This window comes from Rhinoderma darwinii, chromosome 8 (assembly GCF_050947455.1).
Source record: "Rhinoderma darwinii isolate aRhiDar2 chromosome 8, aRhiDar2.hap1, whole genome shotgun sequence".
In the NCBI taxonomy this organism is placed as follows: Eukaryota; Metazoa; Chordata; class Amphibia; order Anura; family Rhinodermatidae; genus Rhinoderma; species Rhinoderma darwinii.
The window spans coordinates 512,128-635,348 of NC_134694.1; the positions used below are offsets into that span (position 1 = coordinate 512,128).

At 46.4% G+C, this 123,221-nt stretch overlaps 2 long non-coding RNA genes across 2 annotated transcripts; one reads left to right on the forward strand and one right to left on the reverse strand.

Moving 5' to 3' along the window:
• Nucleotides 1-8,608: 8,608 nt before the first annotated feature.
• On the forward strand, nucleotides 8,609-121,080 carry LOC142658979 (uncharacterized). Its single transcript, XR_012850232.1, has 3 exons — nucleotides 8,609-8,899; nucleotides 17,049-17,110; nucleotides 120,326-121,080. It is a non-coding gene; the product is annotated as an uncharacterized LOC142658979 (long non-coding RNA).
• Nucleotides 79,122-100,895, reverse strand: LOC142658552 (uncharacterized). The gene is made up of 3 exons (XR_012850124.1): nucleotides 100,751-100,895; nucleotides 85,005-85,131; nucleotides 79,122-79,891 (listed from the first exon to the last, which is right to left on the reverse strand). It is a non-coding gene; the product is annotated as an uncharacterized LOC142658552 (long non-coding RNA).
• Nucleotides 121,081-123,221: the final 2,141 nt, after the last annotated feature.

Consider the following 123,221-nt stretch of genomic DNA (forward strand, 5'->3'; position numbering starts at 1 on the left):
ACCGCAGCCCACCCTCACCGCGCTACACCGTGACCCACCCTCACCGCGCTACACCGCAGCCCGCCCCCACCGCAGCCCGCCCTCACCCCACAGACCACCCTCCCCGCGCTACACCGCGACCCACCCTCACCGCGCTACACCGCAGCCCGCCCTCACCGCGCTACACCGCAGCCCGCCCTCACCGCGCTACACCGCAGCCCGCCCTCACCGCGCTACACCGCAGCCCGCCCTCACCGCGCTACACCGCAGCCCGCCCTCACCGCGCTACACAGCAGCCCGCCCTCACCGCGACCCACCCTCACCCCGCTGCACCGCAGCCCACCCTCACGTTACACCACAGCCCACCCTTACTGCGCTACACCACAGCCCACCCTCACCGCATTACACCGCACCCTCACCGCGCCCCGTCCTCACGTAACACCGCAGCCCACCCTCACCGCGCCACGTCCTCACGTTACACAGCAGCCCATCCTCACCGCAGACCGCCCTCATGCTACACCACAGCCCACCCTCACCGCAGCCCGCCCCCACCACCACGCTACACCGCAGCCCGCCCTCTCGTTACACCGCAGCCCACCCTCACCGCGCCACACCAGAGCCCGCCCTCATGTCACACCGCATCTCACCCTCACGTCACACCGCGTCTCACCCTCACCTCACACCGCGTCTCACCCTCACACCGCGTCTCACCCTCACCTCGCGTCTCACCCTCACCTCACACCGCGTCTCACCCTCACCTCACACCGCGTCTCACCCTCACCTCACACCGCGTCTCACCCTCACCTCACACCGCGTCTCATCCTCACCTCACACCGCGTCTCATCCTCACCTCACACCGCGTCTCACCCTCACCTCACACCGCGTCTCACCCTCACCTCACACCGCGTCTCACCCTCACCTCACACCGCGTCTCACCCTCACCTCGCGTCTCACCCTCACCTCACACCGAGTCTCCCCCTCACCTCACACCGCGTCTCACCCTCACCTCACACCGCGTCTCACCCTCACCTCGCGTCTCACCCTCACCTCGCGTCTCACCCTCACCTCACACCGCGTCTCACCCTCACCTCACACCGCGTCTCATCCTCACCTCACACCGCGTCTCATCCTCACCTCACACCGCGTCTCACCCTCACCTCACACCGCGTCTCACCCTCACCTCACACCTCGTCTCACCCTCACCTCACACCGCGTCTCACCCTCACACCGCGTCTCACCCTCACCTCACACCGAGTCTCACCCTCACCTCACACCGAGTCTCACCCTCACCTCACCCCGCGTCTCACCCTCACCTCACGTCTCCCCCTCACCTCACACCGCGTCTCCCCCTCACCTCACACCGCGTCTCACCCTCACCTCACACCGCGTCTCACCCTCACCTCACACCGCGTCTCCCCCTCACCTCACACCGCGTCTCACCCTCACTTCACACCGCGTCTCCCCCTCACCTCACACCGCGTCTCACCCTCACACCACGTCTCCCCTCACCGCGTCTCACCCTCACCTCACACCGCATCTCACCCTCACCTCACACCGCGTCTCACCCGCGTCTCCCCCTCACCTCACCCTCACACCGCGTCTCACCCTCACCTCACACCGCGTCTCACCCTCACCTCACCCTCACCTCACACCGCGGCTCACCCTCACCCTCACACCGCGTCTCACCCTCACCTCACACCGCGTCTGACCCTCACACCGCGTCTCCCCCTCACCTCACACCGCGTCTCCCCCTCACCTCACACCGCGTCTCACCCTCACCTCACACCGCGTCTCACCCTCACCTCGCGTCTCACCCTCACCTCACACCGCGTCTCACCCTCACCTCACACCGCGTCTAACCCTCACCTCACACTGCGTCTCACCCTCACCTCGTCTCTCCCTCACCTCACACCGCGTCTCACCCTCACCTCACACCGCGTCTCACCCTCACCTCACACCGCGTCTCACCCTCACCTCACCTCGTCTCCCCTCACCGCGTCTCACCCTCACCTCACCCTCACACCGCGTCTCCCACTCACCTCACCCTCACACCGCGTCTCCCCCTCACCTCGCACCGCGTCTCCCCCTCACCTCGCACCGCGTCTCCCCCTCACCTCGCACCGCGTCTCCCCCCTCACCTCGCACCGGGTCTCCCCCTCACCTCGCACCGCGTCTCACCCTCACCTCGCACCGCGTCTCACCCTCACCTCGCACCGCGTCTCACCCTCACCTCGCACCGCGTCTCACCCTCACCTCGCGTCTCACCCTCACCTCGCGTCTCACCCTCACCTCACACCGCGTCTCACCCTCACCTCGCGTCTCATCCTCACCTCACACCGCGTCTCATCCTCACCTCACACCGCGTCTCACCCTCACCTCACACCGCGTCTCACCCTCACCTCACACCTCGTCTCACCCTCACCTCACACCGCGTCTCACCCTCACACCGCGTCTCACCCTCACCTCACACCGAGTCTCACCCTCACCTCACCCCGCGTCTCACCCTCACCTCACGTCTCCCCCTCACCTCACACCGCGTCTCCCCCTCACCTCACACCGCGTCTCACCCTCACCTCACACCGCGTCTCACCCTCACCTCACACCGCGTCTCCCCCTCACCTCACACCGCGTCTCACCCTCACTTCACACCGCGTCTCACCCTCACCTCACACCGCGTCTCACCCTCACACCACACCTCGTCTCCCCTCACCGCGTCTCACCCTCACCTCACACCGCATCTCACCCTCACCTCACACCGCGTCTCACCCTCACCTCGCGTCTCACCCGCGTCTCCCCCTCACCTCACCCTCACACCGCGTCTCACCCTCACCTCACACCGCGGCTCACCCTCACCTCACACCGCGGCTCACCCTCACCCTCACACCGCGTCTCACCCTCACCTCACACCGCGTCTCACCCTCACACCGCGTCTCCCCCTCACCTCACACCGCGTCTCACCCTCACCTCACACCGCGTCTCACCCTCACCTCACACCGCGTCTCACCCTCACCTCACACCGCGTCTCACCCTCACCTCACACCGCGTCTAACCCTCACCTCACACTGCGTCTCACCCTCACCTCGTCTCTCCCTCACCTCACACCGCGTCTCACCCTCACCTCACACCGCGTCTCACCCTCACCTCACACCGCGTCTCACCCTCACCTCACCTCGTCTCCCCTCACCGCGTCTCACCCTCACCTCACACCGCGTCTCACCCTCACCTCACCCTCACACCGCGTCTCCCACTCACCTCACCCTCACACCGCGTCTCCCCCTCACCTCGCACCGCGTCTCCCCCTCACCTCGCACCGCGTCTCCCCCTCACCTCGCACCGGGTCTCCCCCTCACCTCGCACCGCGTCTCACCCTCACCTCGCACCGCGTCTCACCCTCACCTCGCACCGCGTCTCACCCTCAACTCGCACCGCGTCTCACCCTCACCTCGCACCGCGTCTCACCCTCACCTCGCGTCTCACCCTCACCTCGCACCGCGTCTCCCTCACCTCGCACCGCGTCTCCCCCTCACCTCGCACCGCGTCTCCCCCTCACCTCGCGTCTCACCCTCACCTCGCACCGCGTCTCACCCTCACCTCGCACCGCGTCTCACCCTCACCTCGCACCGCGTCTCACCCTCACCTCGCACCGCGTCTCCCCCTCACCTCACACCGCGTCTCCCCCTCACCTCACACCGCGTCTCCCCCTCACCGCCTCACCCTCACCTCACACCGCGTCTCCCCCTCACACCGCTTCTCCCCCTCACCTCACACCGCGTCTCCCCCTCACCTCACAACGCGTCTCCCCCTCACCGCGTCTCCCCCTCACCGCGTCTCCCCCTCACATCGCGTCTCACCCTCACCTCGCGTCTCACCCTCACCTCACATCTCACCCTCACCTCACACCGCGTCTCACCCTCACCTCACACCGCGTCTCACCCTCACCTCACACCGCGTCTCACCCTCACCTCACACCGCGTCTCACCCTCACCTCACACCGCGTCTCACCCTCACCGTGTCTCCCCCTCACCTCACACCGCGTCTCCCCCTCACCTCACACCGCGTCTCCCCCTCACCTCACACCGCGTCTCACCCTCACCTCACACCGCGTCTCACCCTCACCTCACACCGCGTCTCACCCTCACCTCACCCTCACACCGCGTCTCCCACTCACCTCACCCTCACACCGCGTCTCCCCCTCACCTCGCACCGCGTCTCCCCCTCACCTCGCACCGCGTCTCCCCCTCACCTCGCACCGGGTCTCCCCCTCACCTCGCACCGCGTCTCACCCTCACCTCGCACCGCGTCTCACCCTCACCTCGCACCGCGTCTCACCCTCAACTCGCACCGCGTCTCACCCTCACCTCGCACCGCGTCTCACCCTCACCTCGCGTCTCACCCTCACCTCGCACCGCGTCTCCCTCACCTCGCACCGCGTCTCCCCCTCACCTCGCACCGCGTCTCCCCCTCACCTCGCGTCTCACCCTCACCTCGCACCGCGTCTCACCCTCACCTCGCACCGCGTCTCACCCTCACCTCGCACCGCGTCTCACCCTCACCTCGCACCGCGTCTCACCCTCACCTCGCACCGCGTCTCACCCTCACCTCACACCGCGTCTCCCCCTCACCTCACACCGCGTCTCCCCCTCACCTCACACCGCGTCTCCCCCTCACCGCCTCACCCTCACCTCACACCGCGTCTCCCCCTCACACCGCTTCTCCCCCTCACCTCACACCGCGTCTCCCCCTCACCTCACAACGCGTCTCCCCCTCACCGCGTCTCCCCCTCACCGCGTCTCCCCCTCACATCGCGTCTCACCCTCACCTCGCGTCTCACCCTCACCTCACATCTCACCCTCACCTCACACCGCGTCTCACCCTCACCTCACACCGCGTCTCACCCTCACCTCACACCGCGTCTCACCCTCACCTCACACCGCGTCTCACCCTCACCTCACACCGCGTCTCACCCTCACCGTGTCTCCCCCTCACCTCACACCGCGTCTCCCCCTCACCTCACACCGCGTCTCCCCCTCACCTCACACCGCGTCTCCCCCTCACCTCACACCGCGTCTCACCCTCACCTCACACCGCGTCTCACCCTCACCTCACACCGCGTCTCACCCTCACCTCACACCGCGTCTCACCCTCACCTCACACCGCGTCTCACCCTCACCTCACACCGCGTCTCCCCCTCACCTCACACCGCGTCTCACCCTCACCTCACACCGCGTCTCACCCTCACCTCACACCGCGTCTCACCCTCACCTCACACCGCGTCTCACCCTCACCTCGCGTCTCACCCTCACCTCACACCGCGTCTCACCCACACCTCACACCGCGTCTCCCTCACCTCACACCGCGTCTCCCTCACCTCACACCGCGTCTCCCCCTCACCTCACACCGCGTCTCCCCCTCACCTCACACCGCGTCTCCCCCTCACACCGCGTCACCCCCTCACCTCACACCGCGTCTCCCCCTCACCTCACACCGCGTCTCCCCCTCACCTCACACCGCGCCTCACCCTCACCTCACACCGCGCCTCACCCACACCTCACACCGCGTCTCACCCTCACCTCACACCGCGTCTCACCCTCACCTCACACCGCGTCTCACCCTCACCTCACACCGCGTCTCACCCACACCTCACACCGCGTCTCACCCACACCTCACACCGCGCCTCCCCCTCACCTCACACCACGTCTCACCCTCACACCGCGCCTCCCCCTCACACCGCGTCTCACCCTCACCGCACCTCACACCGCGTCTCCCCCTCACACCGCGTCTCCCCCTCACCTCACACCGCGTCTCACCCTCACCTCACACCGCGTCTCCCCCTCACCTCACACCGCGTCTCCCCCTCACCTCACACCGCGTCTCCCCCTCACCGCGTCTCACCCTCACCTCACACCGCGTCTCACCCTCACCTCACACCGCGTCTTCCCCTCACCTCGTCTCCCCCTCACCTCACACCGCGTCTCACCCTCACCTCACACCGCGTATCACCCTCACCTCACACCGCGTCTCACCCTCACCTCACACCGCGTCTCACCCTCACCTCACACCGCGTCTCCCCCTCACCTCACACCGCGTCTCACCCTCACCTCACACCGCGTCTCCCCCTCACCTCACACCGCGTCTCCCCCTCACCTCACACCGCGTCTCCCCCTCACCGCGTCTCCCCCTCACCTCACACCGCGTCTCCCCTCACCTCACACCGCGTCTAGCCCTCACCTCACACCGCGTCTCACCCTCACCTCACACCGCGTCTCACCCTCACCTCACACCGCGTCTCACCCTCACCTCACACCGCGTCTCACCCTCACCTCACACCGCGTCTCACCCTCACCTCACACCGCGCCTCCCCTCACCTCACACCGCGTCTCACCCTCACCTCACACCGCGTCTCACCCTCACCTCACACCGCGTCTCACCCTCACCTCACACCGCGTCTCACCCTCACCTCACACCGCGTCTCACCCTCACCTCACACCGCGTCTCACCCTCACCTCACACCGCGTCTCCCTCACCGCCTCACCCTCACCTCACACCGCGCCTCACCCTCACCTCACACCGCGTCTAGCCCTCACCTCACACCGCGTCTCCCCCTCGCCTCACACCGCGTCTCACCCTCACCTCACACCGCGTCTCACCCTCACCTCACACCGAGTCTCACCCTCACACCACACCTCGTCTCATCCTCACCTCACACCGCGTCTCACCCTCACCTCGCGTCTCACCCTCACCTCACACCGCGTCTCCCCCTCGCCTCACACCGCGTCTCCCCCTCACCTCACACCGCGTCTCCCCCTCACCTCACACCGCGCCTCACCCTCACCTCACACCGCGTCTCACCCTCACCTCACACCGCGTCTCACCCTCACCTCACACCGCGTCTCACCCTCACCTCACACCGCGTCTCACCCTCACCTCACACCGCGTCTCCCTCACCGCCTCACCCTCACCTCACACCGCGCCTCACCCTCACCTCACACCGCGTCTAGCCCTCACCTCACACCGCGTCTCCCCCTCACCTCGCACCGCGTCTCACCCTCACCTCACACCGCGTCTCACCCTCACCTCACACCGAGTCTCACCCTCACACCACACCTCGTCTCATCCTCACCTCACACCGCGTCTCACCCTCACCTCGCGTCTCACCCTCACCTCACACCGCGTCTCCCCCTCGCCTCACACCGCGTCTCACCCTCGCCTCACACCGCGTCTCACCCTCGCCTCACACCGCGTCTCACCCTCGCCTCACACCGCGTCTCACCCTCGCCTCACACCGCGTCTCACCCTCACCTCACACCGCGTCTCACCCTCACCTCACACCGCGTCTCACCCGCACCTCACACCGCGCCTCCCCCTCACCTCACACCGCGCCTCACCTCACACCGCGTCTCACCCTCACCTCACACCGCGTCTCACCCTCACCTCACACCGCGTCTCACCCTCACCTCACACCGCGTCTCACCCTCACCTCACACCGCGTCTCACCCTCACCTCACACCGCGTCTCACCCTCACCTCACACCGCGTCTCACCCTCACCTCACACCGCGTCTCCCTCACCGCCTCACCCTCACCTCACACCGCGCCTCACCCTCACCTCACACCGCGTCTAGCCCTCACCTCACACCGCGTCTCCCCCTCGCCTCACACCGCGTCTCACCCTCACCTCACACCGCGTCTCACCCTCACCTCACACCGAGTCTCACCCTCACACCACACCTCGTCTCATCCTCACCTCACACCGCGTCTCACCCTCACCTCGCGTCTCACCCTCACCTCACACCGCGTCTCCCCCTCGCCTCACACCGCGTCTCCCCCTCACCTCACACCGCGTCTCCCCCTCACCTCACACCGCGCCTCACCCTCACCTCACACCGCGTCTCACCCTCACCTCACACCGCGTCTCACCCTCACCTCACACCGCGTCTCACCCTCACCTCACACCGCGTCTCACCCTCACCTCACACCGCGTCTCCCTCACCGCCTCACCCTCACCTCACACCGCGCCTCACCCTCACCTCACACCGCGTCTAGCCCTCACCTCACACCGCGTCTCCCCCTCACCTCGCACCGCGTCTCACCCTCACCTCACACCGCGTCTCACCCTCACCTCACACCGAGTCTCACCCTCACACCACACCTCGTCTCATCCTCACCTCACACCGCGTCTCACCCTCACCTCGCGTCTCACCCTCACCTCACACCGCGTCTCCCCCTCGCCTCACACCGCGTCTCACCCTCGCCTCACACCGCGTCTCACCCTCGCCTCACACCGCGTCTCACCCTCGCCTCACACCGCGTCTCACCCTCGCCTCACACCGCGTCTCACCCTCGCCTCACACCGCGTCTCACCCTCGCCTCACACCGCGTCTCACCCGCACCTCACACCGCGTCTCCCCCTCACCTCACACCGCGCCTCCCCCTCACCTCGTCTCACCCTTACTGCGCTACACAAATATTTAGTAAAAAAAATTCCATTTCGTTCCACACAAAAAGTGTCAAAAACTAATAACAGTCCCGTCCGGTGAGGAGATAATTATTACATGGACGCGGGAGAGCCACAAGTCCCAGCATGCCCCGCACACAGGCGGCACGGGGGCTCCGGACACCCCGGCAGGGGGCAGCTGAGGTCACGTGTGTGGAGACTTTACCTCAGTGTGAGGCGCCGTTATCTCCTCCGCTCATTCCTGAGGTGACGAGTCCCGCCCGGCCGCCTCCTCCTCCGGGTGTTCGGGCGTCCGCCCTGTCCTGAGCTGAACCGGGTCTCTGAGTGGACGCAGCTCTATCACCCGCCCGCAGTACCGGCACCCGCCCGGGGAGGAAGACACTCCGCCCGAGAGCAATCACTGCAGCCCCCGCCCCAACTGACACCCGCCGCCCGGGAACCACAGGGAGACACGACGGACACTGCGGGTGTGTGACCGGGAGACGGCGGCCTGACCACTAAGCAAACACCCCAAAATATCATCACCCGTTATATCTCTACATCACCCGTTATATCTCTACATCACCCGTTATATCTCTCCATCACCCGTTATATCTCTACATCACCCGTTATATCTCTACATCACCCGTTATATCTCTACATCACCCGTTATATCTCTACATCACCCGTTATATATCTACATCACCCGTTATATCTACATCACCCGTTATATCTCTACATCACCCGTTATATCTCTACATCACCCGTTATATCTACATCACCCGTTATATCTCTACATCACCCGTTATATCTCTACATCACCCGTTATATCTACATCACCCGTTATATCTCTACATCACCCGTTATATCTACATCACCCGTTATATCTCTACATCACCCGTTATATCTCTACATCACCCGTTATATCTCTACATCACCCGTTATATCTACATCACCCGTTATATCTCTACATCACCCGTTATATCTCTACATCACCCGTTATATCTCTACATCACCCGTTATATCTACATCACCCGTTATATCTACATCACCCGTTATATCTCTACATCACCCGTTATATCTCTACATCACCCGTTATATCTCTACATCACCCGTTATATCTCTACATCTCCCGTTATATCTCTACATCACCCGTTATATCTCTACATCTCCCGTTATATCTCTACATCACCCGTTATATCTCTACATCACCCGTTATATCTCTACATCACCCGTTATATCTCTACATCACCCGTTATATCTCTACATCACCCGTTATATCTCTACATCACCCGTTATATCTCTACATCACCCGTTATATCTACATCACCCGTTATATCTACATCACCCGTTATATCTCTACATCACCCGTTATATCTCTACATCTCCCGTTATATCTCTACATCACCCGTTATATCTCTACATCACCCGTTATATCTCTACATCACCCGTTATATCTCTACATCACCCGTTATATCTCTACATCTCCCGTTATATCTCTACATCACCCGTTATATCTACATCACCCGTTATATCTACATCACCCGTTATATCTCTACATCACCCGTTATATCTCTACATCACCCGTTATATCTCTACATCACCCGTTATATCTCTACATCACCCGTTATATCTCTACATCACCCGTTATATCTCTACATCACCCGTTATATCTCTACATCACCCGTTATATCTCTACATCACCCGTTATATCTCTACATCACCCGTTATATCTCTACATCTCCCGTTATATCTCTACATCACCCGTTATATCTCTACATCACCCGTTATATCTCTACATCTCCCGTTATATCTCTACATCACCCGTTATATCTCTACATCACCCGTTATATCTCTACATCACCCGTTATATCTCTACATCACCCGTTATATCTACATCACCCGTTATATCTACATCACCCGTTATATCTACATCACCCGTTATATCTCTACATCACCCGTTATATCTACATCACCCGTTATATCTACATCACCCGTTATATCTCTACATCACCCGTTATATCTCTACATCTCCCGTTATATCTCTACATCACCCGTTATATCTCTACATCACCCGTTATATCTCTACATCACCCGTTATATCTCTACATCACCCGTTATATCTCTACATCACCCGTTATATCTCTACATCACCCGTTATATCTCTACATCACCCGTTATATCTCTACATCTCCCGTTATATCTCTACATCACCCGTTATATCTCTACATCACCCGTTATATCTCTACATCTCCCGTTATATCTCTACATCACCCGTTATATCTCTACATCACCCGTTATATCTCTACATCACCCGTTATATCTCTACATCACCCGTTATATCTCTACATCTCCCGTTATATCTCTACATCACCCGTTATATCTACATCACCCGTTATATCTACATCACCCGTTATATCTCTACATCACCCGTTATATCTCTACATCACCCGTTATATCTCTACATCACCCGTTATATCTCTACATCACCCGTTATATCTCTACATCACCCGTTATATCTCTACATCACCCGTTATATCTCTACATCACCCGTTATATCTCTACATCACCCGTTATATCTCTACATCACCCGTTATATCTCTACATCTCCCGTTATATCTCTACATCACCCGTTATATCTCTACATCACCCGTTATATCTCTACATCTCCCGTTATATCTCTACATCACCCGTTATATCTCTACATCACCCGTTATATCTCTACATCACCCGTTATATCTCTACATCACCCGTTATATCTCTACATCACCCGTTATATCTCTACATCTCCCGTTATATCTCTACATCACCCGTTATATCTCTACATCACCCGTTATATCTCTACATCACCCGTTATATCTCTACATCTCCCGTTATATCTCTACATCACCCGTTATATCTCTACATCACCCGTTATATCTCTACATCACCCGTTATATCTCTACATCACCCGTTATATCTCTACATCTCCCGTTATATATCTACATCACCCGTTATATCTCTACATCACCCGTTATATCTCTACATCACCCGTTATATCTCTACATCTCCCGTTATATCTCTACATCACCCGTTATATCTCTACATCACCCGTTATATCTCTACATCACCCGTTATATCTCTACATCACCCGTTATATCTCTACATCATCCGTTATATCTACATCACCCGTTATATCTCTACATCACCCGTTATATCTCTACATCACCCGATATATCTACATCACCCGTTATATCTCTACATCACCCGTTATATCTCTACATCACCCGTTATATCTCTACATCATCCGTTATATCTACATCACCCGTTATATCTCTACATCACCCGTTATATCTCTACATCACCCGATATATCTACATCACCCGTTATATCTCTACATCACCCGTTATATCTCTACATCACCCGTTATATCTCTACATCACCCGTTATATCTCTACATCACCCGTTATATCTCTACATCACCCGTTATATCTCTACATCACCCGTTATATCTACATCTCCCGTTATATCTCTACATCACCCGTTATATCTCTACATCACCCGTTATATCTCTACATCACCCGTTATATCTCTACATCACCCGTTATATCTCTACATCTCCCGTTATATCTCTACATCACCCGTTATATCTCTACATCACCCGATATATCTACATCACCCGTTATATCTCTACATCACCCGTTATATCTCTACATCACCCGTTATATCTCTACATCTCCCGTTATATCTCTACATCACCCGTTATATCTCTACATCACCCGTTATATCTCTACATCACCCGTTATATCTCTACATCTCCCGTTATATCTCTACATCACCCGTTATATCTCTACATCACCCGTTATATCTCTACATCACCCGTTATATCTCTACATCTCCCGTTATATCTCTACATCACCCGTTATATCTCTACATCACCCGTTATATCTCTACATCACCCGTTATATCTCTACATCATCCGTTATATCTACATCACCCGTTATATCTCTACATCACCCGTTATATCTCTACATCACCCGTTATATCTACATCACCCGTTATATCTACATCACCCGTTATATCTCTACATCACCCGTTATATCTCTACATCACCCGTTATATCTCTACATCACCCGTTATATCTCTACATCACCCGTTATATCTCTACATCTCCCGTTATATCTCTACATCACCCGTTATATCTCTACATCACCCGATATATCTACATCACCCGTTATATCTCTACATCACCCGTTATATCTCTACATCACCCGTTATATCTCTACATCACCCGTTATATCTCTACATCACCCGTTATATCTCTACATCACCCGTTATATCTCTACATCATCCGTTATATCTCTACATCACCCGTTATATCTACATCACCCGTTATATCTCTACATCACCCGTTATATCTCTACATCACCCGTTATATCTACATCACCCGTTATATCTCTACATCACCCGTTATATCTCTACATCACCCGTTATATCTCTACATCACCCGTTATATCTACATCACCCGTTATATCTCTACATCACCCGTTATATCTCTACATCACCCGTTATATCTCTACATCTCCCGTTATATCTCTACATCACCCGTTATATCTCTACATCACCCGTTATATCTACATCACCCGTTATATCTCTACATCACCCGTTATATCTCTACATCACCCGTTATATCTCTACATCACCCGTTATATCTCTACATCACCCGTTATATCTCTACATCACCCGTTATATCTCTACATCACCCGTTATGTCTCTACATCACCCGTTATATCTCTACATCACCCGTTATATCTCTACATCACCCGTTATATCTCTACCTCACCCGTTATATCTACATCACCCGTTATATCTCTACATCACCCGTTATATCTCTACATCACCCGTTATATCTCTACATCACCCGTTATATCTACATCACCCGTTATATCTCTACATCACCCGTTATATCTCTACATCTCCCGTTATATCTCTACATCACCCGTTATATCTCTACATCACCCGTTATATCTCTACATCACCCGTTATATCTCTACATCACCCGTTATATCTCTACATCTCCCGTTATATCTCTACATCACCCGTTATATCTCTACATCACCCGTTATATCTCTACATCACCCGTTATATCTCTACATCTCCCGTTATATCTCTACATCACCCGTTATATCTCTACATCACCCGATATATCTACATCACCCGTTATATCTCTACATCACCCGTTATATCTCTACATCACCCGTTATATCTCTACATCACCCGTTATATCTCTACATCACCCGTTATATCTCTACATCATCCGTTATATCTACATCACCCGTTATATCTCTACATCACCCGTTATATCTCTACATCACCCGTTATATCTACATCACCCGTTATATCTACATCACCCGTTATATCTCTACATCACCCGTTATATCTCTACATCACCCGTTATATCTCTACATCTCCCGTTATATCTCTACATCACCCGTTATATCTCTACATCACCCGTTATATCTACATCACCCGTTATATCTCTACATCACCCGTTATATCTCTACATCACCCGTTATATCTCTACATCACCCGTTATATCTCTACATCACCCGTTATATCTCTACATCACCCGTTATGTCTCTACATCACCCGTTATATCTCTACATCACCCGTTATATCTCTACATCACCCGTTATATCTCTACCTCACCCGTTATATCTACATCACCCGTTATATCTCTACATCACCCGTTATATCTCTACATCACCCGTTATATCTCTACATCACCCGTTATATCTACATCACCCGTTATATCTCTACATCACCCGTTATATCTCTACATCTCCCGTTATATCTCTACATCACCCGTTATATCTCTACATCACCCGTTATATCTACATCACCCGTTATATCTACATCACCCGTTATATCTCTACATCACCCGTTATATCTCTACATCACCCGTTATATCTACATCACCCGTTATATCTCTACATCACCCGTTATATCTCTACATCACCCGTTATATCTCTACATCACCCGTTATATCTCTACATCACCCGTTATATCTCTACATCACCCGTTATATCTCTACATCACCCGTTATATCTCTACATCACCCGTTATATCTCTACATCTCCCGTTATATCTCTACATCACCCGTTATATCTACATCACCCGTTATATCTACATCACCCGTTATATCTCTACATCACCCGTTATATCTCTACATCACCCGTTATATCTACATCACCCGTTATATCTCTACATCACCCGTTATATCTCTACATCACCCGTTATATCTCTACATCACCCGTTATATCTCTACATCACCCGTTATATCTCTACATCTCCCGTTATATCTCTACATCACCCGTTATATCTCTACATCACCCGTTATATCTCTACATCACCCGTTATATCTACATCACCCGTTATATCTCTACATCACCCGTTATGTCTCTACATCACCCGTTATATCTACATCACCCGTTATATCTCTACATCTCCCGTTATATCTCTACATCACCCGTTATATCTCTACATCACCCGTTATATCTACATCACCCGTTATATCTACATCACCCGTTATATCTACATCACCCGTTATATCTACATCACCCGTTATATCTCTACATCACCCGTTATGTCTCTACATCACCCGTTATATCTACATCACCCGTTATATCTACATCACCCGTTATATCTCTACATCACCCGTTATATCTCTACATCTCCCGTTATATCTCTACATCACCCGTTATATCTCTACATCACCCGTTATATCTCTACATCACCCGTTATATCTCTACATCTCCCGTTATATCTCTACATCACCCGTTATATCTACATCACCCGTTATATCTACATCACCCGTTATATCTCTACATCACCCGTTATATCTCTACATCACCCGTTATATCTCTACATCACCCGTTATATCTCTACATCACCCGTTATATCTCTACATCACCCGTTATATCTCTACATCACCCGTTATATCTCTACATCTCCCGTTATATCTCTACATCACCCGTTATATCTCTACATCACCCGTTATATCTCTACATCTCCCGTTATATCTCTACATCACCCGTTATATCTCTACATCACCCGTTATATCTCTACATCACCCGTTATATCTCTACATCACCCGTTATATCTCTACATCACCCGTTATAGCTCTACATCTCCCGTTATATCTCTACATCACCCGTTATATCTCTACATCACCCGTTATATCTCTACATCACCCGTTATATCTCTACATCTCCCGTTATATCTCTACATCACCCGTTATATCTCTACATCACCCGTTATATCTCTACATCACCCGTTATATCTCTACATCACCCGTTATATCTCTACATCACCCGTTATATCTCTACATCACCCGTTATATCTACATCACCCGTTATATCTCTACATCACCCGTTATATCTCTACATCACCCGATATATCTACATCACCCGTTATATCTCTACATCACCCGTTATATCTCTACATCACCCGTTATATCTCTACATCACCCGTTATATCTCTACATCACCCGTTATATCTCTACATCACCCGTTATGTCTACATCACCCGTTATATCTCTACATCTCCCGTTATATCTCTACATCACCCGTTATATCTCTACATCACCCGTTATATCTCTACATCACCCGTTATATCTCTACATCACCCGTTATATCTACATCACCCGTTATATCTACATCACCCGTTATATCTCTACATCACCCGTTATATCTCTACATCACCCGTTATATCTACATCACCCGTTATATCTACATCACCCGTTATATCTACATCACCCGTTATATCTCTACATCACCCGTTATGTCTCTACATCACCCGTTATATCTCTACATCACCCGTTATATCTACATCACCCGTTATATCTCTACATCACCCGTTATGTCTCTACATCACCCGTTATATCTCTACATCACCCGTTATATCTACATCACCCGTTATATCTCTACATCACCCGTTATATCTCTACATCACCCGTTATATCTACATCACCCGTTATATCTACATCACCCGTTATATCTACATCACCCGTTATATCTCTACATCACCCGTTATGTCTCTACATCACCCGTTATATCTCTACATCACCCGTTATATCTACATCACCCGTTATATCTCTACATCACCCGTTATATCTCTACATCACCCGTTATATCTCTACATCACCCGATATATCTACATCACCCGTTATATCTCTACATCACCCGTTATATCTACATCACCCGTTATATCTCTACATCACCCGTTATATCTACATCACCCGTTATATCTACATCACCCGTTATATCTACATCACCCGTTATATCTCTACATCACCCGTTATGTCTCTACATCACCCGTTATATCTCTACATCACCCGTTATATCTACATCACCCGTTATATCTCTACATCACCCGTTATATCTCTACATCACCCGTTATATCTACATCACCCGTTATATCTACATCACCCACATCTCAGCAGACTGTATCACACATGATGGGATTAGATACACGGCTCAGCAGACAGTATCACACGAGAGGATTAGATACACATGCAGCGTCGTCGGATGATGGGGATGTAGTACAATGCTGCATTTGCTGTGAGACCTGTCAGAACATTTGTTTTTTCTTGTCTAGAGTCCTGTGAACAGAGATGTGAAGATGAGGAGGAGGAGGAGGAGGGCCGGGAACAGTAACTGGTTAGTGACATATATCTATATATGTAATACACACATATTACAGGTAGAGGGAGTTGTGGGACATTGCAGGTACTGGGATGTGAACATGCTCAGAGCTGTCGTATATGAATGTTCTCACATACCAGTGATGTCATATACAGCTAAGTCAGTGATGTCATAACACAGAGATTATGGAATGTCAAAACACTCAACTTTATGTAACTGTCGTTTCACTCAGATGAGATGGTGATATAGTGATGTCATAGCATATAGCTGATATGTCATAACCCAGAACTTATATAATGATGACATAACAGGTGCTTGATGACGTAATGATGTCATAATAGTGAGCTGATGTGATAACACTGAGCTAATGTACTGATGTCATAACTGGGAGCTGATATAGTGATGTCATAACTGGGAGCTGATATAGTGATGTCATAACTGGGAGCTGATATAGTGAAGTCATAACTGGGAGCTGATATAGTGATGTCATATCTGGGAGCTGATATAGTGAAGTCATAACTGGGAGCTGATATAGTGATGTCATAACTGGGAGCTGATATAGTGAAGTCATAACTGGGAGCTGATATAGTGATGTCATAACTGGGAGCTGATATAGTGATGTCATAACTGGGAGCTGATATAGTGAAGTCATAACTGGGAGCTGATATAGTGATGTCATAACTGGGAGCTGATATAGTGAAGTCATAACTGGGAGCTGATATAGTGATGTCATATCTGGGAGCTGATATAGTGATGTCATATCTGGGAGCTGATATAGTGATGTCATAACTGGGAGCTGATATAGTGATGTCATAACTGGGAGCTGATATAGTGATGTCATAACTGGGAGCTGATATAGTGAAGTCATAACTGGGAGCTGATATAGTGATGTCATATCTGGGAGCTGATATAGTGAAGTCATAACTGGGAGCTGATATAGTGATGTCATAACTGGGAGCTGATATAGTGATGTCATAACTGGGAGCTGATATAGTGATGTCATAACTGGGAGCTGATATAGTGAAGTCATAACTGGGAGCTGATATAGTGATGTCATATCTGGGAGCTGATATAGTGAAGTCATAACTGGGAGCTGATATAGTGATGTCATAACTGGGAGCTGATATAGTGATGTCATATCTGGGAGCTGATATAGTGAAGTCATAACTGGGAGCTGATATAGTGATGTCATAACTGGGAGCTGATATAGTGATGTCATAACTGGGAGCTGATATAGTGAAGTCATAACTGGGAGCTGATATAGTGAAGTCATATCTGGGAGCTGATATAGTGATGTCATAACTGGGAGCTGATATAGTGAAGTCATAACTGGGAGCTGATATAGTGAAGTCATATCTGGGAGCTGATATAGTGATGTCATAACTGGTCGCAGTTGAGATGTGGGAGGATTTTGTGTTGTGTTTTCTTTGCAGGGCTGTCGCCTTTTCTCTCACGTGTTTTTTTGGGGGGTGACGTCAGCTTTACTTGTTTATTGGCTGTTTTTACGTCATGTGGACAGAGTGGTCTCCACATTCTAACATATAGCAGCACATTTACAAACTCTGGCGCCGAGAAACGTAACTCTGGCGCTGTGAAAAAGTCATCACTGAAGTACACCAGGCCACCAACTAACGTCACCAACTAACCATGATGTGGCAACACTCTAACCCACCCAGAATTATGTTCTCTACTGCCATCGTCTGGTCACTGTGGTACTGCACGTATTGTAGTGTCCAGCTGTCTGAGGGTCGTGATCAGCATCAGGTAATGTCACTTAATATCACCTGCCGTATACAGATCATACACCTGATGTCACATCCTATCACCTGCCGTATACAGATCATACACCTGATGTCACATCCCATCACCTGCCGTATACAGATCATACACCTGATGTCACACCCCATCACCTGCCGTATACAGATCATACACCTGATGTCACACCTCGTCACCTGCCGTATACAGATCATACACCTGATGTCACATCCTATCACCTGCCGTATACAGATCATACACCTGATGTCACACCCCATCACCTGCCGTATACAGATCATACACCTGATGTCACACCCCATCACCTGCCGTATACAGATCATACACCTGATGTCACACCCCATCACCTGCCGTATACAGATCATACACCTGATGTCACATCCTGTCACCTGCCGTATACAGATCATACACCTGATATCACACCCCATCACCTGCCGTATACAGATCATACACCTGATGTCACACCCCGTCACCTGCCGTATACAGATCATACACCTGATGTCACATCCTGTCACCTGCCGTATACAGATCATACACCTGATGTCACATCCTGTCACCTGCCGTATACAGATCATACACCTGATGTCACATCCTGTCACCTGCCGTATACAGATCATACACCTGATGTCACACCCCGTCACCTGCTGTATACAGATCATACACCTGATGTCACATCCTGTCACCTGCCGTATACAGATCATACACCTGATGTCACACCCCGTCACCTGCCGTATACAGATCATACACCTGATGTCACATCCTGTCACCTGCCGTATACAGATCATACACCTGATGTCACACCCCATCACCTGCCGTATACAGATCATACACCTGATGTCACACCCCATCACCTGCCGTATACAGATCATACACCTGATGTCACACCTCGTCACCTGCCGTATACAGATCATACACCTGATGTCACACCCCATCACCTGCCATATACAGATCATACACCTGATGTCACACCCCATCACCTGCCGTATACAGATCATACACCTGATGTCACACCCCGTCACCTGCCGTATACAGATCATACACCTGATGTCACATCCCATCACCTGCCGTATACAGATCATACACCTGATGTCACACCCCATCACCTGCCGTATACAGATCATACACCTGATGTCACACCCCGTCACCTGCCGTATACAGATCATACACCTGATGTCACACCCCATCACCTGCCGTATACAGATCATACACCTGATGTGACACCTCGTCACCTGCCGTATACAGATCATACACCTGATGTCACACCCCGTCACCTGCCGTATACAGATCATACACCTGATGTCACACCCCGTCACCTGCCGTATACAGATCATACACCTGATGTCACATCCCATCACCTGCCGTATACAGATCATACACCTGATGTCACATCCTATCACCTGCCGTATACAGATCATACACCTGATGTCACATCCTATCACCTGCCGTATACAGATCATACACCTGATGTCACACCCCATCACCTGCCGTATACAGATCATACACCTGATGTCACATCCCATCACCTGCCGTATACAGATCATACACCTGATGTCACACCCCATCACCTGCCGTATACAGATCATACACCTGATGTCACATCCCATCACCTGCCGTATACAGATCATACACCTGATGTCACACCCCATCACCTGCCGTATACAGATCATACACCTGATGTCACATCCCATCACCTGCCGTATACAGATCATACACCTGATGTCACACCCCATCACCTGCCGTATACAGATCATACACCTGATGTCACACCCCATCACCTGCCGTATACAGATCATACACCTGATGTCACACCCCATCACCTGCCGTATACAGATCATACACCTGATGTCACATCCTATCACCTGCCGTATACAGATCATACACCTGATGTCACACCATCACCTGCCGTATACAGATCATACACCTGATGTCACACCCCGTCACCTGCCGTATACAGATCATACACCTGATGTCACACCCCATCACCTGCCGTATACAGATCATACACCTGATGTCACATCCCATCACCTGCCGTATACAGATCATACACCTGATGTCACACCCCGTCACCTGCCGTATACAGATCATACACCTGATGTCACATCCTATCACCTGCCGTATACAGATCATACACCTGATGTCACACCCCGTCACCTGCCGTATACAGATCATACACCTGATGTCACACCCCATCACCTGCCGTATACAGATCATACACCTGATGTCACACCCCGTCACCTGCCGTATACAGATCATACACCTGATGTCACACCCCATCACCTGCCGTATACAGATCATACACCTGATGTCACATCCTGTCACCTGCCGTATACAGATCATACACCTGATGTCACACCCCGTCACCTGCCGTATACAGATCATACACCTGATGTCACACCCCGTCACCTGCCGTATACAGATCATACACCTGATGTCACATCCCATCACCTGCCGTATACAGATCATACACCTGATGTCACACCCCATCACCTGCCGTATACAGATCATACACCTGATGTCACACCCCGTCACCTGCCGTATACAGATCATACACCTGATGTCACACCCCATCACCTGCCGTATACAGATCATACACCTGATGTGACACCTCGTCACCTGCCGTATACAGATCATACACCTGATGTCACACCCCGTCACCTGCCGTATACAGATCATACACCTGATGTCACACCCCGTCACCTGCCGTATACAGATCATACACCTGATGTCACATCCCATCACCTGCCGTATACAGATCATACACCTGATGTCACATCCTATCACCTGCCGTATACAGATCATACACCTGATGTCACATCCTATCACCTGCCGTATACAGATCATACACCTGATGTCACACCCCATCACCTGCCGTATACAGATCATACACCTGATGTCACATCCCATCACCTGCCGTATACAGATCATACACCTGATGTCACACCCCATCACCTGCCGTATACAGATCATACACCTGATGTCACATCCCATCACCTGCCGTATACAGATCATACACCTGATGTCACACCCCATCACCTGCCGTATACAGATCATACACCTGATGTCACATCCCATCACCTGCCGTATACAGATCATACACCTGATGTCACACCCCATCACCTGCCGTATACAGATCATACACCTGATGTCACACCCCATCACCTGCCGTATACAGATCATACACCTGATGTCACATCCTATCACCTGCCGTATACAGATCATACACCTGATGTCACACCATCACCTGCCGTATACAGATCATACACCTGATGTCACACCCCGTCACCTGCCGTATACAGATCATACACCTGATGTCACACCCCGTCACCTGCCGTATACAGATCATACACCTGATGTCACACCCCATCACCTGCCGTATACAGATCATACACCTGATGTCACATCCCATCACCTGCCGTATACAGATCATACACCTGATGTCACACCCCGTCACCTGCCGTATACAGATCATACACCTGATGTCACATCCTATCACCTGCCGTATACAGATCATACACCTGATGTCACACCCCGTCACCTGCCGTATACAGATCATACACCTGATGTCACACCCCATCACCTGCCGTATACAGATCATACACCTGATGTCACACCCCGTCACCTGCCGTATACAGATCATACACCTGATGTCACATCCTATCACCTGCCGTATACAGATCATACACCTGATGTCACACCCCATCACCTGCCGTATACAGATCATACACCTGATGTCACACCCCATCACCTGCCGTATACAGATCATACACCTGATGTCACACCCCGTCACCTGCCGTATACAGATCATACACCTGATGTCACACCATCACCTGCCGTATACAGATCATACACCTGATGTCACATCCTGTCACCTGCCGTATACAGATCATACACCTGATGTCACACCCCGTCACCTGCCGTATACAGATCATACACCTGATGTCACACCCCGTCACCTGCCGTATACAGATCATACACCTGATGTCACATCCTATCACCTGCCGTATACAGATCATACACCTGATGTCACACCCCGTCACCTGCCGTATACAGATCATACACCTGATGTCACACCCCATCACCTGCCGTATACAGATCATACACCTGATGTCACACCCCATCACCTGCCGTATACAGATCATACACCTGATGTCACATCCTGTCACCTGCCGTATACAGATCATACACCTGATGTCACACCCCGTCACCTGCCGTATACAGATCATACACCTGATGTCACATCCCATCACCTGCCGTATACAGATCATACACCTGATGTCACACCCCGTCACCTGCCGTATACAGATCATACACCTGATGTCACACCCCATCACCTGCCGTATACAGATCATACACCTGATGTCACACCCCGTCACCTGCCGTATACAGATCATACACCTGATGTCACACCCCGTCACCTGCCGTATACAGATCATACACCTGATGTCACATCCCATCACCTGCCGTATACAGATCATACACCTGATGTCACACCTCGTCACCTGCCGTATACAGATCATACACCTGATGTCACACCCCATCACCTGCCGTATACAGATCATACACCTGATGTCACACCCCGTCACCTGCCGTATACAGATCATACACCTGATGTCACATCCTATCACCTGCCGTATACAGATCATACACCTGATGTCACACCCCGTCACCTGCCGTATACAGATCATATACCTAATGTCACATCCCATCACCTGCCGTATACAGATCATACACCTGATGTCACATCCCATCACCTGCCGTATACAGATCATACACCTGATGTCACATCATGTCACCTGCCGTATACAGATCATACACCTGATGTCACACCCCATCACCTGCCGTATACAGATCATACACCTGATGTCACATCCTGTCACCTGCCGTATACAGATCATACACCTGATATCACACCTCGTCACCTGCCGTATACAGATCATACACCTGATGTCACACCCCGTCACCTGCCGTATACAGATCATAAACCTGATGTCACACCCCATCACCTGCCGTATACAGATCATACACCTGATGTCACACCCCATCACCTGCCGTATACAGATCATACACCTGATGTCACACCCCGTCACCTGCCGTATACAGATCATACACCTGATGTCACACCCCGTCACCTGCCGTATACAGATCATACACGTGATGTCACACCCCGTCACCTGCCGTATACAGTTCATACACCTGATGTCACATTCTGTCACCTGCCGTATACAGATCATACACCTGATGTCACACCCCATCACCTGCCGTATACAGATCATACACCTGATATCACACCCCATCACCTGCCGTATACAGATCATACACCTGATATCACAGTAGAGTGTTACTTAGTGTTACATTGTGTCCGTTTCTCTTGGTCGCTCTTACCAGTGAAGTAGTCGCACAGAGTGTCAGCCTCCATGGTTCGGTAGAGCAGTGGAGACATGAGTAGTGTGGGGTTGCGGATTCTGCCGCCGCCTGTGATCCCCGTTCTTCTTTTGTATGTTGCTGGTAGATGACTGGATGCCGGAGCGCAGGCCCCTCTCCTCTCACTGCTCCCTCCATGCATCACGTTTAAAGTTACAGCGTGACCCCCACTCATTCCTGCTGGACTAGAAGCCGAGGACTACATGATAAAGACAGATTCTATTCACAGAGCAATGCTCTGCAGATCTGTAGAGAGGTCAGTGGTGTAATAATCTGCAGGATATATCACTATGTATCTGTCAGGAGGTAGAGGAGCGATGTTCTGCAGATCTGTAGAGAGGTCAGTGGTGTAATAATCTGCAGCATATATCACTATGTGTGTCAGGAGGTGGAGGAGCAATGTTCTGCAGATCTGTAGAGAGGTCAGTGGTGTAATAATCTGCAGGATATATCACTATGTATCTGTCAGGGGGTAGAGGAGCAATGTTCTGCAGATCTGTAGAGAGGTCAGTGGTGTAATAATCTGCAGGATATATCACTATGTATCTGTCAGGAGGTAGAGGAGCAATGTTCTGCAGATCTGTAGAGAGGTCAGTGGTGTAATAATCTGCAGGATATATCACTATGTATCTGTCAGGAGGTAGAGGAGCAATGTTCTGCAGATCTGTAGAGAGGTCAGTGGTGTAATAATCTGCAGCATATATCACTATGTATCTGTCAGGAGGTAGAGGAGCGATGTTCTGCAGATATGTAGAGAGGTCAGTGGTGTAATAATCTGCAGGATATATCACGATGTGTCTGTCAGGAGGTGGAGGAGCAATGTTCTGCAGATCTGTAGAGAGGTCAGTGGTGTAATAATCTGCAGGATATATCACTATGTATCTGTCAGGAGGTGGAGGAGCGATGTTCTGCAGATCTGTAGAGAGGTCAGTGGTGTAATAATCTGCAGGATATATCACTATGTATCTGTCAGGAGGTGGAGGAGCAATGTTCTGCAGATCTGTAGAGAGGTCAGTGGTGTAATAATCTGCAGGATATATCACTATGTATCTGTCAGGAGGTAGAGGAGCGATGTTCTGCAGATCTCTGGAGAGGTCAGTGGTGTAATAATCTGCAGGATATATCACTATGTATCTGTCAGGAGGTAGAGGAGCAATGTTCTGCAGATCTGTAGAGAGGTCAGTGGTGTAATAATCTGCAGGATATATCACTATGTATCTGTCAGGAGGTAGAGGAGCAATGTTCTGCAGATCTGTAGAGAGGTCAGTGGTGTAATAATCTGCAGGATATATCACTATGTATCTGTCAGGAGGTAGAGGTGCAATGTTCTGCAGATCTGTAGAGGGGTCAGTGGTGTAATAATCTGCAGGATATATCACTATGTATCTGTCAGGAGGTAGAGGTGCAATGTTCTGCAGATCTGTAGAGGGGTCAGTGGTGTAATAATCTGCAGGATATATCACTATGTATCTGTCAGGAGGTAGAGGAGCGATGTTCTGCAGATCTGTAGAGAGGTCAGTGGTGTAATAATCTGCAGGATATATCACTATGTATCTGTCAGGAGGTAGAGGAGCAATGTTCTGCAGATCTGTAGAGAGGGCAGTGGTGTAATAATCTGCAGGATATATCACTATGTATCTGTCAGGAGGTAGAGGAGCAATGTTCTGCAGATCTGTAGAGAGGTCAGTGGTGTAATAATCTGCAGGATATATCACTATGTGTCTGTCAGGAGGTAGAGGAGCAATGTTCTGCAGATCTGTAGAGAGGTCAGTGGTGTAATAATCTGCAGGATATATCACTATGTATCTGTCAGGAGGTAGAGGAGCAATGTTCTGCAGATCTGTAGAGAGGTCAGTGGTGTAATAATCTGCAGGATATATCACTATGTATCTGTCAGGAGGTAGAGGAGCAATGTTCTGCAGATCTGTAGAGAGGTCAGTGGTGTAATAATCTGCAGGATATATCACTATGTATCTGTCAGGAGGTGTAGGAGCAATGTTCTGCAGATCTGTAGAGAGGTCAGTGGTGTAATAATCTGCAGGATATATCACTATGTATCTGTCAGGAGGTAGAGGAGCAATGTTCTGCAGATCTGTAGAGAGGTCAGTGGTGTAATAATCTGCAGGATATATCGCTATGTATCTGTCAGGAGGTAGAGGAGCAATGTTCTGCAGATCTGTAGAGAGGTCAGTGGTGTAATAATCTGCAGGATATATCACTATGTATCTGTCAGGAGGTAGAGGAGCGATGTTCTGCAGATCTGTAGAGAGGTCAGTGGTGTAATAATCTGCAGGATATATCGCTATGTATCTGTCAGGAGGTAGAGGAGCAATGTTCTGCAGATCTGTAGAGAGGTCAGTGGTGTAATAATCTGCAGGATATATCACTATGTATCTGTCAGGAGGTAGAGGAGCAATGTTCTGCAGATCTCTAGAGAGGTCAGTGGTGTAATAATCTGCAGGATATATCACTATGTATCTGTCAGGAGGTAGAGGAGCAATGTTCTGCAGATCTGTAGAGAGGTCAGTGGTGTAATAATCTGCAGGATATATCACTATGTATCTGTCAGGAGGTGGAGGAGCAATGTTCTGCAGATCTGTAGAGAGGTCAGTGGTGTAATAATCTGCAGGATATATCACTATGTATCTGTCAGGAGGTAGAGGAGCAATGTTCTGCAGATCTCTAGAGAGGTCAGTGGTGTAATAATCTGCAGGATATATCACTATGTATCTGTCAGGAGGTAGAGGAGCAATGTTCTGCAGATCTGTAGAGAGGTCAGTGGTGTAATAATCTGCAGGATATATCACTATGTGTCTGTCAGGAGGTGGAGGAGCGATGTTCTGCAGATCTGTAGAGAGGTCAGTGGTGTAATAATCTGCAGGATATATCACTATGTATCTGTCAGGAGGTGGAGGAGCAATGTTCTGCAGATCTGTAGAGAGGTCAGTGGTGTAATAATCTGCAGGATATATCACGATGTGTCTGTCAGGAGGTGGAGGAGCAATGTTCTGCAGATCTGTAGAGAGGTCAGTGGTGTAATAATCTGCAGGATATATCACTATGTATCTGTCAGGAGGTGGAGGAGCGATGTTCTGCAGATCTGTAGAGAGGTCAGTGGTGTAATAATCTGCAGGATATATCACTATGTATCTGTCAGGAGGTAGAGGAGCGATGTTCTGCAGATCTGTAGAGAGATCAGTGGTGTAATAATCTGCAGGATATATCACTATGTATCTGTCAGGAGGTGGAGGAGCAATGTTCTGCAGATCTGTAGAGAGGTCAGTGGTGTAATAATCTGCAGGATATATCACTATGTATCTGTCAGGAGGTAGAGGAGCAATGTTCTGCAGATCTGTAGAGGGGTCAGTGGTGTAATAATCTGCAGGATATATCACTATGTATCTGTCAGGAGGTAGAGGAGCGATGTTCTGCAGATCTGTAGAGAGGTCAGTGGTGTAATAATCTGCAGGATATATCACTATGTATCTGTCAGGAGGTAGAGGAGCAATGTTCTGCAGATCTGTAGAGAGGTCAGTGGTGTAATAATCTGCAGCATATATCACTATGTATCTGTCAGGAGGTAGAGGAGCGATGTTCTGCAGATCTGTAGAGAGGTCAGTGGTGTAATAATCTGCAGGATATATCACTATGTATCTGTCAGGAGGTAGAGGAGCAATGTTCTGCAGATCTGTAGAGAGGTCAGTGGTGTAATAATCTGCAGGATATATCACTATGTATCTGTCAGGAGGTAGAGGAGCAATGTTCTGCAGATCTGTAGAGTGGTCAGTGGTGTAATAATCTGCAGGATATATCACTATGTACCTGTCAGGAGGTAGAGGAGCGATGTTCTGCAGATCTGTAGAGAGGTCAGTGGTGTAATAATCTGCAGGATATATTACTATGTACCTGTCAGGAGGTAGAGGAGCGATGTTCTGCAGATCTGTAGAGAGGTCAGTGGTGTAATAATCTGCAGGATATATTACTATGTACCTGTCAGGAGGTAGAGGAGCGATGTTCTGCAGATCTGTAGAGAGGTCAGAGGTGTAATAATCTGCAGGATATATCACTATGTATCTGTCAGGAGGTAGAGGAGCAATGTTCTGCAGATCTGTAGAGAGGTCAGTGGTGTAATAATCTGAAGGATATATCACTATGTATCTGTCAGGAGGTAGAGGAGCAATGTTCTGCAGATCTGTAGAGAGGTCAGTGGTGTAATAATCTGCAGGATATATCACTATGTATCTGTCAGGAGGTAGAGGAGCAATGTTCTGCAGATCTGTAGAGAGGTCAGAGGTGTAATAATCTGCAGGATATATCACTATGTATCTGTCAGGAGGTAGAGGAGCAATGTTCTGCAGATCTGTAGAGAGGTCAGTGGTGTAATAATCTGCAGGATATATCACTATGTATCTGTCAGGAGGTAGAGGAGCAATGTTCTGCAGATCTGTAGAGAGGTCAGTGGTGTAATAATCTGCAGCATATATCACTATGTATCTGTCAGGAGGTAGAGGAGCAATGTTCTGCAGATCTGTAGAGAGGTCAGTGGTGTAATAATCTGCAGGATATATCACTATGTATCTGTCAGGAGGTAGAGGAGCAATGTTCTGCAGATCTGTAGAGAGGTCAGTGGTGTAATAATCTGCAGGATATATCACTATGTATCTGTCAGGAGGTAGAGGAGCAATGTTCTGCTGATCTGTAGAGAGGTCAGTGGTGTAATAATCTGCAGGATATATCACTATGTATCTGTCAGGAGGTAGAGGAGCGATGTTCTGCAGATGTGTAGAGAGGTCAGTGGTGTAATAATCTGCAGGATATATCACTATGAATCTGTCAGGAGGTAGAGGAGCAATGTTCTGCAGATCTGTAGAGAGGTCAGTGGTGTAATAATCTGCAGGATATATCACTATGTATCTGTCAGGAGGTGGAGGAGCGATGTTCTGCAGATCTGTAGAGGGGGCAGTGGTGTAATAATCTGCAGGATATATCACTATGTATCTGTCAGGGGGTAGAGGAGCAATGTTCTGCAGATCTGTAGAGAGGTCAGTGGTGTAATAATCTGCAGGATATATCACTATGTACCTGTCAGGAGGAAGAGGAGCGATGTTCTGCAGATCTCTGGAGAGGTCAGTGGTGTAATAATCTGCAGGATATATCACTATGTATCTGTCAGGAGGTAGAGGAGCAATGTTCTGCAGATCTGTAGAGAGGTCAGTGGTGTAATAATCTGCAGGATATATCACTATGTATCTGTCAGGAGGTAGAGGAGCAATGTTCTGCAGATCTGTAGAGAGGTCAGTGGTGTAATAATCTGCAGGATATATCACTATGTATCTGTCAGGAGGTAGAGGAGCAATGTTCTGCAGATCTGTAGAGAGGTCAGTGGTGTAATAATCTGCAGGATATATCACTATGTATCTGTCAGGTAGAGGAGCAATGTTCTGCAGATCTGTAGAGAGGTCAGTGGTGTAATAATCTGCAGTATATATCACTATGTATCTGTCAGGAGGTAGAGGAGCAATGTTCTGCAGATCTGTAGAGAGGTCAGTGGTGTAATAATCTGCAGGATATATCACTATGTATCTGTCAGGAGGTGGAGGAGCAATGTTCTGCAGATCTGTAGAGAGGTCAGTGGTGTAATAATCTGCAGGATATATCACTATGTATCTGTCAGGAGGTAGAGGAGCAATGTTCTGCAGATCTGTAGAGAGGTCAGTGGTGTAATAATCTGCAGGATATATTACTATGTATCTGTCAGGAGGTAGAGGAGCAATGTTCTGCAGATCTGTAGAGAGGTCAGTGGTGTAATAATCTGCAGGATATATCACTATGTATCTGTCAGGAGGTGGAGGAGCAATGTTCTGCAGATCTGTAGAGGGGTCAGTGGTGTAATAATCTGCAGCATATATCACTATGTATCTGTCAGGAGGTAGAGGAGCGATGTTCTGCAGATCTGTAGAGAGGTGAGTGGTGTAATAATCTGCAGGATATATCACTATGTATCTGTCAGGAGGTGGAGGAGCAATGTTCTGCAGATCTGTAGAGAGGTCAGTGGTGTAATAATCTGCAGGATATATCACTATGTATCTGTCAGGAGGTGGAGGAGCGATGTTCTGCAGATCTGTAGAGAGGTCAGTGGTGTAATAATCTGCAGGATATATCACTATGTACCTGTCAGGAGGTGGAGGAGCAATGTTCTGCAGATCTGTAGAGGTCAGTGGTGTAATAATCTGCAGGATATATCACTATGTATCTGTCAGGAGGTGGAGGAGCGATGTTCTGCAGATCTGCAGAGAGGTCAGTGGTGTAATAATCTGCAGGATATATCACTATGTATCTGTCAGGAGGTGGAGGAGCGATGTTCTGCAGATCTGTAGAGAGGTCAGTGGTGTAATAATCTGCAGGATATATCACAATGTATCTGTCAGGAGGTAGAGGAGCAATGTTCTGCAGATCTGTAGAGAGGTCAGTGGTGTAATAATCTGCAGGATATATCACTGTGTATCTGTCAGGAGGTGGAGGAGCGATGTTCTGCAGATCTGTAGAGGTCAGTGGTGTAATAATCTGCAGGATATATCACTATGTATCTGTCAGGAGGTAGAGGAGCAATGTTCTGCAGATCTGTAGAGAGGTCAGTGGTGTAATAATCTGCAGCATATATCACTATGCATCTGTCAGGAGGTAGAGGAGCAATGTTCTGCAGATCTGTAGAGAGGTCAGTGGTGTAATAATCTGCAGGATATATCACTATGTATCTGTCAGGAGGTAGAGGAGCAATGTTCTGCAGATCTGTAGAGAGGTCAGTGGTGTAATAATCTGCAGGATATATCACTATGTATCTGTCAGGAGGTAGAGGAGCGATGTTCTGCAGATCTGTAGAGAGGTCAGTGGTGTAATAATCTGCAGGATATATCACTATGTATCTGTCAGGAGGTGGAGGAGCGATGTTCTGCAGATCTGTAGAGGTCAGTGGTGTAATAATCTGCAGGATATGTCACTATGTATCTGTCAGGAGGTAGAGGAGCAATGTTCTGCAGATCTGTAGAGAGGTCAGTGGTGTAATAATCTGCAGGATATATCACTATGTATCTGTCAGGAGGTGGAGGAGCAATGTTCTGCAGATCTGTAGAGAGGTCAGTGGTGTAATAATCTGCAGGATATATCACTATGTATCTGTAAGGAGGTAGAGGAGCAATGTTCTGCAGATCTGTAGAGAGGTCAGTGGTGTAATAATCTGCAGGATATATCACTATGTATCTGTCAGGAGGTGGAGGAGCAATGTTCTGCAGATCTGTAGAGAGGTCAGTGGTGTAATAATCTGCAGGATATATCACTATGTGTCTGTCAGGAGGTAGAGGAGCGATGTTCTGCAGATCTGTAGAGAGGTCAGTGGTGTAATAATCTGCAGGATATATCACTATGTATCTGTCAGGAGGTAGAGGAGCAATGTTCTGCAGAACTGTAGAGAGGTCAGTGGTGTAATAATCTGCAGGATATATCACTATGTATCTGTCAGGCGGTAGAGGAGCAATGTTCTGCAGATCTGTAGAGAGGTCAGTGGTGTAATAATCTGCAGGATATATCACTATGTATCTGTCAGGAGGTAGAGGAGCAATGTTCTGCAGATCTGTAGAGAGGTCAGGGGTGTAATACTCTGCAGGATATATCACTATGTATCTGTCAGGAGGTAGAGGAGCAATGTTCTGCAGATCTGTAGAGAGGTCAGTGGTGTAATAATCTGCAGGATATATCACTATGTATCTGTCAGGAGGTAGAGGAGCAATGTTCTGCAGATCTGTAGAGGGGTCAGTGGTGTAATAATCTGCAGGATATATCACTATGTATCTGTCAGGAGGTGGAGGAGCAATGTTCTGCAGATCTGTAGAGAGGTCAGTGGTGTAATAATCTGCAGGATATATCACTATGTATCTGTCAGGAGGTAGAGGAGCAATGTTCTGCAGATCTGTAGAGAGGACAGTGGTGTAATAATTTGCAGGATATATCACTATGTATCTGTCAGGAGGTAGAGGAGCAATGTTCTGCAGATCTGTAGAGAGGTCAGTGGTGTAATAATCTGCAGGATATATCACTATGTATCTGTCAGGAGGTGGAGGAGCAATGTTCTGCAGATCTGTAGAGAGGTCAGTGGTGTAATAATCTGCAGGATATATCACTATGTATCTGTCAGGAGGTAGAGGAGCAATGTTCTGCAGATCTGTAGAGAGGTCAGTGGTGTAATAATCTGCAGGATATATCACTATGTATCTGTCAGGAGGTAGAGGAGCAATGTTCTGCAGATCTGTAGAGAGGTCAGTGGTGTAATAATCTGCAGGATATATCACTATGTATCTGTCAGGAGGTAGAGGAGCGATGTTCTGCAGATCTGTAGAGAGGTCAGTGGTGTAATAATCTGCAGGATATATCACTATGTATCTGTCAGGAGGTAGAGGAGCAATGTTCTGCAGATCTGTAGAGAGGTCAGGGGTGTAATAATCTGCAGGATATATCACTATGTATCTGTCAGGAGGTGGAGGAGCAATGTTCTGCAGATCTGTAGAGGGGTCAGTGGTGTAATAATCTGCAGGATATATCACTATGTATCTGTCAGGAGGTGGAGGAGCAATGTTCTGCAGATCTGTAGAGGGGTCAGTGGTGTAATAATCTGCAGGATATATCACTATGTGTCTGTCAGGAGGTAGAGGAGCAATGTTCTGCAGATCTCTAGAGGAGGTCAGTGGTGTAATAATCTGCAGGATATATCACTATGTATCTGTCAGGAGGTAGAGGAGCAATGTTCTGCAGATCTCTAGAGGAGGTCAGTGGTGTAATGATCTGCAGGATATATCACTATGTATCTGTCAGGAGGTGGAGGAGCAATGTTCTGCAGATCTGTAGAGAGGTCAGTGGTGTAATGATCTGCAGGATATATCACTATGTACCTGTCAGGAGGTAGTGGAGCAATGTTCTGCAGATCTGTAGAGAGGTCAGGGGTGTAATACTCTGCAGGATATATCACTATGTATCTGTCAGGAGGTAGAGGAGCGATGTTCTGCAGATCTGTAGAGGGGTCAGTGGTGTAATACTCTGCAGGATATATCACTATGTATCTGTCAGGAGGTAGAGGAGCAATGTTCTGCAGATCTCTAGAGGAGGTCAGTGGTGTAATGATCTGCAGGATATATCACTATGTATCTGTCAGGAGGTGGAGGACCGATGTTCTGCAGATCTGTAGAGAGGTCAGGGGTGTAATAATCTGCAGGATATATCACTATGTATGTCAGGAGGTGGAGGAGCAATGTTCTGCAGATCTGTAGAGGGGTCAGTGGTGTAATAATCTGCAGGATATATCACTATGTACCTGTCAGGAGGTAGAGGAGCGATGTTCTGCAGATCTGTAGAGAGGTCAGTGGTGTAATAATCTGCAGGATATATCACTATGTATCTGTCAGGAGGTAGAGGAGCAATGTTCTGCAGATCTGTAGAGGTCAGTGGTGTAATAATCTGCAGGATATATCACTATGTATCTGTCAGGAGGTAGAGGAGCAATGTTCTGCAGATCTGTAGAGAGGTCAGTGGTGTAATAATCTGCAGGATATATCACTATGTATCTGTCAGGAGGTAGAGGAGCAATGTTCTGCAGATCTGTAGAGAGGTCAGTGGTGTAATAATCTGCAGGATATATCACTATGTATCTGTCAGGAGGTGGAGGAGCAATGTTCTGCAGATCTGTAGAGAGGTCAGTGGTGTAATAATCTGCAGGATATATCACTATGTATCTGTCAGGAGGTAGAGGAGCAATGTTCTGCAGATCTGTAGAGAGGTCAGTGGTGTAATAATCTGCAGGACATATCACTATGTATCTGTCAGGAGGTAGAGGAGCAATGTTCTGCAGATCTGTAGAGAGGTCAGTGGTGTAATAATCTGCAGGATATATCACTATGTACCTGTCAGGAGGTAGAGGAGCAATGTTCTGCAGATCTGTAGAGAGGTCAGTGGTGTAATAATCTGCAGGATATATCACTATGTATCTGTCAGGAGGTGGAGGAGCGATGTTCTGCAGATCTGTAGAGAGGGCAGTGGTGTAATAATCTGCAGGATATATCACTATGTATCTGTCAGGAGGTAGAGGAGCAATGTTCTGCAGATCTGTAGAGGGGTCAGTGGTGTAATAATCTGCAGGATATATCACTATGTATCTGTCAGGAGGTAGAGGAGCAATGTTCTGCAGATCTGTAGAGGGGTCAGTGGTGTAATAATCTGCAGGATATATCACTATGTATCTGTCAGGAGGTGGAGGAGCAATGTTCTGCAGATCTGTAGAGAGGTCAGTGGTGTAATAATCTGCAGGATATATCACTATGTATCTGTCAGGAGGTAGAGGAGCAATGTTCTGCAGATCTGTAGAGAGGACAGTGGTGTAATAATTTGCAGGATATATCACTATGTATCTGTCAGGAGGTAGAGGAGCAATGTTCTGCAGATCTGTAGAGAGGTCAGTGGTGTAATAATCTGCAGGATATATCACTATGTATCTGTCAGGAGGTGGAGGAGCAATGTTCTGCAGATCTGTAGAGAGGTCAGTGGTGTAATAATCTGCAGGATATATCACTATGTATCTGTCAGGAGGTAGAGGAGCAATGTTCTGCAGATCTGTAGAGAGGTCAGTGGTGTAATAATCTGCAGGATATATCACTATGTATCTGTCAGGAGGTAGAGGAGCAATGTTCTGCAGATCTGTAGAGAGGTCAGGGGTGTAATAATCTGCAGGATATATCACTATGTATCTGTCAGGAGGTGGAGGAGCAATGTTCTGCAGATCTGTAGAGGGGTCAGTGGTGTAATAATCTGCAGGATATATCACTATGTGTCTGTCAGGAGGTAGAGGAGCAATGTTCTGCAGATCTGTAGAGGGGGCAGTGGTGTAATAATCTGCAGGATATATCACTATGTGTCTGTCAGGAGGTAGAGGAGCAATGTTCTGCAGATCTGTAGAGAGGTCAGTGGTGTAATAATCTGCAGGATATATCACTATGTATCTGTCAGGAGGTAGAGGAGCAATGTTCTGCAGATCTGTAGAGGGGTCAGTGGTGTAATAATCTGCAGGATATATCACTATGTGTCTGTCAGGAGGTAGAGGAGCAATGTTCTGCAGATCTGTAGAGGGGGCAGTGGTGTAATAATCTGCAGGATATATCACTATGTATCTGTCAGGGGGTAGAGGAGCAATGTTCTGCAGATCTGTAGAGAGGTCAGTGGTGTAATAATCTGCAGGATATATCACTATGTGTCTGTCAGGAGGTAGAGGAGCAATGTTCTGCAGATCTGTAGAGGGGTCAGTGGTGTAATAATCTGCAGGATATATCACTATGTATCTGTCAGGAGGTAGAGGAGCAATGTTCTGCAGATCTGTAGAGAGGTCAGTGGTGTAATAATCTGCAGGATATATCACTATGTATCTGTCAGGAGGTAGAGGAGCAATGTTCTGCAGATCTGTAGAGGGGTCAGTGGTGTAATAATCTGCAGGATATATCACTATGTATCTGTCAGGAGGTGGAGGAGCAATGTTCTGCAGATCTGTAGAGAGGTCAGTGGTGTAATAATCTGCAGGATATATCACTATGTATCTGTCAGGAGGTGGAGGAGCAATGTTCTGCAGATCTGTAGAGAGGTCAGTGGTGTAATAATCTGCAGGATATATCGCTATGTATCTGTCAGGAGGTAGAGGAGCAATGTTCTGCAGATCTATAGAGGGGTCAGTGGTGTAATAATCTGCAGGATATATCACTATGTATCTGTCAGGAGGTAGAGGAGCAATGTTCTGCAGATCTGTAGAGAGGACAGTGGTGTAATAATTTGCAGGATATATCACTATGTATCTGTCAGGAGGTAGAGGAGCAATGTTCTGCAGATCTGTAGAGAGGTCAGTGGTGTAATAATCTGCAGGATATATCACTATGTATCTGTCAGGAGGTGGAGGAGCAATGTTCTGCAGATCTGTAGAGAGGTCAGTGGTGTAATAATCTGCAGGATATATCACTATGTATCTGTCAGGAGGTAGAGGAGCAATGTTCTGCAGATCTGTAGAGAGGTCAGTGGTGTAATAATCTGCAGGATATATCACTATGTATCTGTCAGGAGGTAGAGGAGCGATGTTCTGCAGATCTGTAGAGAGGTCAGTGGTGTAATAATCTGCAGGATATATCACTATGTATCTGTCAGGAGGTAGAGGAGCGATGTTCTGCAGAACTGTAGAGAGGTCAGTGGTGTAATAATCTGCAGGATATATCGCTATGTATCTGTCAGGAGGTAGAGGAGCAATGTTCTGCAGATCTGTAGAGGGGTCAGTGGTGTAATAATCTGCAGGATATATCACTATGTATCTGTCAGGAGGTAGAGGAGCAATGTTCTGCAGATCTGTAGAGAGGTCAGTGGTGTAATAATCTGCAGGATATATCGCTATGTATCTGTCAGGAGGTAGAGGAGCAATGTTCTGCAGATCTGTAGAGAGGTCAGTGGTGTAATAATCTGCAGGATATATCACTATGTATCTGTCAGGAGGTGGAGGAGCGATGTTCTGCAGATCTGTAGAGAGGGCAGTGGTGTAATAATCTGCAGGATATATCACTATGTATCTGTCAGGAGGTAGAGGAGCAATGTTCTGCAGATCTGTAGAGGGGTCAGTGGTGTAATAATCTGCAGGATATATCACTATGTATCTGTCAGGAGGTAGAGGAGCAATGTTCTGCAGATCTGTAGAGAGGTCAGTGGTGTAATAATCTGCAGGATATATCACTGTATCTGTCAGGAGGTAGAGGAGCGATGTTCTGCAGATCTGTAGAGAGGTCAGTGGTGTAATAATCTGCAGGATATATCACTATGTATCTGTCAGGAGGTAGAGGAGCAATGTTCTGCAGATCTATAGAGGGGTCAGTGGTGTAATAATCTGCTGGATATATCACTATGTATCTGTCAGGAGGTAGAGGAGCAATGTTCTGCAGATCTGTAGAGAGGTCAGTGGTGTAATAATCTGCAGGATATATCACTATGTATCTGTCAGGAGGTAGAGGAGCGATGTTCTGCAGATCTGTAGAGGGGTCAGTGGTGTAATAATCTGCAGGATATATCACTATGTATCTGTCAGGAGGTGGAGGAGCAATGTTCTGCAGATCTGTAGAGAGGTCAGTGGTGTAATAATCTGCAGGATATATCACTATGTATCTGTCAGGAGGTAGAGGAGCAATGTTCTGCAGATCTGTAGAGAGGTCAGTGGTGTAATAATCTGCAGGATATATCACTATGTATCTGTCAGGAGGTGGAGGAGCAATGTTCTGCAGATCTGTAGAGAGGTCAGTGGTGTAATAATCTGCAGGATATATCACTATGTATCTGTCAGGAGGTGGAGGAGCAATGTTCTGCAGATCTGTAGAGAGGTCAGTGGTGTAATAATCTGCAGGATATATCACTATGTGTCTGTCAGGAGGTAGAGGAGCGATGTTCTGCAGATCTGTAGAGAGGTCAGTGGTGTAATAATCTGCAGGATATATCACTATGTATCTGTCAGGAGGTAGAGGAGCAATGTTCTGCAGAACTGTAGAGAGGTCAGTGGTGTAATAATCTGCAGGATATATCACTATGTATCTGTCAGGCGGTAGAGGAGCAATGTTCTGCAGATCTGTAGAGAGGTCAGTGGTGTAATAATCTGCAGGATATATCACTATGTATCTGTCAGGAGGTAGAGGAGCAATGTTCTGCAGATCTGTAGAGAGGTCAGGGGTGTAATACTCTGCAGGATATATCACTATGTATCTGTCAGGAGGTAGAGGAGCAATGTTCTGCAGATCTGTAGAGAGGTCAGTGGTGTAATAATCTGCAGGATATATCACTATGTATCTGTCAGGAGGTAGAGGAGCAATGTTCTGCAGATCTGTAGAGGGGTCAGTGGTGTAATAATCTGCAGGATATATCACTATGTATCTGTCAGGAGGTGGAGGAGCAATGTTCTGCAGATCTGTAGAGAGGTCAGTGGTGTAATAATCTGCAGGATATATCACTATGTATCTGTCAGGAGGTAGAGGAGCAATGTTCTGCAGATCTGTAGAGAGGACAGTGGTGTAATAATTTGCAGGATATATCACTATGTATCTGTCAGGAGGTAGAGGAGCAATGTTCTGCAGATCTGTAGAGAGGTCAGTGGTGTAATAATCTGCAGGATATATCACTATGTATCTGTCAGGAGGTGGAGGAGCAATGTTCTGCAGATCTGTAGAGAGGTCAGTGGTGTAATAATCTGCAGGATATATCACTATGTATCTGTCAGGAGGTAGAGGAGCAATGTTCTGCAGATCTGTAGAGAGGTCAGTGGTGTAATAATCTGCAGGATATATCACTATGTATCTGTCAGGAGGTAGAGGAGCAATGTTCTGCAGATCTGTAGAGAGGTCAGGGGTGTAATAATCTGCAGGATATATCACTATGTATCTGTCAGGAGGTGGAGGAGCAATGTTCTGCAGATCTGTAGAGGGGTCAGTGGTGTAATAATCTGCAGGATATATCACTATGTATCTGTCAGGAGGTGGAGGAGCAATGTTCTGCAGATCTGTAGAGGGGTCAGTGGTGTAATAATCTGCAGGATATATCACTATGTACCTGTCAGGAGGTAGAGGAGCGATGTTCTGCAGATCTGTAGAGGGGTCAGTGGTGTAATAATCTGCAGGATATATCACTATGTATCTGTCAGGAGGTGGAGGAGCAATGTTCTGCAGATCTGTAGAGGGGTCAGTGGTGTAATAATCTGCAGGATATATCACTATGTGTCTGTCAGGAGGTAGAGGAGCAATGTTCTGCAGATCTGTAGAGGGGGCAGTGGTGTAATAATCTGCAGGATATATCACTATGTGTCTGTCAGGAGGTAGAGGAGCAATGTTCTGCAGATCTGTAGAGAGGTCAGTGGTGTAATAATCTGCAGGATATATCACTATGTATCTGTCAGGAGGTAGAGGAGCAATGTTCTGCAGATCTGTAGAGGGGTCAGTGGTGTAATAATCTGCAGGATATATCACTATGTGTCTGTCAGGAGGTAGAGGAGCAATGTTCTGCAGATCTGTAGAGGGGGCAGTGGTGTAATAATCTGCAGGATATATCACTATGTATCTGTCAGGGGGTAGAGGAGCAATGTTCTGCAGATCTGTAGAGAGGTCAGTGGTGTAATAATCTGCAGGATATATCACTATGTGTCTGTCAGGAGGTAGAGGAGCAATGTTCTGCAGATCTGTAGAGGGGTCAGTGGTGTAATAATCTGCAGGATATATCACTATGTATCTGTCAGGAGGTAGAGGAGCAATGTTCTGCAGATCTGTAGAGAGGTCAGTGGTGTAATAATCTGCAGGATATATCACTATGTATCTGTCAGGAGGTAGAGGAGCAATGTTCTGCAGATCTGTAGAGAGGTCAGTGGTGTAATAATCTGCAGGATATATCACTATGTATCTGTCAGGAGGTGGAGGAGCGATGTTCTGCAGATCTGTAGAGAGGTCAGTGGTGTAATACTCTGCAGGATATATCACTATGTATCTGTCAGGAGGTAGAGGAGCAATGTTCTGCAGATCTGTAGAGGGGTCAGTGGTGTAATAATCTGCAGGATATATCACTATGTATCTGTCAGGAGGTAGAGGAGCAATGTTCTGCAGATCTGTAGAGAGGTCAGTGGTGTAATAATCTGCAGGATATATCACTATGTATCTGTCAGGAGGTAGAGGAGCAATGTTCTGCAGATCTGTAGAGAGGTCAGTGGTGTAATAATCTGCAGGATATATCACTATGTATCTGTCAGGAGGTGGAGGAGCAATGTTCTGCAGATCTGTAGAGAGGTCAGTGGTGTAATAATCTGCAGGATATATCACTATGTATCTGTCAGGAGGTAGAGGAGCAATGTTCTGCAGATCTGTAGAGAGGTCAGTGGTGTAATAATCTGCAGGACATATCACTATGTATCTGTCAGGAGGTAGAGGAGCAATGTTCTGCAGATCTGTAGAGAGGTCAGTGGTGTAATAATCTGCAGGATATATCACTATGTACCTGTCAGGAGGTAGAGGAGCAATGTTCTGCAGATCTGTAGAGAGGTCAGTGGTGTAATAGTCTGCAGTATATATCACTATGTATCTGTCAGGAGGTAGAGGAGCAATGTTCTGCAGATCTCTGGAGAGGTCAGTGGTGTAATAATCTGCAGGATATATCACTATGTATCAGGAGGTAGAGGAGCAATGTTCTGCAGATCTGTAGAGGGGTCAGTGGTGTAATAATCTGCAGTATATATATCACTATGTATCTGTCAGGAGGTGGAGGAGCGATGTTCTGCAGATCTGTAGAGGGGTCAGTGGTGTAATAATCTGCAGGATATATCACTATGTATCTGTCAGGAGGTAGAGGAGCGATGTTCTGCAGATCTGTAGAGAGGTCAGTGGTGTAATAATCTGCAGAATATATCACTATGTATCTGTCAGGAGGTAGAGGAGCAATGTTCTGCAGATCTGTAGAGAGGTCAGTGGTGTAATAATCTGCAGGATATATCACTATGTAACTGTCAGGAGGTGGAGGAGCAATGTTCTGCAGATCTGTAGAGAGGTCAGTGGTGTAATAATCTGCAGGATATATCACTATGTATCTGTCAGGAGGTAGAGGAGCGATGTTCTGCAGATCTGTAGAGGGGTCAGTGGTGTAATAATCTGCAGGATATATCACTATGTATCTGTCAGGAGGTAGAGGAGCAATGTTCTGCAGATCTGTAGAGAGGTCAGTGGTGTAATAATCTGCAGGATATATCACTATGTATCTGTCAGGAGGTAGAGGAGCGATGTTCTGCAGATCTGTAGAGAGGTCAGTGGTGTAATAATCTGCAGGATATATCACTATGTATCTGTCAGGAGGTAGAGGAGCGATGTTCTGCAGATCTGTAGAGAGGTCAGTGGTGTAATAATCTGCAGGATATATCACTATGTATCTGTCAGGAGGTAGAGGAGCAATGTTCTGCAGATCTGTAGAGAGGTCAGTGGTGTAATAATCTGCAGGATATGTCACTATGTATCTGTCAGGAGGTGGAGGAGCGATGTTCTGCAGATCTGTAGAGAGGTCAGTGGTGTATTAATCTGCAGCATATATCACTATGTATCTGTCAGGAGGTAGAGGAGCGATGTTCTGCAGATCTGTAGAGAGGTCAGTGGTGTAATAATCTGCAGGATATATCACTATGTATCTGTCAGGAGGTAGAGGAGCGATGTTCTGCAGATCTGTAGAGGGGTCAGTGGTGTAATAATCTGCAGGATATATCACTATGTATCTGTCAGGAGGTAGAGGAGCAATGTTCTGCAGATCTGTAGAGAGGTCAGTGGTGTAATAATCTGCAGGATATATCACTATGTATCTGTCAGGAGGTAGAGGAGCAATGTTCTGCAGAACTGTAGAGAGGTCAGTGGTGTAATAATCTGCAGGATAAATCACTATGTATCTGTCAGGAGGTAGAGGAGCGATGTTCTGCAGATCTGTAGAGGGGTCAGTGGTGTAATAATCTGCAGGATATATCACTATGTATCTGTCAGGGGGTAGAGGAGCAATGTTCTGCAGATCTGTAGAGAGGTCAGTGGTGTAATAATCTGCAGGATATATCACTATGTATCTGTCAGGAGGTGGAGGAGCAATGTTCTGCAGATCTGTAGAGAGGTCAGTGGTGTAATAATCTGCAGGATATATCACTATGTATCTGTCAGGAGGTAGAGGAGCGATGTTCTGCAGATCTGTAGAGAGGTCAGTGGTGTAATAATCTGCAGGATATATCACTATGTATCTGTCAGGAGGTAGTGGAGCAATGTTCTGTAGAGAGGTCAGTGGTGTAATAATCTGCAGGATATATCACTATGTATCTGTCAGGAGGTAGAGGAGCGATGTTCTGCAGATCTGTAGAGGGGTCAGTGGTGTAATAATCTGCAGGATATATCACTATGTATCTGTCAGGGGGTAGAGGAGCAATGTTCTGCAGATCTGTAGAGAGGTCAGTGGCGTAATAATCTGCAGGATATATCACTATGTATCGGTCAGGAGGTGGAGGAGCAATGTTCTGCAGATCTGTAGAGAGGTCAGTGGTGTAATAATCTGCAGGATATATCACTATGTATCTGTCAGGAGGTGGAGGAGCAATGTTCTGCAGATCTGTAGAGAGGTCAGTGGTGTAATAATCTGCAGGATATATCACTATGTATCTGTCAGGAGGTAGAGGAGCGATGTTCTGCTGATCTGTAGAGAGGTCAGTGGTGTAATAATCTGCAGGATATATCACTATGTATCTGTCAGGAGGTGGAGGAGCGATGTTCTGCAGATCTGTAGAGAGGTCAGTGGTGTAATAATCTGCAGGATATATCACTATGTATCTGTCAGGAGGTAGAGGAGCAATGTTCTGCAGATCTGTAGAGAGGTCAGTGGTGTAATAATCTGCAGGATATATCACTATGTATCTGTCAGGAGGTGGAGGAGCAATGTTCTGCAGATCTGTAGAGAGGTCAGTGGTGTAATAATCTGCAGGATATATCACTATGTATCTGTCAGGAGGTAGAGGAGCAATGTTCTGCAGATCTGTAGAGAGGTCAGTGGTGTAATAATCTGCAGGACATATCACTATGTATCTGTCAGGAGGTAGAGGAGCAATGTTCTGCAGATCTGTAGAGAGGTCAGTGGTGTAATAATCTGCAGGATATATCACTATGTATCTGTCAGGAGGTAGAGGAGCGATGTTCTTCAGATCTGTAGAGAGGTCAGTGGTGTAATAATCTGCAGCATATATCACTATGTATCTGTCAGGAGGTAGAGGAGCAATGTTCTGCAGATCTGTAGAGAGGGCAGTGGTGTAATAATCTGCAGGATATATCACTATGTATCTGTCAGGAGGTAGAGGAGCGATGTTCTGCAGATCTGTAGAGGTCAGTGGTGTAATAATCTGCAGGATATATCACTATGTATCTGTCAGGAGGTAGAGGAGCAATGTTCTGCAGATCTGTAGAGAGGTCAGTGGTGTAATAATCTGCAGGATATATCACTATGTATCTGTCAGGAGGTAGAGGAGCGATGTTCTGCAGATCTGTAGAGAGGTCAGTGGTGTAATAATCTGCAGGATATATCACTATGTATCTGTCAGGAGGTAGAGGAGCGATGTTCTGCAGAACTGTAGAGAGGTCAGTGGTGTAATAATCTGCAGGATATATCGCTATGTATCTGTCAGGAGGTAGAGGAGCAATGTTCTGCAGATCTGTAGAGGGGTCAGTGGTGTAATAATCTGCAGGATATATCACTATGTATCTGTCAGGAGGTAGAGGAGCAATGTTCTGCAGATCTGTAGAGAGGTCAGTGGTGTAATAATCTGCAGGATATATCACTATGTATCTGTAAGGAGGTAGAGGAGCAATGTTCTGCAGATCTGTAGAGAGGTCAGTGGTGTAATAATCTGCAGGATATATCGCTATGTATCTGTCAGGAGGTAGAGGAGCAATGTTCTGCAGATCTGTAGAGAGGTCAGTGGTGTAATAATCTGCAGGATATATCACTATGTATCTGTCAGGAGGTGGAGGAGCGATGTTCTGCAGATCTGTAGAGAGGGCAGTGGTGTAATAATCTGCAGGATATATCACTATGTATCTGTCAGGAGGTAGAGGAGCAATGTTCTGCAGATCTGTAGAGGGGTCAGTGGTGTAATAATCTGCAGGATATATCACTATGTATCTGTCAGGAGGTAGAGGAGCAATGTTCTGCAGATCTGTAGAGAGGTCAGTGGTGTAATAATCTGCAGGATATATCACTGTATCTGTCAGGAGGTAGAGGAGCGATGTTCTGCAGATCTGTAGAGAGGTCAGTGGTGTAATAATCTGCAGGATATATCACTATGTATCTGTCAGGAGGTAGAGGAGCAATGTTCTGCAGATCTGTAGAGAGGTCAGTGGTGTAATAATCTGCAGGATATATCACTATGTATCTGTCAGGAGGTAGAGGAGCGATGTTCTGCAGATCTGTAGAGGGGTCAGTGGTGTAATAATCTGCAGGATATATCACTATGTATCTGTCAGGAGGTGGAGGAGCAATGTTCTGCAGCTCTGTAGAGAGGTCAGTGGTGTAATAATCTGCAGGATATATCACTATGTATCTGTCAGGAGGTAGAGGTGCAATGTTCTGCAGATCTGTAGAGGGGTCAGTGGTGTAATAATCTGCAGGATATATCACTATGTATCTGTCAGGAGGTAGAGGAGCAATGTTCTGCAGATCTGTAGAGAGGTCAGTGGTGTAATAATCTGCAGGATATATCACTATGTATCTGTCAGGAGGTGGAGGAGCAATGTTCTGCAGATCTGTAGAGAGGTCAGTGGTGTAATAATCTGCAGGATATATCACTATGTATCTGTCAGGAGGTAGAGGAGCGATGTTCTGCAGATCTGTAGAGAGGTCAGTGGTGTAATAATCTGCAGGATATATCACTATGTATCTGTCAGGAGGTGGAGGAGCAATGTTCTGCAGATCTGTAGAGAGGTCAGTGGTGTAATAATCTGCAGGATATATCACTATGTATCTGTCAGGAGGTAGAGGAGCGATGTTCTGCAGATCTGTAGAGAGGTCAGTGGTGTAATAATCTGCAGGATATATCACTATGTATCTGTCAGGAGGTAGAGGAGCAATGTTCTGCAGATCTGTAGAGGGGTCAGTGGTGTAATAATCTGCAGGATATATCACTATGTATCTGTCAGGAGGTAGAGGAGCGATGTTCTGCAGATCTGTAGAGGGGTCAGTGGTGTAATAATCTGCAGGATATATCACTATGTATCTGTCAGGAGGTAGAGGAGCAATGTTCTGCAGATCTGTAGAGAGGTCAGTGGTGTAATAATCTGCAGGATATATCACTATGTATCAGTCAGGAGGTGGAGGAGCAATGTTCTGCAGATCTGTAGAGAGGTCAGTGGTGTAATAATCTGCAGAATATATCACCATATATCTGTCAGGAGGTGGAGGAGCAATGTTCTGCAGATCTGTAGAGAGGTCAGTGGTGTAATAATCTGCAGGATATATCACTATGTATCAGTCAGGAGGTAGAGGAGCAATGTTCTGCAGATCTGTAGAGAGGTCAGTGGTGTAATAATCTGCAGGATATATCACTATGTATCTGTCAGGAGGTAGAGGTGCAATGTTCTGCAGATCTGTAGAGAGGTCAGTGGTGTAATAATCTGCAGGATATATCACTATGTATCTGTCAGGAGGTGGAGGAGCAATGTTCTGCAGATCTGTAGAGAGGTCAGTGGTGTAATAATCTGCAGGATATATCACTATGTATCTGTCAGGAGGTAGAGGAGCAATGTTCTGCAGATCTGTAGAGAGGTCAGTGGTGTAATAATCTGCAGGATATATCACTATGTATCTGTCAGGAGGTAGAGGCGCAATGTTCTGCAGATCTGTAGAGAGGTCAGTGGTGTAATAATCTGCAGGATATATCACTATGTATCTGTCAGGGGGTAGAGGAGCAATGTTCTGCAGATCTGTAGAGAGGTCAGTGGTGTAATAATCTGCAGGATATATCACTATGTATCTGTCAGGAGGTAGAGGAGCGATGTTCTGCAGATCTGTAGAGGGGTCAGTGGTGTAATAATCTTCAGGATATATTACTATGTATCTGTCAGGAGGTGGAGGAGCGATGTTCTGCAGATCTGTAGAGAGGTCAGTGGTGTAATAATCTGCAGGATATATCACTATGTATCTGTCAGGAGGTAGAGGAGCAATGTTCTGCAGATCTGTAGAGAGGTCAGTGGTGTAATAATCTGCAGGATATATCACTATGTATCTGTCAGGAGGTAGAGGAGCAATGTTCTGCAGATCTATAGAGGGGTCAGTGGTGTAATAATCTGCAGGATATATCACTATGTATCTGTCAGGAGGTGGAGGAGCGATGTTCTGCAGATCTGTAGAGAGGTCAGTGGTGTAATAATCTGCAGGATATATCACTATGTATCTGTCAGGAGGTAGAGGAGCAATGTTCTGCAGATCTGTAGAGGTCAGTGGTGTAATAATCTGCAGGATATATCACTATGTATCTGTCAGGAGGTAGAGGAGCAATGTTCTGCAGATCTGTAGAGAGGCCAGTGGTGTAATAATCTGCAGGATATATCACTATGTATCTGTCAGGAGGTAGAGGAGCAATGTTCTGCAGATCTGTAGAGAGGTCAGTGGTGTAATAATCTGCAGGACATATCACTATGTATCTGTCAGGAGGTAGAGGAGCAATGTTCTGCAGATCTGTAGAGAGATCAGTGGTGTAATAATCTGCAGGATATATCACTATGTATCTGTCAGGAGGTGGAGGAGCAATGTTCTGCAGATCTGTAGAGAGGTCAGTGGTGTAATAATCTGCAGGATATATCACTATGTATCTGTCAGGAGGTAGAGGAGCAATGTTCTGCAGATCTGTAGAGGTCAGTGGTGTAATAATCTGCAGGATATATCACTATGTATCTGTCAGGAGGTAGAGGAGCAATGTTCTGCAGATCTGTAGAGAGGTCAGTGGTGTAATAATCTGCAGGATATATCACTATGTATCTGTCAGGAGGTAGAGGAGCAATGTTCTGCAGATCTGTAGAGGTCAGTGGTGTAATAATCTGCAGGATATATCACTATGTATCTGTCAGGAGGTGGAGGAGCAATGTTCTGCAGATCTGTAGAGAGGTCAGTGGTGTAATAATCTGCAGGATATATCACTATGTATCTGTCAGGAGGTAGAGGAGCAATGTTCTGCAGATCTGTAGAGAGGTCAGTGGTGTAATAATCTGCAGGATATATCACTATGTATCTGTCAGGAGGTGGAGGAGCGATGTTCTGCAGATCTGTAGAGAGGTCAGTGGTGTAATAATCTGCAGGATATATCACTATGTATCTGTCAGGAGGTAGAGGAGCAATGTTCTGCAGATCTGTAGAGAGGTCAGTGGTGTAATAATCTGCAGGATATATCACTATGTATCTGTCAGGAGGTGGAGGAGCGATGTTCTGCAGATCTGTAGAGAGGTCAGTGGTGTAATAATCTGCAGGATATATCACTATGTATCTGTCAGGAGGTAGAGGAGCAATGTTCTGCAGATCTGTAGAGGTCAGTGGTGTAATAATCTGCAGGATATATCACTATGTATCTGTCAGGAGGTAGAGGAGCAATGTTCTGCAGATCTGTAGAGAGGCCAGTGGTGTAATAATCTGCAGGATATATCACTATGTATCTGTCAGGAGGTAGAGGAGCAATGTTCTGCAGATCTGTAGAGAGGTCAGTGGTGTAATAATCTGCAGGACATATCACTATGTATCTGTCAGGAGGTAGAGGAGCAATGTTCTGCAGATCTGTAGAGAGATCAGTGGTGTAATAATCTGCAGGATATATCACTATGTATCTGTCAGGAGGTGGAGGAGCAATGTTCTGCAGATCTGTAGAGAGGTCAGTGGTGTAATAATCTGCAGGATATATCACTATGTATCTGTCAGGAGGTAGAGGAGCAATGTTCTGCAGATCTGTAGAGGTCAGTGGTGTAATAATCTGCAGGATATATCACTATGTATCTGTCAGGAGGTAGAGGAGCAATGTTCTGCAGATCTGTAGAGAGGTCAGTGGTGTAATAATCTGCAGGATATATCACTATGTATCTGTCAGGAGGTAGAGGAGCAATGTTCTGCAGATCTGTAGAGGTCAGTGGTGTAATAATCTGCAGGATATATCACTATGTATCTGTCAGGAGGTGGAGGAGCAATGTTCTGCAGATCTGTAGAGAGGTCAGTGGTGTAATAATCTGCAGGATATATCACTATGTATCTGTCAGGAGGTAGAGGAGCAATGTTCTGCAGATCTGTAGAGAGGTCAGTGGTGTAATAATCTGCAGGATATATCACTATGTATCTGTCAGGAGGTGGAGGAGCGATGTTCTGCAGATCTGTAGAGAGGTCAGTGGTGTAATAATCTGCAGGATATATCACTATGTATCTGTCAGGAGGTAGAGGAGCAATGTTCTGCAGATCTGTAGAGAGGTCAGTGGTGTAATAATCTGCAGGATATATCACTATGTATCTGTCAGGAGGTGGAGGAGCAATGTTCTGCAGATCTGTAGAGAGGTCAGTGGTGTAATAATCTGCAGGATATATCACTATGTATCTGTCAGGAGGTAGAGGAGCGATGTTCTTCAGATCTGTAGAGAGGTCAGTGGTGTAATAATCTGCAGCATATATCACTATGTATCTGTCAGGAGGTAGAGGAGCAATGTTCTGCAGATCTGTAGAGAGGGCAGTGGTGTAATAATCTGCAGGATATATCACTATGTATCTGTCAGGAGGTAGAGGAGCGATGTTCTGCAGATCTGTAGAGGTCAGTGGTGTAATAATCTGCAGGATATATCACTATGTATCTGTCAGGAGGTAGAGGAGCAATGTTCTGCAGATCTGTAGAGAGGTCAGTGGTGTAATAATCTGCAGGATATATCACTATGTATCTGTCAGGAGGTAGAGGAGCGATGTTCTGCAGATCTGTAGAGAGGTCAGTGGTGTAATAATCTGCAGGATATATCACTATGTATCTGTCAGGAGGTAGAGGAGCGATGTTCTGCAGAACTGTAGAGAGGTCAGTGGTGTAATAATCTGCAGGATATATCGCTATGTATCTGTCAGGAGGTAGAGGAGCAATGTTCTGCAGATCTGTAGAGGGGTCAGTGGTGTAATAATCTGCAGGATATATCACTATGTATCTGTCAGGAGGTAGAGGAGCAATGTTCTGCAGATCTGTAGAGAGGTCAGTGGTGTAATAATCTGCAGGATATATCGCTATGTATCTGTCAGGAGGTAGAGGAGCAATGTTCTGCAGATCTGTAGAGAGGTCAGTGGTGTAATAATCTGCAGGATATATCACTATGTATCTGTCAGGAGGTGGAGGAGCGATGTTCTGCAGATCTGTAGAGAGGGCAGTGGTGTAATAATCTGCAGGATATATCACTATGTATCTGTCAGGAGGTAGAGGAGCAATGTTCTGCAGATCTGTAGAGGGGTCAGTGGTGTAATAATCTGCAGGATATATCACTATGTATCTGTCAGGAGGTGGAGGAGCAATGTTCTGCAGATCTGTAGAGAGGTCAGTGGTGTAATAATCTGCAGGATATATCACTATGTATCTGTCAGGAGGTAGAGGAGCAATGTTCTGCAGATCTGTAGAGAGGTCAGTGGTGTAATAATCTGCAGGATATATCACTATGTATCTGTCAGGAGGTAGAGGAGCAATGTTCTGCAGATCTGTAGAGAGGTCAGTGGTGTAATAATCTGCAGGATATATCACTGTATCTGTCAGGAGGTAGAGGAGCGATGTTCTGCAGATCTGTAGAGAGGTCAGTGGTGTAATAATCTGCAGGATATATCACTATGTATCTGTCAGGAGGTAGAGGAGCAATGTTCTGCAGATCTATAGAGGGGTCAGTGGTGTAATAATCTGCTGGATATATCACTATGTATCTGTCAGGAGGTAGAGGAGCAATGTTCTGCAGATCTGTAGAGAGGTCAGTGGTGTAATAATCTGCAGGATATATCACTATGTATCTGTCAGGAGGTAGAGGAGCGATGTTCTGCAGATCTGTAGAGGGGTCAGTGGTGTAATAATCTGCAGGATATATCACTATGTATCTGTCAGGAGGTGGAGGAGCAATGTTCTGCAGATCTGTAGAGAGGTCAGTGGTGTAATAATCTGCAGGATATATCACTATGTATCTGTCAGGAGGTAGAGGAGCAATGTTCTGCAGATCTGTAGAGAGGTCAGTGGTGTAATAATCTGCAGGATATATCACTATGTATCTGTCAGGAGGTAGAGGAGCGATGTTCTGCAGATCTGTAGAGGGGTCAGTGGTGTAATAATCTGCAGGATATATCACTATGTATCTGTCAGGAGGTGGAGGAGCAATGTTCTGCAGCTCTGTAGAGAGGTCAGTGGTGTAATAATCTGCAGGATATATCACTATGTATCTGTCAGGAGGTAGAGGTGCAATGTTCTGCAGATCTGTAGAGGGGTCAGTGGTGTAATAATCTGCAGGATATATCACTATGTATCTGTCAGGAGGTAGAGGAGCAATGTTCTGCAGATCTGTAGAGAGGTCAGTGGTGTAATAATCTGCAGGATATATCACTATGTATCTGTCAGGAGGTGGAGGAGCAATGTTCTGCAGATCTGTAGAGAGGTCAGTGGTGTAATAATCTGCAGGATATATCACTATGTGTCTGTCAGGAGGTAGAGGAGCGATGTTCTGCAGATCTGTAGAGAGGTCAGTGGTGTAATAATCTGCAGGATATATCACTATGTATCTGTCAGGAGGTAGAGGAGCAATGTTCTGCAGAACTGTAGAGAGGTCAGTGGTGTAATAATCTGCAGGATATATCACTATGTATCTGTCAGGCGGTAGAGGAGCAATGTTCTGCAGATCTGTAGAGAGGTCAGTGGTGTAATAATCTGCAGGATATATCACTATGTATCTGTCAGGAGGTAGAGGAGCAATGTTCTGCAGATCTGTAGAGAGGTCAGGGGTGTAATACTCTGCAGGATATATCACTATGTATCTGTCAGGAGGTAGAGGAGCAATGTTCTGCAGATCTGTAGAGAGGTCAGTGGTGTAATAATCTGCAGGATATATCACTATGTATCTGTCAGGAGGTAGAGGAGCAATGTTCTGCAGATCTGTAGAGGGGTCAGTGGTGTAATAATCTGCAGGATATATCACTATGTATCTGTCAGGAGGTGGAGGAGCAATGTTCTGCAGATCTGTAGAGAGGTCAGTGGTGTAATAATCTGCAGGATATATCACTATGTATCTGTCAGGAGGTAGAGGAGCAATGTTCTGCAGATCTGTAGAGAGGACAGTGGTGTAATAATTTGCAGGATATATCACTATGTATCTGTCAGGAGGTAGAGGAGCAATGTTCTGCAGATCTGTAGAGAGGTCAGTGGTGTAATAATCTGCAGGATATATCACTATGTATCTGTCAGGAGGTAGAGGAGCGATGTTCTGCAGATCTGTAGAGGGGTCAGTGGTGTAATAATCTGCAGGATATATCACTATGTATCTGTCAGGAGGTGGAGGAGCAATGTTCTGCAGATCTGTAGAGAGGTCAGTGGTGTAATAATCTGCAGGATATATCACTATGTATCTGTCAGGAGGTAGAGGAGCAATGTTCTGCAGATCTGTAGAGAGGTCAGTGGTGTAATAATCTGCAGGATATATCACTATGTATCTGTCAGGAGGTAGAGGAGCGATGTTCTGCAGATCTGTAGAGGGGTCAGTGGTGTAATAATCTGCAGGATATATCACTATGTATCTGTCAGGAGGTGGAGGAGCAATGTTCTGCAGCTCTGTAGAGAGGTCAGTGGTGTAATAATCTGCAGGATATATCACTATGTATCTGTCAGGAGGTAGAGGTGCAATGTTCTGCAGATCTGTAGAGGGGTCAGTGGTGTAATAATCTGCAGGATATATCACTATGTATCTGTCAGGAGGTAGAGGAGCAATGTTCTGCAGATCTGTAGAGAGGTCAGTGGTGTAATAATCTGCAGGATATATCACTATGTATCTGTCAGGAGGTGGAGGAGCAATGTTCTGCAGATCTGTAGAGAGGTCAGTGGTGTAATAATCTGCAGGATATATCACTATGTATCTGTCAGGAGGTAGAGGAGCGATGTTCTGCAGATCTGTAGAGAGGTCAGTGGTGTAATAATCTGCAGGATATATCACTATGTATCTGTCAGGAGGTGGAGGAGCAATGTTCTGCAGATCTGTAGAGAGGTCAGTGGTGTAATAATCTGCAGGATATATCACTATGTATCTGTAAGGAGGTAGAGGAGCAATGTTCTGCAGATCTGTAGAGAGGTCAGTGGTGTAATAATCTGCAGGATATATCACTATGTATCTGTCAGGAGGTAGAGGAGCAATGTTCTGCAGATCTGTAGAGAGGTCAGTGGTGTAATAATCTGCAGGATATATCACTATGTATCTGTCAGGAGGTGGAGGAGCAATGTTCTGCAGATCTGTAGAGAGGTCAGTGGTGTAATAATCTGCAGGATATATCACTATGTATCTGTCAGGAGGTAGAGGAGCAATGTTCTGCAGATCTGTAGAGAGGTCAGTGGTGTAATAATCTGCAGGATATATCACTATGTATCTGTCAGGAGGTGGAGGAGCAATGTTCTGCAGATCTGTAGAGAGGTCAGTGGTGTAATAATCTGCAGGATATATCACTATGTGTCTGTCAGGAGGTAGAGGAGCGATGTTCTGCAGATCTGTAGAGAGGTCAGTGGTGTAATAATCTGCAGGATATATCACTATGTATCTGTCAGGAGGTAGAGGAGCAATGTTCTGCAGAACTGTAGAGAGGTCAGTGGTGTAATAATCTGCAGGATATATCACTATGTATCTGTCAGGCGGTAGAGGAGCAATGTTCTGCAGATCTGTAGAGAGGTCAGTGGTGTAATAATCTGCAGGATATATCACTATGTATCTGTCAGGAGGTAGAGGAGCAATGTTCTGCAGATCTGTAGAGAGGTCAGGGGTGTAATACTCTGCAGGATATATCACTATGTATCTGTCAGGAGGTAGAGGAGCAATGTTCTGCAGATCTGTAGAGAGGTCAGTGGTGTAATAATCTGCAGGATATATCACTATGTATCTGTCAGGAGGTAGAGGAGCAATGTTCTGCAGATCTGTAGAGGGGTCAGTGGTGTAATAATCTGCAGGATATATCACTATGTATCTGTCAGGAGGTGGAGGAGCAATGTTCTGCAGATCTGTAGAGAGGTCAGTGGTGTAATAATCTGCAGGATATATCACTATGTATCTGTCAGGAGGTAGAGGAGCAATGTTCTGCAGATCTGTAGAGAGGACAGTGGTGTAATAATTTGCAGGATATATCACTATGTATCTGTCAGGAGGTAGAGGAGCAATGTTCTGCAGATCTGTAGAGAGGTCAGTGGTGTAATAATCTGCAGGATATATCACTATGTATCTGTCAGGAGGTGGAGGAGCAATGTTCTGCAGATCTGTAGAGAGGTCAGTGGTGTAATAATCTGCAGGATATATCACTATGTATCTGTCAGGAGGTAGAGGAGCAATGTTCTGCAGATCTGTAGAGAGGTCAGTGGTGTAATAATCTGCAGGATATATCACTATGTATCTGTCAGGAGGTAGAGGAGCAATGTTCTGCAGATCTGTAGAGAGGTCAGGGGTGTAATAATCTGCAGGATATATCACTATGTATCTGTCAGGAGGTGGAGGAGCAATGTTCTGCAGATCTGTAGAGGGGTCAGTGGTGTAATAATCTGCAGGATATATCACTATGTATCTGTCAGGAGGTGGAGGAGCAATGTTCTGCAGATCTGTAGAGGGGTCAGTGGTGTAATAATCTGCAGGATATATCACTATGTACCTGTCAGGAGGTAGAGGAGCGATGTTCTGCAGATCTGTAGAGGGGTCAGTGGTGTAATAATCTGCAGGATATATCACTATGTATCTGTCAGGAGGTGGAGGAGCAATGTTCTGCAGATCTGTAGAGGGGTCAGTGGTGTAATAATCTGCAGGATATATCACTATGTGTCTGTCAGGAGGTAGAGGAGCAATGTTCTGCAGATCTGTAGAGGGGGCAGTGGTGTAATAATCTGCAGGATATATCACTATGTGTCTGTCAGGAGGTAGAGGAGCAATGTTCTGCAGATCTGTAGAGAGGTCAGTGGTGTAATAATCTGCAGGATATATCACTATGTATCTGTCAGGAGGTAGAGGAGCAATGTTCTGCAGATCTGTAGAGGGGTCAGTGGTGTAATAATCTGCAGGATATATCACTATGTGTCTGTCAGGAGGTAGAGGAGCAATGTTCTGCAGATCTGTAGAGAGGTCAGTGGTGTAATAATCTGCAGGATATATCACTATGTATCTGTCAGGAGGTGGAGGAGCAATGTTCTGCAGATCTGTAGAGAGGTCAGTGGTGTAATAATCTGCAGGATATATCACTATGTATCTGTCAGGAGGTAGAGGAGCAATGTTCTGCAGATCTGTAGAGAGGTCAGTGGTGTAATAATCTGCAGGACATATCACTATGTATCTGTCAGGAGGTAGAGGAGCAATGTTCTGCAGATCTGTAGAGAGGTCAGTGGTGTAATAATCTGCAGGATATATCACTATGTACCTGTCAGGAGGTAGAGGAGCAATGTTCTGCAGATCTGTAGAGAGGTCAGTGGTGTAATAGTCTGCAGTATATATCACTATGTATCTGTCAGGAGGTAGAGGAGCAATGTTCTGCAGATCTCTGGAGAGGTCAGTGGTGTAATAATCTGCAGGATATATCACTATGTATCAGGAGGTAGAGGAGCAATGTTCTGCAGATCTGTAGAGGGGTCAGTGGTGTAATAATCTGCAGTATATATATCACTATGTATCTGTCAGGAGGTGGAGGAGCGATGTTCTGCAGATCTGTAGAGGGGTCAGTGGTGTAATAATCTGCAGGATATATCACTATGTATCTGTCAGGAGGTAGAGGAGCGATGTTCTGCAGATCTGTAGAGAGGTCAGTGGTGTAATAATCTGCAGAATATATCACTATGTATCTGTCAGGAGGTAGAGGAGCAATGTTCTGCAGATCTGTAGAGAGGTCAGTGGTGTAATAATCTGCAGGATATATCACTATGTAACTGTCAGGAGGTGGAGGAGCAATGTTCTGCAGATCTGTAGAGAGGTCAGTGGTGTAATAATCTGCAGGATATATCACTATGTATCTGTCAGGAGGTAGAGGAGCGATGTTCTGCAGATCTGTAGAGGGGTCAGTGGTGTAATAATCTGCAGGATATATCACTATGTATCTGTCAGGAGGTAGAGGAGCAATGTTCTGCAGATCTGTAGAGAGGTCAGTGGTGTAATAATCTGCAGGATATATCACTATGTATCTGTCAGGAGGTAGAGGAGCGATGTTCTGCAGATCTGTAGAGAGGTCAGTGGTGTAATAATCTGCAGGATATATCACTATGTATCTGTCAGGAGGTAGAGGAGCGATGTTCTGCAGATCTGTAGAGAGGTCAGTGGTGTAATAATCTGCAGGATATATCACTATGTATCTGTCAGGAGGTAGAGGAGCAATGTTCTGCAGATCTGTAGAGAGGTCAGTGGTGTAATAATCTGCAGGATATGTCACTATGTATCTGTCAGGAGGTGGAGGAGCGATGTTCTGCAGATCTGTAGAGAGGTCAGTGGTGTAATAATCTGCAGCATATATCACTATGTATCTGTCAGGAGGTAGAGGAGCGATGTTCTGCAGATCTGTAGAGAGGTCAGTGGTGTAATAATCTGCAGGATATATCACTATGTATCTGTCAGGAGGTAGAGGAGCGATGTTCTGCAGATCTGTAGAGGGGTCAGTGGTGTAATAATCTGCAGGATATATCACTATGTATCTGTCAGGAGGTAGAGGAGCAATGTTCTGCAGATCTGTAGAGAGGTCAGTGGTGTAATAATCTGCAGGATATATCACTATGTATCTGTCAGGAGGTAGAGGAGCAATGTTCTGCAGAACTGTAGAGAGGTCAGTGGTGTAATAATCTGCAGGATAAATCACTATGTATCTGTCAGGAGGTAGAGGAGCGATGTTCTGCAGATCTGTAGAGGGGTCAGTGGTGTAATAATCTGCAGGATATATCACTATGTATCTGTCAGGGGGTAGAGGAGCAATGTTCTGCAGATCTGTAGAGAGGTCAGTGGTGTAATAATCTGCAGGATATATCACTATGTATCTGTCAGGAGGTGGAGGAGCAATGTTCTGCAGATCTGTAGAGAGGTCAGTGGTGTAATAATCTGCAGGATATATCACTATGTATCTGTCAGGAGGTAGAGGAGCGATGTTCTGCAGATCTGTAGAGAGGTCAGTGGTGTAATAATCTGCAGGATATATCACTATGTATCTGTCAGGAGGTAGTGGAGCAATGTTCTGTAGAGAGGTCAGTGGTGTAATAATCTGCAGGATATATCACTATGTATCTGTCAGGAGGTAGAGGAGCGATGTTCTGCAGATCTGTAGAGGGGTCAGTGGTGTAATAATCTGCAGGATATATCACTATGTATCTGTCAGGGGGTAGAGGAGCAATGTTCTGCAGATCTGTAGAGAGGTCAGTGGCGTAATAATCTGCAGGATATATCACTATGTATCGGTCAGGAGGTGGAGGAGCAATGTTCTGCAGATCTGTAGAGAGGTCAGTGGTGTAATAATCTGCAGGATATATCACTATGTATCTGTCAGGAGGTGGAGGAGCAATGTTCTGCAGATCTGTAGAGAGGTCAGTGGTGTAATAATCTGCAGGATATATCACTATGTATCTGTCAGGAGGTAGAGGAGCGATGTTCTGCTGATCTGTAGAGAGGTCAGTGGTGTAATAATCTGCAGGATATATCACTATGTATCTGTCAGGAGGTGGAGGAGCGATGTTCTGCAGATCTGTAGAGAGGTCAGTGGTGTAATAATCTGCAGGATATATCACTATGTATCTGTCAGGAGGTAGAGGAGCAATGTTCTGCAGATCTGTAGAGAGGTCAGTGGTGTAATAATCTGCAGGATATATCACTATGTATCTGTCAGGAGGTGGAGGAGCAATGTTCTGCAGATCTGTAGAGAGGTCAGTGGTGTAATAATCTGCAGGATATATCACTATGTATCTGTCAGGAGGTAGAGGAGCAATGTTCTGCAGATCTGTAGAGAGGTCAGTGGTGTAATAATCTGCAGGACATATCACTATGTATCTGTCAGGAGGTAGAGGAGCAATGTTCTGCAGATCTGTAGAGAGGTCAGTGGTGTAATAATCTGCAGGATATATCACTATGTATCTGTCAGGAGGTAGAGGAGCGATGTTCTTCAGATCTGTAGAGAGGTCAGTGGTGTAATAATCTGCAGCATATATCACTATGTATCTGTCAGGAGGTAGAGGAGCAATGTTCTGCAGATCTGTAGAGAGGGCAGTGGTGTAATAATCTGCAGGATATATCACTATGTATCTGTCAGGAGGTAGAGGAGCGATGTTCTGCAGATCTGTAGAGGTCAGTGGTGTAATAATCTGCAGGATATATCACTATGTATCTGTCAGGAGGTAGAGGAGCAATGTTCTGCAGATCTGTAGAGAGGTCAGTGGTGTAATAATCTGCAGGATATATCACTATGTATCTGTCAGGAGGTAGAGGAGCGATGTTCTGCAGATCTGTAGAGAGGTCAGTGGTGTAATAATCTGCAGGATATATCACTATGTATCTGTCAGGAGGTAGAGGAGCGATGTTCTGCAGAACTGTAGAGAGGTCAGTGGTGTAATAATCTGCAGGATATATCGCTATGTATCTGTCAGGAGGTAGAGGAGCAATGTTCTGCAGATCTGTAGAGGGGTCAGTGGTGTAATAATCTGCAGGATATATCACTATGTATCTGTCAGGAGGTAGAGGAGCAATGTTCTGCAGATCTGTAGAGAGGTCAGTGGTGTAATAATCTGCAGGATATATCGCTATGTATCTGTCAGGAGGTAGAGGAGCAATGTTCTGCAGATCTGTAGAGAGGTCAGTGGTGTAATAATCTGCAGGATATATCACTATGTATCTGTCAGGAGGTGGAGGAGCGATGTTCTGCAGATCTGTAGAGAGGGCAGTGGTGTAATAATCTGCAGGATATATCACTATGTATCTGTCAGGAGGTAGAGGAGCAATGTTCTGCAGATCTGTAGAGGGGTCAGTGGTGTAATAATCTGCAGGATATATCACTATGTATCTGTCAGGAGGTAGAGGAGCAATGTTCTGCAGATCTGTAGAGAGGTCAGTGGTGTAATAATCTGCAGGATATATCACTGTATCTGTCAGGAGGTAGAGGAGCGATGTTCTGCAGATCTGTAGAGAGGTCAGTGGTGTAATAATCTGCAGGATATATCACTATGTATCTGTCAGGAGGTAGAGGAGCAATGTTCTGCAGATCTGTAGAGAGGTCAGTGGTGTAATAATCTGCAGGATATATCACTATGTATCTGTCAGGAGGTAGAGGAGCGATGTTCTGCAGATCTGTAGAGGGGTCAGTGGTGTAATAATCTGCAGGATATATCACTATGTATCTGTCAGGAGGTGGAGGAGCAATGTTCTGCAGCTCTGTAGAGAGGTCAGTGGTGTAATAATCTGCAGGATATATCACTATGTATCTGTCAGGAGGTAGAGGTGCAATGTTCTGCAGATCTGTAGAGGGGTCAGTGGTGTAATAATCTGCAGGATATATCACTATGTATCTGTCAGGAGGTAGAGGAGCAATGTTCTGCAGATCTGTAGAGAGGTCAGTGGTGTAATAATCTGCAGGATATATCACTATGTATCTGTCAGGAGGTGGAGGAGCAATGTTCTGCAGATCTGTAGAGAGGTCAGTGGTGTAATAATCTGCAGGATATATCACTATGTATCTGTCAGGAGGTAGAGGAGCGATGTTCTGCAGATCTGTAGAGAGGTCAGTGGTGTAATAATCTGCAGGATATATCACTATGTATCTGTCAGGAGGTGGAGGAGCAATGTTCTGCAGATCTGTAGAGAGGTCAGTGGTGTAATAATCTGCAGGATATATCACTATGTATCTGTCAGGAGGTAGAGGAGCGATGTTCTGCAGATCTGTAGAGAGGTCAGTGGTGTAATAATCTGCAGGATATATCACTATGTATCTGTCAGGAGGTAGAGGAGCAATGTTCTGCAGATCTGTAGAGGGGTCAGTGGTGTAATAATCTGCAGGATATATCACTATGTATCTGTCAGGAGGTAGAGGAGCGATGTTCTGCAGATCTGTAGAGGGGTCAGTGGTGTAATAATCTGCAGGATATATCACTATGTATCTGTCAGGAGGTAGAGGAGCAATGTTCTGCAGATCTGTAGAGAGGTCAGTGGTGTAATAATCTGCAGGATATATCACTATGTATCAGTCAGGAGGTGGAGGAGCAATGTTCTGCAGATCTGTAGAGAGGTCAGTGGTGTAATAATCTGCAGAATATATCACCATATATCTGTCAGGAGGTGGAGGAGCAATGTTCTGCAGATCTGTAGAGAGGTCAGTGGTGTAATAATCTGCAGGATATATCACTATGTATCAGTCAGGAGGTAGAGGAGCAATGTTCTGCAGATCTGTAGAGAGGTCAGTGGTGTAATAATCTGCAGGATATATCACTATGTATCTGTCAGGAGGTAGAGGTGCAATGTTCTGCAGATCTGTAGAGAGGTCAGTGGTGTAATAATCTGCAGGATATATCACTATGTATCTGTCAGGAGGTGGAGGAGCAATGTTCTGCAGATCTGTAGAGAGGTCAGTGGTGTAATAATCTGCAGGATATATCACTATGTATCTGTCAGGAGGTAGAGGAGCAATGTTCTGCAGATCTGTAGAGAGGTCAGTGGTGTAATAATCTGCAGGATATATCACTATGTATCTGTCAGGAGGTAGAGGCGCAATGTTCTGCAGATCTGTAGAGAGGTCAGTGGTGTAATAATCTTCAGGATATATTACTATGTATCTGTCAGGAGGTGGAGGAGCGATGTTCTGCAGATCTGTAGAGAGGTCAGTGGTGTAATAATCTGCAGGATATATCACTATGTATCTGTCAGGAGGTAGAGGAGCAATGTTCTGCAGATCTGTAGAGAGGTCAGTGGTGTAATAATCTGCAGGATATATCACTATGTATCTGTCAGGAGGTAGAGGAGCAATGTTCTGCAGATCTATAGAGGGGTCAGTGGTGTAATAATCTGCAGGATATATCACTATGTATCTGTCAGGAGGTGGAGGAGCGATGTTCTGCAGATCTGTAGAGAGGTCAGTGGTGTAATAATCTGCAGGATATATCACTATGTATCTGTCAGGAGGTAGAGGAGCAATGTTCTGCAGATCTGTAGAGGTCAGTGGTGTAATAATCTGCAGGATATATCACTATGTATCTGTCAGGAGGTAGAGGAGCAATGTTCTGCAGATCTGTAGAGAGGCCAGTGGTGTAATAATCTGCAGGATATATCACTATGTATCTGTCAGGAGGTAGAGGAGCAATGTTCTGCAGATCTGTAGAGAGGTCAGTGGTGTAATAATCTGCAGGACATATCACTATGTATCTGTCAGGAGGTAGAGGAGCAATGTTCTGCAGATCTGTAGAGAGATCAGTGGTGTAATAATCTGCAGGATATATCACTATGTATCTGTCAGGAGGTGGAGGAGCAATGTTCTGCAGATCTGTAGAGAGGTCAGTGGTGTAATAATCTGCAGGATATATCACTATGTATCTGTCAGGAGGTAGAGGAGCAATGTTCTGCAGATCTGTAGAGGTCAGTGGTGTAATAATCTGCAGGATATATCACTATGTATCTGTCAGGAGGTAGAGGAGCAATGTTCTGCAGATCTGTAGAGAGGTCAGTGGTGTAATAATCTGCAGGATATATCACTATGTATCTGTCAGGAGGTAGAGGAGCGATGTTCTGCAGATCTGTAGAGAGGGCAGTGGTGTAATAATCTGCAGGATATATCACTATGTATCTGTCAGGAGGTAGAGGAGCGATGTTCTGCAGATCTGTAGAGGGGTCAGTGGTGTAATAATCTGCAGGATATATCACTATGTATCTGTCAGGAGGTAGAGGAGCAATGTTCTGCAGATCTGTAGAGAGGTCAGTGGTGTAATAATCTGCAGGATATATCACTATGTATCAGTCAGGAGGTGGAGGAGCAATGTTCTGCAGATCTGTAGAGAGGTCAGTGGTGTAATAATCTGCAGAATATATCACCATATATCTGTCAGGAGGTGGAGGAGCAATGTTCTGCAGATCTGTAGAGAGGTCAGTGGTGTAATAATCTGCAGGATATATCACTATGTATCAGTCAGGAGGTAGAGGAGCAATGTTCTGCAGATCTGTAGAGAGGTCAGTGGTGTAATAATCTGCAGGATATATCACTATGTATCTGTCAGGAGGTAGAGGTGCAATGTTCTGCAGATCTGTAGAGAGGTCAGTGGTGTAATAATCTGCAGGATATATCACTATGTATCTGTCAGGAGGTGGAGGAGCAATGTTCTGCAGATCTGTAGAGAGGTCAGTGGTGTAATAATCTGCAGGATATATCACTATGTATCTGTCAGGAGGTAGAGGAGCAATGTTCTGCAGATCTGTAGAGAGGTCAGTGGTGTAATAATCTGCAGGATATATCACTATGTATCTGTCAGGAGGTAGAGGCGCAATGTTCTGCAGATCTGTAGAGAGGTCAGTGGTGTAATAATCTTCAGGATATATTACTATGTATCTGTCAGGAGGTGGAGGAGCGATGTTCTGCAGATCTGTAGAGAGGTCAGTGGTGTAATAATCTGCAGGATATATCACTATGTATCTGTCAGGAGGTAGAGGAGCAATGTTCTGCAGATCTGTAGAGAGGTCAGTGGTGTAATAATCTGCAGGATATATCACTATGTATCTGTCAGGAGGTAGAGGAGCAATGTTCTGCAGATCTATAGAGGGGTCAGTGGTGTAATAATCTGCAGGATATATCACTATGTATCTGTCAGGAGGTGGAGGAGCGATGTTCTGCAGATCTGTAGAGAGGTCAGTGGTGTAATAATCTGCAGGATATATCACTATGTATCTGTCAGGAGGTAGAGGAGCAATGTTCTGCAGATCTGTAGAGGTCAGTGGTGTAATAATCTGCAGGATATATCACTATGTATCTGTCAGGAGGTAGAGGAGCAATGTTCTGCAGATCTGTAGAGAGGCCAGTGGTGTAATAATCTGCAGGATATATCACTATGTATCTGTCAGGAGGTAGAGGAGCAATGTTCTGCAGATCTGTAGAGAGGTCAGTGGTGTAATAATCTGCAGGACATATCACTATGTATCTGTCAGGAGGTAGAGGAGCAATGTTCTGCAGATCTGTAGAGAGATCAGTGGTGTAATAATCTGCAGGATATATCACTATGTATCTGTCAGGAGGTGGAGGAGCAATGTTCTGCAGATCTGTAGAGAGGTCAGTGGTGTAATAATCTGCAGGATATATCACTATGTATCTGTCAGGAGGTAGAGGAGCAATGTTCTGCAGATCTGTAGAGGTCAGTGGTGTAATAATCTGCAGGATATATCACTATGTATCTGTCAGGAGGTAGAGGAGCAATGTTCTGCAGATCTGTAGAGAGGTCAGTGGTGTAATAATCTGCAGGATATATCACTATGTATCTGTCAGGAGGTAGAGGAGCGATGTTCTGCAGATCTGTAGAGAGGTCAGTGGTGTAATAATCTGCAGGATATATCACTATGTATCTGTCAGGAGGTGGAGGAGCGATGTTCTGCAGATCTGTAGAGAGGTCAGTGGTGTAATAATCTGCAGGATATATCACTATGTATCTGTCAGGAGGTAGAGGAGCAATGTTCTGCAGATCTGTAGAGAGGTCAGTGGTGTAATAATCTGCAGGATATATCACTATGTATCTGTCAGGAGGTGGAGGAGCGATGTTCTGCAGATCTGTAGAGAGGTCAGTGGTGTAATAATCTGCAGGATATATCACTATGTATCTGTCAGGAGGTAGAGGAGCGATGTTCTGCAGATCTGTAGAGAGGTCAGTGGTGTAATAATCTGCAGGATATGTCACTATGTATCTGTCAGGGGGTAGAGGAGTGATGTTCTGCAGATCTGTAGAGAGGTCAGTGGTGTAATAATCTGCAGGATATATCACTATGTATCTGTCAGGAGGTGGAGGAGCGATGTTCTGCAGATCTGTAGAGAGGTCAGTGGTGTAATAATCTGCAGGATATATCACTATGTATCTGTCAGGAGGTAGAGGAGCAATGTTCTGCAGATCTGTAGAGAGGTCAGAGGTATAATAATCTGCAGGATATATCACTATGTATCTGTCAGGAGGTAGAGGAGCAATGTTCTGCAGATCTGTAGACAGGTCAGTGGTGTAATAATCTGCAGGATATATCACTATGTATCTGTCAGGAGGTGGAGGAGCGATGTTCTGCAGATCTGTAGAGAGGGCAGTGGTGTAATAATCTGCAGGATATATCACTATGTATCTGTCAGGAGGTAGAGGAGCAATGTTCTGCAGATCTGTAGAGAGGTCAGTGGTGTAATAATCTGCAGGATATATCACTATGTATCTGTCAGGAGGTAGAGGAGCAATGTTCTGCAGATCTGTAGAGAGGTCAGTGGTGTAATAATCTGCAGGATATATCACTATGTATCAGTCAGGAGGTGGAGGAGCAATGTTCTGCAGATCTGTAGAGAGGTCAGTGGTGTAATAATCTGCAGAATATATCACCATATATCTGTCAGGAGGTGGAGGAGCAATGTTCTGCAGATCTGTAGAGAGGTCAGTGGTGTAATAATCTGCAGGATATATCACTATGTATCAGTCAGGAGGTAGAGGAGCAATGTTCTGCAGATCTGTAGAGAGGTCAGTGGTGTAATAATCTGCAGGATATATCACTATGTATCTGTCAGGAGGTAGAGGTGCAATGTTCTGCAGATCTGTAGAGAGGTCAGTGGTGTAATAATCTGCAGGATATATCACTATGTATCTGTCAGGAGGTGGAGGAGCAATGTTCTGCAGATCTGTAGAGAGGTCAGTGGTGTAATAATCTGCAGGATATATCACTATGTATCTGTCAGGAGGTAGAGGAGCAATGTTCTGCAGATCTGTAGAGAGGTCAGTGGTGTAATAATCTGCAGGATATATCACTATGTATCTGTCAGGAGGTAGAGGCGCAATGTTCTGCAGATCTGTAGAGAGGTCAGTGGTGTAATAATCTTCAGGATATATTACTATGTATCTGTCAGGAGGTGGAGGAGCGATGTTCTGCAGATCTGTAGAGAGGTCAGTGGTGTAATAATCTGCAGGATATATCACTATGTATCTGTCAGGAGGTAGAGGAGCAATGTTCTGCAGATCTGTAGAGAGGTCAGTGGTGTAATAATCTGCAGGATATATCACTATGTATCTGTCAGGAGGTAGAGGAGCAATGTTCTGCAGATCTATAGAGGGGTCAGTGGTGTAATAATCTGCAGGATATATCACTATGTATCTGTCAGGAGGTGGAGGAGCGATGTTCTGCAGATCTGTAGAGAGGTCAGTGGTGTAATAATCTGCAGGATATATCACTATGTATCTGTCAGGAGGTAGAGGAGCAATGTTCTGCAGATCTGTAGAGAGGTCAGTGGTGTAATAATCTGCAGGATATATCACTATGTATCTGTCAGGAGGTAGAGGAGCGATGTTCTGCAGATCTGTAGAGAGGCCAGTGGTGTAATAATCTGCAGGATATATCACTATGTATCTGTCAGGAGGTAGAGGAGCAATGTTCTGCAGATCTGTAGAGAGGTCAGTGGTGTAATAATCTGCAGGACATATCACTATGTATCTGTCAGGAGGTAGAGGAGCAATGTTCTGCAGATCTGTAGAGAGATCAGTGGTGTAATAATCTGCAGGATATATCACTATGTATCTGTCAGGAGGTGGAGGAGCAATGTTCTGCAGATCTGTAGAGAGGTCAGTGGTGTAATAATCTGCAGGATATATCACTATGTATCTGTCAGGAGGTAGAGGAGCAATGTTCTGCAGATCTGTAGAGGTCAGTGGTGTAATAATCTGCAGGATATATCACTATGTATCTGTCAGGAGGTAGAGGAGCAATGTTCTGCAGATCTGTAGAGAGGCCAGTGGTGTAATAATCTGCAGGATATATCACTATGTATCTGTCAGGAGGTAGAGGAGCAATGTTCTGCAGATCTGTAGAGAGGTCAGTGGTGTAATAATCTGCAGGACATATCACTATGTATCTGTCAGGAGGTAGAGGAGCAATGTTCTGCAGATCTGTAGAGAGATCAGTGGTGTAATAATCTGCAGGATATATCACTATGTATCTGTCAGGAGGTGGAGGAGCAATGTTCTGCAGATCTGTAGAGAGGTCAGTGGTGTAATAATCTGCAGGATATATCACTATGTATCTGTCAGGAGGTAGAGGAGCAATGTTCTGCAGATCTGTAGAGGTCAGTGGTGTAATAATCTGCAGGATATATCACTATGTATCTGTCAGGAGGTAGAGGAGCAATGTTCTGCAGATCTGTAGAGAGGTCAGTGGTGTAATAATCTGCAGGATATATCACTATGTATCTGTCAGGAGGTAGAGGAGCAATGTTCTGCAGATCTGTAGAGGTCAGTGGTGTAATAATCTGCAGGATATATCACTATGTATCTGTCAGGAGGTGGAGGAGCAATGTTCTGCAGATCTGTAGAGAGGTCAGTGGTGTAATAATCTGCAGGATATATCACTATGTATCTGTCAGGAGGTAGAGGAGCAATGTTCTGCAGATCTGTAGAGAGGTCAGTGGTGTAATAATCTGCAGGATATATCACTATGTATCTGTCAGGAGGTGGAGGAGCGATGTTCTGCAGATCTGTAGAGAGGTCAGTGGTGTAATAATCTGCAGGATATATCACTATGTATCTGTCAGGAGGTAGAGGAGCGATGTTCTGCAGATCTGTAGAGAGGTCAGTGGTGTAATAATCTGCAGGATATGTCACTATGTATCTGTCAGGGGGTAGAGGAGTGATGTTCTGCAGATCTGTAGAGAGGTCAGTGGTGTAATAATCTGCAGGATATATCACTATGTATCTGTCAGGAGGTGGAGGAGCAATGTTCTGCAGATCTGTAGAGAGGTCAGTGGTGTAATAATCTGCAGGATATATCACTATGTATCTGTCAGGAGGTGGAGGAGCGATGTTCTGCAGATCTGTAGAGAGGTCAGTGGTGTAATAATCTGCAGGATATATCACTATGTATCTGTCAGGAGGTAGAGGAGCGATGTTCTGCAGATCTGTAGAGAGGTCAGTGGTGTAATAATCTGCAGGATATGTCACTATGTATCTGTCAGGAGGTAGAGGAGCGATGTTCTGCAGATCTGTAGAGAGGTCAGTGGTGTAATAATCTGCAGGATATATCACTATGTATCTGTCAGGAGGTAGAGGAGCAATGTTCTGCAGATCTGTAGAGAGGTCAGAGGTATAATAATCTGCAGGATATATCACTATGTATCTGTCAGGAGGTAGAGGAGCAATGTTCTGCAGATCTGTAGACAGGTCAGTGGTGTAATAATCTGCAGGATATATCACTATGTATCTGTCAGGAGGTGGAGGAGCGATGTTCTGCAGATCTGTAGAGAGGTCAGTGGTGTAATAATCTGCAGGATATATCACTATGTATCTGTCAGGAGGTAGAGGAGCAATGTTCTGCAGATCTGTAGAGAGGTCAGTGGTGTAATAATCTGCAGGATATATCACTATGTATCTGTCAGGAGGTAGAGGAGCAATGTTCTGCAGATCTGTATAGAGGTCAGTGGTGTAATAATCTGCAGGATATATCACTATGTATCTGTCAGGAGGTGGAGGAGCAATGTTCTGCAGATCTGTAGAGAGGTCAGTGGTGTAATAATCTGCAGGATATATCACTATGTATCTGTCAGGAGGTAGAGGAGCGATGTTCTGCAGATCTCTGGAGAGGTCAGTGGTGTAATAATCTGCAGGATATATCACTATGTATCTGTCAGGAGGTAGAGGTGCAATGTTCTGCAGATCTGTAGAGGGGTCAGTGGTGTAATAATCTGCAGGATATATCACTATGTATCTGTCAGGAGGTAGAGGTGCAATGTTCTGCAGATCTGTAGAGGGGTCAGTGGTGTAATAATCTGCAGGATATATCACTATGTATCTGTCAGGAGGTAGAGGAGCGATGTTCTGCAGATCTGTAGAGAGGTCAGTGGTGTAATAATCTGCAGGATATATCACTATGTATCTGTCAGGAGGTAGAGGAGCAATGTTCTGCAGATCTGTAGAGAGGGCAGTGGTGTAATAATCTGCAGGATATATCACTATGTATCTGTCAGGAGGTAGAGGAGCAATGTTCTGCAGATCTGTAGAGAGGTCAGTGGTGTAATAATCTGCAGGATATATCACTATGTGTCTGTCAGGAGGTAGAGGAGCAATGTTCTGCAGATCTGTAGAGAGGTCAGTGGTGTAATAATCTGCAGGATATATCACTATGTATCTGTCAGGAGGTAGAGGAGCAATGTTCTGCAGATCTGTAGAGAGGTCAGTGGTGTAATAATCTGCAGGATATATCACTATGTATCTGTCAGGAGGTAGAGGAGCGATGTTCTGCAGATCTGTAGAGAGGTCAGTGGTGTAATAATCTGCAGGATATATCACTATGTATCTGTCAGGAGGTAGAGGAGCAATGTTCTGCAGATCTGTAGAGAGGTCAGTGGTGTAATAATCTGCAGGATATATCACTATGTATCTGTCAGGAGGTAGAGGAGCAATGTTCTGCAGATCTGTAGAGGTCAGTGGTGTAATAATCTGCAGGATATATCACTATGTATCTGTCAGGAGGTGGAGGAGCAATGTTCTGCAGATCTGTAGAGAGGGCAGTGGTGTAATAATCTGCAGGATATATCACTATGTATCTGTCAGGAGGTAGAGGAGCAATGTTCTGCAGATCTGTAGAGAGGTCAGTGGTGTAATAATCTGCAGGATATATCACTATGTATCTGTCAGGAGGTAGAGGTGCAATGTTCTGCAGATCTGTAGAGGGGTCAGTGGTGTAATAATCTGCAGGATATATCACTATGTATCTGTCAGGAGGTAGAGGAGCGATGTTCTGCAGATCTGTAGAGAGGTCAGTGGTGTAATAATCTGCAGGATATATCACTATGTATCTGTCAGGAGGTAGAGGAGCAATGTTCTGCAGATCTGTAGAGAGGGCAGTGGTGTAATAATCTGCAGGATATATCACTATGTATCTGTCAGGAGGTAGAGGAGCAATGTTCTGCAGATCTGTAGAGAGGTCAGTGGTGTAATAATCTGCAGGATATATCACTATGTGTCTGTCAGGAGGTAGAGGAGCAATGTTCTGCAGATCTGTAGAGAGGTCAGTGGTGTAATAATCTGCAGGATATATCACTATGTATCTGTCAGGAGGTAGAGGAGCAATGTTCTGCAGATCTGTAGAGAGGTCAGTGGTGTAATAATCTGCAGGATATATCACTATGTATCTGTCAGGAGGTAGAGGAGCAATGTTCTGCAGATCTGTAGAGAGGGCAGTGGTGTAATAATCTGCAGGATATATCACTATGTATCTGTCAGGAGGTAGAGGAGCAATGTTCTGCAGATCTGTAGAGAGGTCAGTGGTGTAATAATCTGCAGGATATATCACTATGTGTCTGTCAGGAGGTAGAGGAGCAATGTTCTGCAGATCTGTAGAGAGGTCAGTGGTGTAATAATCTGCAGGATATATCACTATGTATCTGTCAGGAGGTAGAGGAGCAATGTTCTGCAGATCTGTAGAGAGGTCAGTGGTGTAATAATCTGCAGGATATATCACTATGTATCTGTCAGGAGGTAGAGGAGCAATGTTCTGCAGATCTGTAGAGAGGTCAGTGGTGTAATAATCTGCAGGATATATCACTATGTATCTGTCAGGTGGTAGAGGAGCGATGTTCTGCAGATCTGTAGAGAGGTCAGGGGTGTAATAATCTGCAGGATATATCACTATGTATCTGTCAGGGGGTAGAGGAGCAATGTTCTGCAGATCTGTAGAGGTCAGTGGTGTAATAATCTGCAGGATATATCACTATGTATCTGTCAGGAGGTAGAGGAGCGATGTTCTGCAGATCTGTAGAGGGGTCAGTGGTGTAATAATCTGCAGGATATATCACTATGTATCTGTCAGGTAGAGGAGCAATGTTCTGCAGATCTGTAGAGAGGGCAGTGGTGTAATAATCTGCAGGATATATCACTATCTGTCAGGAGGTAGAGGAGCGATGTTCTGCAGATCTGTAGAGAGGTCAGTGGTGTAATAATCTGCAGGATATATCACTATGTATCTGTCAGGAGGTGGAGGAGCAATGTTCTTCAGATCTGTAGAGAGGTCAGTGGTGTAATAATCTGCAGGATATATCACTATGTATCTGTCAGGAGGTAGAGGAGCGATGTTCTGCAGATCTCTGGAGAGGTCAGTGGTGTAATAATCTGCAGGATATATCACTATGTATCTGTCAGGAGGTAGAGGAGCGATGTTCTGCAGATCTGTAGAGGGGTCAGTGGTGTAATAATCTGCAGGATATATCACTATGTATCTGTCAGGAGGTAGAGGAGCAATGTTCTGCAGATCTGTAGAGAGGTCAGTGGTGTAATAATCTGCAGCATATATCACTATGTATCTGTCAGGAGGTAGAGGAGCAATGTTCTGCAGATCTGTAGAGAGGTCAGTGGTGTAATAATCTGCAGGATATATCACTATGTATCTGTCAGGAGGTGGAGGAGCAATGTTCTGCAGATCTGTAGAGAGGTCAGTGGTGTAATAATCTGCAGGATATATCACTATGTATCTGTCAGGAGGTAGAGGAGCAATGTTCTGCAGATCTGTAGAGGGGTCAGTGGTGTAATAATCTGCAGCATATATCACTATGTATCTGTCAGGAGGTAGAGGAGCGATGTTCTGCAGATATGTAGAGAGGTCAGTGGTGTAATAATCTGCAGGATATATCACTATGTGTCTGTCAGGAGGTAGAGGAGCGATGTTCTGCAGATCTGTAGGGAGGTCAGTGGTGTAATAATCTGCAGGATATATCACTATGTATCTGTCAGGAGGTAGAGGAGCAATGTTCTGCAGATCTGTAGAGAGGTCAGTGGTGTAATAATCTGCAGGATATATCACTATGTATCTGTCAGGAGGTAGAGGAGCGATGTTCTGCAGATCTGTAGAGAGGTCAGTGGTGTAATAATCTGCAGGATATATCACTATGTATCTGTCAGGAGGTAGAGGAGCGATGTTCTGCAGATCTGTAGAGAGGTCAGTGGTGTAATAATCTGCAGGATATATCACTATGTACCTGTCAGGAGGTAGAGGAGCAATGTTCTGCAGATCTGTAGAGAGGTCAGTGGTGTAATAATCTGCAGGATATATCACTATGTATCTGTCAGGAGGTAGAGGAGCAATGTTCTGCAGACCTGTAGAGAGGTCAGTGGTGTAATAATCTGCAGGATATATCACTATGTATCTGTCAGGAGGTGGAGGAGCAATGTTCTGCAGATCTGTAGAGAGGTCAGTGGTGTAATAATCTGCAGGATATATCACTATGTATTTGTCAGGAGGTAGAGGAGCGATGTTCTGCAGATCTGTAGAGAGGTCAGTGGTGTAATAATCTGCAGGATATATCACTATGTATCTGTCAGGAGGTAGAGGAGCGATGTTCTGCAGATCTGTAGAGGGGTCAGTGGTGTAATAATCTGCAGGATATATCACTATGTATCTGTCAGGAGGTAGAGGAGCAATGTTCTGCAGATCTGTAGAGCGGTCAGTGGTGTAATAATCTGCAGGATATATCACTATGTATCTGTCAGGAGGTAGAGGAGCAATGTTCTGCAGATCTGTAGAGAGGTCAGTGGTGTAATAATCTGCAGGATATATCACTATGCATCTGTCAGGAGGTAGAGGAGCAATGTTCTGCAGATCTGTAGAGCGGTCAGTGGTGTAATAATCTGCAGGATATATCACTATGTATCTGTCAGGAGGTAGAGGAGCGATGTTCTGCAGATCTGTAGAGACGTCAGTGGTGTAATAATCTGCAGGATATATCACTATGTATCTATCAGGAGGTAGGGGAGCAATGTTCTGCAGATCTGTAGAGAGGTCAGTGGTGTAATAATCTGCAGGATATATCACTATCTGTCAGGAGGTGGAGGAGCAATGTTCTGCAGATCTGTAGAGAGGTCAGTGGTGTAATAATCTGCAGGATATATCACTATGTATCTGTCAGGAGGTAGAGGAGCAATGTTCTGCAGATCTGTAGAGAGGTCAGTGGTGTAATAATCTGCAGGATATATCACTATGTATCTGTCAGGAGGTAGAGGAGCAATGTTCTGCAGATCTGTAGAGAGGTCAGTGGTGTAATAATCTGCAGGATATATCACTGTGTATCTGTCAGGAGGTAGAGGAGCGATGTTCTGCAGATCTGTAGAGAGGTCAGTGGTGTAATAATCTGCAGAATATATCACTATGTATCTGTCAGGAGGTAGAGGAGCGATGTTCTGCAGATCTGTAGAGAGGTCAGTGGTGTAATAATCTGCAGGATATATCACTATGTATCTGTCAGGAGGTAGAGGAGCAATGTTCTGCAGATCTGTAGAGAGGTCAGTGGTGTAATAATCTGCAGGATATATCACTATGTATCTGTCAGGAGGTGGAGGAGCAATGTTCTGCAGATCTCTGGAGAGGTCAGTGGTGTAATAATCTGCAGGATATATCACTATGTATCTGTCAGGAGGTGGAGGAGCGATGTTCTGCAGATCTGTAGAGAGGTCAGTGGTGTAATAATCTGCAGGATATATCACTATGTATCTGTCAGGAGGTAGAGGAGCAATGTTCTGCAGATCTGTAGAGGTCAGTGGTGTAATAATCTGCAGGATATATCACTATGTATCTGTCAGGAGGTAGAGGAGCAATGTTCTGCAGATCTGTAGAGAGGTCAGTGGTGTAATAATCTGCAGGATATATCACTATGTATCTGTCAGGAGGTGGAGGAGCAATGTTCTGCAGATCTGTAGAGAGGTCAGTGGTGTAATAATCTGCAGCCGGTCAGTATGTCTCTGCGCCGCTCGTCTCCGGCGGTTCTTTAGCGCCTCCCTTCCTTGTGCTGGGACTCGGAGGTGATTATTTTCTAGTCCGCAGCTTGTCTCTTATCAGCGGCGCCCGTTTGTTGTGCGGCTGCTGATTGTTTATGATCCTGAGGCGTCGTCTTCTCATCGCCCTCATTCATCTCAGATATAAAGTCGCCTCCATGTTTAGTTTTGCGGACATGTGGCGCTATGGGGGACGCTGCTGTGGAGAATGATGTTGGTGCGCCATTCTCTTATAGCCGCCATTCAGGATCCTGGAGAGCTGGGTGACAACAGGGACATTTATGGAAAGCTCGTTCCCTTTTTGTGACAATGGCGCAAGTCTTATCGGATGTTACCGCCAAATCTAGAAAACATGTGAAACACCAGGTAGCGCTCTGCAGTGTTTTAAAATTCGCTCAAATTCGGCGCAGTCTCAGCCCGTGGCCACCGGAGGAGATTCTGACAATATTGGCGCCATTATCTATTCCAAAGCCCAGTATGCGCCAATCTTTAAAATGTCGCCGGACGGTCTGAATGGTAGAAAATGTCTATTGTGACCCCCCTGTGAGGAGGGTGTCCAGAGCTGCTGTGTCGTGACTATGGCTGAAGCTTTTGTTGGTGGCGGTTCTAGTGAGGAGGTCCCCATCGTGGAGGACTCCTCATTGTGCGGGGGACACGGCGTCCCCTCCTGGTCCCCACTGTCTGACTGATACAATGTGACGTATCCCACAGCTCTGATAACACAAACCTACGTGGCGTTTATAAGGTTAAATAATGTGATTGGCGAATGTCGCAGGACGCCGCGTCCAAAGTGCGAAGAAGAGCACGACTCTGCGCTTAGGCAGCCGGAAAGGGTTAATTGTCGCCGCTTCCCTGGATGCGGGGGAGCGGCGCTGCCGGAGGGCGGCACGTGGCCACTTGTGGGGTTGTGTCTTCTCCCGCCACGTCGCCGGCCTCCACCTCATTTGCTATCGTTACGGCGGCGGTTTTGATAAGTCCTGCTGGGCGCGGTGTGCGGCCGAAACGACATCCGCAGCAGAACGAGGGGAAATAATGTCCACCTGTAACCTGAGAAATAATGATGGCGTCCAGAAAATAGCCCCTCACCTGTCAGGGCGCTGGAGTAGACGGGCCGCCCCATGTTCACATAGAAAAGAAGAGAACCGCACAGCAGAGCCGACCAAGAACCCCGAACCCATCACTTGCAGGAGGACGTCATATTGTCTTATGTATAGGTGCTCATGTAACAGTAGAATAGTGACTGCAGCTCTGGACCTGACTGGAGTACAAGGCAGGATGTAACAGTAGAATAGTGACTGCAGCTCTGGCTGTGACTGGTGTACAAGGCATGATGTGACAGTAGAATAGTGACTGCAGCTCTGGACCTGACTGGAGTACAAGGCATGATGTAACAGTAGAATTGTGACTGCAGCTCTGGCTGTGACTGGTGTATGGGGCCTGATGTGACAGTAGAATAGTGACTGCAGCTCTGGACCTGACTGGAGTACAAGACATGATGTAACAGTAGAATAGTGACTGCAGCTCTGGCTGTGACTGGTGTACAAGGCATGATGTGACAGTAGAATAGTGACTGCAGCTCTGGACCTGACTGGAGTACAAGGCAGGATGTAACAGTAGAATAGTGACTGCAGCTCTGGCTGTGACTGGTGTACAAGGCATGATGTGACAGTAGAATAGTGACTGCAGCTCTGGACCTGACTGGAGTACAAGGCAGGATGTAACAGTAGAATAGTGACTGCAGCTCTGGCTGTGACTGGTGTACAAGGCATGATGTGACAGTAGAATAGTGACTGCAGCTCTGGACCTGACTGGAGTACAAGGCATGATGTAACAGTAGAATTGTGACTGCAGCTCTGGCTGTGACTGGTGTATGGGGCCTGATGCAACAGTAGAATTGTGACTGCAGCTCTGGATGTGACTGGAGTACAAGACATGATGTAACAGTAGAATAGTGACTGCAGCTCTGGCTGTGACTGGTGTATGGGGCCTGATGCAACAGTAGAATTGTGACTGCAGCTCTGGATGTGACTGGAGTACAAGACATGATGTAACAGTAGAATAGTGACTGCAGCTCTGGCTGTGACTGGAGTACAAGGCATGATGTGACAGTAGAATAGTGACTGCAGCTCTGGACCTGACTGGAGTACAAGGCAGGATGTAACAGTAGAATAGTGACTGCAGCTCTGGCTGTGACTGGTGTATGGGGCCTGATGCAACAGTAGAATTGTGACTGCAGCTCTGGATGTGACTGGAGTACAAGGCATGATGTACCGGTAGATTTGTGACTGCAGCTCTGGCTGTGACTGGAGTACAAGGCCTGATGTAACGGTAGATTTGTGACTGCAGCTCTGGCTGTGACTGGAATACAAGGCCTGATGTAACGGTAGATTTGTGACTGCAGCTCTGGCTGTGACTGGAGTATAAGACATGATGTACCGGTAGATTTGTGACTACAGGTCTGGCTGTGACTGGAGTATAAGACATGACGTACCAGTAGATTTGTGACTGCAGCTCTGGCTGTGACTGGAGTATAAGACATGATGTACTGGTAGATTTGTGACTACAGGTCTGGCTGTGACTGGAGTATAAGACATGACGTACCAGTAGATTTGTGACTGCAGCTCTGGCTGTGACTGGAGTGTAAGGCATGATGTAACGGTAGATTTGTGACTGCAGCTCTGGCTGTGACTGGAGTACAAGGCCTGATGTAACGGTAGATTTGTGACTGCAGCACAAGGCCTGATGTAACGGTAGATTTGTGACTGCAGCTCTGGCTGTGACTGGAGTATAAGACATGATGTACCGGTAGATTTGTGACTACAGGTCTGGCTGTGACTGGAGTACAAGGCCTGATGTAACGGTAGATTTGTGACTGCAGCTCTGGCTGTGACTGGAGTATAAGACATGATGTACCGGTAGATTTGTGACTACAGGTCTGGCTGTGACTGGAGTATAAGACATGATGTACTGGTAGATTTGTGACTGCAGCTCTGGCTGTGACTGGAGTATAAGACATGATGTACCGGTAGATTTGTGACTACAGGTCTGGCTGTGACTGGAGTATAAGACATGACATACCAGTAGATTTGTGACTGCAGCTCTGGCTGTGACTGGAGTATGAGCCTGATGTAATGCAGATGATTATGATGCGGGTGCAGTGGGTGCTGTTTGTCGCTTGCAGTCTTTCCCTGAGTATTATTTACGTGGCGTGTGCCGGTTCGGGAGGGCCGCTTACGCCTCTGCCTCTCAGCAGTTTTGTTTTTCTTCTTCTGGATCGACATTCACAGGATGAACCTGTAGACAATGTAACAAAATGGCAGCTGCTGTGCGGCCCCTCCCGTCGTGTCGAGCAGCCGCCGTTTTCTATATGGATCCGGGGCAGCGGCGCTTTTGTTGAGTTCTCATTGTTTTTCCCTGAATCAACAGAAAGGGAATAAAATGCGAGAAGCTTTTATCTGGAGAGAAGGAGCGAGTGGGCGGGGCCTGGCGGCGCCTGCTGGGAGATGTAGTTACTGCGCAGCGTGGCAGCCGTGGCGTTCTGCTTATTCCACGTGGGAGAAAGTTGTGAACAGTGGGAATGTTTCTGGCGGAGGCCGCGCTCCCGATACAAGAACGGCGGCGGCCACCAATCTCTCCATGTAGATACTAGAGCGGTATGAACGGTCACCGAGCACGGCATGTACAGAGGAAATCTAAGCAGGGTCACCCAGCTTTCCCAGACTCCTGATCAGCAGTGAGATATCCGTTAGAGCGGGCAGCGCCCTGTTACATTGCCGCGTCCTATCTGCCAGCTCGAGGCCTGGATAGAGATGATGAGACTCCCGGCCGTGAGCGGGTGAAGATTAGAGGTTTATAGCCGCATGAGGAGGATTACGTGGAGACGGGACCGCGGTGTGACCGGCGAGATGCGCATTGTCCTCTGGGAAGATGGAATGGAGGAAAGATGGATGCCGGCGATAAGTGACTCCGCGTAGCGGATTATAGTTTACAGATCAGAGACCTTCTTACAAGTTTCTTCTACTTGTCCTTTCTTATAATGTTTTATTCTCACAAGATGTTCTGCAGAAGCTCGTGCGGGGTTAACTTACGTGATTCAGAACCGTCGCCAGCGCACACGTGCGTCATTCCCAGCACCCCCAATCCCGCCATCTTTACAGCAAGTATCACACGGCATCAGAGTAGATCTAGATCTATAGATCACGAGGCTGCGGATCTAAGGCCCAGGAGAGGCAGCAGACTGTGCCCCGTACAGCAGCACGCAGCATGTCGCAGGCAGTGAGCAAACTCCACCCACTGCAGGGATGACTGGCTGGTAATAACCTCACATCATGCACAGGGATAATGAGAGTTGTAGTTATCACCCAGCATGTTCCTGAATCGTTGCCAGGCAGCGATCCCGAATAGTTTATTACTTGGAAACCTGCGAGAGGCGCTGGTGACATCACACATTAGGATTACAGCGGAGAAGTTACATGGGAGATGTCTTCTTGTGTCCATCATTATATCCACCCAGCTTTCCAAACCTCCTGAATGCCAAATCTTCCTTATTATGTACGGTCAGGTCTGCCAGTCATACACTGTTCTCATCAGTGTGGTCGTATATTAACCACGCCCCCTTAATGACATCACCGTCACCTGATGATGTCACTCATGCATGGCTCCTCCCTGTAGACCACAACTATCCTAAGAATAAATGGATGATTGTCCCGATCCATGGTCCGCTCACATCCTGTAACGATCCGCCGTACGCAGGCTTTTATTACGTCACATGATAGCGGATCTTCTAATGTATCAGGATCGGCACTTAACCCGGCGACTGTCATTAAAATCACCTGCCGCAGATTTCTGCATAACAAATCCAATATTAGCATTTTATGTGTATAAATTAGCATATATTATTCTCACAGACGCATCGCGATATGAACGGACAGCGGGGGGTGTGGGGAAAAGCCTGGGATCAGATCTCTGCAGGTGGAGGAGACTTTACTGTACATCATGGTACGCAGCTCAACTGCTCGGCTGTGTGATTACTGGATATGGATGATGGGGGTGTCCCCCTGAATTATGGAACGGAGCGTTATAATGGGGGTCCCCCGGCCCCTCCGCTGCCTGTGTCGTCTCCTGTAAATAAGACTGAATCATAACAAAATCCCCAGCAGCTAAGACTCTGACTTTCAATTCCTTATCATTTTCAAGATCTCTGCTTGTAGTCAGTGAATGAGAACATTCTTATTTACGTGTAGTGGCTCAAAAACCATCCTGACCTAATACTTCTCACAGCTGAGGGTTTGTTACATTTATATCCAGTCCAGACAATACTCTGTGAGCTAAACAGGCTACACTCCACATTGATAAATTATACCTGCACTGATACATTGTAGCAAACTATCAGGACAGCTGCTGCCAATGTCTTTAGCTGACATAGGATTGCCTACGCTGATATAATGTAACAGACCCTCAGATGCAATAAGTATCATGTTAGGACAGGATTTCAGCCTTTGGATATAAGTATGAATGTGCCCAGTAATTGACTGCAAGCAGAGATCTTATAAATCGGGAGGGATTGAAAGACCTTGTGTGTTAGAGCGTTGCAGAAGTTTTCATTGCACAGGGCTGCGGCTTCATGTACAGGGGTGTGTAATGATGGGGGTAGTGGTCTTGGGGCGTCTGATTTCTTTGCGCTGTCCCCCGGGGGCCCCTGTGATGCTGCAGGTGATGTTATTATGATTGTCTGCTGCAACTTCCCAGAAGACTTGGCACCAACCCACACAGATTCCTTCATCTTGATGTAAATAATGGATTCCAACAGCAGAAGAAGAAGAGCCTCATCCGAGACAGCGCCGGCCTCCTGCAGAAGACCCATCCATCCCAAAGACGAATCCTCATAGCGGGGACTGGAAAGTTCTGCCTGTGCTGTTATTACTGGTGATCATGGCCGGTACATGGCGCCGCTCTGTGCTGTTATTACTGGTGATCATGGCCGGTACATGGCGCCGCTCTGCGCTGTATCTGCTAGTGATCATGGCCGGTACATGGCGCCGCTCTGTGCTGTATCTGCTGGTGATCATGGCCGGTACATGGCGCCGCTCTGTGCTGTATCTGCTAGTGATCATGGCCGGTACATGGCGCCGCTCTGTGCTGTTATTACTGGTGATCATGGCCGGTACATGGCGCCGCACTGTGCTGTATCTGCTGGTGATCATGGCCGGTACATGGCGCCGCTCTGTGCTGTATCTGCTAGTGATCATGGCCGGTACATGGCGCCGCTCTGTGCTGTATCTGCTGGTGATCATGGCCGGTACATGGCGCCGCTCTGTGCTGTATCTGCTAGTGATCATGGCCGCTACATGGCGCCGCTCTGTGCTGTATCAGCTGGTGATCATGGCCGGTACATGGCGCCGCTCTGCGCTGTATCTGCTAGTGATCATGGCCGGTACATGGCGCCGCTCTGCGCTGTATCTGCTAGTGATCATGGCCGGTACATGGCGCTGCTCTGTGCTGTATCAGCTGGTGATCATGGCCGGTACATGGCGCCGCTCTGTGCTGTATCTGCTAGTGATCATGGCCGGTACATGGCGCCGCTCTGCGCTGTATCTGCTGGTGATCATGGTCGGTACATGGCGCCGCTCTGTGCTGTATCTGCTGGTAATCATGGCCGGTACATGGCGCTTCTCTGTGCTGTATCTGCTGGTGATCATGGCCGGTACATGGCGCCGCTCTGTGCTGTATCTGCTGGTGATCATGGCCGGTACATGGCGCCGCTCTGCGCTGTATCTGCTGGTGATCATGGCCGGTACATGGCGCTGCTCTGTGCTGTATCTGCTGGTGATCATGGCCGGTACATGGCGCCGCTCTGTGCTGTATCTGCTAGTGATCATGGCCGCTACATGGCGCCGCTCTGTGCTGTATCAGCTGGTGATCATGGCCGGTACATGGCGCCGCTCTGTGCTGTATCTGCTGGTGATCATGGCCGGTACATGGCGCCGCTCTGTGCTGTATCTGCTGGTGATCATGGCCGGTACATGGCGCCGCTCTGCGCTGTATCTGCTGGTGATCGTGGTCGGTACATGGCGCCGCTCTGTGCTGTTATTACTGGTGATCATGGCCGGTACATGGCGCCGCTCTGCGCTGTATCTGCTGGTGATCATGGCCGGTACATGGCGCCGCTCTGTGCTGTATCTGGTGGTGATCATGGCAGGTACATGGCACCGCTCTGCACTGTATCTGCTGGTGATCATGGCCGGTACATGGCGCCGCTCTGTGCTGTATCTGCTGGTGATCATAGCCGGTACATGGCGCCGCTCTGTGCTGTATCTGCTGGTGATCATGGCCGGTACATGGCGCTGCTCTGTGCTGTATCTGCTGGTGATCATGGCCGGTACATGGCGCCGCTCTGTGCTGTATCTGCTAGTGATCAGGGCCGCTACATGGCGCCGCTCTGTGCTGTATCAGCTGGTGATCATGGCCGGTACATGGCGCCGCTCTGTGCTGTATCTGCTGGTGATCATGGCCGGTACATGGCGCCGCTCTGTGCTGTATCTGCTGGTGATCATGGCCGGTACATGGCGCCGCTCTGCGCTGTATCTGCTGGTGATCATGGTCGGTACATGGCGCCGCTCTGTGCTGTTATAACTGGTGATCATGGCCGGTACATGGCGCCGCTCTGCGCTGTATCTGCTGGCGATCGGTGATCGAGACGTGGTAGGAGTAATAGATAACAAAATCTGGAGGGCCCCAGCTTACATACATAGTGTTATCACTGTGTGTTATCCGTGGTGTTACATAGGACTGCAGGTAACACTACTATATTACTATATTATCTGTAATCAGAGAATTATCACTGTGTGTTATCCGTGGTGTTACATAGGACTGCAGGTAACATCTACTACATTATCTGTACTCAGAGTTATCACTGTGTTATCTGTGGTGTTACATAGGACTGCAGGTAACACTACTACATTATCTGTAATCAGAGAGCTATCACTGTGTTATCTGTGGTGTTACATAGGACTGCAGGTAACATCTACTACATTATCTGTAATCAGAGAGTTATCACTGTTATCTGTGGTGTTACATAGGACTGCAGGTAACACTACTACATTATCTGTACTCAGAGTTATCCCTGTGTTATCTGTGGTGTTACATAGGACTGCAGGTATCACTACTACATTATCTGTACTCAGAGAGTTATCACTGTGTTATCTGTGCTGTTACATAGGACTGCAGGTAACATCTACTACATTATCTGTAATCAGAGAGTTATCACTGTGTTATCTGTGGTGTTACATAGGACTGCAGGTAACACTACTACATTATCTGTAATCAGAGAGTGATCACTGTGTTCTGTGTGGTGTTACATAGGACTGCAGGTAACATCTACTACATTATCTGTAATCAGAGAGTTATCACTGTGTTATCTGTGGTGTTACATAGGACTGCAGGTAACACTACTACATTATCTGTGCTCAGAGAGTTATCACTGTGTTATCTGTGGTGTTACATAGGACTGCAGGTAACATCTACTACATTATCTGTAATCAGAGAGTTATCACTGTGTTATCTGTGGTGTTACATAGGACTGCAGGTAACATCTACTACATTATCTGTAATCAGAGAGTTATCACTGTGTTATCTGTGGTGTTACATAGGACTGCAGGTAACATCTACTACATTATCTGTAATCAGGGAGTTATCACTGTGTTATCTGTGGTGTTACATAGGACTGCAGGTAACATCTACTACATTATCTGTACTCAGAGAGTTATCACTGTTATCTGTGGTGTTACATAGGACTGCAGGTAACATCTACTACATTATCTGTAATCAGGGAGTTATCACTGTGTTATCTGTGGTGTTACATAGGACTGCAGGTAACATCTACTACATTATCTGTACTCAGAGAGTTATCACTGTGTTATCTGTGGTGTTACATAGGACTGCATGTTATACTACTACATTATCTGTAATCAGAGAGTTATCACTGTGTTATCTGTGGTGTTACATAGGACTGCAGGTAACATCTACTACATTATCTGTTATCAGAGAGTTATCACTGTGTTATCTGTGGTGTTACATAGGACTGCATGTTATACTACTACATTATCTGTAATCAGAGAGTTATCACTGTGTTATCTGTGGTGTTACATAGGACTGCAGGTAACATCTTATACATTATCTGTTATCAGAGAGTTATCACTGTGTTATCTGTGGTGTTACATAGGACTGCAGGTAACATCTACTACATTATCTGTACTCAGAGATTGATCACTGTGTTCTGTGTGGTGTTACATAGGACTGCAGGTAACATCTACTACATTATCTGTAATCAGAGAGTTATCACTGTGTTATCTGTGGTGTTACATAGGACTGCAGGTTACATCTACTACATTATCTATAATCAGAGAGTCATCACTGTGTTATCTGTGGTGTTACATAGGACTGCAGGTAACATCTACTACATTATCTGTAATCAGAGAGTTATCACTGTGTTATCTGTGGTGTTACATAGGACTGCAGGTAACATCTACTACATTATCTGTACTCAGAGAGTTATCACTGTGTTATCTGTGGTGTTACATAGGACTGCAGGTAACACTACTACATTATCTGTACTCAGAGAGTTATCACTGTGTTATCTGTGGTGTTACATAGGACTGCAGGTAACACTACTACATTATCTGTACTCAAAGAGTTATCGCTGTGTTATCTGTGGTGTTACATAGGACTGCAGGTAACACTGCTACATTATCTGTACTCAGAGAGTTATCACTGTGTTATCTGTGGTGTTACATAGGACTGCAGGTCACATCTACTACATTATCTGTAATCAGAGAGTTATCACTGTGTTATCTGTGGTGTTACATAGGACTGCAGGTAACATCTACTACATTATCTGTACTCAAAGAGTTATCGCTGTGTTATCTGTGGTGTTACATAGGACTGCAGGTAACACTACTACATTATCTGTAATCAGAGAGTTATCACTGTGTTATCTGTGGTGTTACATAGGACTGCAGGTAACATCTACTACATTACCTGTACTCAGAGGGTTATCACTGTGTTATCTGTGGTGTTACATAGGACTGCAGGTAACACTACTACATTATCTGTACTCAGAGAGTTATCACTGTGTTATCTGTGGTGTTACATAGGACTGCAGGTAACATCTACTACATTATCTGTAATCAGAGAGTTATCACTGTGTTATCTGTGGTGTTACATAGGACTGCAGGTAACATCTACTACATTATCTGTAATCAGGGAGTTATCACTGTGTTATCTGTGGTGTTACATAGGACTGCAGGTAACATCTACTACATTATCTGTAATCAGAGAGTTATCACTGTGTTATCTGCGGTGTTACATAGGACTGCAGGTAACACTACTACATTATCTGTAATCAGAGAGTTATTACTGTGTTATCTGTGGTGTTACATAGGACTGCAGGTGACATCTACTACATTATCTGTAATCAGAGAGTTATCACTGTGTTATCTGTGGTGTTACATAGGACTGCAGGTAACATCTACTACATTATCTGTACTCAGAGTTATCACTGTGTTATCTGTGGTGTTACATAGGACTGCAGGTAACATCTACTACATTATCTGTACTCAGAGAGTTATCACTGTGTTATCTGTGGTGTTACATAGGACTGCAGGTAACATCTACTACATTATCTGTTCTCAGAGAGTTATCACTGTGTTATCTGTGGTGTTACATAGGACTGCAGGTAACATCTACTACATTATCTGTTCTCAGAGAGTTATCACTGTGTTATCTGTGGTGTTACATAGGACTGCAGGTAACATCTACTACATTATCTGTAATCAGAGAGTTCTCACTGTGTTATCTGTGGTGTTACATAGGACTGCAGGTAACATCTACTACATTATCTGTAAACAGAGAGTTATCACTGTGTTATCTGTGGTGTTACATAGGACTGCAGGTAACACTACTACATTATCTGTAATCAGAGAGTTATCACTGTGTTATCTGTGGTGTTACATAGGACTGCAGGTAACATCTACTACATTATCTGTATTCAGAGAGTTATCACTGTGTTATCGGTGGTGTTACATAGGACTGCAGGTAACATCTACATTATCTGTAATCAGAGAGTTATCACTGTGTTATCTGTGGTGTTACATAGGACTGCAGGTAACATCTACTACATTATCTGTAATCAGAGAGTTATCACTGTGTTATCTGTGGTGTTACATAGGACTGCAGGTAACATCTACTACATTATCTGTACTCGGAGTTATCACTGTGTTATCTGTGGTGTTACATAGGACTGCAGGTAACATCTACTACATTATCTGTTCTCAGAGAGTTATCACTGTGTTATCTGTGGTGTTACATAGGACTGCAGGTAACATCTACTACATTATCTGTTCTCAGGGAGTTATCACTGTGTTATCTGTGGTGTTACATAGGACTGCAGGTAACATCTACTACATTATCTGTAATCAGAGAGTTATCACTGTGTTATCTGTGGTGTTACATAGGACTGCAGGTAACACTACTACATTATCTGTAATCAGAGAGTTATCACTGTGTTATCTGTGGTGTTACATAGGACTGCAGGTAACATCTACTACATTATCTGTAATCAGAGAGTTATCACTGTGTTATCTGTGGTGTTACATAGGACTGCAGGTAACATCTACTACATTATCTGTTCTCAGAGAGTTATCACTGTGTGTTATCTGTGGTGTTACATAGGACTGCAGGTAACATCTACTACATTATCTGTTCTCAGGGAGTTATCACTGTGTTATCTGTGGTGTTACATAGGACTGCAGGTAACATCTACTACATTATCTGTACTCAGAGAGTTATCACTGTTATCTGTGGTGTTACATAGGACTGCAGGTAACATCTACTACATTATCTGTACTCGGAGTTATCACTGTGTTATCTGTGGTGTTACATAGGACTGCAGGTAACATCTACTACATTATCTGTTCTCAGAGAGTTATCACTGTGTTATCTGTGGTGTTACATAGGACTGCAGGTAACATCTACTACATTATCTGTTCTCAGAGAGTTATCACTGTGTTATCTGTGGTGTTACATAGGACTGCAGGTAACATCTACTACATTATCTGTAATCAGAGAGTTCTCACTGTGTTATCTGTGGTGTTACATAGGACTGCAGGTAACATCTACTACATTATCTGTTCTCAGAGAGTTATCACTGTGTTATCTGTGGTGTTACATAGGACTGCAGGTAACATCTACTACATTATCTGTATTCAGAGAGTTATCACTGTGTTATCTGTGGTGTTACATAGGACTGCAGGTAACATCTACATTATCTGTACTCAAAGTTATCCCTGTGTTATCTGTGGTGTTACATAGGACTGCAGGTAACACATCTACATTATCTGTTCTCAGAGAGTTATCACTGTGTTATCTGTGGTGTTACATAGGACTGCAGGTAACATCTACTACATTATCTGTGCTCAGAGAGTTATCACTGTGTTATCTGTGGTGTTACATAGGACTGCAGGTAACACTACTACATTATCTGTAATCAGAGAGTTATCACTGTGTTATCTGTGGTGTTACATAGGACTGCAGGTAACATCTACTACATTATCTGTAAACAGAGAGTTATCACTGTGTTATCTGTGGTGTTACATAGGACTGCAGGTAACACTACTACATTATCTGTACTCAGAGAGGTATCACTGTGTTATCTGTGGTGTTACATAGGACTGCAGGTAACATCTACTACATTATCTGTACTCAGAGAGTTATCACTGTGTTATCTGTGGTGTTACATAGGACTGCAGGTAACATCTACTACATTATCCACTCAGAGAGTTATCAGAGTGCACAAAAAATGGCAATTTCAGCTCTGCTACATGTGTTGCTGCTCTGTGATGTCATCACACTACATATGGAGAGTAGTTTGTCACTTACCGTGGTCAGACAGGATGTCAGGGGTTTGATCAGGACACGACCTCCCCAGGGGAGCGCTGATCGTCCTCTGAAGGCTCCGGCACCTCCCCGGGTCCCTGAGCTGCACCGAGCCGAGGAGCGGGGAATCCTGCGGGGTCAGAAGAGGAGAGTGAGACATCCCATTACCTGATCCAGTGTGTGTTCTCATCACTACACCACCCAGCATCTCCCCATCATCCAGGACTATATACACCCCACTCCCCATAACACCGGTACTATATATACACCCCACTCCTCATAACACCGGTACTATATATACACCCCACTCCCCATAACACCGGTACTATATATACACCCCACTCCTCATAACACCGGTACTATATATACACCCCACTCCTCATAACACCGGTACTATATATACACCCCACTCCTCCTAACACCGGTACTATATATACACCCCACTCCTCAGAACACCGGTACTATATATACACCCCACTCCTCAGAACACCGGTACTATATATACACCCCACTCCACATAACACCGGTACTATATATACACCCCACTCCTCAGAACACCGGTACTATATATACACCCCACTCCACATAACACCGGTACTATATACACACCCCACTCCTCCTAACACCGGTACTATATATACACCCCACTCCTCAGAACACCGGTACTATATATACACCCCACTCCCCATAACACCGGTACTATATATACACCCCACTCCTCATAACACCGGTACTATATATACACCCCACTCCTCATAACACCGGTACTATATATACACCCCACTCCTCATAACACCGGTACTATATATACACCCCACTCCACATATCACCGGTACTATATACACACCCCACTCCACATAACACCGGTACTATATATACACCCCACTCCTCATAACACCGGTACTATATATACACCCCACTCCACATATCACCGGTACTATATACACACCCCACTCCTCATAACACCGGTACTATATATACACCACACTCCTCTTCACACCGGTACTATATATACACCCCACTCCTCATAACACCGGTACTATATATACACCCCACTCCTCATAACACCGGTACTATATATACACCCCACTCCTCATAACACCGGTACTATATATACACCCCACTCCACATAACACCGGTACTATATATACACCCCACTCCTCATAACACCGGTACTATATATACACCCCACTCCACATAACACCGGTACTATATATACACCCCACTCCACATAACACCGGTACTATATATACACCCCACTCCTCATAACACCGGTACTATATATACACCCCACTCCTCCTAACACCGGTACTATATATACACCCCACTCCCCATAACACCGGTACTATATATACACCCACTCCTCATAACACCGGTACTATATATACACCCCACTCCACATAACACCGGTACTATATATACACCCCACTCCACATAACACCGGTACTATATATACACCCCACTCCCCATCACATTGGTACTATATATACACCCCACTCCTCAGAACACCGGTACTATATATACACCCACTCCTCATAACACCGGTACTATATATACACCCCACTCCTCATAACACCGGTACTATATATACACCCCACTCCTCATAACACCGGTACTATATATACACCCCACTCCTCATAACACCGGTACTATATATACACCCCACTCCACATAACACCGGTACTATATACACACCCCACTCCACATAACACCGGTACTATATATACACCCCACTCCTCATAACACCGGTACTATATATACACCCCACTCCACATATCACCGGTACTATATACACACCCCACTCCTCATAACACCGGTACTATATATACACCACACTCCTCTTCACACCGGTACTATATATACACCCCACTCCACATATCACCGGTACTATATACACACCCCACTCCACATAACACCGGTACTATATATACACCCCACTCCTCATAACACCGGTACTATATATACACCCCACTCCACATATCACCGGTACTATATACACACCCCACTCCTCATAACACCGGTACTATATATACACCACACTCCTCTTCACACCGGTACTATATATACACCCCACTCCTCATAACACCGGTACTATATATACACCCCACTCCTCATAACACCGGTACTATATATACACCCCACTCCTCATAACACCGGTACTATATATACACCCCACTCCTCCTAACACCGGTACTATATATACACCCCACTCCTCATAACACCGGTACTATATATGCACCCCACTCCTCATAACACCGGTACTATATATACACCCCACTCCACATAACACCGGTACTATATATACACCCCACTCCTCATAACACCGGTACTATATATACACCCCACTCCACATATCACCGGTACTATATACACACCCCACTCCACATAACACCGGTACTATATATACACCCCACTCCTCATAACACCGGTACTATATATACACCCCACTCCACATATCACCGGTACTATATACACACCCCACTCCTCATAACACCGGTACTATATATACACCACACTCCTCTTCACACCGGTACTATATATACACCCCACTCCTCAGAACACCGGTACTATATATACACCCCACTCCACATAACACCGGTACTATATATACACCCCACTCCTCATAACACCGGTACTATATATACACCCCACTCCTCAGAACACCGGTACTATATATACACCCCACTCCACATAACACCGGTACTATATACACACCCCACTCCTCCTAACACCGGTACTATATATACACCCCACTCCTCAGAACACCGGTACTATATATACACCCCACTCCTCATAACACCGGTACTATATATACACCCCACTCCTCCTAACACCGGTACTATATATACACCCCACTCCTCATAACACCGGTACTATATATGCACCCCACTCCTCATAACACCGGTACTATATATACACCCCACTCCACATAACACCGGTACTATATATACACCCCACTCCTCATAACACCGGTACTATATATACACCCCACTCCTCATAACACCGGTACTATATATACACCCCACTCCTCCTAACACCGGTACTATATATACACCCCACTCCACATAACACCGGTACTATATATACACCACACTCCTCTTCACACCGGTACTATATATACACCCCACTCCTCATAACACCGGTACTATATATACACCCCACTCCTCATAACACCGGTACTATATATACACCCCACTCCTCATAACACCGGTACTATATATACACCCCACTCCACATAACACCGGTACTATATATACACCCCACTCCTCATAACACCGGTACTATATATACACCCCACTCCACATAACACCGGTACTATATATACACCCCACTCCACATAACACCGGTACTATATATACACCCCACTCCTCATAACACCGGTACTATATATACACCCCACTCCACATAACACCGGTACTATATATACACCCCACTCCTCATAACACCGGTACTATATATACACCCCACTCCACATAACACCGGTACTATATATACACCCCACTCCTCATAACACCGGTACTATATATACACCCCACTCCACATAACACCGGTACTATATATACACCCCACTCCTCATAACACCGGTACTATATATACACCCCACTCCTCATAACACCGGTACTATATATACACCCACTCCTCATAACACCGGTACTATATATACACCCCACTCCTCATAACACCGGTACTATATATACACCCCACTCCTCATAACACCGGTACTATATATACACCCCACTCCTCATAACACCGGTACTATATATACACCCCACTCCACATAACACCGGTACTATATATACACCCACTCCACATAACACCGGTACTATATATACACCCCACTCCACATAACACCGGTACTATATATACACCCCACTCCTCATAACACCGGTACTATTTATACACCCCACTCCCCATAACACCGGTACTATATATACACCCACTCCTCATAACACCGGTACTATATATACACCCCACTCCACATAACACCGGTACTATATATACACCCCACTCCACATAACACCGGTACTATATATACACCCCACTCCCCATCACATTGGTACTATATATACACCCCACTCCTCATAACACCGGTACTATATATACACCCACTCCACATAACACCGGTACTATATATACACCCCACTCCACATAACACCGGTACTATATATACACCCCACTCCTCATAACACCGGTACTATATATACACCCCACTCCTCATAACACCGGTACTATATATACACCCCACTCCTCATAACACCGGTACTATATATACACCCACTCCACATAACACCGGTACTATATATACACCCACTCCTCATAACACCGGTACTATATATACACCCACTCCTCATAACACCGGTACTATATATACACCCCACTCCACATAACACCGGTACTATATATACACCCCACTCCTCATAACACCGGTACTATATATACACCCCACTCCTCATAACACCGGTACTATATATGCACCCCACTCCACATAACACCGGTACTATATATACACCCACTCCTCATAACACCGGTACTATATATACACCCACTCCTCATAACACCGGTACTATATATACACCCCACTCCACATAACACCGGTACTATATATACACCCCACTCCTCATAACACCGGTACTATATATACACCCCACTCCACATAACACCGGTACTATATATACACCCCACTCCTCATAACACCGGTACTATATATACACCCCACTCCACATAACACCGGTACTATATATACACCCCACTCCTCATAACACCGGTACTATATATACACCCCACTCCACATAACACCGGTACTATATATACACCCCACTCCTCATAACACCGGTACTATATATACACCCCACTCCTCATAACACCGGTACTATATATACACCCCACTCCACATAACACCGGTACTATATATACACCCCACTCCACATAACACCGGTACTATATATACACCCCACTCCATATAACACCGGTACTATATATACACCCCACTCCTCATAACACCGGTACTATATATACACCCCACTCCTCATAACACCGGTACTATATATACACCCCACTCCTCATAACACCGGTACTATATATACACCCAACTCCTCATAACACCGGTACTATATATACACCCCACTCCACATAACACCGGTACTATATATACACCCCACTCCTCATAACACCGGTACTATATATACACCCCACTCCTCATAACACCGGTACTATATATACACCCCACTCCTCATAACACCGGTACTATATATACACCCCACTCCTCATAACACCGGTACTATATATACACCCCACTCCACATAACACCGGTACTATATATACACCCCACTCCACATAACACCGGTACTATATATACACCCACTCCACATAACACCGGTACTATATATACACCCCACTCCACATAACACCGGTACTATATATACACCCCACTCCTCATAACACCGGTACTATATATACACCCCACTCCCCATAACACCGGTACTATATATACACCCACTCCACATAACACCGGTACTATATATACACCCCACTCCTCATAACACCGGTACTATATATACACCCCACTCCCCATAACACCGGTACTATATATACACCCCACTCCTCATAACACCGGTACTATATATACACCCCACTCCTCATAACACCGGTACTATATATACACCCCACTCCTCATAACACCGGTACTATATATACACCCCACTCCCCATAACACCGGTACTATATATACACCCCACTCCTCATAACACCGGTACTATATATACACCCCACTCCTCATAACACCGGTACTATATATACACCCCACTCCCCATAACACCGGTACTATATATACACCCCACTCCTCATAACACCGGTACTATATATACACCCCACTCCTCATAACACCGGTACTATATATACACCCCACTCCTCATAACACCGGTACTATATATACACCCCACTCCACATAACACCGGTACTATATATACACCCCACCACTCCACATAACACCGGTACTATATATACACCCCACTCCTCCTAACACCGGTACTAAATATACACCCCACTCCACATAACACCGGTACTATATATACACCCACTCCCCATAACACCGGTACTATATATACACCCCACTCCTCATAACACCGGTACTATATATACACCCCACTCCACATAACACCGGTACTATATATACACCCCACTCCACATAACACCGGTACTATATATACACCCACTCCTCATAACACCGGTACTATATATACACCCCACTCCTCATAACACCGGTACTATATATACACCCCACTCCACATAACACCGGTACTATATATACACCCCACTCCTCATAACACCGGTACTATATATACACCCCACTCCTCATAACACCGGTACTATATATACACCCCACTCCACATAACACCGGTACTATATATACACCCCACTCCTCATAACACCGGTACTATATATACACCCCACTCCACATAACACCGGTACTATATATACACCCCACTCCACATAACACCGGTACTATATATACACCCCACTCCACATAACACCGGTACTATATATACACCCCACTCCACATAACACCGGTACTATATATACACCCCACTCCTCATAACACCGGTACTATATATACACCCCACTCCACATAACACCGGTACTATATACACACCCCACTCCTCCTAACACCGGTACTATATATACACCCCACTCCTCATAACACCGGTACTATATATACACCCCACTCCCCATAACACCGGTACTATATATACACCCACTCCACATAACACCGGTACTATATATACACCCCACTCCTCATAACACCGGTACTATATATACACCCCACTCCCCATAACACCGGTACTATATATACACCCCACTCCTCATAACACCGGTACTATATATACACCCCACTCCTCATAACACCGGTACTATATATACACCCCACTCCACATAACACCGGTACTATATATACACCCCACTCCTCAGAACACCGGTACTATATATACACCCCACTCCACATAACACCGGTACTATATATACACCCCACTCCACATAACACCGGTACTATATATACACCCCACTCCTCATAACACCGGTACTATATATACACCCCACTCCTCATAACACCGGTACTATATATACACCCCACTCCACATAACACCGGTACTATATATACACCCCACTCCACATAACACCGGTACTATATATACACCCCACTCCTCATAACACCGGTACTATATATACACCCCACTCCACATAACACCGGTACTATATATACACCCCACTCCTCATAACACCGGTACTATATATACACCCCACTCCTCATAACACCGGTACTATATATACACCCCACTCCTCATAACACCGGTACTATATATACACCCCACTCCACATAACACCGGTACTATATATACACCCCACTCCACATAACACCGGTACTATATATACACCCCACTCCACATAACACCGGTACTATATATACACCCCACTCCACATAACACCGGTACTATATATACACCCCACTCCACATAACACCGGTACTATATATACACCCCACTCCACATAACACCGGTACTATATATACACCCCACTCCACATAACACCGGTACTATATATACACCCCACTCCACATAACACCGGTACTATATATACACCCCACTCCTCATAACACCGGTACTATATATACACCCCACTCCACATAACACCGGTACTATATATACACCCCACTCCCCATAACACCGGTACTATATATACACCCCACTCCACATAACACCGGTACTATATATACACCCACTCCTCATAACACCGGTACTATATATACACCCCACTCCTCATAACACCGGTACTATATATGCACCCCACTCCACATAACACCGGTACTATATATACACCCAACTCCTCATAACACCGGTACTATATATACACCCCACTCCACATAACACCGGTACTATATATACACCCCACTCCTCATAACACCGGTACTATATATGCACCCCACTCCACATAACACCGGTACTATATATACACCCAACTCCTCATAACACCGGTACTATATATACACCCCACTCCTCATAACACCGGTACTATATATACACCCCACTCCTCATAACACCGGTACTATATATACACCCCACTCCACATAACACCGGTACTATATATACACCCCACTCCACATAACACCGGTACTATATATACACCCACTCCTGATAACACCGGTACTATATATACACCCCACTCCTCCTAACACCGGTACTATATATACACCCCACTCCTCATAACACCGGTACTATATATGCACCCCACTCCACATAACACCGGTACTATATATACACCCCACTCCTCATAACACCGGTACTATATATGCACCCCACTCCTCATAACACCGGTACTATATATACACCCCACTCCTCATAACACCGGTACTATATATACACCCCACTCCCCATAACACCGGTACTATATATACACCCACTCCCCATAACACCGGTACTATATATACACCCACTCCCCATAACACCGGTACTATATATACACCCCACTCCTCATAACACCGGTACTATATATACACCCACTCCCCATAACACCGGTACTATATATACACCCACTCCACATAACACCGGTACTATATATACACCCACTCCCCATAACACCGGTACTATATATACACCCACTCCCCATAACACCGGTACTATATATACACCCCACTCCTCATAACACCGGTACTATATATACACCCCACTCCCCATAACACCGATACTATATATACACCCCACTCCTCATAACACCGGTACTATATATACACCCACTCCACATAACACCGGTACTATATATACACCCCACTCCTCATAACACCGGTACTATATATACACCCCACTCCTCATAACACCGGTACTATATATACACCCCACTCCTCATAACACCGGTACTATATATACACCCACTCCCCATAACACCGGTACTATATATACACCCACTCCCCATAACACCGGTACTATATATACACCCCACTCCTCATAACACCGGTACTATATATACACCCCACTCCTCAGAACACCGGTACTATATATACACCCCACTCCCCATAACACCGGTACTATATATACACCCCACTCCTCATAACACCGGTACTATATATACACCCACTCCTCATAACACCGGTACTATATATACACCCCACTCCCCATAACACCGGTACTATATATACACCCACTCCTCATAACACCGGTACTATATATACACCCACTCCACATAACACCGGTACTATATATACACCCCACTCCCCATAACACCGGTACTATATATACACCCACTCCTCATAACACCGGTACTATATATACACCCACTCCACATAACACCGGTACTATATATACACCCACTCCCCATAACACCGGTACTATATATACACCCCACTCCACATAACACCGGTACTATATATACACCCACTCCCCATAACACCGGTACTATATATACACCCCACTCCCCATAACACCGGTACTATATATACACCCACTCCCCATAACACCGGTACTATATATATACCCCACTCCCCATAACACCGGTACTATATATACACCCACTCCCCATAACACCGGTACTATATATACACCCACTCCCCATAACACCGGTACTATATATACACCCACTCCCCATAACACCGGTACTATATATACACCCCACTCCCCATAACACCGGTACTATATATACACCCCACTCCTCATAACACCGGTACTATATATACACCCCACTCCTCATAACACCGGTACTATATATGCACCCCACTCCTCATAACACCGGTACTATATATGCACCCCACTCCACATAACACCGGTACTATATATACACCCCACTCCACATAACACCGGTACTATATATACACCCCACTCCTCATAACACCGGTACTATATATACACCCCACTCCTCATAACACCGGTACTATATATACACCCCACTCCTCATAACACCGGTACTATATATACACCCCACTCCTCATAACACCGGTACTATATATACACCCCACTCCTCATAACACCGGTACTATATATACACCCCACTCCACATAACACCGGTACTATATATACACCCCACTCCTCATAACACCGGTACTATATATACACCCCACTCCACATAACACCGGTACTATATATACACCCCACTCCTCATAACACCGGTACTATATATACACCCCACTCCACATAACACCGGTACTATATATACACCCCACTCCTCATAACACCGGTACTATATATACACCCCACTCCCCATAACACCGGTACTATATATACACCCACTCCCCATAACACCGGTACTATATATACACCCACTCCCCATAACACCGGTACTATATATACACCCCACTCCTCATAACACCGGTACTATATATACACCCCACTCCCCATAACACCGGTACTATATATACACCCACTCCTCATAACACCGGTACTATATATACACCCACTCCCCATAACACCGGTACTATATATACACCCACTCCCCATAACACCGGTACTATATATACACCCACTCCCCATAACACCGGTACTATATATACACCCAACTCCTCATAACACCGGTACTATATATACACCCCACTCCTCATAACACCGGTACTATATATACACCCCACTCCACATAACACCGGTACTATATATACACCCCACTCCTCATAACACCGGTACTATATATACACCCCACTCCACATAACACCGGTACTATATATACACCCCACTCCTCATAACACCGGTACTATATATACACCCCACTCCTCATAACACCGGTACTATATATACACCCCACTCCTCATAACACCGGTACTATATATACACCCCACTCCTCATAACACCGGTACTATATATACACCCCACTCCTCATAACACCGGTACTATATATACACCCCACTCCTCATAACACCGGTACTATATATACACCCACTCCTCATAACACCGGTACTATATATACACCCCACTCCACATAACACCGGTACTATATATACACCCCACTCCTCATAACACCGGTACTATATATACACCCCACTCCACATAACACCGGTACTATATATACACCCCACTCCACATAACACCGGTACTATATATACACCCACTCCTCATAACACCGGTACTATATATACACCCCACTCCTCCTAACACCGGTACTATATATACACCCCACTCCTCATAACACCGGTACTATATATACACCCCACTCCACATAACACCGGTACTATATATACACCCCACTCCACATAACACCGGTACTATATATACACCCACTCCACATAACACCGGTACTATATATACACCCCACTCCTCATAACACCGGTACTATATATACACCCCACTCCTCATAACACCGGTACTATATATACACCCACTCCACATAACACCGATACTATATATACACCCCACTCCACATAACACCGATACTATATATACACCCCACTCCACATAACACCGGTACTATATATACACCCCACTCCTCATAACACCGGTACTATATATGCACCCCACTCCTCATAACACCGGTACTATATATACACCCCACTCCACATAACACCGGTACTATATATACACCCCACTCCTCATAACACCGGTACTATATATACACCCCACTCCTCATAACACCGGTACTATATATACACCCCACTCCTCATAACACCGGTACTATATATACACCCCACTCCTCATAACACCGGTACTATATATACACCCCACTCCACATAACACCGGTACTATATATACACCCCACTCCACATAACACCGGTACTATATATACACCCACTCCTCATAACACCGGTACTATTTATACACCCCACTCCCCATAACACCGGTACTATATATACACCCCACTCCCCATAACATCTCTCCAGGATCACGTGTTGTATGCGGACGTGTCATCTCTCCGGGATCACGTGTTAAATGTGGACGTGTCATCTCTCCAGGATCATGTGTTGTATGTGGACGTGTCATCTCTCCAGGATCACGTGTTGTATGTGGACGTGTTATCTCTCCGGGATCACGTGTTGTATGTGGACGTGTCATCTCTCCGAAATCACGTGTTGTATGTGGACGTGTCATCTCTCCGGGATCACGTGTTGTATGCGGACGTGTCACCTCTCCGGGATCACGTGTTGTATGCGGACGTGTCATCTCTCCGGGATCACGTGTTGTATGTGGACGTGTTATCTCTCCGGGATCACGTGTTGTATGTAGACATGTTATCTCTCCAGGATCATGTGTTGTATGTGGACGTGTCATCTTTCCGGGATCACGTGTTGTATGTGGACGTGTCATCTCTCCGGGATCACGTGTTGTATGCGGACGTGTCATCTCTCCGGGATCACGTGTTGTATGTGGACGTGTTATCTCTCCGGGATCACGTGTTGTATGTGGACGTGTTATCTTTCCGGGATCACGTGTTGTATGTGGACGTGTCATCTCTCCGGGATCACGTGTTGTATGTGGACGTGTTATCTTTCCGGGATCACGTGTTGTATGCGGACGTGTTATGTCTTCGGGATCACGTGTTGTATGCGGACGTGTTATCTCTCCAGGATCACGTGTTGTATGCGGACGTGTCATCTCTCCGGGATCACGTGTTGTATGTGGACGTGTCATCTCTCCGGGATCACGTGTTGTATGTGGACGTGTTATCTCTCCGGGATCACGTGTTGTATGTGGACGTGTCATCTCTCCGGGATCACGTGTTGTATGTGGACGTGTCATCTCTCCGGGATCACGTGTTGTATGTGGACGTGTCATCTCTCCGGGATCACGTGTTGTATGTGGACGTGTTATCTCTCCGGGATCACGTGTTGTATGTGGACGTGTCATCTCTCCGGGATCACGTGTTGTATGTGGACGTGTCATCTCTCCGGGATCACGTGTTGTATGTGGACGTGTCATCTCTCCGGGATCACGTGTTGTATGTGGACGTGTCATCTCTCCGGGATCACGTGTTGTATGTGGACGTGTCATCTCTCCGGGATCACGTGTTGTATGTGGACGTGTCATCTCTCCGGGATCACGTGTTGTATGTGGACGTGTCATCTCTCCGGGATCACGTGTTGTATGTGGACGTGTTATCTCTCCGGGATCACGTGTTGTATGTGGACGTGTTATCTCTCTGGGATCACGTGTTGTATGTGGACGTGTTATCTCTCCGGGATCACGTGTTGTATGTGGACGTGTTATCTCTCCGGGATCACGTGTTGTATGTGGACGTGTTATCTCTCCAGGATCACGTGTTGTATGTGGACGTGTCATCTCTCCGGGATCACGTGTTGTATGTGGACGTGTCATCTCTCCGGGATCACGTGTTGTATGTGGACGTGTCATCTCTCCGGGATCACGTGTTGTATGTGGACGTGTCATCTCTCCGGGATCACGTGTTGTATGTGGACGTGTTATCTCTCCGGGATCACGTGTTGTATGTGGACGGGTTATGTGCTCGGTGAGGTTTTCTTCGGTAACTTTCTCCCTATTCTTCACATCTACAGATTATTTTGGCCTCTTTAGGTGTTTTGCGTTTTATTCCTGGCTCGCTATCGCCACCTTCAGGACACTTTATACATTTCACGTTCTTCCATGTAAGTTCGGCAGTAATCATATATGATATAAAGTGCGTGTTGTATGTGGATGTGTTATCTCTCCGGGACACTTGGGGTACAGGATAATGGCACTGACACTTGGGGTACAGGATAATGAGACACTGACACACGGGATACAGGATAATGATACGCTGACACTTGGGGTACAGAATAATGATACACTGACACTTGGGGTACAGGTTAATGGTACACTGACACTTGGGGTACAAGATAATGATACACTGACACTTGGGGTACAGGATAATGACACTTGGGGTACAGGATAATGATACACTGACACTTGGGGTGCAGGATAATGACACACTGACACTTGGGGACAGGATAATGACAAACTGACACTTGGGGTACAGGATAATGATACACTGACACTTGGGGTGCAGGATAATGACACACTGACACTTGGGGTACAGGATAATGACGCGCTGACACTTGGGGTGCAGGATAATGATACTGACACTTGGGGTACAGGATAATGATACGCTGACACTTTGGGTACAGGATAATGATACACTGACACTTGGGGTACAGGATAATGACACTGACACTTGGGGTACAGGATAATGATACACTGACACTTGGGGGACAGGATAATGACACTGACACTTGGGGACAGGATAATGGTACACTGACACTTGGGGGACAGGATAATGACACTGACACTTGGGGTACAGGATAATGATACACTGACACTTGGGGGACAGTATAATGACACTGACACTTGGGGGACAGGATGATACACTGACACTTGGGGTACAGGATAATGATACACTGACACTTGGGGTACAGGATAATGACACTGACACTTGGGGTGCAGGATAATGATACGCTGACACTTGGGGTACAGGATAATGATACACTGACACTTGGGGGACAGGATAATGACACTGACACTTGGGGACAGGATAATGGTACACTGACACTTGGGGGACAGGATAATGACACTGACACTTGGGGTACAGGATAATGATACACTGACACTTGGGGGACAGTATAATGACACTGACACTTGGGGGACAGGATGATACGCTGACACTTTGGGTACAGAATAATGATACACTGACACTTGGGGTACAGGATAATGATGCACTGACACTCGGGGTACAGGATAATGATACACTGACACTTTGGGTACAGGATAATGATACGCTGACACTTGGGGTACAGGATAATGACACTGACACTTGGGGTGCAGGATAATGATACGCTGACACTTGGGGTACAGGATAATGATACACTGACACTTGGGGGACAGGATAATGACACTGACACTTGGGGACAGGATAATGGTACACTGACACTTGGGGGACAGGATAATGACACTGACACTTGGGGGACAGGATAATGACACTGACACTTGGGGTACAGGATAATGATACACTGACACTTGGGGGACAGTATAATGACACTGACACTTGGGGGACAGGATGATACACTGACACTTGGGGGACAGGATGATACGCTGACACTTTGGGTACAGAATAATGATACACTGACACTTGGGGTACAGGATAATGATGCACTGACACTCGGGGGACAGGATAATGATACACTGACACTTAGGGTACAGGATAATGATACGCTGACACTTGGGGTACAGGATAATGATGCACTGACACTTGGGGTACAGGATAATGACACTTGGGGTACAGGATAATGATACGCTGACACTTGGGGTACAGGACAATGACACTGACACTTGGGGCACGGGATAATAATACACTAAAACTTGGTGTACAGGGTAACAAGGCATGGGGTACTGGGTAGTGAGGCGCGGGTTATGGGGTAACGACACTCAGGGTACGCGGTAACGAGGCGCGGGTTATGGGGTAACGAGGCGCAGGGTACAGGGTAGTGAGGCGCGGGTTATGGGGTAATGACACTCGGGGTACGCGGTAACGAGGCGCGGGTTATGGGGTAACGAGGCGCGGGTTACGGGGTAACGACACTCAGGGTACGCGGTAACGAGGCGCAGGGTACAGGACATGAACATGTGGCTTGTGGGAAAGTTTCCTGATCTGTATAGATGAGATTGTGGTGGTTTCATGTCCTATGATGTGGGGGTTGACAGGACCTGCTGGGATTTGTAGTTGTATTACAGCGGGGGCTCCCCCGGTGACTGTGTAGTGGAGGATTACAGCTGTGATGGGGTAATAATGGGGGCACTTACCTGCTGGGCGCTCATCCCTGTCCTCCGTGCTGCACTGTGGAGCCTCTGATGCTTCATTACACTGGATCCAGAGCAGATGATGTACAGAGCGCAGCCGCCGAGGAGAGGCCGAGGGACTAACGGGGGAGGACGCAGCCTGCATATAACACCCAACAGATGGAGGGAAGTATCGGCATCCGTAATATCATCATCATCATCGTCAGTAATATCATCATCAGTAATATCATCATCATCATCAGTAATATCATCATCATCATCAGTAATATCATCATCATCATCGTCAGTAATATCATCATCATCATCAGTAATATCATCAGTAATATCATCATCATCATCGTCAGTAATATCATCATCATCATCAGTAATATCATCATCGTCAGTAATATCATCATCATCAGTAATATCATCATCATCATCATCGTCAGTAATATCATCATCGTCAGTAATATCATCATCGTCAGTAATATCATCATCATCATCAGTAATATCATCATCATCATCATCATCAGTAATATCATCATCATCATCATCAGTAATATCATCATCATCATCATCAGTAATATCATCATCATCATCATCAGTAATATCATCATCATCATCATCAGTAATATCATCATCATCAGTAATATCATCATCATCGTCAGTAATATCATCATCGTCAGTAATATCATCATCATCAGTAATATCATCAGTAATATCATCATCATCATCAGTAATATCATCATCATCATCAGTAATATCATCATCATCATCAGTAATATCATCATCAGTAATATCATCATCATCGTCAGTAATATCATCATCGTCAGTAATATCATCATCGTCAGTAATATCATCATCATCATCATCATCAGTAATATCATCATCATCATCAGTAATATCATCATCATCATCAGTAATATCATCATCATCATCATCAGTAATATCATCATCATCATCATCAGTAATATCATCATCATCGTCAGTAATATCATCATCGTCAGTAATATCATCATCATCATCAGTAATATCATCATCATCATCAGTAATATCATCATCATCAGTAATATCATCATCATCATCATCAGTAATATCATCATCATCATCATCAGTAATATCATCATCATCATCATCAGTAATATCATCATCATCGTCAGTAATATCATCATCGTCAGTAATATCATCATCGTCAGTAATATCATCATCATCATCAGTAATATCATCATCATCATCAGTAATATCATCATCATCAGTAATATCATCATCATCATCGTCAGTAATATCATCATCAGTAATATCATCAGCATCATCGTCAGTAATATCATCATCATCGTCATCGTCAGTAATATCATCATCGTCAGTAATATCATCATCGTCAGTAATATCATCATCGTCAGTAATATCATCATCATCATCATCAGTAATATCATCATCAGTAATATCATCATCATCAGTAATATCATCATCGTCATCAGTAATATCATCATCATCATCATCGTCAGTAATATCATCATCATCATCATCATCAGTAATATCATCATCATCAGTAATATCCTCATCAGTAATATCATCAGCATCATCGTCAGTAATATCATCATCATCAGTAGTATCATCATCATCGTCATCGTCATCGTCCGTAATATCATCATCGTCAGTAATATCATCATCGTCAGTAATATCATCATCGTCAGTAATATCATCATCATCATCATCAGTAATATCATCATCAGTAATATCATCATCATCAGTAATATCATCATCGTCATCAGTAATATCATCATCGTCAGTAATATCATCATCCTCATCATCATCAGTAATATCATCATCATCGTCGTCAGTAATATCATCATCATCAGTAATATCATCATCATCCGTAATATCATCATCAGTAATATCATCATCATCATCCGTAATATCATCATCATCATCATCAGTAATATCATCATCAGTAATATCATCATCATCATCATCATCATCCGTAATATCATCATCATCATCCGTAATATCATCATCATCATCCGTAATATCATCATCATCATCATCAGTAATATCATCATCATCAGTAATATCATCATCATCATCAGTAATATCATCATCATCATCAGTAATATCATCATCATCAGTAATATCATCATCATCATCAGTAATATCATCATCATCATCAGTAATATCATCATCATCATCAGTAATATCATCATCAGTAATATCATCATCATCAGTAATATCATCATCATCATCATCAATAATATCATCATCATCAGTAATATCATCATCATCATCAGTTATATTATCATCAGTAATATCATCATCATCATCATCATCATCAGTAATATCATCATCATCAGTAATATCATCATCATCAGTAATATCATCATCATCATCAGTAATATCATCATCATCATCAGTAATATCATCATCATCAGTTATATCATCATCAGTAATATCATCATCATCATCATCATCAGTAATATCATCATCATCATCAGTAATATCATCATCATCAGTTATATCATCATCAGTAATATCATCATCATCATCAGTAATATCATCATCAGTAATATCATCATCATCATCAGTAATATCATCATCATCATCATCAATAATATCATCATCATCATCATCAGTAATATCATCATCAGTAATATCATCATCATCATCAGTTATATTATCATCAGTAATATCATCATCATCATCATCATCAGTAATATCGTCATCAGTAATATCATCATCATCAGTAATATCATCATCATCCGTAATATCATCATCATCAGTAATATCATCATCATCATCATCAGTAATATCATCATCATCAGTAATATCATCATCATCAGTAATATCATCATCATCAGTAATATCATCATCAGTAATATCATCATCAGTTATATCATCATCATCATCAGTAATATCATCATCATCAGTAATATCATCATCATCATCATCAGTAATATCATCATCATCCGTAATATCATCATCGTCATCAATAATATCATCATCGTCATCAATAATATCATCATCATCAGTTATATCATCATCATCATCAATAATAATTTCATCATCAGTAATATCACCATCAATAACATCAGGGAGCATGGTGGAGGGTCCTGGAGAGCGGTACAATAATGAGGGTCTGCAGGCAGCAGTGAAGATGGTGGAGGGTCCTGGAGAGCGGTACAAAAATTAGGGTCTGCAGGCAGCAGTGAACCATGGTGGAGGGTCCTGGAGAATGGTACAAAAATTGGGGTCTGCAGGCAGCAGTGAAGATGGTGGAGGGTCCTGGAGAGCGGTACAATAATGAGGGTCTGCAGGCAGCAGTGAAGATGGTGGAGGGTCCTGGAGAGCGGTACAATAATGAGGGTCTGCAGGCAGCAGTGAAGATGGTGGAGAGTCCTGGAGAGCGGTACAAAAATTAGGGTCTGCAGGCAGCAGGGAAGATGGTGGAGGGTCCTGGAGAGTGGTACAATAATGAGGGTCTGCAGGCAGCAGTGAAGATGGTGGAGGGTCCTGGAGAGCGGTACAATAATGAGGGTCTGCAGGCAGCAGGGAAGATGGTGGAGAGTCCTGGAGAGCGGTACAAAAATTAGGGTCTGCAGGCAGCAGGGAAGATGGTGGAGGGTCCTGGAGAGTGGTACAATAATGAGGGTCTGCAGGCAGCAGTGAAGATGGTGGAGGGTCCTGGAGAGCGGTACAATAATGAGGGTCTGCAGGCAGCAGTGAAGATGGTGGAGGGTCCCGGAGAGCGGTACAAAAATTAGGGTCTGCAGGCAGCAGTGAACCATAGTGGAGGGTCCTGGAGAATGGTACAAAAATTAGGGTCTGCAGGCAGCAGTGAAGATGGTGGAGGGTCCTGGAGAGCGGTACAATAATGAGGGTCTGCAGGCAGCAGTGAAGATGGTGGGGGGTCCTGGAGAGTGGTACAATAATGGGGGTCTGCAGGCAGCAGTGAAGATGGTGGGGGGTCCTGGAGAATGGTACAAAAATTAGGGTCTGCAGGCAGCAGTGAAGATGGTGGAGGGTCTTGGAGAGTGGTACAATAATGAGGGTCTGCAGGCAGCAGTGAAGATGGTGGGGGGTCCTGGAGAGTGGTACAATAATGGGGGTCTGCAGGCAGCAGTGAAGCATGGTGGAGGGTCCTGAAGAGCGGTACAATAATGAGGGTCTGCAGGCAGCAGTGAAGATGGTGGAGAGTCCTGGAGAGCGGTACAAAAATTAGGGTCTGCAGGCAGCAGGGAAGCATGGTGGAGGGTCCTGGAGAGCGGTACAATAATGGGGGTCTGCAGACAGCAGTGAAGATGGTGGAGGGTCCTGGATAGCGGTACAATAATGAGGGTCTGCAGGCAGCAGTGAAGATGGTGGAGGGTCCTGGAGAGCGGTACAATAATGAGGGTCTGCAGGCAGCAGTGAAGATGGTGGAGGGTCCTGGAGAGCGGTACAATAATGAGGGTCTGCAGGCAGCAGTGAAGCATGGTGGGGGGTCCTGGAGAGTGGTACAATAATAAGGGTCTGCAGGCAGCAGTGAAGATGGTGGAGGGTCCTGGAGAGTGGTACAATAATGAGGGTCTGCAGGCAGCAGTGAAGATGGTGGAGGGTCCTGGAGAGCGGTACAATAATAAGGGTCTGCAGGCAGCAGTGAAGATGGTGGAGGGTCCTGGAGAGTGGTACAATAATGAGGGTCTGCAGGCAGCAGTGAAGCATGGTGGGGGGTCCTGGAGAGCGGTACAAGGGTCTGCAGGCAGCAGTGAAGATGGTGGAGGGTCCTGGAGAGTGGTACAATAATGAGGGTCTGCAGGCAGCAGGGAAGCATGGTGGAGGGTCCTGGAGAGTGGTACAATAATGAGGGTCTGCAGGCAGCAGTGAAGCATGGTGGGGGGTCCTGGAGAGCGGTACAATAATAAGGGTCTGCAGGCAGCAGTGAAGATGGTGGAGGGTCCTGGAGAGCGGTACAATAATGAGGGTCTGCAGGGAAGCATGGTGGAGGGTCCTGGAGAGTGGTACAATAATGAGGGTCTGCAGGCAGCAGGGAAGCATGGTGGAGGGTCCTGGAGAGCGGTACAATAATAAGGGTCTGCAGGCAGCAGTGAAGATGGTGGGGGGTCCTGGGGAGCGGTACAATAATGAGGGTCTGCAGGCAGCAGGGAAGCATGGTGGAGGGTCCTGGAGAGCGGTACAATAATGAGGGTCTGCAGGCAGCAGTGAAGATGGTGGAGGGTCCTGGAGAGCGGTACAATAATGGGGGTCTGCAGGCAGCAGTGAAGATGGTGGCGGGTCCTGGAGAGCGGTACAATAATGAGGGTCTGCAGGCAGCAGTGAAGCATGGTGGAGGGTCCTGGAGAGCGGTACAATAATGAGGGTCTGCAGGCAGCAGTGAAGATGGTGGAGGGTCCTGGAGAGTGGTACAATAATGAGGGTCTGCAGGCAGCAGTGAAACATGGTGGAGGGTCCTGGAGAGTGGTACAATAATGAGGGTCTGCAGGCAGCAGTGAAGATGGTGGAGGGTTCTGGAGAGTGGTACAATAATGAGGGTCTGCAGGCAGCAAGGAAGCATGGTGGAGGGTCCTGGAGAGCGGTACAATAATGAGGGTCTGCAGGCAGCAGTGAAGCATGGTGGGGGGTCCTGGAGAGCAGTACAATAATGAGGGTCTGCAGGCAGCAGTGAAGATGGTGGAGGGTCCTGGAGAGTGGTACAATAACGAGGGTCTGCAGGCAGCAGTGAAGCATGGTGGAGGGTCCTGGAGAGCGGTACAATAATGAGGGTCTGCAGGCAGCAGTGAAGCATGGTGGGGGGTCCTGGAGAGCGGTACAATAATAAGGGTCTGCAGGCAGCAGTGAAGATGGTGGAGGGTCCTGGAGAGCGGTACAATAATGAGGGTCTGCAGGGAAGCATGGTGGAGGGTCCTGGAGAGCAGTACAATAATGAGGGTCTGCAGGCAGCAGTGAAGATGGTGGAGGGTCCAGGAGAGCGGTACAATAATGGGGGTCTGCAGGCAGCAGTGAAGATGGTGGAGGGTCCTGGAGAGTGGTACAATAATGAGGGTCTGCAGGCAGCAGTGAAGATGGTGGAGGGTCCTGGAGAGTGGTACAATAATGGGGGTCTGCAGGCAGCAGTGAAGATGGTGGAGGGTCAGCACATGGAATTGGGGATTTGGTCTGGATTATTGGTGTCCTCAGAAATCCCGGCAGATAATTATCCATCATGTAATACCATCAGGGAGGCGTCTGATTGGCTCCATATTTATTCTGCAGCAGGACAACGACCCCCAACATCCAGCCAATGTCATTAAGAACGATCTTCAGTGTAAAGAAGAACATGGAGTCCTGGAAGTGATGATGTGGCCCCCATAGAGCCCTGGAAGTGATGATGTGGCCCCCACAGAGCCCTGGAAGTGATGATGTGGCCCCCACAGAGCCCTAGAAGTGATGATGTGGCCCCCATAGAGCCCTGGAAGTGATGATGTGGCCCCCATAGAGCCCTGGAAGTGATGATGTGGCCCCCATAGAGCCCTGGAAGTGATGATGTGGCCCCCACGGTGTGCATGAGCCCTAATAGTGTCAGACTGCACCGGAGATGCATCTTCCTGTATAATGCCACCCGTCAGCGCTGCTCTCGGAGAGGGTCCCGTCGCTTTGTGCTGTGGATAAGTGTCAGATTATCAGACGTTCCGGCGCATGGGATGATTCATTTACGTTAAAGCAAAATTTCTGGAAAATTACGGATGAGCAGATGTGAAGATTACTCCACATGTCCTCCTATACATCTTCCTGGAAACAACCACTCAGCTGTATGGAGCGACCATGTTATAGCTATGGTGGGAGATAAGCGGCGGTCAGACACTGTGACGCTTATCTCCAGGGGCTGCTGGACTTGGAATCTGAACTCCATTAAATTCTCCCGTTATGTATTCGTCGTACATTGGGGTGACTTATTCGCTGCCGGAGATGTTTCTGATTAAGGCCGCGCCGCAGCCCCTGCCAGGACTTTTCTCATCACATGTCGTATGTCCGAGCGTCACAGACTCGTGATCCATGGTTTCCTGCCAAGAGACGTCAATGACGCCAAGATCGCAGGACACTCGCCGGCTGAAGAAACGCCCAGCGGACACTTCACTGGCGCCCGGCGGCTGACTGATGGAGAGGCTCGGAAATCTTTTAGCCGCTGTAGAGCAGCAATAGCGTTTCAGGGTCGTCTATACTGATGACAGGTTCCCTTTAAGTGTCTGTCCTGAGACGCCCCGTGTATTTTTTAATGTGTTGGGGCCGCGGATTCTCAGATCTTACAGTCCCTGCATTACCGGTGCGAAATCCAGTTCTTATGCAGCAGCGGGGAACATAGCAACAATGTACCAGCGCCGTAATATAGCAACAATGTACCAGCACCGTAATATAGCAACAATGTACCAGCACCGTAATATAGCAACAATGTGACAGGACAGTAATATAGCAACAATGTACCAACACAGTAATATAGCAACAATGTACCAACACAGTAATATAGCAACAATGTACCAGCGCCGTAATATAGCAACAATGTACCAGCACCGTAATATAACAACAATGTACCAGCACCGTAATATAGCAACAATGTACCAGCACCGTAATATAGCAACAATGTACCAGCACCGTAATATAGCAACAATGTACCAGCACCGTAATATAGCAACAATGTACCAGCACCGTAATATAGCAACAATGTACCAGCACCGTAATATAACAACAATGTACCAGCACCGTAATATAACAACAATGTACCAGCGCCGTAATATAGCAACAATGTACCAGAACCGTAATATAGCAACAATGTACCAGCACCGTAATATAGCAACAATGTGACAGGACAGTAATATAGCAACAATGTACCAGCACCGTAATATAGCAACAATGTGACAGGACAGTAATATAGCAACAATGTACCAACACAGTAATATAGCAACAATGTACCAGCACCGTAATATAGCAACAATGTACCAGCACCGTAATATAGCAACAATGTACCAGCACCGTAATATAGCAACAATGTACCAGCACCGTAATATAGCAACAATGTGACAGGACAGTAATATAGCAACAATGTACCAGCACCGTAATATAGCAACAATGTGACAGGACAGTAATATAGCAACAATGTACCAACACCGTAATATAGCAACAATGTACCAGCACCGTAATATAGCAACAATGTACCAGCACCGTAATATAGCAACAATGTACCAGCACCGTAATATAGCAACAATGTACCAGAACCGTAATATAGCAACAATGTACCAGCACCGTAATATAGCAACAATGTGACAGGACAGTAATATAGCAACAATGTACCAACACAGTAATATAGCAACAATGTACCAGCACCGTAATATAGCAACAATGTACCAGAACCGTAATATAGCAACAATGTACCAGCACCGTAATATAGCAACAATGTACCAGCACCGTAATATAGCAACAATGTACCAGCACCGTAATATAGCAACAATGTACCAGAACCGTAATATAGCAACAATGTACCAGCACCGTAATATAGCAACAATGTGACAGGACAGTAATATAGCAACAATGTACCAACACAGTAATATAGCAACAATGTACCAGCACCGTAATATAGCAACAATGTACCAGAACCGTAATATAGCAACAATGTGACAGGACAGTAATATAGCAACAATGTGACAGGACAGTAATATAGCAACAATGTACCAGCACCGTAATATAGCAACAATGTACCAGCACCGTAATATAGCAACAATGTACCAACACCGTAATATAGCAACAATGTACCAACACCGTAATATAGCAACAATGTGACAGCACCGTAATATAGCAACAATGTGACAGGACAGTAATATAGCAACAATGTACCAGCACCGTAATATAGCAACAATATACCAGCACCGTAATATAGCAACAATGTACCAGCACCGTAATATAGCAACAATGTACCAGCACCGTAATATAACAACAATGTACCAGCGCCGTAATATAGCAACAATGTACCAGAACCGTAATATAGCAACAAAGTACCAGCACCGTAATATAGCAACAATGTACCAGCACCGTAATATAGCAACAATGTGACAGGACAGTAATATAGCAACAATGTACCAGCACCGTAATATAGCAACAATGTGACAGGACAGTAATATAGCAACAATGTACCAGAACCGTAATATAACAACAATGTACCAGCACCGTAATATAGCAACAATGTACCAGAACCGTAATATAGCAACAATGTGACAGCACCGTAATATAGCAACAATGTGACAGCACCGTAATATAGCAACAATGTGACAGGACAGTAATATAGCAACAATGTACCAGCACCGTAATATAGCAACAATGTACCAGAACCGTAATATAGCAACAATGTGACAGCACCGTAATATAGCAACAATGTGACAGGACAGTAATATAGCAACAATGTACCAGAACCGTAATATAGCAACAATGTACCAGAACCGTAATATAGCAACAATGTACCAGCACCGTAATATAGCAACAATGTACCAGCACCGTAATATAGCAACAATGTACCAGCACCGTAATATAGCAACAATGTACCAGCGCCGTAATATAACAACAATGTACCAGCGCCGTAATATAGCAACAATGTACCAGAACCGTAATATAGCAACAATGTACCAGCACCGTAATATAGCAACAATGTACCAGCACCGTAATATAGCAACAATGTACCAGAACCGTAATATAGCAACAATGTACCAGCACCGTAATATAGCAAGAATGTACCAGCACCGTAATATAGCAACAATGTACCAGCACCGTAATATAGCAACAATGTACCAGAACCGTAATATAGCAACAATGTACCAGCACCGTAATATAGCAACAATGTACCAGCACCGTAATATAGCAACAATATACCAGCACCGTAATATAGCAACAATGTACCAGCAGCGTAATATAGCAACAATGTGACAGCACCGTAATATAGCAACAATGTACCAGCGCCGTAATATAGCAACAATGTGACAGGACAGTAATATAGCAACAATGTGACAGGACAGTAATATAGCAACAATGTGACAGGACAGTAATATAGCAACAATGTACCAACACCGTAATATAGCAACAATGTACCAGCACCGTAATATAGCAACAATGTGACAGGACAGTAATATAGCAACAATGTGACAGCACCGTAATATAGCAACAATGTGACAGCACCGTAATATAGCAACAATGTACCAGCGCCGTAATATAGCAACAATGTACCAGCACCGTAATATAGCAACAATGTGACAGCACCGTAATATAGCAACAATGTACCAGCGCCGTAATATAGCAACAATGTGACAGGACAGTAATATAGCAACAATGTGACAGGACAGTAATATAGCAACAATGTGACAGGACAGTAATATAGCAACAATGTGACAGGACAGTAATATAGCAACAATGTGACAGGACAGTAATATAGCAACAATGTGACAGGACAGTAATATAGCAACAATGTACCAACACCGTAATATAGCAACAATGTACCAGCACCGTAATATAGCAACAAAGTACCAGCACCGTAATATAGCAACAATGTACCAGCACCGTAATATAGCAACAATGTGACAGGACAGTAATATAGCAACAATGTACCAGAACCGTAATATAACAACAATGTACCAGCACCGTAATATAGCAACAATGTACCAGAACCGTAATATAGCAACAATGTGACAGCACCGTAATATAGCAACAATGTGACAGGACAGTAATATAGCAACAATGTACCAGCACCGTAATATAGCAACAATGTACCAGAACCGTAATATAGCAACAATGTGACAGCACCGTAATATAGCAACAATGTGACAGGACAGTAATATAGCAACAATGTACCAGAACCGTAATATAGCAACAATGTACCAGAACCGTAATATAGCAACAATGTGACAGCACCGTAATATAGCAACAATGTGACAGGACAGTAATATAGCAACAATGTACCAGAACCGTAATATAGCAACAATGTACCAGAACCGTAATATAGCAACAATGTACCAGCACCGTAATATAGCAACAATGTACCAGCACCGTAATATAGCAACAATGTACCAGCACCGTAATATAGCAACAATGTACCAGCGCCGTAATATAACAACAATGTACCAGCGCCGTAATATAGCAACAATGTACCAGAACCGTAATATAGCAACAATGTACCAGCACCGTAATATAGCAACAATGTACCAGCACCGTAATATAGCAACAATGTACCAGAACCGTAATATAGCAACAATGTACCAGCACCGTAATATAGCAAGAATGTACCAGCACCGTAATATAGCAAGAATGTACCAGCACCGTAATATAGCAACAATGTACCAGAACCGTAATATAGCAACAATGTACCAGCACCGTAATATAGCAACAATGTACCAGCACCGTAATATAGCAACAATGTACCAGCACCGTAATATAGCAACAATGTACCAGCACCGTAATATAGCAACAATGTACCAGAACCGTAATATAGCAACAATGTACCAGCACCGTAATATAGCAACAATGTACCAGCACCGTAATATAGCAACAATATACCAGCACCGTAATATAGCAACAATGTACCAGCAGCGTAATATAGCAACAATGTGACAGCACCGTAATATAGCAACAATGTACCAGAACCGTAATATAGCAACAATGTGACAGGACAGTAATATAGCAACAATGTGACAGGACAGTAATATAGCAACAATGTGACAGGACAGTAATATAGCAACAATGTACCAACACCGTAATATAGCAACAATGTACCAGCACCGTAATATAGCAACAATGTGACAGGACAGTAATATAGCAACAATGTGACAGCACCGTAATATAGCAACAATGTGACAGCACCGTAATATAGCAACAATGTACCAGCGCCGTAATATAGCAACAATGTACCAGCACCGTAATATAGCAACAATGTACCAGCACCGTAATATAGCAACAATGTGACAGCACCGTAATATAGCAACAAAGTACCAGCACCGTAATATAGCAACAATGTACCAGCACCGTAATATAGCAACAATGTGACAGCACCGTAATATAGCAACAATGTACCAGCGCCGTAATATAGCAACAATGTGACAGGACAGTAATATAGCAACAATGTGACAGGACAGTAATATAGCAACAATGTGACAGGACAGTAATATAGCAACAATGTACCAACACCGTAATATAGCAACAATGTACCAGCACCGTAATATAGCAACAATGTGACAGGACAGTAATATAGCAACAATGTACCAGCACCGTAATATAGCAACAATGTGACAGCACCGTAATATAGCAACAATGTACCAGCACCGTAATATAGCAACAAAGTACCAGCACCGTAATATAGCAACAATGTACCAGCACCGTAATATAGCAACAATGTACCAGCACCGTAATATAGCAACAATGTACCAGCACCGTAATATAGCAACAATGTACCAGCACCGTAATATAGCAACAATGTACCAGCGCCGTAATATAGCAACAATGTACCAGCACCGTAATATAGCAACAATGTACCAGCACCGTAATATAGCAACAATGTACCAGCACCGTAATATAACAACAATGTACCAGCACCGTAATATAGCAACAATGTACCAGCACCGTAATATAGCAACAATGTACCAGCACCGTAATATAACAACAATGTACCAGCACCGTAATATAGCAACAATGTACCAGCGCCGTAACATAGCAACAATGTACCAGCACCGTAATATAGCAACAATGTACCAGCGCCGTAATATAGCAACAATGTGACAGGACAGTAATATAGCAACAATGTACCAGCACCGTAATATAGCAACAATGTACCAGCACCGTAATATAGCAACAATGTACCAGCACCGTAATATAGCAACAATGTACCAGCACCGTAATATAGCAATACGTTGTTGCTGTGATCTCCGCTGTGTCACGTTGTTGCTGTGATCTCCGTTGTGTTACGTTGTTGCTGTGATCTCCGTTGTGTGACGTTGTTGCTGTGATCTCCGTTGTGTTACGTTGTTGCTGTGATCTCCATTGTTGTTGTGATCTCCGTTGTGTTACGTTGTTGTTGTGATCTCCGTTGTGTCACGTTGTTGCTGTGATCTCCGTTGTGTCACGTTGTTGCTGTGATCTCCGTTGTGTTACGTTGTTGCTGTGACCTCCGTTGTGTCACGTTGTTGCTGTGATCTCCGTTGTGTCACGTTGCTGCTGTGATCTCCGTTGTCACGTTGTTGCTGTGATCTCCGTTGTGTCACGTTGTTGCTGTGATCTCCGTTGTGTCACGTTGTTGCTGTGATCTCCGTTGTGTCACGTTGTTGCTGTGATCTCCGCTGTGTTACATTGTTGCTGTGATCTCCGTTGTGTCACGTTGTTGCTGTGATCTCCGTTGTGTCACGTTGTTGCTGTGATCTCCGTTGTGTTAGATTGTTGCTGTGATCTCCGTTGTGTCACGTTGTTGCTGTGATCTCCGTTGTGTTACGTTGTTGCTGTGATCTCCGTTGTGTTAGATTGTTGCTGTGATCTCCGCTGTGTTACATTGTTGCTGTGATCTCCGTTGTGTCACGTTGTTGCTGTGATCTCCGTTGTGTCACGTTGTTGCTGTGATCTCCGTTGTGTTAGATTGTTGCTGTGATCTCCGTTGTGTTAGATTGTTGCTGTGATCTCCGTTGTGTTAGATTGTTGCTGTGATCTCCGTTGTGTCACGTTGTTGCTGTGATCTCCGTTGTGTCACGTTGTTGCTGTGATCTCCGTTGTGTTAGATTGTTGCTGTGATCTCCGTTGTGTTAGATTGTTGCTGTGATCTCCGCTGTGTCACGTTGTTGCTGTGATCTCCGCTGTGTTACGTTGTTGCTGTGATCTCCGCTGTCACGTTGTTGCTGTGATCTCCGTTGTGTCACGTTGTTGCTGTGATCTCCGTTGTGTTAGATTGTTGCTGTGATCTCCGCTGTGTCACGTTGTTGCTGTGATCTCCGTTGTGTCACGTTGTTGCTGTGATCTCCGTTGTGTTAGATTGTTGCTGTGATCTCCGTTGTGTTACGTTGTTGCTGTGATCTCCGTTGTGTTACGTTGTTGCTGTGATCTCCGTTGTGTCACGTTGTTGCTGTGATCTCCGCTGTGTCACGTTGTTGCTGTGATCTCCGTTGTGTCACGTTGTTGCTGTGCTCTCCGCTGTGTCACGTTGTTGCTGTGATCTCCGTTGTGTTAGATTGTTGCTGTGATCTCCGTTGTGTTACGTTGTTGCTGTGATCTCCGTTGTGTCACGTTGTTGCTGTGATCTCCGTTGTGTTACGTTGTTGCTGTGATCTCCGTTGTGTCACGTTGTTGCTGTGATTTCCGTTGTGTTAGATTGTTGCTGTGATCTCCGCTGTGTCACGTTGTTGCTGTGATCTCCGTTGTGTCACGTTGTTGCTGTGATCTCCGTTGTGTTACGTTGTTGCTGTGATCTCCACTGTGTTACATTGTTGCTGTGATTTCCGTTGTGTCACGTTGTTGCTGTGATCTCCGTTGTGTCACGTTGTTGCTGTGATCTCCGTTGTGTTAGATTGTTGCTGTGATCTCCGTTGTGTTAGATTGTTGCTGTGATCTCCGTTGTGTCACGTTGTTGCTGTGATCTCCGTTGTGTTACGTTGTTGCTGTGATCTCCGTTGTGTTAGATTGTTGCTGTGATCTCCGCTGTGTTACATTGTTGCTGTGATCTCCGTTGTGTCACGTTGTTGCTGTGATCTCCGTTGTGTCACGTTGTTGCTGTGATCTCCGTTGTGTTAGATTGTTGCTGTGATCTCCGTTGTGTTAGATTGTTGCTGTGATCTCCGTTGTGTCACGTTGTTGCTGTGATCTCCGTTGTGTTAGATTGTTGCTGTGATCTCCGTTGTGTCAGATTGTTGCTGTGATCTCCGTTGTGTTAGATTGTTGCTGTGACCTCCGTTGTGTCACGTTGTTGCTGTGATCTCCGTTGTGTCACGTTGTTGCTGTGATCTCCGTTGTGTTACGTTGTTGCTGTGATCTCCGCTGTGTCACGTTGTTGCTGTGATTTCCGTTGTGTCACGTTGTTGCTGTGATCTCCGCTGTGTCACGTTGTTGCTGTGATCTCCACTGTGTCACATTGTTGCTGTGATCTCCGCTGTGTTACGTTGTTGCTGTGATCTCCGCTGTGTTACGTTGTTGCTGTGATCTCCGTTGTGTCACGTTGTTGCTGTGATCTCCGCTGTGTTACATTGTTGCTGTGATCTCCGTTGTGTTAGATTGTTGCTGTGATCTCCGTTGTGTCACGTTGTTGCTGTGATCTCCGCTGTGTCACGTTGTTGCTGTGATCTCCGCTGTGTCACGTTGTTGCTGTGATCTCCGTTGTGTTACGTTGTTGCTGTGATCTCCGTTGTGTCACGTTGTTGCTGTGATCTCCGCTGTGTTACGTTGTTGCTGTGATCTCCGTTGTGTTAGATTGTTGCTGTGATCTCCGTTGTGTCACGTTGTTGCTGTGATCTCCGCTGTGTCACGTTGTTGCTGTGATCTCCGTTGTGTTACGTTGTTGCTGTGATCTCCGTTGTGTTAGATTGTTGCTGTGATCTCCGTTGTGTCACGTTGTTGCTGTGATCTCCGCTGTGTCACGTTGTTGCTGTGATCTCCGTTGTGTTAGATTGTTGCTGTGATCTCCGTTGTGTTACGTTGTTGCTGTGATCTCCGCTGTGTTACGTTGTTGCTGTGATCTCCGCTGTGTCACGTTGTTGCTGTGATCTCCGTTGTGTTACGTTGTTGCTGTGATCTCCGCTGTGTTACGTTGTTGCTGTGATCTCCGCTGTGTCACGTTGTTGCTGTGATCTCCGTTGTGTTACGTTGTTGCTGTGATCTCCGTTGTGTCACGTTGTTGCTGTAATCTCCGTTGTGTCACGTTGTTGCTGTGATCTCCGTTGTGTTAGATTGTTGCTGTGATCTCCGTTGTCACGTTGTTGCTGTGATCTCCGTTGTGTCACGTTGTTGCTGTGATCTCCGTTGTGTCACGTTGTTGCTGTGATCTCCGTTGTGTCACGTTGTTGCTGTGATCTCCGTTGTGTTAGATTGTTGCTGTGATCTCCGTTGTGTCACGTTGTTGCTGTGATCTCCGCTGTGTCACGTTGTTGCTGTGATTTCCGTTGTGTTACGTTGTTGCTGTGATCTCCGTTGTGTCACGTTGTTGCTGTGATCTCCGTTGTGTCACGTTGTTGCTGTGATCTCCGTTGTGTTAGATTGTTGCTGTGATCTCCGTTGTGTTAGATTGTTGCTGTGATCTCCGTTGTGTCACGTTGTTGCTGTGATCTCCGTTGTGTCACGTTGTTGCTGTGATCTCCGTTGTGTCACGTTGTTGCTGTGATCTCCGCTGTGTCACGTTGTTGCTGTGATCTCCGTTGTGTTAGATTGTTGCTGTGATCTCCGTTGTGTCACGTTGTTGCTGTGATCTCCGTTGTGTTAGATTGTTGCTGTGATCTCCGTTGTGTCACGTTGTTGCTGTGATCTCCGTTGTGTTACGTTGTTGCTGTGATCTCCGTTGTGTCACGTTGTTGCTGTGATCTCCGTTGTGTCACGTTGTTGCTGTGATCTCCGTTGTGTCACGTTGTTGCTGTGATCTCCGTTGTGTCACGTTGTTGCTGTGATCTCCGTTGTGTTAGATTGTTGCTGTGATCTCCGCTGTGTCACGTTGTTGCTGTGATCTCCGTTGTGTAACGTTGTTGCTGTGATCTCCGTTGTGTTAGATTGTTGCTGTGATCTCCGCTGTGTCACGTTGTTGCTGTGATCTCCGTTGTGTTACGTTGTTGCTGTGATCTCCGTTGTGTCACGTTGTTGCTGTGATCTCCGTTGTGTCACGTTGTTGCTGTGATCTCCGCTGTGTCACGTTGTTGCTGTGATTTCCGTTGTGTTACGTTGTTGTTGTGATCTCCGTTGTGTCACGTTGTTGCTGTGATCTCCGTTGTGTCACGTTGTTGCTGTGATCTCCGTTGTGTTAGATTGTTGCTGTGATCTCCGTTGTGTTAGATTGTTGCTGTGATCTCCGTTGTGTCACGTTGTTGCTGTGATCTCCGTTGTGTCACGTTGTTGCTGTGATCTCCGTTGTGTCACGTTGTTGCTGTGATCTCCGCTGTGTCACGTTGTTGCTGTGATCTCCGTTGTGTTAGATTGTTGCTGTGATCTCCGTTGTGTCACGTTGTTGCTGTGATCTCCGTTGTGTTAGATTGTTGCTGTGATCTCCGTTGTGTCACGTTGTTGCTGTGATCTCCGTTGTGTTACGTTGTTGCTGTGATCTCCGTTGTGTCACGTTGTTGCTGTGATCTCCGTTGTGTCACGTTGTTGCTGTGATCTCCGTTGTGTCACGTTGTTGCTGTGATCTCCGTTGTGTCACGTTGTTGCTGTGATCTCCGTTGTGTTAGATTGTTGCTGTGATCTCCGCTGTGTCACGTTGTTGCTGTGATCTCCGTTGTGTTAGATTGTTGCTGTGATCTCCGCTGTGTCACGTTGTTGCTGTGATCTCCGTTGTGTTAGATTGTTGCTGTGATCTCCGTTGTGTTAGATTGTTGCTGTGATCTCCGTTGTGTCACGTTGTTGCTGTGATCTCCGTTGTGTCACGTTGTTGCTGTGATCTCCGTTGTGTCACGTTGTTGCTGTGATCTCCGCTGTGTCACGTTGTTGCTGTGATCTCCGTTGTGTTAGATTGTTGCTGTGATCTCCGTTGTGTCACGTTGTTGCTGTGATCTCCGTTGTGTTAGATTGTTGCTGTGATCTCCGTTGTGTCACGTTGTTGCTGTGATCTCCGTTGTGTTACGTTGTTGCTGTGATCTCCGTTGTGTCACGTTGTTGCTGTGATCTCCGTTGTGTCACGTTGTTGCTGTGATCTCCGTTGTGTTAGATTGTTGCTGTGATCTCCGTTGTGTCACGTTGTTGCTGTGATCTCCGTTGTGTTACGTTGTTGCTGTGATCTCCGTTGTGTCACGTTGTTGCTGTGATCTCCGTTGTGTCACGTTGTTGCTGTGATCTCCGTTGTGTCACGTTGTTGCTGTGATCTCCGTTGTGTCACGTTGTTGCTGTGATCTCCGTTGTGTCACGTTGTTGCTGTGATCTCCGTTGTGTTAGATTGTTGCTGTGATCTCCGCTGTGTTACGTTGTTGCTGTGATATCCGTTGTGTTAGATTGTTGCTGTGATCTCCGTTGTGTTACGTTGTTGCTGTGATCTCCGTTGTGTTAGATTGTTGCTGTGATCTCCGTTGTGTTAGATTGTTGCTGTGATCTCCGTTGTGTTAGATTGTTGCTGTGATCTCCGTTGTGTTACGTTGTTGCTGTGATCTCCGTTGTGTTAGATTGTTGCTGTGATCTCCGTTGTGTTACGTTGTTGCTGTGATCTCCGTTGTGTTAGATTGTTGCTGTGATCTCCGCTGTGTTAGATTGTTGCTGTGATCTCCGTTGTGTTAGATTGTTGCTGTGATCTCCGTTGTGTTAGATTGTTGCTGTGATCTCCGTTGTGTCACGTTGTTGCTGTGATCTCCGCTGTGTTACGTTGTTGCTGTGATCTCCGTTGTGTTAGATTGTTGCTGTGATCTCCGTTGTGTTAGATTGTTGCTGTGATCTCCGTTGTGTCACGTTGTTGCTGTGATCTCCGCTGTGTTACGTTGTTGCTGTGATCTCCGTTGTGTTAGATTGTTGCTGTGATCTCCGTTGTGTTAGATTGTTGCTGTGATCTCCGCTGTGTTACGTTGTTGCTGTGATCTCCGCTGTGTTACGTTGTTGCTGTGATCTCCGTTGTGTTAGATTGTTGCTGTGATCTCCGTTGTGTTACATTGTTGCTGTGATCTCCGTTGTGTCACGTTGTTGCTGTGATCTCCGCTGTGTTAGATTGTTGCTGTGATCTCCGTTGTGTCACGTTGTTGCTGTGATCTCCGCTGTGTTAGATTGTTGCTGTGATCTCCGTTGTGTTAGATTGTTGCTGTGATCTCCGTTGTGTCACGTTGTTGCTGTGATCTCCGTTGTGTTAGATTGTTGCTGTGATCTCCGTTGTGTCACGTTGTTGCTGTGATCTCCGCTGTGTTACGTTGTTGCTGTGATCTCCGTTGTGTTAGATTGTTGCTGTGATCTCCGTTGTGTTAGATTGTTGCTGTGATCTCCGTTGTGTCACGTTGTTGCTGTGATCTCCGCTGTGTTACGTTGTTGCTGTGATCTCCGTTGTGTTAGATTGTTGCTGTGATCTCCGTTGTGTTAGATTGTTGCTGTGATCTCCGCTGTGTTACGTTGTTGCTGTGATCTCCGCTGTGTTACGTTGTTGCTGTGATCTCCGTTGTGTTAGATTGTTGCTGTGATCTCCGTTGTGTTACATTGTTGCTGTGATCTCCGTTGTGTCACGTTGTTGCTGTGATCTCCGCTGTGTTAGATTGTTGCTGTGATCTCCGTTGTGTCACGTTGTTGCTGTGATCTCCGCTGTGTTACGTTGTTGCTGTGATCTCCGCTGTGTTAGATTGTTGCTGTGATCTCCGTTGTGTCACGTTGTTGCTGTGATCTCCGCTGTGTTTGTGTTCCCCGGGGCGGCAGGGGGTGTGGCGGGCTGTGACTCCGGGGGAGGGGAGCTGATCCTGTGTTATGTTCGGTCTGCAGGATATAAAGGCGGCTCAGGAAGAATCTTGTCACTTCTTCCCCTCCAGAGCTGGCAGCATGGCCGACGGCGAGCAGAAGCCGCGCAGGATCGTGGACACCAACGGAGACTTAAGTAATCACGTGTCCGGGGGCTACTGGGGGGCAGAGCTCTAATCTCCCCAATGGTGGACAGGGGGTTAATACTTATTGGCTTCAGAATGATGACCTGTGACCCCCAGCTCTCACCATGACAGGACATGCCGGTGGTTGTAGTTCTTCTGATCCCTGATGAGATCCCTGCCCCCCACCTGACGGGACCGGAGTCCCTCTGGAGCAGATTGAGCGTCTTTTGAATTGTGACTTTCTAGAGGGGTGTGGCCAGGATCTGTGGGGCGGGGCCTGTTAGTCGCATTTGTGCGCCATATTTATCAGGTTGGAGGGATCGGGTCAGAATTAGCGTCACATTAGAGATGTCAGGAGCCGCAGACCACGCCCACCTGTAAGACCCGCCCCCAGCGATGATGTCAGTTCCGCGCTGTCATCTCCTCGGAGGCTCCTCTGCTGTGCCGGCCGCGCGGAGCGTTCATACACGGTCACATGATCCTGCCGGGAGCCGCTCCCCTCTGCTCCTGGTCGCTCTGTCAGGTCATGTGACCCGTGCGCTCTATAATCAGCCAATCGCAGTCTCTGTGCAGTCCGTGCACCGCGTCATCCGTGAGAAGTGTGCGCTGCTGACAGGATCCGCCAGGTTACAGGGGCCACTATTCAGAATGTGGGGCCCCCGAAAAACTGCTGCAGAGGGAGTGTTCATTGTAGGGTTATGGTCCCGGACCCCCCTCTATTACCTCTCCATACCTGAACGGGGGAGTCTGAGACTTGTAGTCCCCCAGCAGTTCTCTCATCTTACCTGGAGGTGTGAATATGCTGGGGGAGGGGGGATCACTGCCCTAATAAGACATAAATGGATCCATCATCTCACAGCAGACGAGTAATGCACCCCGTGTACCGAAAAGGAACGTTCCCTTACAGCGCCCCCCCCGTCCACGCCCCTCCCCCCCCTCCTGTCCTCCATGCCCCCTCCCCCCCTCCTGTCCTCCGTGCCCCCTCCCCCCCCCTCCTGTCCTCCGTGCCCCCTCCTGTCCTCCGTGCCCCCTCCCCCCCTCCTGTCCTCCAGACCTCCTATAGGTTGTGATCTGCGGCTTCTGTGGACCTACACTCTTCAGTAAGGCCGGGTTCACACACAGTTTTTCGCTGCTTTCGCTGCCTCCCATTAATGTCAATGGGAGGTCAGAGGCGTAATCGCGCGAAGACAGGGCCTGTCTCTTTTTTCTCCCGCGAGCCGGTTTTACCACTCGCGGGAGAAAACTGAAATCAATGGGAGACATTTTCGGCCGTTTTTTGGCGTGTTTTGCGGAGCGGTCTCCGCGTCAAAAAACTCTGTGTGAACGCACCCGAAATAGACAGGTTATTTTTCTATGAGATGCAAATCATGTCGTCGGCCCCATGTGGGTTGTGTAGGCCGAGGAGGACCCCTCCCCCACCGCCTATGTATTTCCACGAGGACCGCGCACTGTGTCATTATCTTGTTTGCTTGAGATCTGGAAGTTGTGCTGAGCAACCTGATAAAGACAAAGCACTAGAAGTGTAAGGCCTTATTCACACCAGCGTGCGTTTTGCGTGTTGGAGTTGCGTGTCGTCAGTGTGTGCTGCGGGATTCTCTCATTCGCCGTCCTTGTGACACGCGGTTTTGACGTTTAGAATAAGAAATGAAGGAGGTGCTTTTATTTTTTCCTTCATTTCTTGATCTGCTGCAGCGCGAACCGCGAGCGACACACGGAAGTGCTTCATGTGCTGCGCGGGATTGACTTCAATGTGTGCGGGAAAAACGGCCACGTATCGGACATGACGTGAGCTCTACGCACCGGACGCAGCGGATACACGGACTGTCTGATCGGCCCCAGTGACTTACATAGGTCCATGCGACGTGCGTATCACGGATGTTAAACAAGTTCGTGAGAATAAGGCCTATTCCTCATTAGTCTGAATGTATAGACACTGCACAGTACCACTTCTCTACACTGCACAGTACCACTTCTCTCTGCGGTCAGCTCTGTATACACTGCACAGTACCACAGGGTCAGTAGATATAGTAGGGTCAGTAGATCTAGTAGGGTCGGGGTTGTAGGGTCAGTAGATCTAGTAGGGTCGGGGTTGCAGGATCAGTAGATCTGGTAGGGTCAGGGTTGCAGGTTCAGTAGATCTAGTAGGATCGGGGTTGCAGGGTCAGTAGATCTAGTAGGGTCGGGGTTGCAGGGTCAGTAGATCTAGTAGTGTTGGGGTTGCAGGGTCAGTAGATCTAGTAGGTTTGGGGTTGCAGGGTCAGTAGATCTAGTAGGGTCGGGGTTGCAGAGTCAGATCTAGTAGGGTCTGGGTTGCAGGGTCAGTAGATCTAGTAGGGTCGGGGTTGCAGGGTCAGTAGATCTAGTAGTGTCGGGGTTGCAGGGTCAGTAGATCTAGTAGTGTCGGGGTTGCAGGGTCAGTAGATCTAGTAGGGTTGGGGTTGCAGGGTCAGTAGATCTAGTAGGGTCGGGGTTGCAGCCATAGGTCCTGGGTTGCAGGGTCAGTAGATCTAGTATGGTCGGGGTTGCAGGGTCAGTAGATCTAGTAGTGTCAGGGTTGCAGGGTCAGTAGATCTAGTAGTGTCGGGGTTGCAAGGTCAGTAGATATAGTAGGGTCAGTAGATATAGTAGGGTCGGGGTTGCAGGGTCAGTAGATCTAGTAGAGTCGGGGTTGCAGGGTCCGTAGATCTAGTAGGGTCGGGGTTGCAGGGTTAGTAGATCTAGTAGGGTCGGGGTTGCAGGGTCAGTAGATCTAGTAGGGTCGGGGTTGCAGGGTCAGTAGATCTAGTAGGGTCGGG